The sequence below is a fragment of the Pongo pygmaeus genome, chromosome X, assembly GCF_028885625.2.
Source record: "Pongo pygmaeus isolate AG05252 chromosome X, NHGRI_mPonPyg2-v2.0_pri, whole genome shotgun sequence".
Lineage (NCBI taxonomy): Eukaryota > Metazoa > Chordata > Mammalia > Primates > Hominidae > Pongo > Pongo pygmaeus.
In genome coordinates, this window is record NC_072396.2 from 20,529,587 (window position 1) to 20,643,627 (window position 114,041).

The following is a 114,041-nucleotide window of genomic DNA, read 5'->3' on the forward strand; positions in this document are numbered from 1 at the left end:
CTGGGCAACATAGGGAGAATGTGTCTCTATTAAAAAATACGTATCTTTAAATACATATAAAAAATAAAGCTGGGGCCCTGGAGTCACAGCCAACTCTGCCAAGTTCCAGCTGTGTGTGTCCTTGGGGAAGTTACTGTCCCATACCTACCTCAAAGCATGAATTTTTTTTTTTTTTTTTTTTTTTTTGAGACGGAGTCCCGCTCTGTCACCCAGGCTGGAGTGCAGTGGTGCGATCTTGGCTCACCACAAGCTCCGCCTCCCTGGTTCACGCCATTCTCCTGCCTCAGCCTCCCGAGTAGCTGGGACTACAGGCGCCCGCCAGTACGCCTGGCTAATATTTTTGTATTTTTAGTAGAGACAGGGTTTCACCGTGTTAGCCAGGATGGTCTCAATCTCCTGACCTCGTGATCCACCCGCCTCGGCCTCCCAAAGTCGCTGGGATTACAGGCGTGAGCCACCGTGCCCCGCCAAAGCATGAAATTTTTGAAGCAACTCAGTACATGCTGTCTGTCATGGCCCACTGCTGCAGAAGCCTAAAGCAAGGTAAGCAGAGGCCTGCTGCTCCCCACTTCCTGAGAGCCTGGCACATCCCAGGGGTGCCTGGCAGCTCAGGATCTTTACAGGATGCTCCCAAGCCTTGCATCTAAATTTCGTCCCTGACTTAAACATTGATCCATGCCTTGGATCAATCCAAGGTACCCTCACCTTGGATCCCTTTGCTGTCTTTATCATTTCCTTACCGTGACTTCTGGGCCCCTGTCTCTACCACATCAGAGATTCTAAACTCAGTTGACAGCCAAGCACAGTGGTTCACGCCTGTAATCCCAGCACTTTGGGAGGCCAAGGCGGGCAGATCACTTGAGATCAGGGGTTCGAGACCAGCCTGGCCAACATGGTGAAACCCCCATCTCTAGTAAAAATACAAAAATTAGCCAGGCATGGTGGTGGGAGCCTGTAATCCCAGCTACTTGGGAGGCTGAAGCAGGAGAATCACTTGAACCTGAGAAGGAGGTTGCACTGAGCTAAGAGCACGCCACTGCACCCCAGCCTCGGGGACAGAGTGAGACACTGTCTCAGAAAAAAAACCCCCCAAAACAAAAAAACCTCAAAGTTGACACTCAGGATACCTGCTACCTCTCCACAAGTACAGTGGCCCACGCCCAGCCCCATCATGCATTCAATTCTTACCGCTCTTGGGTATTTCTGATCTCTATAGCTATTCCAAATTCTATTTCTCTATCAGAATACCATTTCAGTTATGGAAGTTTTATCATGTATTTTACTATTTGTTGGGGGAAATTCTTCTCTAAAAATTCCTAGCTTTCTGTTCAGCTTTTAAAATGAACTGTACAATTCTATTATTATTATTATTATTTTTGAGATGGAGTCTCGCTCTGTCACCCCGGCTGGAGTGCAGCGGCGCTATCTCGGTTCACTGCCAGCTCCGCCTCCCGGGTTCATGCCATTCTCCTGCCTCAGCCGCCTGAGTAGCTGGGACTACAGGCGCCTGCCACCACGCCCAGCTAATTTTTTGTATTTTTAGCAGAGACGGGTTTTCACCATGTTAGCCAGGATGGGCTCGATCTCCTGACCTCGTGATCCACCCGCCTTGGCCTCCCAAAGTGCTGGGATTACAGGCGTGAGCCACCGTGCCCGGCCCCTGCAATTCTATTTTCAAGTTGCTGAAATGAAATCTCATTGACTGGAACCAATGTGAGTGCTGCCTATAGGATGAGCCTTCTTCATATGCATAGGATTTCCCATTCAGGGGCATGGCGTGTCTTTCTATGCACTTCAATTCTAACATTCCTCTCATTTTGGCTAGTTTTTATTTCTATGAAATTTATGGTTTTTGTTGGAACCTATTTCCAGTTTATTGCTGATATGTAAGAAAAAGACTCGTCTGGCCAGACATAGTGGTGCACACCTGTAATCTCAGCACTTCGGGAGGCCAAGGCGGGAGGATTGCTTGAGTCCAGTTGAAGACCAGCCTGGGCGACACAGTGAGACCTCATCTCTACATAAAAATTTAAAAGAAATTAACTGGGCATGGTGGTGCACACCTATATTCCTAGCTACTCAGGAGGCTGGTGCAGGAGAATCACTTGAGCCCAGGAGTTCAAGGCTGCAGTGAGCTATAATTGTGCCACTGTGCTCCAGCCTGGCCCTGTGCCCCTACGCCCCCCCCCACCCAAAAACTATTAATTTTTCTTTGATAGTTGGCCTCCTTGTGAAATCATTCTAAGAGTTTTTCATCGGTTTCCAGAAAAAAGACCATTTGTGAAGCTTCTCATTTCTGAGAGTTCTTGCTTCATTTTCTTACGTAATTGTGCTTTTTAAAAAGAGACAGGGTTTTGCTCCATTGTCCAGGCTGCAGTGCAGTGGTGTGATCATAGCTCACTGCAACCTTGAGCTCCTAGGCTCAAGTGATCCTCCTGCCTTAGACTCTCAAGTAGCTGGGATTACAGGTGTGTGCCACCATGCCCAGCTAAGTTTTTAAAATTTATTTTGTAGAGAACAGAGGTCTTGCTTTGTTGCCCAGGCTGGTCTTGAACTCCTGGCCTCAAGTGATCCTCCTGCCTCAGCCTCCCAAAGCGTGGTATTACAGGTGTAAGCCACTGCACCCTGCCCATAATCGTGCTTTCTGAACAATGCTGAGGAATGGGTATGGAGGTCACCCTGTGCTGTGCCCCAATGTAATGGGTATACCTCTTGAGATGAATTAGTTCTTTACATTTGCTTTCTAAATTAACAAAACCATCTAATAGGAAACCTGTACACACTAAGAAAAAATTTGCAATGTTCACAAACAAGAAACTGTTCTTAGGATGACTGGCCACCAATGTAGGCCCTATGGCCAGAGCTCATGATGACATAAGCTACTTCTAATGCCCCTCCCAGAGGTCTGCATATGGAAATAGTGTCTGCTCCTGTGCCCTGACCAGAGGCTTTGTCAGCAGAACTGGGGAAGGCAGCAATGACTGGGCCCTCAGCTTCAGAGATGGCAGCCCAGAAGTTACCACAGGGGTCTCTAATTCCAGTCCTGCCCACCTGGCTTCTGGTCTGGCCTGGTACTGTCTCCAGGCAGTGGAAAACCTGTGAGTTAGATACAAAAAAAACAAAAAACAAAAAAAACCCAAAAAACTGGTCTGGGTTTCAACTTACCTAAAAATAAGGGTCAACATTCCCATTATAATTTTATTTTAAATGCCAAATTGCTATGTGCAATGTTATCATAGATTATGGTAAGATTAACTGTATCTTAGCTAGAAAGCCCTCGCACCAGTGGTATTAACGTACAGGAACTTGGCTGGGCGTGGTGGCTCATGTCTATAATCCCAGAACTTTGGGAGGCCGAGGCAGGAGGATTGATCACTTGAGCCCAGGAGACCAGCTTCAGCAACATGGTGAGACCTTGTCTCTCCCAAAAAAAAAAAAAAAAAGGAAAGAACAGCAACTTTTTTTACTATACTCAGAAGTCCATTGTGTTCTAGTGATAGTCATCACTTAATAAGCTTTATGCAGTTGACTCCACTTGGCACTGGCAACAAAGGAATTTTTAATGAGTTTGACAGGGAAAGGACACCCACACAGGATTTTTTGGTTTTCTTCTACACAGGTTTTTAAAAGCCTGGTTTGGTTTCAGCACATTGAGCTTACAGAAAAAATAAAACGCTAGCAAGTCATCAGACTCTTCAATGAAAATGTATTTCACATTAAACACAATGTACATATCATGCAAATGAGGCATCACCATGGTCACAATGGTGCTGTGAGGTACAACAAATCACAAGAAAACAGACATTTAGCAAAATAAGGTTCTAGGAAAGATGAGAGGCATTTTTTGAAAGCCAGACCATGCTATGGTTTCTGTGTGCCTGTCATAAAGGGACTTGGCCAGTATTTGCCGAGATGGACAGCACCGCATTACTGGAGGCATGTGTGGAGGCATGTACTTTATTGAGTAGAGACACATACACACACAATTTCTGTAACTAATACATTCTTAAATGTAGCTGGCTGTAAAAGCACATGAACAAGATTACTACTGAGACTTCTTTGTGTCTCCTGGTTGCAAACCTCTCTCAGAATTATGAATCTTTCCAAACCCTTAATTATACAAGTCAAAACAAAAAGTTTCGAAGAAGAAAAGGTCATTTTAATTTGAAAGCCACATTTTGCCACAAGAAACAAAATTAAGAAAACACACCACTATATGGCATAAAATGTGTGGAGTATACATTCTAGTGTCATTTTTCCCATTCAGATTTTTTCGTAATGTTAAAGTCCATTAAAGTGACATACTGGGTCCAATGTGGGCCCCCTATTGTTTCAGAATGCTATGGTTTTTGTTTGCGCCGGGTTTTATTAAAGCTGGGCAAACACAGGAGCAAACAAAGAAAACTCCCAAGATCCAATAGAAAAAAAATTAGCAAGAACACTGAAAACCAACCACCTGCATGCGAGACACAGGATTCATTCAGCTGGAAAGCCACTCCATGGTCTGGAGTGACTACAGCATGAAGATTTTAAGGTGTGACATGAAAGAGTCCTTGCTAGATTCAGTTGCCCATGTATACACGAATATGCATAAGAGAACAGAAATCATTACTGTTTTGACTTCCTTCCTCAACCAAACTTACTACTTTAACCCCAAAAGAATAATGTGGGGCAATGCATTTTTGCAGGTGGCAAAGCTTAACAACAATTTTTTAAAGGCTTCTTGATACTGCCTTCCAACAGAGAAACTCTGGAGATGGGGAACCTCCTGAATTTCTTCTCTGTCTCAAAAAAGACAGGGAGATATACAGTGCAAGTTGAGTATATGTTTAACTAGAGTTTGGGTAAATGTCTAGGATATTTTACAGAAAAAGACATCTAAATGTTTATGTGCTCCAACTTTGGGAATAAGAATGGTTATAAAGCGAATTGCCGAGCCAGTCACTCAGGTTATTCAGAGGGCCACTATGATAATAGAGAAGTTCAGGAAGTGCTTTATCAGTAGCTGAAGCTCATAAACAGAACTGTAAAAGGAAACTTTGCTAAAGCCCAACAAGGTGAAAGTTTCAAGGTTTCTACCAAGAGTGGCCAGTGTTTGACATACTACCTAGGAATACAGTTACATTCCGAGCTAATAATTTGGGATCCAGCGGTAAGGGTGACAGAAGCTTCTTCAAGCGGCTAGTAGCTCGGATTTGACTATCAGCAGCTTTACGGGTTCTCCAAACACCTGTGTCAATTCAGAAACAAAACCAGATGAGATCAAAGGGAAAACCAAGTATTCTGCAGTTTGTAGCACTATTCTCTCACTAAAACGATCACAACACACTTTGGCACTTTCTACTTTCTTGGCAATTATATTTTCCTCCTGGGCTTATACAGTATTTCTCAACAGAAGTGATACAGTATTTTACATAGGACTATTCTTTTAGATGGGTCAAATTTTCCTTGTATGGAACTTTTCTAAAACCTGCAGATGTTTAATGTCTCAAGCTTTGTCTTTCAAATGCCCCCAGCCACTCTGGCAACAAAAACCATCAACATATGTCCAAACGTCTCCTGGTGGGGGTGGTACCACTTTTGGTAGAGAAGAATTTGAGAACTAGACCCAATCATAATTAAAAATTTACAAGCAGTGTGAATAAAATAATTTGAGATTTTTCTTTTTGGGCAGGGGTTTTGCATTTCTTTTAGAGATGTAAGAAATAAATTTGAGGACCTATGAATACTCTAATAAGTTTTGTGGATTCTCTGTTCCTTACTGTGTAGTGAGGTAAGTGAACTGAAGGGAAACTAATTTTAAAGTCAAAGTATGTTAAAAACACAAAAAACCTCTTAATAAATATTAAGCCACGCTAACTGTCAGGGAAATAGAATGCTCAGGTGATTTAGTGTTTTAAGTGTCCAAGAAGGCAGCTGCTTTTCCAAACCAGTGATACAGTTTACTCTAAAAGTGACCCACCACACACCAAGAACCAAGAGAAATGGGCTCTCAAACTTGTCTTATAGGCAAGAGCCGAGGTCAGGTAGAAACAAGTATACAAAAAACACAGTGACCTCAGCTCTGTGGCCTCTCCAACTTGTTTCCTCATTTGAAAAATAAAAACATTGGACTAAGTTATTTTGGCCAGTGAATTTGTTATGGGAGTGAAGTATAAAAAATAAAGTGACTGAGAAAATGCCGAGAATATAAAAATGCTTTTAAGAATCTAAAATAGCCGGGCGCGGTGGCTCACGCCTGTAATCCTAGCACTTTGGAAAGCCAAGGCAGGCAGATTACCTGAGCTCAGGAGTTCGAGACCAGCTTGGGCAACACAGTGAAACCCCGTCTCTACTAAAATACAAAAAATTAGCCAGGCATGGCGGCGTGCACCTGTAGTCCCAGCTACTCGGGAGGCTGAGGCAGGAGAATGGCTTGAACCTGGGAGGTAGAAGTGGCTGTGAGTGGAGATCGTGCCACTGCACTCCAGCCTGGGCGACAGAGCGAGATTCCATCTCCAAAAAAAAAGAATCTAAAATGGATGCAAGGCATGGTAGCTCATGGCTGTAATCCCAGTACTTGGGAGGCCAAGGAGAGAGGATCACTTGAGGCCAGGGGTTCAAGACCAGCCAGGCAACACAGCAAGACCCAACCTCTACAAAAACTAAAAAAAATTAGCTGGGCCTGGTGGCATGTGCCTATGATCTAACTACTCAGGAGGCTGAAGCAAGGGGATCTCCTGAGCCCAGGAGTTTGAAGTCTCAGAGAGCTGTGACTGCGCCACTGCACACCAGCCTGGACAACAGAGTGAGATCCCTTCTCTTGAAAACGAAAACAGAATCTGAAGTGGGAGGAGCAATTGGAATTATTAAATTATTAAAGGATTTGGTGACAGACTCTAATTATGTTTTCCTTATTCAAAAACAAGCCCCAAACTGAGTAAATCAAATGTGAAGTATATGTAACTAAGTATACCTTACTACAGAGTGTATATAACTCATAGACATTCTTGCTCAAACGAGAACAGCTTCTGGAAGCACTTTGGCAAAAATAAAAAAAGGCCAAAGGTGGGGAAAAAACCTTCAAGACACAAAAACTGCAGTTCTCTCTCCCTCAGGTATGATCCAAGAATAGCTGTCTGCTTTGGAAGAATCCACAATGGGTCAAGAGAATAGCAAATCATGTGGCCCTGTATATGAATGATTCTAGATAGAATGTGGGATGTCACTGAGCAAAACTAGAGGTGGGGAAATTCATCTTACTCATATCACCTTGCAACACTACTAGAGTATTCTTTCCTTGCCCCTAAAAAAGCTACTCAGGCTGGATTGGTAGTCAAACCTTTAGCCAGTGTTCTCAACCTTCCCATACACACCCTAAATAGCACGGTTAGGACAAGGCGGCTCGGCGCTGAAGGCTCGCAGATGAATTACTTGAAATCTGTCTCAATTCTTGTGTGTGCTGTAGTATACCATAATATATTCATGTTTGCATTTTTCAAATAAAATTTGACCATCCAAGAGGCTGAGTGATGTACATCCTATCTTCACAAACCCCAGTTAAAGGGTTATGAAGTTAGAATATGATCAAAAGACTGTACCTTTTATTAAAGGGATGCTGTATTTGTCAACAGAAGGTGTTAAGAGGAGTTTCTTGGCCAGGACTGTTAAATCCTTCGATAAGGTTTTTGTTACAGTCGTCCAGGCTGAGATTTTCACTGGATCTCTTGGGGAATGTAGGGGGACCAGTGAAATCTAACAGATCTTGAAGTGCTCGGGCATTACCAGTTCCATTTTGGTCCAGAGACACCCCAGGAATCATTTCACTCACTGGTGAAAATTCCGGGATAGAGATAAGCTCTTCTTTTGAAACAGGACTAGAAGAGATGAACGAGAGGGAGAGAGGCAGAAAGAGACAGACAGACAACATGGCACAATATATTAATTGTATTTGCAATATTTTGTTATACTACTCTTCTAAAGAAGAAGGATTTAGAGTCAGAGTTTTTGTGTAACACATCGTAAAAAATACAAGTGGGCTCAAATCTGAGAAGGACAGATGGTGGACATGAGGCACCATGTATGAGAACAGGGAAGCAGATTGAGCAGGGCTGTGACGGCCAAGCTCACATTGCCCAAAGGGTGAAAGGACAAAAACCCACAGGCACCAGCATTCTACTACAAAGAAGCAAGACATTCCAGAACTTTCTAAATAGGACATTCAGACAGAAAGCCAATGCCAAAAGTTCAAAGCAAGTTGAAGAAGAGCCCTAATTAACAGTGGGGCTCCCAGTGCTGCCTTTCTAGTAGTGCCACCTTAGGCGAATTGCTTTTTCTTCCTGCAGCCTCAGTTTCTTCGCCAGTAAAATGGGAACAATTGTTTCTCTCTGCCAGGGCTCCTGTGAGTGTGAATCTGATCGTGCTGAGAAGAGTTCATGTGGAAACGCCTGAAGTGCTCAGTTAAGGTTGGGGGGCCCATTATGAAAGGATCCCACCACAGCCCACGTCATCACTGGCAAAGCCAATCTCACTCTCTGCTTCCTCTCTAAAGTGAGGCTTCTAATCCACTCTGACTTATCCAGCTCCAGCCCAGCCAAGCCTGGTTTTCTTTCTCTCTCTCTCTTCCTCTCCCTAGAGATGGAAGGAGGAGTTTCACAATTGCGCCAGCTGTAAGGCCTAGCAAAGGAACAAATCCAGGCTCTGAAGAGTGGTGGGCTGAGGGCCTGTCACCAGGAATCTCTTAACAGCCAGAGTAAAGCTGCTGCCAGGTTCTTCTTTTTCTTCCTTGTGAGATCTTAGAGAAGAATCTGGAAAAACCAGAACGGCAGAAGCTCAGAGGAACTGTCTCTGGTGTAAATTCATCCTCCAGAGCTCCCATGGGGTCAGCTGAGAAGGCATCCTTGCTTAGCGAATTCCCTCCTTCCCCTTTCTCCTGAAAAACTCCCAAGAGCTTTCCTCTAACAAATCACATGCCCTAGAAACTCTGTTCCAGGCTCTGCTTCTAGAGAACCTGACGCAAGACACTAGAATGTTATATCACTGAGAGCTTTCCTGTAATGTCAATCAAACCTGCTTTAGGTGATTTGGTTGTATAAAAGACGAAGAAACCAACTAAAAGAAAGGGTAGTGTTTAGAGAAGTGATGAGGCTTAAATGCAAAAGAAATGAATATACCTCACATCCATAGACTGAACTTCTTCAGTTGAATCATCCAGACTATTTGATTTCCCATCAAGGGCATCCAGATGAATGAGTCCCCCAGCTGGCTTAAGCCCATTAGAGAAAATGTCTTGGGGATAAGTTTCTGGGGCAGCGTGATCCACACCATTAATTTCCTGGCAGGTGTTCAATCCATTGATTTCTGATCGAGAACACAAAGTCCCTTGTGTTAATCATAAAATGTCTAAATAAAGTAACAGAGAAATATAGATCAAGGCAATTAATCTAATGCTCTGCTTCACTGATACTGCAGCATCTTTTGTGGAAAAAGCCACAAATAACCCCATATAATCACCTTCACACAGGAGAAGAGAAGACAAATCACATTATCAGTGTCTGTGCAAAACCTCTGGAAAAGACCAGAGTCAGGTCCTAATAGTAATAAAACCTGACCAGCAGTTAAGCTCCCTGGAAAGCACTGTGAGCCAGCAGCCAGAGTGCCTCCTATGCTGGGATTATGGGAGTAACCAAGGAACCCAGTGGGTTCCCAAGTGGAGCTGACAGTCCCTGTGCTGGAGACACATTCCCAGGGAAGGGAAACTGCACAGGCCCCTGCCAGCAGTCACCCTCTTGGGATCCATGGGTCTGTTTACCCTGCACCAAGTCTTACGAGCTTTTGCTACTAAAAAGAAGAACCCAAGAACCAGAAGTCACACTCACCCATTTTGTTGGGGACAACCAGTTTTGTCTTCTTTTCCACACACACAGCAGGCTGGACCCCCATTTTGGGGTCTTCTTTCTGAAAACAAATGGAAGGTGAATGAAATGAGGGAAGGCTGACATCACACAGAAAAAAGTGCTTTTTAAAAGCATCTGATGATATTTTGAGCCTGGACCATCTGCCTGTTCTGTGGTAATTCTTTAAATCTTCAGCTGTGTTTCCATTATTCTTATGTATTTTTATGTCAGGATTCTCTTTTTTATTCATGGACTACTATGCCTCTCTCTTCATCCCACCCCCCATGACTCTAAGGAAATCTTTTACCCATCCCACCTCTGAAGCCCCTCTTTCTTTTCAGATACCTAACCCTCCTTAACCTAGCCAGGAACAAAGCAGGAAAACTGCATTTTTTTCTGGCTAATCGTCTCCAAGACCTACAATTTCACTGAGTGTATTCTGCTGTTCTTTTCTACTTAGTACATAAACTATTAAAATGGTCATCTGAATTCCTACCTTCACTTGTGGAGACACATCACTTTTCCTTGTTCTCTTCATGATTTCATCTATTCTCTAAAAACAAAAAAGAAAAAATCAAGTAAGAGGACTATAAGACCAAAAACATAAAAGTAGCTTGGTTTACATGCAAAGTCACATTTCTCAGAAAACTTGTAAGAGGCAAATGTCAGAAGAGGATAACAAGTACAGAAAGGTTTTCCACTAGTTTTGGAGATGTACACCTCTGGCTCCACGGACAAGGTCAAATGCTTGAGAAGTTAACTAGTACGTATCTAGAATCAATATTCAATTTATATCCCATATTTCTCCTTCTCCTTAGGCTCCATATAAATCAACAAATTACCACCTGCCATTAAAGAGGACCACCCTGCAGAAAGTGAGGCTGAGGCTGAGGTGCATCTCAGGAAAGAAGGCCACAGGCTGGTCTCCTGGGTCCCAGGCCTACAGCAATACAAAGCCCACATTGGGCCTAGGACACCATGAGAATACTCCTTTATAATCAGTCTCCTTAAACCCAACTTTACCCATAAGTATAGTTAGTGTAAATGGACTAAACACTCCAATTAAAAGACAAAGAGAAAGACTGTCAAACAGAATTAAAATAACAATTCCTGGCTATATGCTCTTTACTTATAAAAACACACAGAAGAAGTTTGAAGTAGAAGGGTGAAAAAGATTTGACATACAGACACTAATCATAAGAGGGCTGTCAGGCCAAGCACAGTGGCTCACGTCTATAATCCCAGCACTTTGGAAGGCCGAGGCAGGAGGATCCCTTGAGTTCAGGAGTTCGAGACCAGCCTGGCCAACATGGTGAAATCCCATCTCTACTAAAAATAAAAAAATTAGCCAGGTGTGGTGGTGTGCGCCTATAATCCCAGCTAGTTGGGAGGCTGAGGCAGGAGAATCGCTTGAACCTGGGAGGCGGAGGTTGTGGTGAGCCGAGATCACACCACTGCACTCCAGCAGGAGCAATAGAGTGAGACTGTCTCAAAAAAATAAAAGGCAGGGGGCTGTCAAAGTAGACTTTAAGACAAGAAATATCACTAGAGACAAAGGCATATCAACGATAAATATATATAAAACAAAACCTGACAGAACTGAAAGGAAAAATGGGCAAATCCATAATCACAGATGGAGTTATTCTTTTTTCTATTATTTGAGACAGGGTCTCACTCCTGTTCCCCAGGCTGGAGTGCAGTAGCATGATCTCGGCTCACTGCAGGCTTAACTTCCCGAGTTCAGATCATCTTCCCACCTCAACCTCCTACGTAGCTGGGACTACAGACACATGCCATCACACCCAGCTATTTTTTGTATTTTTAGTAGAGACAGGGTTTCACTGTATTACTCAAGCTGGTCTGGAACTTCTGGGCTCAAGTGATCCTCCCGCCTCTGCCTCCCTAAGTGCTGGGATTACAGGTGTGAGCCACCATGCCTGGCCACAGATGGAGTTTTTAACAATCTTTCTCAATAACTGATAGAACGAGATAGCAAAAAACTAATAAAGACATAGAAGATTTGAACAGTGGTATCAATGAACTTGACCTAACTGACAATCCTAGGATCATTCTATCCAATCACTGCAGAAGAGAACTGGATTTACTTCCTGTTCACTTACCCTAAGTCTTCCTGACCCTCAGCCCTTACCTTCTTTCTCTCCAGTCTCTCCTGCTCAATCTGCAGCATAATCTGTTCTCTCTCGAGACGCATCTGTTCAGCTACCTCCCGGGCCTTTGCTTCTGCTGCTTCTTTCTAACAGAAACAGGTAAATCAAGGCAAAGCTTTAATAAGCTAAGAAAACAGTGTGGTAATTCCCTGGCTTTGCACATGTTCCTTCATCTCATCATCTGCCCTAAAGTGGATGCTGCTCCAATATTCAACGTGGATTTACATAAACCACTGTATGACACAGCAAACATGGTTGGACCTCATTCATATACCCCTGGCTCACCATGCAAATCACCTGCAGACAGTTCTCACACATGGCCAAGGCTTTTCTGTGTCTGTGGGCAGGCTTGGGCCATGAAGTGTGCACGTGGCCAGATCAGAGAGTTAATTCCCCAGGGAGTGACCTTCTACTACAGTGAAGGGCAGGATGTGGTAGATAAGTAGTTCAGTTTCCTCATCCCTCAGCTGGACGATTCTAAAGCATGATCCACAGTCTCTCAGAGGTTCCCAATGGGACTGTGTTCCAGTCACCCACAGTAACACATGCATCAATGCACTTACATTGGCTTTTCTCCTATTCCTCTACCAGCTTCCTGGGATTCGCTTGCAAAAAAAAATTGCTGGCACCCAAATTCTTATCCCAGGATTTGCCTTTGGGGAAACCCTAACTGACAGATGGCAAACATTACCAACTTCGCTGCAACTGCCCCAACTTATTTTTAATAACCAGCCCAGAGAGTTTAAGAAAAAACTTCAAGTAAACATTATGAGTCACTGAAATTTAACTAATTGTACCTACTATCAAGGTCCTTAAAAAACAAGTAAAGTCCATCTGAGTGCTCATAGAGTACCTGCTTTTCAATCATGGCTTTCTCTTGTTTTTCTTTTTCTGGCTTTTCTTGTTCTTGCTTTTCTTTCAACAACAGCTCCTCCTCAGCCTTCCGCTTGGCCTCCTCGCCTGCCTTTCTTTTCTCTTCCTCTTCCTGTTTTTTCTTTTCCTCTTCCTGTCGCTTCCTTTCTTCTTCCTGCTTTCGGGCTTCCTCTTCTAGGCGAAGCCTTTCCTCCTCTGCTTTTCTTTTCAATTCCTCTCTCTCCAGCCTTTTGAGAATACAACTGTTGTTAGAAGAAGATGACATGCTCGAAAAGCAAACTGCCAGAGAACTGTGTGCTGACAGCCGAGAATAATGCTCCACATGGTAACACACACACATACCTTTCAACGAGCATTCATTTAATAACATGATTCATCCTTCCTGGAAATCCACTCTGGTCCATATATTTACCAAAAAATATTAACCAGGCTTGACTTTAAATTCTGTAATACAGCAATGAATGATGTGTTGATGTGTAACGCATACTGTATTGAAAACAGATGCTCCTCAGTCAATGAACAAATGACCACGGTGACAGAGAAAGCCAAGCCATCATTCTTATTGAATGACAATTCTTTTAAAACCTAAGCAGAATAAATATTTAAAACCAATGAAAGCTAGGAAAAATAGGAAGTGTCTCAATGGGCACAAATGTGCCAGTCAGCAATTTAAGAGCAGTGACTGTGAACTCAAAAAGTCATACCAATTTGGTTCTAATTGGTATGTGACTTATGAAGCAGCAAATGGAAGAAAATGCTCAACAGAAACTTGACATTTAATAAATTAAAACATCTATTTCCATTTATTTTGGCAATCTTTAGAAATCTATTTTAGCTTTCTTTGCTATATGAAAATTAAGTGGCATTTAGACATTTTCATCCACAGTCAGATGAATGGTTCATGGTGTAGTGGTAAAGAGCTCGAAGCAGTAAGGGAAAATTCTGTAAAGTCCAAGAGCTTGTTTTAACCTTTCTAATGTTCCTCCTCCTCACATGTACGTCACTTTCCTTGGGTAATCACTCGCAATGTGATGTATGGGCACGACTCAAATTGTACTCTGATTATGCCACTCACTGTGTGCCACCTGGAAAGTCACTCAATGTTCTTGATGCCCATTTAAAAAATGGGAAAAGCTATACTATTGTTCTATGGCTTTACTGTGAGAATGAAAATGCCTGGCCCTAGAAGGTTCTCAAATGTTAGTTTGTTTTACAATTTAAAATGAATCCTCTCTCCAAGCCCCAATGTCCTTTAAAGTGCACCTATAAATCTGTATGTCTTTTAGAAATTACCTTCACTTGGAAGCATGTGCCAATGACTTACTGGGATGCTGTTATTTGTTATAAAAAGGTCAAGACTTAAAAAGAGCATCCATCCATCCTAATGCTCAGCTTCAGAACTTGTGCAGGCTAATAGCCTATGTATGACCCAAGGAAATATTTTGTGTATTCATTCAAAGAAATATTTTAAAAGACAGATAAAGAAATACTTAAATATATTAGCCTCAGACTGTAACAATACGTGATAACACTAAATTAGGTCACAATGCCTATAAAGCACTGTGAAACAACTCAAATTATTAACAGATATTCTGGAGAGGAGCATTATAGAACCTATCAGAAAGAAGCTCCCATTTTCTTAGATTCCTCAATGAAATACTAAGTATGTCCAACACAGGATTATCCAAAATGGATGTGTTAATAACAAGATGTATCTAAAGGTTAACTGAAATACCATTTCATTTCTTACCCTTTATTAACGAGCCAATTATGATTGTCCCAGAGAAGTTAACACACAAAGGATACATTGTATATTAATTAATGTATAAGCTACTTCATAAAGGACCTGCCATCTTCATCTCCAGGACCTGAAAATCCATTCTTTTTTTTTTTTGATGGCGTTTCACTGTTGTTGCCCAGGTTGGAGTGCAATGGTGCAACCTCGGCTCACCACAACCTCTGCCTCCCAGGTTCAAGTGATTCTCCTGCCTCAGCCTCCCAAGTAGCTGGGATTACAGGCATGTGCCACCACGCCTGGCTAATTTTGTATTTTTAGTAGAAACGGGGTTTCACCATGTTGGTCAGGCTGGTCTCAAACTCCTGACCTCAGGTGATCTGCCTGCCTCGGCCTCCCAAAGTGCTAGGATTATAGGCATGAGCCGCTGCACTTGGCCTCTGTTTCTTGTTTTTTACCATCAGGACTTCAGAAGTGCCCAGATGCACACAGTAAGAACATCCTTATGGCCCCTGAACCTCCATAATCCTCATTATCACCCAAAATATAAATCCCCACAAGCCCATGAGACCCTGCTTGTCCTTTCCATAGCACCTCCATGGAAATCTTGTCCTTTTTTTTTTTTTTTTTTTTTTTGAGATGGAGTCTCACTCTGTTGCCCAGGCTGAAGTACAGTGGTGTGATCTTGGCTCACTACAACCTCTACCTCCCGGGTTCAAGTGATTCTTGTGCCTCAGCCTCCCAAGTAGCTGGGACTACAGGCATGCGCTGCTACGCCCAGCTAATTTTTGTATTTTTAGTAGAGACAGGGTTTCACCATGTTGTCCAGGCTGGTCTTGAACTCCTGACCTCAAGTGATCTGCCTGCCTTGGCCTCCCAAAGTGCTGGGATTACAGGTTTGAGCCACCGCGCCCAGCCCCTTCATCCTCTTATATACCAAGTTCTCTCCCTTAACGACACTTGGCTTCCCCAACGTAGGTAAAATTTGGCAAAACAACCAACCAACCCTGGTTTCCCCTGTGTGAAACCAGGTCCCTCACAATCCTCTTCAAGGATGAGCATTCCTTCTGTCTCTGCTCAAAGAACCAGACAGCACATTAGATTTCATCATTTTCCCCGCCGCCCTCTGCTGTGGGCTACCCCGAGCCTACCGCCCTTGCCGTCATTACTAAACCTCCAAAGTTCATCAGCTCTGTGTGTAGTCCTTTTTTTTTTTCTTTGTAGAGGCAGGGTTTCGCTCTGTTGCCCAGGTTGGAGTGCAGTGCTGCCACCACAGCTCACTGCAGCCCCAACCTCTCAGGCTCAGGCTCAGGCTCAAGCGATCCTCCCACCTCAGTTCCCAAGTAGCCAGGACCACAGGTGAGTGCCACCACGCCCGGATCACTTTTGAATTTTTTTTTTAATAGAGACAGGTCTCATTTTGTTGCCTAGGCTGGTCTCAAACTCCTGGGCTCAAGTGATCCGCCCACCCCATTCTCCCAAAGCACTGGGATTACAGGCGTGAGCCACTATGCCTGGCCCTGTGTGTAGTCCTGTCACCCTCTCCATCCTTGTTCTTGTCATTCACACAAGTCCATCTCCCTTTCCTCACTATGTACAAAGTACCAGAAAACTGTGCATTACTGTCATCATTTGGCATTCAGTGGATGCATCATCCCATGTCCCTGTCACTGGTCATTTGAGGAGGATCTTCATATATTGGCTCCTGTCTGTTGGAAACTCCAGCACCTCACCCCCTTTTCTGTCGCTCCCTGTTAACCTTCCTCATGTCACTGACACAAGCTTAAACTTGAATTGTTCAATCTGAGGGACGAGTATGTGGGTTTCACTGGTCTCTATTCTTACGTGCTTAAAAGTTTTCATTTTAAAACAAGCCTAACCTTCAACATTAATCTTCTTTGATCTGATCACATCCCATCCTTCTGCCTTTTTCTCTCCTGACCTGCCCTGGTTAGCGCTGTGCAGTCTACTTGTATCTGCTTCCCTCTCTCTCAGTGTCCCCCAGGCCTTGGGTATCCTTGTGAGCATTTCAGAGATGGCATGGAGGTCACTCTGCTGCCCAACTCCAGGCTTGAGTGGTCTCCAAGACCACTCCTGGGCTGCCAAGCACTAGTTAGAGAGAGGCGTAAACAAGGCTGGCTGGTTATCTGCCTGCTGGCAATTGCATTCCGGCCTTTTAATCCTCATCCCCTGGATCCCTTATGGACACAGTCCCAATTGCCACTTTTCTCAATCTTCGTCATCTTCCATAGTTGATGGTTATCACCAACTGCTCCACAGAGAAGACTGAGGCCACCCGATCTGAGCTTCTTAAACTCTCCTCTATGACATTACTGCTCAGAAATGTCCCCATTTGTTCCTCTGGTTAGATGGAAATGCCACCACTTGTGCTGTGAATTCCACATCCTCCACAGCTGTGTCCCTCCTACTAGCCCCTCTTCCCTTCATTTGTCAGTTTCATCCTTCTGCATGCATTTTTTCCATGCCCTGGAAAAATGCTCATGTCTCGGGCATCACAAGCAACCCTCCTCAGTCCTCTCTCAGCTGCTTCCCATTCATGACTGCTTAACAGCCAGCTTATATTCTGGGCCCGTATCCGCTCATCTCTTCAGGCTGCTTTGTCTCTATCCTACTTCTCAACAATTTCCCTCCAAAATCTCTTTTCATCTCCTAAATCCCAAGACCAACAGCCCTCATCTTTGATAAGCCTATGTCTTATCAAAAGTCCCGCCCATGTGGCTCTCCCTACAGCCCTGTGCTACATGAGGCTGCATGACCCTGGCTCTCTCCTACCTCTCTTGGCTTTCCCTTCCTGCCTCAGCTGCTGCTACATCCTGCTGCCCCACATCGCATGTACCCCTACCTGCCCTAGCTCTCACCAAAACCACCTGCCACCTGTAGGCTCTGCAGCAAAAAGCCAGGTCTGAGCAGCCTCGAAGACCTCTGCCTGTGGTTCCTGGCCTGGGCTAACTCTTGCTTTGACAAGAAACTTTAGCCTGGCTACATGACCTTGCTCATGGAGAGCTGTCTAACTGGAATATTCTCTTTTCTTCAATTTTTTTAAAAAGATGGGGTCTCGCTATGTTGCCCAGGCTCATCTCGAACTCCTGGCCTCTAGTGATCCTCCCACCTCAGCCTTTCCAGTAGCTGGGACTACAGGTACAAGCCATTGCATCTGGCTGGAATATTCTTTCATGTGAACCCCTAGTAGCTATTTTAGCTTCTTAACATGACTTAAAGTGATCCGTCTAGGAATCCCATTAAGATCTCCTGCTTACTAGTTCCCGCCAGTGCCTTCCCCAGGGTGGACCCGGGGTCTAAGGTTTCCTTCCCCACCTCTAAGAATCTCACTTTATATCTTGGGCCATCCACAGCCCGGGGGCTGGGCTGGGCCCTGTTGTGTTTGCGAATGGACCAACTTTTGTTCTTCTGCTTAGGGCCTGCTTGTCTGGACTCCTGGTTGGCCCTTCTGTTCTGGTTCCCCCATCCTTGACTTGGATGGTGTTTCCCTTACCAGTTTGTGACAATAATTGGGCTTTCCACAGTTTGACTCAAGTAACTTTATTTTTCTCTAAATTATTTTATCTGGCAACATTTCTGTGGCTTTAACTATTAACTGTAAACATAAAACAGATGTGAGGGTGATCTTATTCCAAGAGGTGGCCGCTGTGTTCCAGCCCCAGGTTGTCTGGTACTTTCCTTCCTCACTCCTCACCTCCCACGTGGCACTATGCAAAGCTTCACATTCTGGCAAGAGAGAGGAAAACTCATTTGGGGTCAGGTGTATTGCTCTAATTTTTACCTACACCCCCAAGCTTCAATTCCATCTCCAATCATCTGAACGTACTGTAGACACCATAAGCTTACCTAAAATCAAGTGAATAATTTTTATCTTTTAAAACGAATTCCTTATGTCCTTTCTTTACCTGTTATTGGGTGTACCATTCTCCTAAGACCTTAGAATCAAACCTCAGCATCAACTTCAAACCTGCCCATTTCTTTGGAATTGTGTAAGTCCACAGACACTGGCTTTTGCAGGTCTGCCTTCACCATACTACTTTAGCCCTTCTGTTCTCTTAACCTACTACTACGATGGTTTCTTAGTCAGGATTCTTCCTCCTTCTGTTCCTTTCTTGTACATTTACTGAGCGCCAGGCACCAGTGATCCAAAGACTGTGTCCCAGCCTTTTAAGGTGCTAACTGGGGAAAGGAGGCCTGTAAACAAATGAAGCTATGTTAGTCAACTGAACAGCTGGGCTCAGTATGGGTGAAGAGTGGGGGGTCGTCAGTTCTGTCCCAGGCACAGGGCCAGAAAAGGTACAGGGAGGGAGCAAGACTTGACCTGCATTGTGAGAAATGAAGAGGTGTCTGGCAGGAAGGAGCCCAAGTCCACGTGGAGGCAAAGTAAAAGCACAGCTTTTGAGGTGTACAGCCATGTGATGGGTGAATGTCAGGGAGCTTTGCACACTGGTGTCTGGAGGAAAGCAAGGGGTAAGAGGCAGGTAGTGGCCAGTTCATGGCAGGCCTTGAAGGCCTGTTGACAGGTTCGGGTGGATCCAGTGGGCAGGGGAGTCTCTGGCTTGTTAAAGGACAGGAGAACAATCACATTTATTTGAGAAAGGTCAGTGTGGACCCAGCATGGACAGGGGACAAACTCTAGGAGACCCAGAGCAGGGAGCTCAGTTGGGATATGACAGATACAGTCCAGGTGAGAAGCGATGGGGGCTGGAGCTGAGGAAGGAGAGGAGGGACTGGAAGGGAAGGGAGAGAACAGAGATGCCAATGTGACAGCTGATGAAGACTGGACCCGACAACCACTGGGAAGAAGGAGGAAAGGAAAGAGCTGAGAGTGGCACTGAGACTTTTCACCTGGGTGCCTGAGGAGATGGGAATGCAGAGCTCATGAAAGAGAAAGGTAGTTTGGGGGAAAAAATACTAAGTTCTGCTTTGGAAATGCTGGATTTGAGATGTATATGGGACACACTCAAATGAAAACTTATTGCAGCTGGAAATACAGTCTCTAGGTTCTAGACCAGTGCTATCCAATAGAACCTTCTGTTGAATAGGAAAACAATCTATAGATTTGTGCTGCCCGATGTGGTGTGGATCCACATGTACTCAGATGCAGCTCTTGAGCACGGAAATGTGGCAGGTGTGGCTGGGGAAATGAATTTTACTGAATGTATATTTTGGTGGCCACATGTGCCTAGAGGGTCTGATAGTGGACAATGCAGCCCTAGACAGAGCTCGGGCCACAGGCATAGTTTTAGGAGTCATCAGTACACATGTGTTATTAGTGCCTCCCTTGTTCCAGAAAGTATTTAGAAAGCAAGCTGCAGTTAGCTTCAGAAACAGACAATAAAACAAGACAAAGGGAAAATGAAGGTGGGAAGTGAGATGAGAGCAGAGTTGGTTTAGCACAACAAAGGCTCAACAGAAAGCTGCTGTGTAAAATGTGGGCCCTAAATCTTTTGACACCATAGGAAACTGGCAGGATGGCAGGGACACTGGCAGAACAGGCGGGAGCAGTGCTGCTCGGGAAAGCTTGTTGGGAGAGAAGCTGGTCCAGGACTAAGGGCTGAGAGCCCAGGCAACATTTAAGGGGATGAGGGGCAGACAGAGGAGGCTATGAAGGAGAGGCCAGAGAAGCAAGGGCAAGCTTGACAAGGCCAAAGCCAACCAAGAAACTGATTAGTAGTTAGGCAATGAGGAGGAGTGGTAGGTGTGAGGTTTGAAGACTGAATGCGAGTTGAGAAAATAAAGACAGAAAGTTCAATCAAATCTTTCAGGAGCTGGGCTGTGAAGAAAATGGGAGACACAGAGGGTGGTAGCTGGAAAGTAAAGAACATCACCTTCTTTAGCACACGGCTACGATCATGTTACTCACCAGCTCAGAGCCTACATGGTATCTCCATGGCCTGCAATTATCAAGGCCTGACATCTGAGGTCCTGTGATTCATCTTTATCTCTTGCGACCTCCCTTCACACACCTTAAGGCTCACCCAAACCAGCCCAAACATGCCACTCGACAAAACAAACAAACAAACAAAACACGTCTGTACTGACCAAAATGTTGGAAACAGGAAAACAATCAAAGAAGTCCCGAATTTCAAGAAGGGACTGTCCAGACCTACCCCACTGTCCCTTTTAAAAAATAGATCATCAAACCTGTATTCAGAGACCACAAAGACTTACCAAGGTCACTAAAGGATCAATAATATTCTATTATTTATTACTCTAAATTTGGTGCTGGCCTTGAAGTGCTACAGCATTGCCTGCTTCCTGTCATGTTAATTCTCTAAACCGTATTGGACTGTACTCCGTGATGAGCCTAACAGCTTGCTTTATCAATTTAATGATAAAATCGACCTTGTCCTGCTTTCTTCTCTAAATAAAAAGATCAGAAAAGGAAGGGCTGTCTGTATTGTGACAAAGTACCCTGGTACTAACATCACAGTGGTTCGCAAACCCTGGCAAGCTACTAAAACAGAACAGGGCTGAGTCCATGTGTTTTTACTGCATTCCCCGGATGATTCTGATGCTCTTCAAGGTGTAGGGACCACTGCAATGATGTCTTTTGTCTTGCTCCCAAATGGGACTCCCCATGCCTCACTGTTCTTAGACTATGAGGTTGCCCCTATACACAACCCTATGCCTAGGGGACACTGCTCAACCCTCCCCTCTGTCTCTCACTTTGGGGTATGAGTTAGGATAATTTGATGGAGGAAACAATTTGGAAATCAGAATCAAGACCAAAACCAGAATCTTGAACCTCTTGTCTTCCCAGGGAGAATCTCATTTTATAAACAAAGTTCAGACTTCCCTGATAGCTCTAGGAGGCCTGCCTGGCCCCAAAGTCCAAGAGGAAAATGGGAAGATGCCTGTGCCATTTAGATCCAAGAGCTATGAGTTTCCAGGTCCTCCGAAAAGAACAAAGTTCCATTGTTATTAATAATTACATCTAATATAAGACTCAGTCCCCTGAACACCTTCCATGTAGTTCAGACATTCTAGGTTCCCATACTTCTGTTCAAGTTTTATCAATACCAACGCTGTAAAAAGAAAGGCAAGTTGCTCTTTCCAACACAACAGTTACATGAGATCACGCCGAAATTCTGAGCACTAGCATACCTATCTTGTTCTTCCTTCTCCAGTCGTTCTTGCTCCTCCTGTTCCTTCTGCAGCCGGGCCTGTCTTCTCTTTTCAGCCAAGATCTTCGCAGCCTCTCCTGCATCAGTGGTGCCTGCTGTGGGCTTCCCCAAGGCTGCACCAGAGGAGAGGCATCAAGAGGAAAAGATCAAGGGAAACGAACATAATGATTCCACTCACACAGCAGCTGCCAGTTGGAAGTGAAAAAAAATCCAACCCAGTGTGGTGATGGGAAATGCCGTCCAGACTAGCACAATCAACCACCAAGCAAGAGAAGCTGTCATGGGCTGGCTGGAACCCTGGATGCATTTTACAGTGGAAGACAATAGAAACATGAGGAGGAAAGACAAGGTCACTAGCAAGTGCCACAGCAGCCACCATCTGGGTGAACTCACTGCATCACAGAAGCCTGAAAGTCTAAAGGAAGATCTTCTTTTGCGTGAGGTGCAGATGCGGGCCTGTCTTACTCAGCATTCCCCGTGAGCTTCCACAGCCATGAGTGGAGTCAGCCCCTAGATTTCCTCCAGGGGACCCTCAGAAGACTGAAGGAAAGAACTCAGGAGCAACGTGCAAACCCAAGAAAGCTGCACAAGGGGGATGAACTTGTCCCCAGGGAAAAATCCCTCTCCCTCCCCAAAACATGAGAGAATGGCATGTGGATTGGGTCTGAGGAGAACCGTCTTGGGAAAGCCAAGGCATGGTGGCAGCATCTACCTGCACTATTTTCGGCTTTCCCTCCTGTGGCAGCAGCATGCTTCTCGCTGGCATGCTTGTCCACTACATGCTTCTCTAGGGCGTCCTCTCCTTGTGGGCCAGCAGCCTGCTGAGCCAAGGTACCTTCCCTTTCCTTGTTGCTCTTCTCTTTCTCCGCTTTCCTCTTGGGCATGTCTTGGCCAGAAAGGGCAGGTAAGCGGTACTTCACAGGAGACCCCGGGTAGGGAGGTTTCGTTGTCTTTGGAGACTGTGGATAAGCTTTAGTAGCTGTCCTGGAAAACAAAAAATATGCCAGAGGATGATTACTGGGCCTGAACACAGAGCTCTCTGTTCCTAAGACACCTAGTTCCAACAAGCTGAAAAATTTCATCCTTCCAGAGGAAGGAAAGTAGGGCTTAGCACACACTCAAAAGTCACTAAAGTGCTCTCAGCCCAACAGGAATATATGGTCTCTCTAAGATGGCCCTGGTGGAAAGGGAAACATTTTAAGAAGCCCAGCTGATGATGCCATGTCCTAATCTCACTTAGGTTTCATGACAATGTAAAGATGGAGTATTAGGCACTTCCCTACTTCCTCTTTTTAGGTGAACATCAGGGTTGAATCTGGTTTCAGCATATGGCAATGAACATGCTGGCTCCTTTTAAAAAAATTGTGACAAAACATATATAACATCAAATTTACCATTTTAACCATTTTTAAGTGTACAGTTCAGTGGCGTTCAACGCTCCATTCCCCTCCCCTCAGCCCCTGGCAATCACCCTTCTACTTCCTGTCTCTGTGAACGTGCCTCTTCCAGGTGACTCGTATAAATGGAATGACACAGTATTTGTCCTTTTATGTCTGGCTTATTTTACTTAGCAAGTCTTCAAGGTTCCCCATTCCTTTTTAAATGCTGAGGAACACAGCCAACAGATGGGGATGGGGGCTGTTTTTTGGACGGTCTCAGGTTTAAAAGAATCTCTCTTCTCCCAACTGGGCAGATGCAAAAGGTGAGGACAAGCCACTTGGTTAAAACACAGGAGCTCGTCTTATGTCTGCTGGGAAAGGGTCTGTTACAGGTACGCCAGCCTAGGCTGGGCTCCTGGTGAGTGCTGCTTGTTCAGGACACAGGTAACAGCTTAGCTTGAGATGCCCAGTTTCCCTAGAGGTTTGAACAGGGATGTGGGCATCTGTACAGAGTTCCTCTAGGAAGGATATAAAGTAATGTAAACAGAAATTATAAGTCATCACCCTCAATCCTCAGCAGGTTGAACCATGAATTGCTAATATCTGACTTTTTTGATCTATAAAAACAGCAATAAAAATGGCAAATCACCCTAATATTCAAAGACAATTTTTCACCAGAGGCTTAGAGTTACCTAATCAGATCCTGGTAATAAGGGGAAATATGATCAGATCAATATTAAACTTGGTCTTGAAGGAGAAAAGAATCCTCAAGTGCCATGTGGACTTTCATATTAGCCAAGTGGCTTCCCTGTGTCCTCATGCCATTAGGCCTGGAGCAACTCAGAACTCCCAAGACACCTTGTCTTTGTGGATGGTGCTTCGACTCTCTGCAGACTATTCTCCCCTCTGGCCTTGGGCTCAGGCCCCACACTCGGGTTCTCCTAAGGGATGTGGTTTTTCAGAGTGCTTAGCAATCAGGTGGTTTTTTCCAGGTACGCTATATAACGCTGGTCTTCTATTTTTTCCTAGACTCTTACCAAGTAAAAGCCATGCAGAGAATCCCCCTGCCCCGCCATACATATACGCCCACATAGCAGGCTTCCTCAACCTGGCATCACTGACATTTGGGGCTGGATAGTGCTTTGTTGTGGGGTTGTCCTGGGCACTGTGGGATGTTTAGCAGCATCCCTGGCCTCCATTCACTAGATGCCAGCAGCAGTCCGCTCCCCATGCAGGTTGTGACAACCAAAAATGCCTTCAGACATTGCTAAATGTCCCCTTAGGGACAAGATCTCCCTCAACTGAGAATCCCTGAGACATGGGGTAGGGCGGGGAGGGAGAAAGGGAGAGAGAAAGAGAGGGAGAGGGAGAAGGAGGGGGAGGGAGGGAGGGAGACAGAGAGACAGAGAGAGAGAGAGAGAGAGAGAGACAGACAGACAGACAGAGAGAGAGACAGAGACAGACAGACACAGAGACAGGTGCACACACACTCTGTCCGTACCCAGTAGGTAAGAGTGGAGCTGTTCTGCATGGTGACCTTGAGGGTCCTGAGAGCCTTGGCTCGAGAGGTAATGTGTGAGTGCCTCTATGATTCGCACGTGAGTCCTCATGTGTTCTGACACAATCAGACCACGTCCTTACCCTGGCCATTTGGAGCTCAGACCTCCAATCACACTCTCTGCAGTTGTGTCCATGTTTACTCAGTGCTGTCTACACACCAGCCACTAGGCTGCTAAATGTCTACAGACACATATTTGTGTACATATGTGTGTAAATGGTATGACACAGGTACTATTATCATGGCCACTTTACAGATGAGAAAACTAGGCTTAGAGAGGTGAAATGGCTTCCCACAGTGAACCAAGCCACAGAGCCTTCTTATAGCTCTGCTCTACTTCCTGTGTTGCCAGGGCAGCTAAGTCTGAGTTTGAGGTCACCAAGACCCCAAGATGTTCTTTATAGAACTGGCATAGAGTAAGCACTCAATAGCTGTTAGGTATTGGTGTTGATCAATTAGATGATAAACTAAAAATCCAAATAATCCTCACAGACAAGAATGAACCAAAACCAGGAAGATGAACTGTAATAACAGGGGAGCCCATGTCCTGCTTGCTCACACTGACAGTGCTCCATTGAGCATGGTTTTCCAATGAGTTACACAATGTGTACTAACTATACGCATTAGTTGAGCCTGCATTTAGTCTCAATTAATATGTATAAAGATACAGACGGTGGTCTTTTGCTTGGCCACGTCTTCCTTTCATGCTGTTATCTAAGGTGAGTGGCGCCCACAGTAGAGCTGTATACCCGCCACCCGACCACCACGAGGGTGTCTCAAGAGACTTGGTCTAGTGCCTTGCCAAGATCAAAGCACATTACCTCTCCACTGGATTGTCATGTGAATGATATGTGTCCTTTGATCCAACAACAGTACAAAGGCAGGGAGTGGATTTGAAACTTGGCGATAGAGGCTGTAGGAAAGACTACTATCTCGTGGTAGATGATAACAGATGGAAACACTTTCTCATCCCATAAGCATTCCTACCTTGACCTGTTGAGGAGGACTTTCTGGCATTGGAAGGCCTGGCAAATCTCACCTGATCTTCTTACTTGCCCTCACCCTCCTCCCCATGGAATGAGGTACAATTTCTCTGATTGGTGAGAATGAGCAAAGGTGCTAGGTGTGCACAACCCTGCCTGTTCTTGTTCTCTCCCTGGAACTTGCCTGCGAGCCCACACTCTGGGCTTCTCTAAGCAGTATAGAAAGAGGTGGGTTCTGCTTCGGGGGTCCCTGAAGTGTGCTGGCACTTCTGCCCATGAATGTCTCCAGGGCTGGACTGGGGGGAGTGGGTGGGAGGCCTGAACTGGCTGCAGCCTCAGCAGCCATAGCCAGCATCTGAGTTCCAGCACGACCTCTGTGTCTGCTTAAATGGCTCACACACTCAGTCAGTGTGGCAGGAGCCTGTTGGCTATGTCAGACCCATCTAAGTAGATGGAAATGCAGGACAAGATCCTAATCCTAGGGAGAAAAGGCCAGGGTGGCCTAGGTGGGGGAGGGTCTGACAGCCTCAGGTTGGCATAGCCCTGAACAGCCTTGCTTGTTTTAAGAGAATGGTCACATGTAGGTTCAGTTCACGCCACAGAATGCGAGGTTCCATTCTAAATAAAACTGGACCAATTACCCATGAGCACACATTTAAAAATAACTTCTACCTGAGAAGTAAGGGTGGATTCTTTGGGATAAAGCTCATTAAGAAGTCTGTTTACAGTCCCCGACCCCAGCCCCTGCCCAATAAACAGAGTAAGTTAGAAAACACACACATACTCGTATGCACACACAAACATGACCTTCAAATTAGAAAAGTGTGGGCAAGTCATAGATGTTTTTTTTTTTTACAGTGAGTGAACAAAATACAGAATTAAAAAAAAGAAGTTCCCAATGTTATCTACAGTCTGTCAAGTTTCCTGCTCATCCTGCCTTGCCACTTGCTTACATGGACTTTGTACCCTGGCAGCTGCCCTGCAAAAGTGCTAAGCACAGGTATCTGGAAGAAACTAAACCACAAGGCTGGTATGTCAGACTGCACGGCTCTCTGGCCAGCCCCGCTCACATTGCTGAAAGCTAAAGAAAGTCTGGCAAGCTATTTTTCAATTTCCTGGAAATGGGTATCTTGGCTGATTAAAGAAATACGAATTAATTAGGGGAACTCACTGTGCTTGTACGGAGCTTTATTCTGAAGTACCTTCTCATCTATTTAACAAGGGTCTATTTGATTGCCACAGTAATCCAGTGAGGTAGGTAGGAAATTGCTATTAACCATATTTTAGAGAAGAAAACCAAAGTCCTAAGAGTTTAAACAACCTTTCCCAAAGAAATGCAAACAGACAAGAGTGCCAGGGCTGGCACTCAAGGCATTTGTTCATTGTCTCACTTTTTTAGCTCTTCCACTTTAATTTTTCAAGGTCCAATAAAAATATAACAAAGGGGATTCACAAGGTGTGTTTAGGATGGTAAACTAGGCCTTCCAGGAACATAAGGCAGTATGATATAACCTTTTAGGATCCATGACTGGCAGAAAATATGAACAAACACCTCTGTAAACACAGTGGCAAGAATAACTCTCTGGAGAGGGTTGTCATGCCTCTGAATGTGAGTTGACTGCAAAGTGGAACCCCCAAAGGACTTTTTTCCTCCAATCTTGGAATCTAGCTCCATGTTCTCCAAAACCACTCGACTCCATGCACAGTCAGTGAACACAGCCCACTCAATGCATGGGAGGGGTCTTGGCTTCATCAGCACAGCTCAGCCAACATTCAGAAAAGTTTGTTACTTCCTAGATAAGAAAGAGCAGCAGTTTTATACCAGAGAAACCTGGGAACACCACCTTAATCCAGTAATCAAAGTTAATATCACCAGTAATTAAACAAACTGACATCATAGCCTCCTGATATGACGTACTGAGAAGGACCCAACACCTCTGCCACGAGATTCCTGCCCAAAGAAAAGAACGCAACCTGAATGTAATTAGAGGAAACGTCAGGCCTATCCAAACTGAAGGCAGTCCTCAAGACGACTAGCCTATATTCTTTAAAAATGTCAAGGTCGGCCGGGTGCAGTGGCTCACGCCTGTAATCCCAGCACTTTGGGAGGCTGAGGCGGGTGGATCACGAGGTCAGGAAATCGAGACCATCCTGGCTAACATGGTGAAACCCCGTCTCTACTAAAAATACAAAAAATTAGCCGGGTGTGGTGGCATGTGCCTGTAGTCCCAGCTACTCGGGAGGCTGAGGCAGGAGAATCACTTGAACCTGGGAGGCGGAGGTTGCAGTGAGCCGAGATTGCACCACTGCACTCCAGTCTCGGTGACAGAGGGAGTCACCATCTCAAAAAACAAAATACAATAAAATAAAATAATGTCAAGGTCAGGAAAAAGAATGGCTGAGGAACTGTTTCAGTTGAAAGAAGACTAAGAAGATGAGACAATTAAAAGCAATGTGGGACCCTGGGTTGGACCCTGGACCATGAAAAAAAAAATGATATAAAAAATCTTATTGAGCCAGACCTGGTGGCTCATGCCTGTACTCCCAGTACTTTGGGAGGGTGAGGCAGGCAGATCACTTGAGGTCAGGAGTTTGAGACCAGCCTGGCCAACATGGTGAAGCCCCATCTCTACTAAAAATACAAAAATTAGCCAGGTATGTGGTGTGCCCCTGTAATCCCAGCTACTCGGGAGGCTGAGGCAGGAGAATCACTTGAACCTGGGAGGCAGAGGTTGCAGTAAGCCGAGATCACTGCACAGCACTCCAGCATGGGCCACAGAGCAAGAGTCTGTCTCAAAAAAACCCAGAATCTTACTGGGACACCTGGCAAAAGTTGCACATACATTAGAAATTAAGTAACAGTGCCAAGTTAAACTTTCTGATTTCCATAACAATGGAAAATAATGTCTTCGTTCTTAGGGGCAAAGGGGTATGATGTCTGCAAGTTACTCTCAAACGGTTCTGGGAGAAATCTGTGTATGTGTGTCTGTGTGTGCATCTATGGAGGATGAATGTGAGAGACTGTGCAAGACTGAGTGAGGGTAATAGGGGATGGGAAGGATGACAGAAATGTGGCTACAAATTAATACAGGATAAAAGGTGTGGAAGAAAGGGTTCTGTGTTCTAGTCTTGTAATTCTTTTGCAAGGCTGAAATGATTTCAAAATTTAAAAGCTGAAAAAACTGGTGTAAATTCAAGTGATCCTCTGATAAGACTCAAAAATACAGGACTGAGTGAGTATACAGGTATGGTTGCAAGGAGGGGACATCACTTGACATTTTCAATTACGCTCTTCAGGAAGAATTTCAGATAAGAATGTAAAAGCCTACTAGAGAATGATGTGGTGGCAAAAACAGCAGTTAAGTCGCCCTTGTGGGAGCCTAGTCTGCTGTAGATGCTTATCTGTGGGAGAGGATAACCAAGCCACACATCTCCCAGAGAAGCTTATGGGAAGGGCACTCAGCCAGGATCCATTAAATGTCCTCAGCCACCAAAGGGATAGCCTGGGTCTGGGAGGGAGCCTTCCACAGGCCTGTGATTTGGAGTAAAGTGGGAGGTACTTGTTTTGGGCCATCCAGACACCTTTATCCTAATTTTTTCCCTCATATGGAATATGTTTTGTTTTCAATACATGATAAAGCGAAATTAAACTAGGTCCCTGAAACAAAACTGATCTCAGCTATGATCTACCTCTGGAAGTGATTATCTTTGGCACATTGAATTTTCCAAAGTTGGCCACAATAATATCTCCCATCCCACAAGATCTTATCTTTTGAGTTTATCTCTCCATCCCATTGAATCTAGGTTGGCCCGACTGCTTTGACCTATAAAATACAGCAGACAAGTAACGCTGTGCCATTTCAGGGCATAGTCCTTCACTGGCCTGACAGCTTCCGCTTCCTGACCCAAAAGATGCTCAATCTTGGGGCCATTTCTTGTTGGAACCCAGTCACTGTGAGAAGCCTAAGACATACAGAGAAGGCATAGCAGGCACTGTGGTTGGACAGACTAAGCTGAGCTCCCAGCCAATAGCCATCATCAACTGCCAGGTGGGAAAATGGCCCATCTTGAACCTTCAGCTCATCTGAGCTCTAGGTAACTGCAGCTCCAGTCAACACTGGACTGCAATGGCATGGAAGACCCTGGGTAACCCAAGTCAACCCACAGAGCAACTGCACAAAAGATCCAAAGAGAGAACCTCCCGGTAAGCCCAAGTCACAGAACTGTGAAAATAAATAATAAATTACTGTTTAAGCAACTCAATTTTGGGGGCTTTGTAACAGCAGTAATAGACAGCTGAAATATTACCTATCGTAATGACCAAACTGACTTAGAATATATTTTTAAGAATATAAAACCATTAGAGAATATTTCACGCTGAAGACCTGGAAGTACAGGCAGCATCAACACTCAGAGGCAGAGACGGGCTGGACAAATCCACTTGGCCACACTGGATTTCTTTTCTCTAGGTTACGGGAACAAAGCTATGCTCCATCTATGTCTTTCAGAGTGTTGTTGAATCTAGTTTTCTAAAACCCATGCAAGTACCCAATGATGAAAACAATAAAAATAAACTTGAACACTTAAAAGAGCAATGCTGTTAACATGCACAGCCACCCAACAGTGGCTTAGTTTATCTGACATCAGGCAGGAGAACAATGCACTGTCAGAGCTTAGGAGGGCACAGGAAAGGAGATCATTAATCACATGACCTGCCTGGGATTCTGGATGGGTGAGTTCAAAGGGCTAATTAAGCCCCTTTTCAAAGCCACATCATTTCCAGTGTGTTTTAAAAATCACACACTTGGTCTGCACAGAAGGAATGTCAAAAATACCAGTTTTGGTGGGGGGTTTGTTTTGTGTGTGGCACCATTCTAAAAATCAAGTAAGTCTTTTTTATTATGTTTTTCCAACACTGAGTATGCAAGAGAATATTTACAAAACATGTAAGGTATAAAGAATGATATAAATGGCCGGGTGCGGTGGCTCATGCCTGTAATCACAGCACTTTGGGAGGCCAAGGCGGGTGGATCACTTGAGGTCAGGAGTCCAAAACCGGCCTGGCCAATATAGTGAAACCCTGTCTCTACTAAATATACAAAAATTAGCCAGACGTGGTGGTGCGTGCCTGTAATCCCAGCTATTTGGGAGGCTGAGGCAGGAAAATTGCTTGAACCTGCCAGGCAAAGGTTGCTGTGAGCAGAGACTGCGCCACTGCACTCCAGACCAGGCGACAGAGTGAGACCCTGTCTCAAAAAAAAAAAAAAAAAAAAAAGAATGATATAACTGGCCAGGTGCAGTGGCTTGCACCTGTAACCGGAGCACTTTGGGAGGCAGGGGCAGGTGGGTCGTTTGAGCTCAGGAGTGAGCAAAGGGCAAAGTCCTCGAGCAGGTTTGGTCTCAGCATTTTCCCTATCTGCCAGGTGACCCTGCCCTTGCCCCCCAGCTTCTCCTTCCCTTCTTACTTGCATCCCATACCACTGCTATGTCTGAATGTTTGTGTCTCCTCAAAACATGTGAGTTGAAACCCTAACCCCATGGTGGTGGTATTAGGAGGTGGGGCCTTTGGGAAGTGATTAGGTCATGAAGGTGGAACCCTCCTGAATGGCATTAGTGCCCTTATAAAAGAGACCCCAGAGAGCTCCCTTGCGCCCCTTCCATCATGTGAGGACACACTGAGAAGATGGTTGTTCATCAATCAAGAAATGGGCCCTCACGAGACACTGACTCTGGCCATACCTCGATCATGGACTTCCCAGCCTCCGGAACTGTGAGAAATACATTTCTGTTGTTTATAAGCCACTCAGTTTAGCAGCCAAACAGACTAACACACATACATACTGAGCACCTACTGTGCAACAATAAATCAAGACAGTTCCCAACCTCATAGCAGTCTAGCAGGAGATTGCTAAGTATAAAATACTAACACCAAGCAATGAGGCATAGACCAACCCCGCCTATGCCCTAGTTTCATGCATGGCTCTGCTATAATGTCACCTTCTCAGAGAATCCTTTCCTGACCACCTTATCCAGCTACTCCCTTCCACCACTCTGTCATGTGAACCGGCTCAATTTTTTTCCATAGTGCTTATCGCCACTTGATCTTATCCATGCTGTTCACTGTCACATAAGCTCCAGGAGTGCAGGGACTTTTGCATCCTCAGCCCTTAGAAGAGGCCTGGATGTTAAGTGAGTGAATGAAAGAGGGCTGTACACGATGCTCTGTCAACACAGAGAAGGGGGTGAATTCAGCTTTGGCTGGCTCTGGAGAGGATGATGGCTGAGCGGAGTCCTGAGCAGACGGGTAGTTCTTTGGATTAGGGCCTGTACTGTGCTCAACTGTGTACAAGGCTCCCCCCACCTTGCTGGAGGTTCCTTGAAATAGGGACTGTTCTCACTCATTTGGGGATTCTCTGAGGCACTGGGCATAGTGACCTGCATTCATTCATTCCACAAATATTTAAAGCACCTACTATGTGCCTACTAGTGTTCTAGACAGAGTGAAAATTAAATTTTTTTTTTCTCTAAATTAAACTGCATAAAAAAGTCTGGAATTTTAACCAAGTCTCTTTGATCAGGGACAGCTTTTACAAAACTCAGATGATGTGTCCTTTAAAATATAAAACAGTTGGCCAGGCGTGGTGGCTCACACCTGTAATCTCAGCACTTTGGGAGGCTGAGGCAGGCATATCACAAGGTCAGGAGATTGAGACCATCCTGGCTAACATGGTGAAACCCCATCTCTACTAAAAACAAACAAACAAACAAACAAACAAAAAAACCCACAAAAAATTAGGTGGGCGTGGTGGCACGCACCAGTAGTCCCAGCTATTTGGGAGGCTGAGGCAGGAGAATCGCTTGAACCTGGGAGGCAGAGGTTGCAGTGAGCCGAGATTGCACCGTTGCACTCCAGCCTGGGCGACAGAGCAAGACTCCGTCTCAAAAAAAAAAAAAAAAAAAAAAATATATATATATATATATATATATGTATGTGTGTGTGTGTGTGTGTGTGTATAAAATAGTTCTAGAAACACAATCTTCTTCAACATTTTCGACTTCATATTATTCTAAGTGAACTAATGCAGAAACAGAAAACCAGACACTGTATATTCTCACTTATTAATGGGAGCTAAACAATGAGTACACTTGCACGTGAAGAAGGGAACAACAGATATTGGGGCCTACTTGAGGGTGGAGCGTGGGAGGAGGGTGAGAATCAAAAAACTACCCATTGGGTACTATGCTTATTACCTGGGTGGCAAAATAATATGTACACCAAGCCCCTGTGACATGCAATTTATTTTATTTTTTATTTTTTGAGACGGAGTCTTGCACTGTTACCTGGGCTGGAGTGCAGTGGTGCAATCTCAGCTCGCTGCAACCTCCGCCTCCCGGGTTCAAGCGATTCTCCTGCCTCAGCCTCCCGAGTAGCTGGGATTACAGGCACGTGCCACCACGCCTGGCTAATTTTTTGTATTTTTCGTAGAGACGGGGTTTCACTATGTTGGCCAGGCTGGTCTCAAATACCTGACCTTGTGATCCACCCGCCTTGGCCTCCCAAAGTGCTGGGATTATAGGTGTGAGCCACCGCGCCTGGCCTGTGACACACTCAATTCATCTATAGAACAAACCTACACATGTGCAACTGAAACTAAAATAAAAGTTTTTTAAAAAAAGATTTTTGGCCAGGCGCGGTGGCTCATGCCTGTAATCCCAGCACTTTGGGAGTCCAAGGTGGGTGGATCACGAGGTCAGGAATTCGAGACCAGCCTGGCCAACATGGTGAAACCCCATCTTTACGAAACATACAAAAATTAGCCGGGCGTGGTGGCGCACCCCTGTAATCCCAGCTACTTGGGAGGCTGAGGCAGGAGAATCCCTTGAACCCTGGAGGCAGAGGTTGCAGTGAGCTGAGACCGCACCACTGCACTCCAGCCCGGGTGACAGTGTGAGATTCCATCTCAAAAAAAAAAAAGGATTTTCAACTTCAAAGAAACAGCACAGAGCCAGTGAGCTAGTTGTGACCTTGTTTCTAAGAAGCCAACTCCAGAAACCCCCAAACCAACGAAAGAACTCCATCCTTAATATTCTGTTCCTCTAGAACTACTCCTGGTACCAAAATAGTTCTAGAGGGACAGAAATAATAGGATAGATGTATATATAAAGGGGAGTTTATTAAGGAGTACTGACTCACAATCACAAGGTGAAGTCCCACAATAGGCCATCTGCAAGCTGAGGAGCAAGGAAGCCAGTCCTTGCGATCTGAACTGCCTATCATGAACTGGGTGCTTTCTGACCTATCTAGCCATAAAGTGGGGTGTGTACAGCAGCATTCTATCATCAAATGGAAATGGTATATACATGATCAGGCTCGAGCAGGTCCTGAGGGCACAAGCAAATTACATGAGGAAGTTGCTCAAATGCCCTGTCACCCTGCCTTCTCTCCCCGAGCCTGCACCGATGTCCTCATGGGTGGTGTTGGGGGGTTCCCTATGATCAGCTGACAGAGGAAGAGAAGACTAGGGCCTGATTTACAGATGGCTGTGGATGATATGCAGGCACCACCTGAAAGTGGACAGCTACGGCACCTACAGCCCCTTTCTGGGACATTCCTGAAGGACAGTGGTGAAGGGAAATCTTCCCAGTGGGCACAACTCTGAGCACTGCACCTGGTTATGCACCTTACTTAGAAGGAGAAATGGTCAGATATGTGATTATATACTGATTCATGGGCTGCAGCCAATAGTTTGGCTGGATGGTTAGGGACTTGGAAGAAGCATGATTGGAAAATTGTGACAAAGAAATGTGGGGAAGAGATATGTGGATGGACCTCTCTGAGTGGTCAAAAACTGAGGATATTTGTATCCCATGTGAATGCTCACCAATGGGTGACCTCAGTAGAGGAGGATTTTAATAATCAAGTGGATAGGATGACTCGTTCTGTGGACACCACTCAGCCTCTTTCCCCAGCCGCCTCTGTCATTGCACAATGGGTCCATGAACAAAGTGGCCACAGTGGCAGGGATAGAGGTTACACATGGGCTCAGCAACACAGATTTCCACTCACCAAGGCTGACCTAGCTACGGCCACTGCTGAGTGCCCAATCTGCCAGCAGCAGAGACCAACTCTGAGCCCTCAATATGCACCATTCCTCAAGGTGATCAGCCAACTACTTGGTGGCAGGTTGATTATACTGGACCTCTTCCATCATGAAAAGGGCAGCAGTTTGTACTTGCTGGAATAGATACTCTGGATATAGGTTTGTCTATCCTGCACGCAATGCTTCTGCCAAGACTACCATCTGTGGACCCATGGAATGCCTTACCCACCGTCATGGTATTCCGCATAGCATCGCCTCTGAACAAGGCACTCACTTTACAGCTAAAGAAGTGCAGCAGCAGGCTCATGCTCATGGAATTCATTGGTCTTAACATATTCCCCATTATCCCGAAGCAGCTGGATTGACAGAACAGTGGAATGGCCTTTTGAAGTCACAATTACAATGCCAATTCGGTGACAATACTTCGCAAGGCTGGGGCAAAGTTCTTCACAAGGCTGTGTATGTTCTGAATCAACGTCCTATATATGGTACTGTTTCTCCCATAGCCAGGATTCACGGGTCAAGGAATCAAGGGGTGGAAATGGAAGTGGCACCACTCACCATCACCCCTAGTGACCCACTAGCAAAATTTTTGCTTCCTGTTCCCGCAACATTACGTTCTGCTGGCCTAGAGGTCTTAGTTCCAGAGGGAGGAATGCTGCCACCAGGAGACACAATAAAGATTGCCACCTGGACACTTTAGGCTCCTCCTACCTCTAAGTCAACAGGCTAAGACGACAGTTAGTGTTGACTGGGGTGATTGACCCAGACTATCAAGATGAAATCAGTTTACTACTCCACAATGGAGGTAAGGAAGAGTATGCGTGGAATATAGGAGATCCCTTAGGGCATCTCTTAGTTTTACCATGCCCTGTGATTAAGGTCAATGGAAAACTACAAGAGCCCAATTCTGGCAGGACTACAAATGGCCCAGACCCTTCAGGAATGAAACTTTGGGTCACTCCACCAGGTAAAAGACAACGACCTGCTGAGGTGTTTGCTGAAGGCAAAGAGAATACAGAATGGGTAGTAGAAGAAGGGAGTCATCAATACCAGCTACGATCACAGGACCAGTTGCAGAAACGAGGACTGTAATTGCATGAGTATTTCTTCCTTATTTTGTTAAGAACATGTTTGTGCATGTATACACTTACTCTGGATATAGGTTTGCTGCATGCAATGCTTCTGCCAAGACTACCATCTGTGGACCCATGGAATGCCTTATCCACCTTCATGGTGGATGAAGAAACTATTGTCATTTCCTTTCTCTTTCCTTTATCATGTGACATAAGACTTACTGACGTCATATCAGCATTTAAGTGTTAACTTTATGTAATAGCATTTGGGTTGGGGATTGGTGTGCTTCCAGTTGTAGGAAGGATAGGCGTAATTATGACCTTATTATTTGTCTTTATTTGAAGATTATGTATGATCTCAGGAGATGTGTATGGGTTCAAGTTGACAAGAGGTGGACTTGTGATGGTTAATATTGAGTTTCAACCGGATTGGATTGAAGGATGCAAAGTATTGTTCCTGGGTGTGTCTGTGAGGGTGTTGCCAAGGAGATTAACATTTGAGTCAGTGGACTGGAAGAGGCAGACCTACCCTCAATCTGGGTGGGTACCATCTAATCAGCTGCCCGCATGGCTAGGATAAAAGCAGGTGAAGGTGGCTCACACCTGTAATCTCAGCACTTTGGGAGGCCAAGGTGGGCGGATCACGAGGTCAGGAGATGGAGACCATCCTGGCCAATGTGGTGAAACCCCGTCTCTACTAAAATATAAAAAATTAGCTGGGCATGGTGGTGCATGCCTGTAATCCCAGCTACTCGGGAGGCTGAGGCAGGGGAATCGCTTGAACCTGGGAGGCAGAAGTTGCAGTGAGCTGAGACTGCGCCACTGCACTCTAGCCTGGCGACAGAGCAAGACTCCATCTCAAAAAAAAAAAAAAAAAAAAAAGCAGGTGGAAGTGGAAGAGCGTGGAAGGACGACTAGCTGGCTTAGTCTTCTGGCCTACTTCTCCCATGCTGGGTGCTTCCTGCCCTCAAACATCGGACTCTAAGTTCTTCAGCTTTTGGACTCTTGGACCTTCGACCACAGACTAAAGGCTGCACTGTCGGCTTCCCTACTTTTGAGGTTTTGGGACTTGGACTGGCTTCCTTGCTCCTCAGCTTTGCAGATGGCCTATTGTGGGACTTTACCTTGTGATCATGTGAGTTAATACTACTTAATAAACTCCCCTTTATATATACATCTATCCTATTAGTTCTGTCCCTCTGGAGAACCCTGACTAACACAGGCTGTTTCTCTTTCTTATGGTTTGTGTGTTCACTGGAGTAGCACTTTTAATTTCCTTCAATAACTTTTCCTTTGCATTCATGACTTGGCTAACTGGTGCCAGAGACCTAGCCTTCAGCCCATGTCAGCTTTTGACGTGCCTTCCTCACTAAGCTCAATCATTTCTAGCTTTTGATTTAAAGTGAGAGATCTGTGGCACTTCCTTTCACTTGGACACTAAGAGGCCATTGTTGGGTTATCAGTTGGCCTCATTTCAATATTACTGTGTCTCAGGGTGTAGAGAGATCCGAGGAGAGGGAGATGGGGGAATGGCCTGTCAGTGGAGCTGTCAGAACACACATATTAAGTTTGTCATCTTATATGGGTGCAATTCATGGCACCCCAAAACAATTATAACAGTAACATCAAAGATCATTGATCACAGATCACCATAATGGATATAATAATAATAATAATAATAAACTTTGGATATTTTGAGAATTACCAAAATGTGACACAGAGACAAGAAGTGAGCACACACTATTGGAAAAATGGCATCGATAGACATGCTCAGTGCAGGGTTGCCACAAACCTTCAATTTGTAAAACAAACAACAACAACAACAAAAAACAGTATTTGCGAAGTGCAAAGTACAACAAAACTAGGTATACCTATAATTCTCATTTCTATAGAAGATACTACCATTTACAGTAATAAAGATGAAACTTGCAAGCTAGTATCCCTGCAGGGACCATGAGTCCAAATTCCAGCAAGACAGAGAGAGGGTGGAACCTGTAAAAGTCTCAGTGTAAACTAGGCTTTTCTTTCTGTTAATGCAAATGTCCAAAATCAACACCAGAGTAATGATGCATGGGTGGAAGCTGAAAAAGGCTCAGAAAAAAGACAGAGGAAAACGGATCGTAGAGTCCACATAATAAATTTAAAGAGGTGGTAAGATAACAACATCATAACCAAAGATGGGCAATACTAGCACAGAAAGGTTGCAATGAACTAAAAATAAAGAAAGAAAAGTAGGCTTTTAATTCAGTGATGTGCTATGGAAAGATTTTCCTTATGGAGGACAAACACATCAATGGCAGGTATTAGTAGTGTATCAAAACCATAGCGATCTCTAAAACAAATTATTAATAGTAGTGAAAAAGTCTCTGTTAGAAAGCAACACATTGCAAATTTAAGAGCTGATGTCATCTTTAAATATTTTTGACAAATTCGCAAGTGTTCATTAAACTTGTGTTTATCCAACATTCTCTGAACTAAACTGATACACTGAATAAGGTTTATATGATTCTCTCCATATAAAAACTTTCCTATTTTCCCAAATTAAATCATATTTCTCTTTCTTTCTCTGTCCTACTAAAGATGGTTTCCACTGTCCAACTGGACTGAGTTATTTACTGAGTCTTTTGTCAGTTACTGTCAGTAAAATATTTTAATGACTTAAGACCTTGGTGGTCACATAGTTATTGTACATTTTTCAGTTACGTGGTTTCATTGGTGAGTTTACCTAGTTCCTAACAAAAATTAGGCATGGTGGCGTTATGGTGCATGGGGATAGTGGTCCCAGCTACTTGGGAGTCTGAGGCGGGGGGATCACTTGAGCCCAGGAGTTGGAGGCTATAGCATGCTGTGATTACGCCTGTGAACAGTCACTGCACTCCAGGCCTGGGCAACCCAACAAGACCCCATTTCTTAAAAACACACACACATATATATTTGCTTCATTAAAATACTGTTGATCATGGCTGACAAGTTATTATTGTCTCTCTATTAAAGAGAGAGACAACAAGGTGGGGGAGAATGTCAGGAGGAGCCCAAGCCCATTGCAATCACTTAAATCCAAATGCAACTGGAAACAGAATACCAGAAAAGCAGAATGGAATTCATGGACCTAAAGAAAAAATGCTGAATGCATCATCTTGGTAAATAAAAGCCCTGTTATGCACTGGGGTCTCTTAGCAAAGGATCTTTCACCCAGAAGATACACAGAGTGTCAAGCCAGGTAACTTCAAGGCCAGCATTTCTCCCACTTACCTCTTCTGGCTGGCCACGCCTCATGGGGGAGCAGGAGCTGCAACACTGGATGGCACAAAGCCCTAGCAAACTGACTCATGACAGTCAGACTGTCTGGCAAAGGAGAGAGATGCTTACTTGGATATCACAGGAGAAGATGGTCTCTTAGGAATGCCTCCAGAAAACTCGCATCTTCTCAGAGGGGACCCGAAGTTCACAACGGGAAGAGAAGTTGCTGTTCGTTGCCCCCGCTTCACCTTCTCCACCTGTAGGGGACACATGATAGCCACAGTCCATGACTGGCACTACTTCCACAATTTATAAGACTAATACCCCAGATGGAACAATGCACAGCTTTCTTTCAGAGGGATCGATATGAAGCTATAATGCTTCACATGACAGGCATCTTTGCGGGGAGGAAGGATGAGGTCATCACATTTACATTATCCAGTTAAAAAAAAATCAGCCTCAAAATGCAAAGATTTCCTTATCCTTGTTATCTTTCAAAGAGTTAGCAACAGAACCATATTATGGTCTTAGACATATAGGAACTGAAAAGAGTACAAAAATGTAAAATCACTACAAAAAAATTACAGGTGGGTGAAAATGTGGTTACAACATCTAAGACAGTGAGCTGTGGCCCCTGATGGTATACATGGTATAACGGGTCTGCAACCCCACCTAGTCCTGTAGGTCTTCCCATTACCTCCTTTGGCAGAAGGGAACAGACATCAGTGCCCAGCCTGCAGAAAGTGCTCCACAAGGGTTAGCTCCCTTCTCTCCCTATCACACTTTTCTGCAGCAAGTCCTCATTTGGCCCCTACACTCACATCCATCAATCCCTTTCAACACTAATCCACCGTATAGTAAAATTCGAGAGTCTAAAACATGCACTTCTAAGAGCCACAACAGATTTGAAAAGAAAATATGGCATTATAAAATGCGGTAGTTTTGAAGTAAGTCCTGACATTATTTGATATTCCTCCCTTCGACAGGTGAGGCTTAATTCCTCTCCCCTTGAGTGTGGGTTGATCTTAGTGACTTACTTAAAGGACACTGCAGCTTCCCGATAGCTTGCTTGGAGGGAAGCCAGCTGTGGCATCATTTGGATACTCAACCAGCTTTATGGACAGGCCCATGCAGTGAGGAACTGAGGCCTCCTGCCAACAGCCATGAATGAGCCGTCTCAGACAAGGCCCAGCCATGCTTTCAGATGATGCAGCCCTGGCCAACATCTTGACCACACCTCATGAAAGACCTTGTGCCAGAACCACTAAGTCACTCTGAATTTCTGACCCAAAGAACCCATGAGTTAATAGATATTTGTTATTTTAAGCTGCCAAGGTTTGAGGTGATTTGTTAAGTAGCAATCGATAACTAACAAAAGTAGTATGGCACTGCGTAATTTCTAAATAAATAGACACAACTGGGGGTACCTGCTCAACATTTAATCTACTGATAGTGCCAGTATGCCATCAAAAATGTTTAAGCTTGGCATAGTAACATGTGCCTGTAGTCCCAGCTACTCAGGAGGCTGAGGCAGGAGGATTACTTGAGCCTAGGAATTCACGGTCAGCCTGGGCAACACAAAAAGACTTCATCTCAAAGGAATATTTAATGATTACTTTTGTACGTAAAAGTTGACATAGATCCTCAGTTCTACTTAGATGCACAGGCAAGACTGACCCAGAATCAGATATCCGTAACGAGGAAGACAGAGGATATTTAGAACATTCCTTCTGACTCCTGTCCTCTGGAGGGCAGGCTGTGACGAGGAAATCATTAAGAATTTGCTCCAAGGTACTAAGACTTAAGAGGGTGCAAAAAGTTAAATGATTTTCAAAGGTTGGGTAAAATTTTGAACTAAATCTACCCTTTCCTGCTTTGAGCAGTCCCAGGAGATTGATGGAAACAGACAGCCCAGGTCAAGCACAGAAGTAGTCACACCATCAGACAGAACACAGTCTAGAGGAGTGAGTGGGTGGGTGGTTTTAAACCTACCAGAGAGGCCTCTCCTCCTGCAAGGGCTTCTTTCCCAACATCTCCTGCACCAGATGTAGATGTAGATGTAGCTTTCTTCTTCTCAATGTTTCGAGTGGGTGAAGACTTGTAAGAAGGGTTAAGAGGGCCAAGAGGAGCTAAACGAGGACAGACATGGAATACTAGAAAGTTACAGTATAACAGCCAGAAGGACAGAGAGTACAGATGGAAAAAGTAGAGCACAGAGTTGGGAAGAACACATTTCTGTTAAAATATGACCTGGGCAATCAATATCATACTTTTCTATTGTACACAGGATGGATCTTACCCTAAAAAGGCTCCCATACTCAAGAGTCAAGTTTATTCAAGTTTATTTCAGGGGTTAAAAGTCTGTACTTTGGAGCCACAGAGACCTAGCACTGCCACCTAATAGCTGGATCACCTTGGGCAGGTTACTTAACCTCTCTAAACATCGATTTCCTTGTGCACAAAAGGGTTAACATAGCAGATCTGACTGCTGTGCTTAGAAAGGCCTGCTTACATGGGTGGCCTTTGGCTGGCATCTGGGAACTTAGATTTCAGGAGGGTTCCCACCATTAACTGATGGGTGTCTAAACTGTTTATACAAACAGTATGGTTTATGCTAAGCATCTGCTTTTCTTGTGGGAGTGTGGAATCTGGGTATATGCCTGGGAGGGGATGCCTACATATCTAGCCCCCAGTAAAAACCCTGGGCACTGAGTTTCTAGCCAACTTCCCAGCCTGGCAACATTTCATACATGTTGTCACAATGTGTTGGTAGAGGAATTAAGCTAGTCCCATGTGACTCCACTGGAAGAAGACTCTTGGAAATCCACACCTGGTTACCTCTGGACTTAGTCCCATGCACCTCCTCCATTTGCTAGTTTTTTTCATGTTTCCTCCTGCTATAATAAATCATAGCCATGGGCCGGGCATGGTGGCTCATCTGAGCTTAGGAGGTTGAGACCAGCCTTGGCAACATGGTGAAACGCCAGCCCTTCAAAAAACACAAAAATTAGCTTGGCATGGGGGCGCACTCCTCTGAAAAAGGGGAGATATGAAGAGACAGGCAATTTCTAGAAAAAGACATGCTTTTGGAGTTTTAAAAATCGAGTAGGGACCACTATAAATATAGAATGTCCTTCATGGAGCCCAAAACTGTAAAAAGATCCTGGATGCTGCTAGACTGGGTCACATACAAGTGCCCACCAGACAGGGCTTGTTCTCTGATGGGACCATCCACAACGAAGCTGCTCATTGGCTCTATTATTTCTGATGCAGAGTCTGATTATATTCCCAACACATGATTCCTACAAAAGCTCCAAGTCACATCACAGGCAATGTGACTCTTTCAGCCATCCCTGACAGATTGAACTCCATCCCCTCTGGGGAAAGTGTCACTGCTGTTGATGCTTTGTGTTTAATTTTCTGGAGTAGCTGCAGTTTGTAATAGACTGAGATCCTGACTATATTTCCTCTACCTTTCTCTCACTACACATGTCAGTAAAGCAATTTGTTAAATGCAGCTGTCACTGGAAAGGGATTGATCTTTTCTAGGCTGCTCACTGGATAAATGATCAAGATGAAAGGGCTCAGAGGTGATACAAACCTACTTTAAAATGTTTTGAAAATTTAGGATTTTAGCCTAATACCTGAACACAATATATCTTTCTGGTTAAGTTGGATAAAAATAGGTTTTAAGAAATGCTTTTGTCCTTTCTTTGAAAGGTCTGGGTGAGAGTAGGGGATGATTAAGAAAATGTAAAGTTTTGATTATTGAATAGGACATGGAGAAAAACAACATAATCCAACACCTGGGGTGATACAGGGATACGGAAGGACATTTGTGTTCTGTTTTCCATAACTGCTCCTGGAAGCGCTCTCCTTCCTGAAGGAAAACTCCTTCTGCTGAAAGCACCTTGGACTCAGACCCATGGCTGAGCCTAGATGGCATGTGACAGCATGACTGTGAGCCGGCAGGGGTGGGGCCAGCTCCTACATGTCCCCACAGAACACCTCCAGATGCCATCTGCACTTGCCAGCAAGATGAAGTAGGGTCACTGGTAGAACTGTTTGGGACTGATGGCCTCAGGCAGCCCCCATAAAACCTGGGACTGAGCTGAATTACCTGCACTGGACTGAGCACCCTGAGGCAGCAGTCACCACAGTGGGAGGCCACGCTGGGGACTGCCTGACCAATGATACCCTGCTAGTGTGCCCTAACATCTTCAACTCTTTGTTTCCAGGGAACCACATGAGCCTTTGGGGATCATAGTTCCTATGTGCGTGCCACAATTATCATGACACTGCGTCAGGCCTGGAAGGCATTCAGATCAGTTTCAACTTACTGGCCAGAGCTGTTCTGGGCCTGAGTTGATGCCATGGGCCAGGTAAAAAGATTCATACAGCAACTGATGGAGGAGGCCACCTGGCTGCCTCAAACAGACCTTTCTAAGGCCAGGTGCAGTGGCTTAAGCCTGTAATCTCAGCACTTTGGGAGGCCGAGGTGGGAGGATCGCTTGAGTCCCAGAGTTTGAGAACAACTTGGGCAACATAGGAAGACCCTATCTCTACCAAAAAAAAAAAAAAAAAAAAAAAAAAAAAAAAAAAAAAAATTAGCTAGGTGTGGTAGCACACACCTACAGTCCTAGCTACTCAGGAGATTTCGGTGGGATGATCACTTAAGCCTAGGAGGTTGAGGCCACAGTGAGCCATGATCATGCCACTGCACTCCAGCGTGGCTAAGAGCAACAGAGCAAGACCTTGTCTCCAAAATAAATAAATAAATAAATAAATAAATAAATAAGAAAAAGAAAAAGAAAAGAAAGAGGGGAAAAAAAAAGACAGACCTTCTGGTTAATGAGATTTGCTTTAACTGCTAAGTCCCAGAACCCCTAAAGGACATAACTGAGATCAATACTGCAGGATGGTCTCACCCCCTGCTGTGTGGGGCCCTACTGAAAAATTTTCTGTAAAGACACCTTGGCCAAGGGTCAAGTGGGTGGTATGTGCAAAAATGAGTTAACATAGCAAGCCTGACTGCCGTCCCTATTAAGGCCTGCTTACAAGGTTAGCCTTTGGCAGGCACCTGGGAACTTAGATTTTAGGACGATCCCCCTTTAACTAATGAGTGGCCCACAGGGCATAAACAAACAACATGGTGTATGTTGAATACCTGCTTTCCTTCTGGGAACCTGGAATTTGGGAATGTGCTGGGCACGGAGTACATGTGACCAGCCCTCTGTAAAGACCGTTGGCACTGAGTCTCTAAAAAGCTTCCCTGGTTGGCAACATTTCATACATGTTGTCGTAACTCATTGCTGGGGTGAAAGGCGTCCTGAGTGACTCCACCAGAGAGGACTCTGCAAGCTTGTGCCTGGTCTTCCCAGGACTTTGTCCCATGTGTCTTTCTCCTTTGCTGACTTTGCTTGCGTCCTTTCACTGGGGATCCTGTGAGTCTTCCTAGCAAATCGCTGATCCTGGAGTTGCTCTTAGGGAACTCCAATATATTCCTTATTCTCGAAATGGGGTACTTCCTACTTGCTAGGGTTTTTTGATATCTAATTCATATACCATAAAATTCATCCTTTAAAAAGTGTACAGGACAGGCATGGTGGCTCATACCTGTAATCCTAGCACTTTGGGAGGCCAAAGTAGATGGGTCGCGCTTGAGCCCAAGAGTTTGAGACCAGCCTGAGCAACATAGTGAGACCTTGTCCCTACAAAGAATCCAAAAAATTAGCCAGGCATGGTGGTGTGTGCCTGTAGTCCCAGCTACTTGGGAAGCTGAGGTGAGAGGAGGGCTTGGAGTTCAAGGCTGCAGTGAGCTATGATCACATCACTGCATTCTACCCAGGGTAAAAGAGCAAGACCCTGTCTTTAAATATGTATACATATATATACATATACATATACATATACACATACAATTTGAAGGTTTTGGTACATTCACAAGGTTGTGGAACCATAACCACAGTCTACTTCTAAAACATTTTCAAGACTCCCCAAAGAAACTTTGTCCGTTAAGCAGTCACCCCCCCTTCCTTGCCTCCTCCAGTCTCTGATAACCACCATCTATTGTCCATCTCCATGGATTTTCCTATTTCAGACATTTCACATAAATAGAAGCATACAATTTGTGGCCTTTTGCAACTGGTTTCTTTCACTTAGCGTATTTTCAAGGTTCATCCATCTTGTGGCATGTGTCTGTATTTTTTTTTTTTTTTTTTTGAGATGGAGTCTCGCTCTGTCACCCAAGCTGGAGTACAGTGGTGCAGTCTCGGCTCACTACAGTCTCCACCTCCTGGGCTCAAGTGATTCTCCTGTCTCAGCCTCCCGAGTAGCTGGGATTACAGGTGTGCACCACCACACCCAGCTAATTTTTGTATTTTTAGTAGAGATGGGGTTTCACTATGTTGGCCATGCTGGTCTCGAACTCCCTACCTCAAGTGAACCGCCCACCTTGGCCTCCCAAAGTGCTGGGATTACAGGCATGAGCCACCACGCCTGGCCTGTATTTCTTTTTATAGCTGAATAATATTCTACTTTATGGGTATATCACATTTTGTTTCCACTTTGTGGCTATTGTGAATAAGTTTTTGTGCAAACATATGTTTTTAATTTCCTTGGCTGTATACCTAGGAGTAGAACTGCTGGGTCGTATGGGAACTCTATGCTTAAGTTTCTGAGGAATGGTCAGACTGTGTTCTACCATAGCTGCATCATTTTACATTCCCACCAGCAGTGTGTTAGGGAAGAGTGTCTCCACACCTCCACCAACACGTGGTTATTTCCCCTTTAAAAAAAAATTCTAGTCATCCTAGTGGGTGTAAAGTGGCATCCCACTATGGTTTTGATTTGCATTTCCCTAATGATTAATTATGTTGAGCATCTTATGAACTTATTAGCTATCTGTACAACTTATTTGCAGAAACAGTGTAACTGTATGGAAGCAGCTACAACTAGGCAGAAGTTTTATCTCATTTATGTATCATCACAACTGAGTACACTATCTGGAGAACAGAGAGTAGACCTGACCTTAGGTGGACACAGTGCTGCTCATCTGGAAACAAAGAGAATGCCAGCCCCCACAAATCCTGACATGATGACTTGATCTGCTTTGATAAAGGCAGGGCTTTGATGGTCTGGTCCAGTGTTTCTCAGACTTCAATGTGCAGGCTGGGTGGGGCCTTCCAACCAAGCTCCTAGATGCTGCTGCCATTGCTGGTCTATGGATCACCTTTTGAGTAGTGAGGCTAGAAACTTCTGTTGAGCTTTCATTCTGTGCTAATCATTGTGCTATCTCATTTGCATGCACTCTCTCATTTAATCTTCACAATAATTTAAAATAGCTCCATCTTATAGACGAGAAAACTGAGGCTTAAAGGAGTTAATTAACTTACCCCCAATGGTGAGAGCTAGTGAGTGGTAGAGCTGGCTATGGGACACCCCAGACTGGTCTACAGGCTATTTTGCCACACCATCTCTTAAGAAAAATCTACTAACCTCTGGAGTTCATCAAGTGGGGTTTTCTTCCCCTAAAGAACATGCTCTCACACTCATAAGATAATTTACTCACCTCTGTGACACTCAAAAGAAACATAAAACAGCAAAACACTGGTATAAGATGTTATTAACCAATGAAGACTTTTCGCAAAGCCAGCAAATAGGAAGCAAAATCCAAAAATTCAGGAGTAACTCCTAGACTGACCAACACTTCTTCGGGCATTTTCCTTGGTGTTACCAGCTTAGCCTCTTTTACCTGAATCACTGGCCTGCCCAGAGAGCATGACTGAAGCTCTGCTTCTGGCTAAAGAAGACTGTGTGGGTGTCAACAGTCGCGAAACAAGAATGGCTTCCATTGGACTAAGGTGCATGCGATGAGCTGAGGGATGGAATCAAATGAAAATTTTAAAAAGCAAAACTAAAACAAAACAAAATAAAACATTTAAACAACACAATGCATGGTGCAAATTAACTTTCGGGTGGCAGAACGTGGAAAATAAAAATATTTGAACAAAGGATGGATTTGGAATTTGTCATAGTAAAATAAAACAAATAATGTGTCCTTTAGAGTTTGGGAGAGTGCATTAATTGTCACTAGGTACCAAAATCCATTTAACATGCTATTGCAGTACAGTGACCTGTATCACTCAGAGAATTAGCCCACCTCCCAGATGTAATATGGACTCAGGAAATCATTTATGGCCAGGCATGGTGGCTCATTGCTTGTTATCCCAGCACTTTGGGAGGCCAAGGCAGTCGGGTCACTTGAACTCAAGAATTTGAGACCACCCTAGGCAACGTGGCGAAACCTCGTCTCTACAAAAAATGCAAAAAAATTAGCTGGGCATGGTGACATGCGCCTGTACTCCCAGCTACTTGAGGCTGAAGTGAGAGGATGGCTTGAGCCCGGGAGGCAGAGTTTGCAGTGAGCCAAGGTTGTACCACTGCACTCTAGCCTGTGCAACAGAGAGCCTGTCTCAAAAAAAAAAAAAAAACCAAAAACCAAAAACCAAAAAAAAACCTTTACTCCAAGTAGAAAACAAATTATGCCTATAAAACACTTGTTTTAGGTCCTGCGCTAAGAAGCATTTCATAACACACTGATTTTTAAATAAAATGTCATCTTCTAATAGTATAAAAATACATCTTTTCCTACTTTTTACATGTCAATAAGGGTAAAAATTAAGTGAGAGGCACAAAAATACAGCCAACTGATTATCAGCTTTAATGAAAGACAGTAGTATTCATAATCTGGAAGTCAATGACCAAAATATTTAGATCAGTTTTGAATGTATTATATATGGCAATGAATTAACTTTTCCCTCACTCTGTATTCAGCTCTTCATCACTTCCAGGTTCCTGGTGCTTACCATGAACTGCATCACAGATCAGTAGCGTTATGAACCTTATAGGGTCTCTGACACACATAATATGCTTCTGGGATAGAGGTACAAGGTCAATGTCACTGGAAATAACCAGGAAGGCACACCAGCCTCTGCCAAGTCGCAACCAGCCTTTTGCTCTGCCCTTGGTGATAACTTGTGCTAAACACTCCACTGGCACCTGATACTTCTTCAGTGTTGCTTTAGAATAAACATTTAGTGCATGGAGAGCTTCCCTCATTTCCTTAACCTGTATACTCTGAAAGGTATAAACAGACTTTCAGTGACTTATCTGAGCCTTTGTGAGAATGCAGACCGTGTTAAATCTACTCAGGTTCTGGAACTGGCACACGTCCCATACACATCATCTCCCAACTCAAAACAGAGTGCCACCCAACCTTTTCCTCTTTTAGAGGCCTCATTAGTTCTGTGCTTCTCTTTTCATCTGCAAAATGGGCAGGCCTATAAACCACAGATGAGTGCAGAACCCCATTTTTTCACATATCTAAGCCTCCCATGTAACTATAACTTATCAATTCTGCTCTTTCTGGCTAATCAACTGTATTCCATCATTGACCAGGCAGTTACTTTAATGGTCACATCTGCCCACTGGTTAATTAATTCCTGGGCAGGATAACTCCTACATGCAATGTGGAAAACAGAACAGTCTCTTTCAGACTTGGAGACTGCATTAATTCTTGCCTCTATTCAACAACGACCTGGCTCTAAAGAGCCGTGCCACGTTCCAAAGTCCCATTGACAAGGCCCTAGGGCTCCCACATTCAGACCACAAGACTAGGACAATGATGGTATCTGCAGAAGGCTCAAGAGGAGACTCTCACAAAGACAAACGTTAAGATGCTCACACCAGAAAAGAAACAAACTGGAGAGACCAAGTCTACATGTTCACTTGCCTCGGTCTGGGGAATAGGATATTGCCACGGTGGATGAAGACAGGCGTTTACTCATGGGAGGCTCCGTCGGCTTTGGCAAACTCATAGTTGATGTTGAAAGTTTGTCACATGCTGCAGAGAAATGCATTAAAGACATTGGTATTCATCACACTACTGTAGAACCGAGAAACACATATCCCAAAGTGTCCTTCCTGTCCTCATCCACGCACCTCCTAAATGCTGTGGCACAGCATGCTCTGCTTTCATCATCCTGGCATCTCATTATCCTAATCTAAAAATGCCCAGGCTACAGCAGCCCTTGGTCTGCAGCAAGATCTCTGCAACTTCTTCACTGTGTTGTCATCTTCAATTTCAAATGTTCAACCTCACTCAACTGTTCAACTAAAGCCGTGTTAATCCCACCAACAAATCATTTTCTTTTGTCTAGGGATTTTTGAGCATGCTCATGTCACACAAAAACAAAACCAACTTGGACCCAGAGACAAATCACCACTGGAAAACGCCCTATGGTCTGACTGTCACCGCTTGCTGAAAGCGACTCTTTTATGAAGGTTATCTGTAGCTCAGGTTGGAGAGAGATGAAATCCGTCCTCTCAGAGTTGTATTTAAAGCAGAACGGCCTCTTTAGCAGTTGGTTTTCCTTTTCTTACTTAGTAAGAGACACATCAAAATGGTCCTTTTGCAAATGCTTTAACTGTTTGAGGTTAGGATTTTAACAGGCGACCCTGAGTTTGGTGTTCTTACATTCCAGTCATTATTTCAGACAGTAAACAAAGAGATGCTGACAGTGCCCTGCCAAGCTATGTTAGAGCCTGAGGCCAAAAGAAAAATGTGTGCTCTTGGTTGTAGAAAAAGCAAACTCATCAATTATATTTTCAAAATCTACTCCTCTGCTCATCGTGTTTTCACATGAGAACTGTCATAAGAACTGCCACGTTCTATAATTTCTGCTGACCAAATGACAATCTTAAATAATTTTTTTTTTTTTTTTGAGACAGAGTCTTGCTCTGTCTCCCAGGCTAGAGTGCAGTGGCACGATCTCGGCTCACTGCAACCTCCGCCTCCCGGGTTCAAGTGATTCTCCTGCCTCAGCCTCCTGAGTAGCTGGGATTACAGGTGCATGCCACCACGCCCAGCTAATTTTTGTATGTTTAATAGAGACGGTGTTTCACCATGTTGGCCAGGATGGTCTCAATCTCTTGACCTCGTGATCTGCCTCAGCCTCCCAAAGTGCTGGGATTACAGGCATGAGCCACTGCACCTGGCCCAATAATTTTTAATTAACTAAAGCTGAAGTAAAAGTATAATAAATTTGATTTGTGTAGAAATAAAACTATTTAAAGTTGAAATTATATGAGTTTTAATACTCTTTTCAATTTTTCCATATTTTAAACTACTTTAATGTTTTGAAAAAATTAAACATTAGAAATTAAATAAAACCATGTATATAGGAGTACACATTTTCCCTTTTGCTTCAGGCTCTGATATGCTCAGCATGGCACCAGTCTTTAGAAATTTGTTGTTTATTATGGATTGTTTTGCATTAATTTTGATTTTAAAAAATATCACATTAAGATATTATTTTATCTTTATTACTGAGATTTTTGGCACTCCCTTAAATTGTGTGCTCTAGTCAAGCACTGCACTCATTTCACCCTGGCCCGGGCCCTGGGTGCTGATTCCCAGTGGGTGATTACTCCACCTCTCTGCACCTTTCTTTTTTCTTTTTTTTTTTTTCAAGACAGAGTCTTGCTCCGTTGCCCAGGCTGGAGTGCACTGGTACGATCTCACTGCAACCTCTGCCTCCCGGGTTCAAGCAATTCTCTAGCCTCAGCCTCCTGAGTAGCTGGGGCTCCAGGAACCCGCCACCACACTTGACTAATTTTTGTATTTTTAGTAGAGGCGTGGTTTCACCATGTTGGCCAGGCTGGTCTTGAACTACTGACATCAAGCAATCTGCCTGCCTCAGCCTCCCAAAGTGCTGGGATTACAGGCACAAGCCACCACGCCCAGCCCCCCTGCACCTTTCTTAGGGGCAAAGTCAGTGCCCACACTAGAGGTAACTCTGCTTGTGCAGCAAAATTGCTGTTACGAAGCACCCCCAGTAAGGATTATTCATTGTCAAAAGAATGTCAGAAACCAAGGATATTGATTCCTACTGCTAATATGACCTTCCGCATTGCTGGTAAATATTGCATCCCTTTTACAGCTTTTTTTTTTTTTTTTTTTTTTTGCCAGTTGAAGATGGATTGAATTTCTAAAGTCATTATTAAATGGAAACAAAGTTTGGCTAGTTCTGTTCTTGATCTAGACCAGAGGAGTTTCCCAGGCCTGTATACAAAACAGATAGCCTATTAGATAAAATCAAGCACAAAGTCAAATTATCTAATTATTTGGATTACCAGTGTTAGCACTGATAAACTCCCTACCACTCCCTCTCAAACACCTCTCCAGGAATCTATCACTTTAACACTAAGCCCAAGTTTTCCATTCAGAACTCCGGGTGATTACAGGTTTTGGTAACCAGAAGTAATCAGAATGCCCTACTACTTAATGTCTACAACAGATGATGAAGAGATTGTTAAAGATCTGAATGTGCAAAAATCCAACACTGACAAGATTTTCAAGGCAGACGTTAGTGAGTTGAGGATGAAACGTCTCCAGGGCACTAAGATGTAAGGCATGCACTGCTCTATAATGACAGAGAAACAAAGAAATATGGGCATGTCATTCACATTGCTAGGGAAAAAAAAACTGTGATAGGCCAGACTAAGAAACCAATTGTAAAACTGCTTGACACAGACATGGTGATGGGGGAGGATGATCAGAACAGTTATCACAAAATGCTATGGCACAGTGATGCTCGGATATACCGTTGGTGGACTCGGCAGCTGCGGCAGTGGTCCCTGCATCCGGAGGGAGGGTGCTGGCTGCTAAACCTAGAGGAGGGGGTGGGGTATTTTCTGATTCACCTACACAGCAAAAAATCAGAGCAAAGAGAGGTAAAAGAAAAAAGTCCCAATTTCTTGTTGCTTCTTAGTTTCTAATTAGGAAATTAGAAAAAGTAACTGAAATGGGTTGTTGACTTTTCAAAAAAGAAAAAATAAAGTATATTTACTGCCCAAAGGTGAAAAGCACAATGCAGCAAAGTCAAGAACTGTCCTGTAAACTCAAATTCATTTGCTCTCAGATAGAGCTAGTACACACCTCCTGCATAATAGAATGCTAAGATCGCTGAAATGTAGTGAGACACTGAAAAGAAGGAAAGGCCATCCAGAGACTAGTAACAATCCATATATTAAATTATACATTTGAAAATTTAAAGATGAGTATGAACTGGTAATGAAATAAGTCACCTTGAAACAAAGTCGAAAAAGCAACAAAAATTTAAAATGAAGCAGGAAATAGTCCAGCCCTTTTTGGAGGGTAACTGCCACTCTGCTTTTCCTGATCACATCTGGAACAGTGACAGAGCCTCCTGCCGTTTCCCTCCCCCGAAGTCAGACCATCCCTGGGCTTGCCAGCTGGGCCCGGCTCACTGGGCTCTGCGTTCAAAGTCTTTTCTTTTGCTCTCCCTCAAAGCCCAGTTTTTGTGTCAACTGCTGTTTGCTATCATGAAGAATGCACAGATCCCCTTCATAACAAATGCATGCATAGGAATCTTGGCAGTTTTAAACATCACATCTGAAAGTGGTGCCTCTGAAAAGCTATGCAAAGTGCAAAGCATCCCCCAGATCCTGGAGACACCCAGCGGTGCCCATAATCCCCTGCCTGCTCCATTATTTCCCACCCAGGACCTGAAATACATGGGCAACCCTTCACTCACCATCATGTCCTCCGGGTCCAATGGCCAGTGGTGCTCCCCACGAATACTTCTTTTTCAGCTCCAGCTGCTGTGTGCGCTCCAGGGACCGGCGCATCATCGCCTCCAGCCGTTCCTACACAGTTCGTGTAAGGCAAGTGTTAACAAGATTAACTACCCAGCCCCACCACACTGCCTGCTGCCTCAGTGCACGGTGTGAGTCACCAAATGGGGCTTTCTGTGCTCAGCATCCAAAACCCAGGCATACGTGCTCTCTCTGCCACACCAGCGTGTTCTGAGTAGGTGGAGAGTAAACAATGCGGCTAGGCTAGCACTGGCTCTCAACCCAAACACCGTGCGTCCTGTCCCCTCCCCTCCCTGGGGAGAAGCTGTCCTAGGAATAATGCCCAATAAGCATTAACTCCTTGAGGTCTATCTCAAGCCATTTTGCCCTATCCAGGAGAGCTGGAATTCTGCTCCAGAACCAAGAGCATCCTTTCTAGTTAAAAGCATACAACATTTTGCTTTGAGAAAATTTTAATGCAAATATAATTTGAGTTTTTGGGGTGATACATGACACTGAGATCTATTTTGCAAAGCTGCATTTTCATCTTAGAACTTCTTAAAGGGGAACCAACTGTTTTACATAGTGTGACACTTTTCTGCTATATAGTAATCTGGGATAATATTGCATATTTCAAAATTTTCAAGAGGCAAGAGTAAAGAACCTTCTGGCCACAAAAAAAAAAAAAAAAAAAAAAAAGCATCCACGCGTTCCCAGAGTTACTTAGGTGGAGGAGGCAGAGAGGCAGAACCCAATAATTTTTAACCAGAAGAGAAAAACAACCATTAGGCTTTGGCTTCTCTCGTAACAGTATTTATCAAAAACACTCTCCTGTATTACCCAAATTGTTACTTTCATAAAGTTGTCCTTGGTGCTGCGGTGAAGGTGCTCTAATTCTGCACTCCCCACCACCTCCATGACACTGCAAATACCAACTCCTCTCCCTATCTCCACTGGAGAAGGCCTGAGCTAGCAGTTATAATGACACCCTTTTGCCCTCATAAAACCCAACCCTGAGGTGCTCCAGGAACTGGGCTGATCATAGCCTGATTCTAAAACAAAAAGATGCAATTGTCATGGCTTAAAAAAACACACACAGAAGCAAAATTAATTTAGGACATCATCAACTGAGTAACCATGACTTAAAGATCAGGAAAAGGCTCCTTTATGTCACACTTACTAGAAACGTATAAAGGTCACTTAATAGGTATCTGGATTTATCCCTTCTGTCTATACCAGAGGGATGCAATGAGGATCTGGCTTCTCCACATCTCAGCCTCCTCTGCATAATTTTTCTCTGAATAGCACTTTTTGCTAAGAGACTGCCTCTCCAGGGACCTGTGAGCAGAAAGGCGGATTTTTACCTCCTGTAAGTCTTAGATTTGTATTAGCTATTAACTGTGCTCTTGTTTTTGGCCTGAGACTCTACAATCATGAGTATGCATGCCTTGGCAGAGTCCAGTCCTCACGACCCTGGCCCATTAAACGATGATAGCCAACTCTGGCAGTCTGCCTGATAAAAGCTGGGGCTTGGAAGGAAGAGGACTTCTCTGCCATGTGATGCCTGAAGTATAGCCACTCGAGATTGGGGCTGAATAGTATTTCATTACACGGTTTTTAACGTAAAGTATTTAACCAATGACCTAACTGAAGTGTTGAAACCTTTCATCCTAGAGTGAATTAAGTATTGGGTGGGTTACGGTAGATTTCCTACATGCCAGAAGGACCTCACAAAGTGGTCCCTTCTCTACTAGGGGACCAATGAGAACAAAGAATAGTGAGCTTCACTGAACCAGCCTGACCACTGATCAGCTATCTGGGGGGCACCCTTGTAAGGGAATGAGTGCTCACCGAAAGCCAGACCTGCCCCTGGACTTTTCAGTGGCCTCTAGAAAAACTACCCCTGCCATCCATCCCCAGTCCACTGAGCTGCTCCAAATCCCACCACTGGAGATTCATTCCTTCAGACCTTGAGGAGGCTGATGAAAACACAGCTGTCCCTGAGAGAAAGACACACTCACTTTGTATCACCCACTTTTGGAGAGATGATGAGAAATAGATGATAAGCAAGTTCTAAGAGAAGAGGATTTATGGAACCCCAAAAAGTCAGAATGGGGTGATTCATACATACAGAAAACAAAACTCGTCCAGTGCACAAGTTAGTCCTGTATAGATCAGTATTGCCTCGTGTTTGTGTGTACCTTTTTGTTCCTTCATAGGATGAAACAGAAAGGATCTCAGATTTGGAATCAGGAGGTAAGGATTCAAATCCCACCTCTGCCTGACACTTTTTATCCCTGTGACCTTGAGCTAACATTTCAGTCCTAGGCTTCAGTTTCCTTGCCTATAAAATGGGGATGAGCTTAGTAAGTCCTTAACCAAAGCTAAGTGAATCTGAATTTAAAGAGGAAGATTCTTATCAGGACCATTTAGAGCAATAGTTCTCAAATCTGAGAGATCAGGTAGGAGAATCCCCTGGAGGAATTATTAAAACCCTGGGGTTTATCCCCAGAGTTTCTGAGTCAATAGGTCTGGGGTGGAGCCTGCTGAGAATCTGCATTTCTAACAAGTTCCCAGGTGCTGCTGGTCATGGGACCCCCAAGCAAGAGCCACTGGTTAGAGGAAAGGCTGAGCAACAGAAAGTGAGCAAGAGAAAGTTCCATCACATTAGAAAAGCAGTATTAATAAATATCAGAACTGCATACTGCAATTCCTGCCAAGTTCTGGTTCTCCTGAGTATCATCTGATAATCAACAGAGGATGGGGAAAGGGCAAGGCAAATCCTTGTCCCTAGAATCTCCTCTATTAGGTAGGGCTTAGTGGAAGGGTGGAAGGAAGGAAGGAAGGAAGGAAAGATAGGAAGGAAGGAAAGATAGGAAGGAAGGAAGGATAGGAAGGAAGGAAGGATAGATAGGAAGGAAGGAAAGATAGGAAGGAAGGATAGACAGGAAGGAAGGAAGGAAGGAAAGGGAGATAAGGAAGGAAAGAAGGAAGAAGCGAGCCTCACACTTGCTGCCTTGAGCTCTGGCTTTAGATCTGTCTGGATGAATTTGGAGAATCACGACCAAGGTGACCCCGCTGAACTGGCTGAACAGTATTAAAGGTTGCCAGCAGGGCTCATTCCAGACACTGTTACTCAGACAGCAGTCTTTGGCAGGAATGGGTGGTAGGGGGTGGCTGTGCCTCTTCAACTGCCACTATATGTGTTCTTTTTTTTTTTTTTTTTTTTTTTTTGAGACAGAGTCTTGCTTTGTCACCTAGGCTGGAGTGCAGTGGTGCGATCTCTGCTCACTGCAACCTCCACCTCCTAGGTTCAAGTGATTCTCTCACCTCAGCCTCCTAAGTAACTGGGATTACAGGTGAGCACCACCAAGCCTGTCTAATTTTTGTATTTTTAGTAGAGATGGGTTTTCACCATGTTGGCCAGGCTGGTCTTGAACTCCTGACCTCAGGTGATCCACCTGCCTCGGCTCCCCAAAGTGCTGGGATTACAGGCATAAGCCACCATGCCCGGCCCATTACATGTGTTCTGGGGATGACACTGCAGGGACACACCCCCAGCGGTCCTCAGCAGGGAAGTGTGCAGAAAAGAAAGAAAGAAAGAAAAGAAAAGAAAAGAAAAAGAAAGAAAAAAGAAAAGAAAGAAAGAAAAGAAAGAAAGAAAGAGACAGACAGACAGACAGACAGACGGAAAGGGAAAGGCCTTTTTCTCTTTTCTGTTTAGCATAAGGAACATGAAGTTGGCTTTTCCAAATCCAATTTTCCAGGGCCACTGGTCAGGAAGCTATACTGCTCTGAGAATGGGCTGGCATACTGTGTTGTCAGCCCTAACACAGGTGACAGGAACTTGTTCTGGTAGCTTGGTTCCTGGGAGCTGTGTGGCACGTGAAGGTTCTAAGAACTTACCTTAAGGAGTAGGTGGCCTCCAGCAAGAGAATGAGTTTAAGGTCAGGGTGTCAAGTGGACAGTAGAACCACCCCACCCCTCCCTGGGACAGGCCTGACTAGCTTCTACCTCTGCCAACTCTTAAGACCTCTGAGAGACAGGCCATTGGTGGTACCCACTTCTGCCCTGGCACAGACATGAGGGGTTATCAAGAGTGATATCATGGCAACCATAGGGATACAGAGCCAGGGCAGGGCTGGGGTGGGGTCAACAGGCCTCTCGTGAGCTCCTAAGTATCAGACCCAGAGAGGCAGGATTTGGTGGGCAACAAACACTTTCCAACAGGCTAGAGAAGTAAAATGGCCTGCATAGGATGAATGATCTTCCTGCAGAGGCTTTTCTCTGGCTGACAGAGACAGAACATGACAAAAGAAAAAAAAAAAAAGACTTCAATCTGACACTGAGAAGAGAATGGAGAACACCCACAGCCAGGCACTGAGCAGGCTGCAGCCCTCCCAGAGCTCCCCTTGAACCACAGGGGCCAGTGCAGAGGGTTTCCTTTGAAGAGGGGCTTCCGTAATGCAGGCTGATCCCTTCTTCCTAAATGTCACCCACGAGAATGCCAAAAAGGCCTCTGTGCCAGCAGAGCACCGACCCAATGTAGCTAACAAGCCAGCCTGTGTGTGGCAAGTCCCTAAGCTACACCTGGGTCCCCTGGGACCCTGAGGACAGGAGCAGGTGGCAGAAGGAGGCTGCTGTTTCCTTGGGTTGCTACACAACCACAGGAGGCCCAGCCCTCAGCCCTGCCCTGCTGCGCCCAGGGAGAAGAGGGAACCAAGCTCAGCTTGGGCTGACAAGGGTCGATTGGGCAGCCTCCTGCTTCCCTCCACCACATTAGGGGTGCAAGGAAGCACACAAATAGAAAATTACCCATAAGGGAAACCACAAAAGATTCAGCTGCATCAGGACCAACCATATGGCATAAAACTCCCTCACCTCCAAGAAGGGGGAGCCGGACTACTTAATTTAACATGCCTCCAGCACTAATGTTCTGTAGAGAAAAATTATAAACAGAAATTGCCTCAAAAGCAGCCCCCAGTGACAATGCATATGTCAGAGCATGGGAAGTGTCTTATGTGACTTCACAGTACCCCTTCCTGGAAGCAGCAGTAACAAGCTTTCAAAATGGAGAGATCATGGAGGAACAGGACAAGCTCTAAGTCATCAAGGAATGGAGGATGGGAAGAAAATGGGTGAGTCCAGCAACTCTTGACAAACACAGAAGTTAGGAAAGGAGAAATCTGTCCCAAGTTACCAAAACAGCCTATTATACTGTGGCTTTTTCCCATCTACTGACTCTGTTTCATAAGCTTTTGTGGGTAGCTCCCTCTTGACCTTGCTTTAGCCAAGCTCAGCTGAAGTAACTAAACAGAATGTAACATTCCTGAACGATTACTCTGTGCTAGGTGCTTTGCTGGGCACTTTTACAAAAGTCACCTCTTTTAATTCCTGTAACTACCTCTGTTTTGGGCTAAGGAGACAGAGTTAGAGGGGCATGTGACTTGCCTCTGGCCACTAGCTGCTCAGTGGTAGAGCTGGCACTGGAGCTGACATTTGAACTGGGAGCAGATGAAGGCACAGCAATCAGACTGCAGCCAGTAATGGTGAACCATAGCTAAGACACTGGCTTAGACCTCATTTTCTAAGAGGAGGAAAGAAATCACCATGAAAGGGTGCTTCTTGGGCAAAGATGGGTCTGACAGTGTGTGTGCTTTCGTATGTGTTCTTTAAAAAAAAAAGAAGGAAGGGGTAAATACATACAGTGATAAACAACCGTTCAGAGATTTTAAAAAATACTGAATTTGTACAAACATCTTTATATCTTATAGTGTTGGAGATTACCAAACTTCTATATTGTTCATACTAAAAGATGAATCATTATACCTTATGAATAAAAAATTATCATCAACTGACATAAGGTTTTTATTACACCCTAAAAATATAATCGTGAAGAAAATCTATAATACAAATATGCTTTCTAAATATATTTTCAAAATTTAGTAATAAAGAACTCTGTAGGGGTAATTATGTGCCATTTCTTTTTTAAAAGGTAACTGGAAAGAGCAATTAAAGCAAAGAACTACATTAAAATTTAAATATATTAGCATCTTGGTATTTGAGGGTAGACTAATTTGCCAGTAGCAACTGACAGGATCACATTGTTCTCAACCTCACAAGCTCTTGTTCTGGCCTTGTGCCTGCCCTGAGGCATGAACTCCCATCTGTAACCCTCAGATTCACATCACCCAGCCGCTATCCACAATCTCCTCTGAGTCTTTTTTTTTCCCCCTATCTACTAGACCACCAGGGACCCTTTGAGTCTTAGAGTCAGAAAAGGTTATGACTAGAAGAGGCATTGGAGACTGCCAAATCCAACCCTCACTTCACAGACACACAAATCACGGCCCAGAGAAGCCAACCAGTTTGCCCAAGATCACACAGCAAAGTAACACCTGAGTTGAATGGATAAGTCTCTGCGGTTCTATGTTGCTGCTGCTTCCAGTTTCATGTCATGCTGCTGAAAGACGGCACGGGAGCCACCAAGGAGAAGGTGCATGGCAGGTCTCTCTCCTACCCCAGAGCTGGGCAGGATGACCAGGCACTCTGAGCACCCTGCTGAGGGGGCTGGAAGGTGGCGGAGGGTGCACCTGGGCCTTACCTCCTCCTCCCGGAGCTTCTGTTTCCTTTTCTCTTCCACAGCAGCTCTCTTCTGGTCCTCCCGCTGCCGCTGCTCTTCCAGTTTTCGCCATCGCTCCTCCATTTGCTTTTCGTACTGCAGCTTGGCTCTTTTCTGTTTTTCCAGGATCTGTTGCTCCCGAGCAGCTGGGGAAGGAAAGCAGAAGAGAGATGTCATTACCAGAGCATCCCATGCAGTTTGGATTAAGACCAAAAACACGGAAGCAAGAGCAGAGCCCTAAAAAGAGCCTGGTAGGATCCTAGCATGCAGTGATTGAGATAAAGGGTTCTGGTGCCTCTGCCACTAGCTGGGTAACCCTAAGCATGTTAGCTAGATCATCTCTCTGCCTCGGTTTCCTCCTCTACAATGTGGGAACAGTCATGTTTGCCACATCACAGTGTTGTTAAGATTGAACAAGATGATGACTGTGAAGTTCACAGCAAGTGCCTCCCCACGTGGGAGCTATGACTATGACGGCTGTCATTAAGTCAAACTTGTGCATAATGGCTAAACTATATGCTAGGTTGAGCAATGATGCTTATAAGGCTACGTTCATTCAAAAGCAGTTTAACTGTGTGTGCACCAAGCACCAGACACTGAGCTAAGTCAGGGGGTAAAACACATGAATAAAATTTGCCTTATCCTCAAGGCATTTACTAAGGGGCCCTTAATTCCACCTAGCCAAGGCAAGGAAGGGTTCCCTGGAGGAGGCAATGCTTGTACCGACCAGCAAGAGGCAGTGAAGAAGAGAAGAACCTAAAAGCTCCTCATTTGTCTCAATGCAATGGGGAAACGTTATCTCCCTCAGCATCCTGTGAAGAACACTCTGCACTAATCTGTCTACAGCCTGCAAGAGGCAAGACAGCCTTTCTCAACCAGGGCTCTCTATCCTAAAATATAAAATGACTCAAGTGCTGATTTTCTCAGTTCTCCTGAGGATGGCCCTTTTAGATTCCCAAGAGAGAACCCGAGGGAGTGTACACAGTTGACACTTGAAGGTGTTAGGACTTCCTTAGGTCAGGGGCAGCGACTGTTTCTCTTTCTTCAATATCATATCTGCAGACCCTAACACAGTGGCTAGAACACAGCAGAGGTTCAATGTTTGCCGAGTGAACTATTCTGAGAATTACCTATTTGTGAACATGCCAGTTGCAGTATACGTTCACGCCTGATTCTTCATGTTCATCTAGCAATTGTCCTAGTTCCCATTCATTCACAAATTTCTAAGAATCTTCAGAAAAGACACCACCATATCTCCACTCCCTTGGACCAAAATAGCCAAAGTGCATAACTTACCCAGACATTTTTCTCTTTCTTCTCGTCTTTCTTTGGCCAATCTCTGCCTCTCATCTGATTTCAAAAATCCCTCCATGCCTACAAAGGAGAAAACTAGATGATGTTTCAGTTCTTCACTCTTTCCCTATCTGCTAAGTACTATAGGCAACTGGGCACGGCACCCGAGTCTGATTGCATGTGCGCATCATCCATCTCCACCAATTCAACCAAAGGAGGTCCAATTTGTCACTCTCCATGACACACACAGCCGAGGGGCAGCAGCTACCACTTTCGCATGCATCTGCCAAGCTATCCTGTAGTTGGGCCAACATCAGCCCCAGAGGACAAAGCCCCTTCCCTAATCCTTTGCCCCTAGGCAGACAAGGGGTCAGAAAGTACAGTGACAGACGGGCCTGGCAGTGTGCAGAGAAGCCCACTAGGCCTCGTCTAGTCAGGCTCCCAGGCCTGGAGCAGGACCACCTGGGGGAGAGGAGAAGCACAATAATGGACAAAATTTTGAATACTACTCATTACACAGACACTGAACATTTTACTTTTTTTTTTTTTTTTTTTTTTGAGACAGCGTCTCACTCTGTCGCCTGGGCTGGAATGCAGTGGCGCGACCTTGGCTCACTGCAACCTCTGCCTCCCAGGTTCAAGCGATTCTCCTGCCTCAGCCTCTCGAGTAGCTGGGATTACAGGTGCGTGCAACCACGCATGGCTAATTTTTGTATTTTTAGTAGAGATGGGGCTTCATCATGTTGGCCAGGCTAGTCTCAAACTCCTGACCTCAGGTGATTCGCCCACCTTGGCCTCCCAAAGTGCTGGGATTACAGGCATGAGCCACTGTGCCCGGCCTGCTTTCTGAAAGGAGCCAACATATGAGCTCCTTGGGTGAGCACTACGAAAGAAAACACTCAACTTCAATTTTGGTTCTGCCAAGTTTGTGCCAATGTCAATCTTAGTATCTTAGAATCATCCAAATATCTACAACAAATAAGATGGAACAAATGACAACTTCCCCGAAAATGTCTGAGAAATATCCCTGGAGCTTTTCATCTCCAACCAACCCCTGCAGAACCCTAAAGGGCTTTCTAAATAAAAGATTAAATGGATCTTCATGATCATTTTAGGATTACATTAGGATTACAAATAATTTACTGCACTCTGTTACAACTGGACCCAGTGTATTATCTATATAATATTTAAACACACCATTCTGTAGAAGTCAGCTTTCATGTTAATATAACCAGGTTCACTTCCCCAGCATCTGTGCCTTCCTCTCTGGGAGCATCACAAGCTGGCATCATAGTGTGCCTTGCTGCCACAGCAACCTGTGCTTCTTCTAAGGAGGTTCCTGCTGCTGTCCAGGAGGGAGGCCTGAAGGCCTGGCCCACAGTGTAGGCAGTGGGAATGAGGAAGGGGGGATGGCGTGACAAACACTGGATTGTCATGATTCCCCACATACATCTGGTTTTGCAGCCTAGATTATATATCAGGGATATTAAAATGAGATAAGTACTAGAAAAATCCAAGTGCCATTCTTAATTTTGTTTTTAGTCATCTCTTAATCATTATGACACTATCAACAATATGAACGTCATCAAAAATTTAAAGGCCAACTCCTCAGCTCATTCCAGCCACCCCGCAATCTGACTCCAAACTCTTTTCCCAACTTGACCTCAGCACTGCCCTTTCTCCCATGCACCTTCCAGCTCATGCCATCCCTTATTCTACCCTGCTCCACCTGTTTAAACCCTGCCCATCTTCAAGACCCCCACAGTCCCCCAGCCCTGTGATGCTCTGTGCTCCCACATGGTTTGAGGACTCTTATTCTGCTCTCTCTGTAACTCAGTCTCCCCTGGTGTGTTCCAGAGCCATGTGTGGCTGATGCAACTCTGGGTCTATACAGCTCCGGCCACTGTCCTCTTACATGGTGGCCCCAATGTGTGCACACAATGCTCAGAGGCAGGTGTGAAGTTAGTGGAAGGGGAATAAGCATAGAAAATCAGGTTTCTTTTTTCTCTAAACACAGTCAGGTTCTAGTGTCTACCTCAAGAGTCTGATTAATAAGAATTAGTTCTGTGTGAAAAGTTACAAAGAAAAGCCTAGGACGCCTAGACAGATGCTCTCATCGGCACCTACACAAACTCACCCACCCAGGCAGGGCCTGAACCTAGCTCTGTACTGCCCATGCTGCCCTCTAGGTGTTCATGGGCCTGCTTCGTATCTAAAGTAAGCCTGAAAATGGCTGAAAGCGCTCTTCAAACAGAGGGAAAAAAGAAAAACAGAGAAGAAAAAGGGCCAAACACACTTGAAACTGCCCACATTACCTTGAGGCTTTACAGAGGCTGCTTGTTCCACAGACATGCATGATTTTAGGCCGCCCTCTCATGGACACACATGAGAGTCACACCTTCAAATCATCTTTCCAGAAAATCTTTATCATGCTCACCATCATCATCACCAGCATCATCATAATAAGAGGTAATAACTGAGCAGTTCCCAAGGACAAAGTGCACTGCTCAGACTTTCTTAGCCCAACCACCCTATGATGACAGAGGTGCTGTGATGATCCTTGTCTTACAGGTGTAGAAACAGAGGCACTTGAAGCCAGATTCCAAAGCAAGAAACTGACTTCAGGACCCAGTTTAAAAACCATTAAATTTTTTTTTCCTAATGTCTCACATCTGGCTGAAAGGACCCACATTCTTAGTTACCGCTTTTCTATGCTGCTTCCCTGGCACAGGAAGAAATGTAACACCTTGGTCTTAGTGGTGTAACCAAGTGATGCACGCAGGGAACAAATCCTAACCTGGCCCCAAGAATGAGCTTGCAAATCTAAAGAGAAGTCGAGTGTGACTCATTAGAGAAGTATGAGGTAAGCAGTACTGTGAGCCAAGCACTGGCCCAGCTGGACACAGATGTGGTCCCTGTCCAGGCAGGCTAATTAGCAGCTTCCTCCTCACACTAGTGGTTTGAAAATGTTTGCTCAGCAATGTTTTAGGGCTGATGCTGGGTGGGGAAGGGGTTACAGAGGACCCTGGGGGAAGCTGTAAGGCCTCTCCTTGCTCATGCCACAATGCATGGCCGTCTCTTTCTTTTTTAAATTCAGCTTTATCCCACTGAAAGGGGTGGAGTGACTCAAACAGCCCAACATGGGCAATGTGGAATCTCTGTGTTCATTGGGTAGCCATGAGCTATACATGGCTATTTAAATTTCATATCAAAATTAAGTACAGTTACAGTTCAGTTCTTTAGTCACACTGGGCACACTTTAGGCACTTAATAGCCACATGTGGCTGGCGGTTACCACCCTGCAGTGAGAAGCCTGGCAGCTCCCTCCTGTGATTCTCTCTCTGCACGTCTAGCTGCTCTGGGGCACATGTGGATAAGGAGGTCTGAGTTCAGTCGGGATTGAGATTTACTGGATGAGTAAAGCTTCTTCAACACAGCATCTGCTTCTTCTGCTTAATTGTTGAGCAAACACTTTGAGAATATCCATTCCAAGAGAAGCCAAATTAACTCATCTCCAGCTTCCACCTTCTGACTCTATATGTTTCTCCTAAAGGCTGTCGAAGAGCCCTTGAGCTCATTCTGAGGTAAGGAGGGCTGGAGCACAAACCATGGCCTCTAACAAATAAACCAGTTATTACCAAAACACAGCCAGATTTAAACCAGAGGAACTGAGGTAGATTACTGTGAACACTAACACCAGGAGATGCCCTCTAAAGACACAGTGTATCCAAGAAGTAATGCCTGATATGGTTTGGCTCTGTGTCCCCACCCAAATCTCATCTTGAATTGTACTCCCATAATTCCCAGGTGTTGTGGGAGGGAACTGGTGGGAGATAATTTGAATCACGGGGGCAGTATTCCCCATACTGTTCTCATGGTAGTGAATAAGTCTCACGAGATCTGATGGTTTTATTTCTGCATTTGCATCTTCCTCATTTTCTCTTGCCACTGCCACGTAAGAAATGCCTTTCGCCTCCCTCCATGATTTTGAGGCCTCCCCAGCCATTTGGAACTATAAGTCCAATTAAACCTCCTTTTCTTCCCAGTCCTGGATATGTCTTTATCAACAGTGTGAAAATAGGCTAACACAGTGCTGAATTCAGTTCCAAAAGGAAGTCTTTATGTATAGCCTGAAATCCTAAAATGTCTAACTTTCCTACCCAATCATCCTTTGTCCATGTGCCCTATTTGTGTGCATTTATCATCTTTTTTTTATCTTTTTGAGACAGGATATCACTCTGTTGGTTGCCCAAACTGGAGTACAGTGGCACGATCATGGCTCACTGCAGCCTCCAACTCTTGGGCTTAAGTGATCCTCCCACCTCAGCCTCCCATGTAGCTGGAACCACAGGTATGTGCCACCATGCCTGGCTAATTTTTTTATTTTTCAGTAGAGACAAGGTCTCCCTATGTTGCCCAGGCTAATGTTGGAACTCCTAGGCTAAAGCAATCCTCCTGCCTCAGCCTCCTAAAGTGCTGAGATTACAGGCATGAGCCACAGTCTATGGCCATCTCTTTCTTTTTTTAAAACCAGGGACCCAGTTTTACCTTTGAACTCCATAAGAACTTATGGAGAACAGATCCATGCCTACATGCTTGCCAGGGGTTGAGAGGGTAGGGGTGGGAGGGAAGTGGATGTCTATAAAAGGCATCATGAAATGTACTCTGTCTTGATTGTATCAGTGGTAACATCTTAGTTGTGATACTGTTCTATAGTTTTGTAGGATATTACCACTGGGGAGACCAGGTAAAGGGTACATGGGCTCTCTCTGCAATTTTTTTTTTTTTTTTTTTTTTTTTTGAGACAGGGTTTCACTCTGTCACCCAGGCTGGAGTGCAGTGGCACAATCAGCTCACTGCAGCCTCGAACTCCTGGGCCCAAGCGATCCTCTCACCTCAGCCTCCCATGTAGCTGGGACTATAGGCGTGTGTCACCATGCTCGGCTTTTTCTTTTCTTTCTTTTTTTTTTTTGAGACGGACTCTCGCTCTGTTGCCCAGGCTGGAGTGCAGTGGTGCGATCTCGGCTCACTGCAACCTCCACCTCCCGGGTTCAAGCAACTGTCCTGCCTCAGCCTCCTGAGGAGCTGGGATTACAGGCATGCGCCACCACGCCTGGTTAACTTTTGTATTTTTAGTAGAGACAGGGTTTCACCATGTTGGTCAGGCTGGTCTCAAACTCCTGACCTCATAATCTGCCCGCCTCGGCCTCCCAAAGTGTTGGGATTAAAGGCATGAGCCACCGTGCCTGGCCTCGGCAATTTTTTTCTTATTTATTTATTTATTTTTTTGTAGAGATGCAGTCTCACTATGTTGCCCAGGCTGATCTTGAACTCCTGGCCTCAAGCGGTCCTCCTGCCTCAGCTTCTCAAAATGTTGGGATTACAGGCATGAGCCACTGCACCCAGCCTATAATATTTCTTATAACTGCATGTGGATTGACAATGACCTCAAAATAGAAAAGTTTAATTATTTTTTTTTTAAATCTGGCCCAAATGTGAAGCTCTGGGAAGGACCTAAAGGGGATACCCTCTCAGAGATGCCCTACCCAGGAGAAGGACAAAGAGCACCCATGTCAGAGCCACCCCTTCCCCACTGTCGATGCAATAATGTTTCCCAGGGCAACAGCATCCAGGCAAACTTGCAACTCTGAAACAGAGGTCTTTTCCTGGGCAATTAATTCCTACAAAAAAAATGGAATAAAACAGGGATACTGAGCAGCCAAACAACTATTTTATGTTAACAGAAAAGCATAAAATCTCATACTTGACTGAGATCCTATTATCCCTGGGCTGCAGGAACACATTTTGAAAAACTAATTTTAAAATGAATTTTATTAGCTTGAAGTACTCTCCTATAGAATATTAATGACCTGATATTAGTCAATTATTCATGGTACTGATAAGAACCACTATCAAAATACAAAGTTTTAAAGGGAAGCCAGCTGTGTTCAACTTTGAAAAATTAATCACATTAAATGAATTTTAAAATAAACTTTCCGATCACACTCAGATTTGTGCAACTGCAATGTCCAGAAAAAAAGGGGAGGAGGAATGAAGAGCTCATCCAATAGGCAATACAAGGAACGGTCCTCACCTCCTCTGGGGAGCCATCCTGATCCCTTCAAGGGGTTGCCAGGCATCCTCTGCTCTGTGGACTCACAGGCACTGTTTCCCACCTTAGTGGTCACTATTGGTTGCACTGTGATGATCTGTTTAAGCACGTGGAGACCACCGCTTCTCAACTTTGGCTATACAATGGAATCACCTGGAGAGCTTTCAAAAATATAGATGCCTGGGTCTCCCTTCAGATTCTGATCTAGTCAGTCTTAGGTGTGGTTTAGGCACTGTTGCTTTAAAAGCCCCGCGTGTGATTCTAATATGCATCTAGACCTGACAACTGTCCGAGCCCACTGCTCACCACACTTGAACATGCATCAGAACCACCTGGAGGGCTTGCGAAAATGACTGCTGGACATCACCTCCAGAGCTTCTGATGGAGTAAGTCTGGGGTGAGCCCGAGAATCTGCCTTTCTAACAAGCTTCCAGGTGAGGCTGACACTACTGGTCCAGGGCCCACACCTTGAGAACCAGTGTTCTAGATTATGGTGATTCTACAGGGCAGGGCCCACCCTGTGGCTACTCTCTGTATGACAGAGCTCAGCAGAGTGGGCCCCAAAACAGTCTGCAGAAGGAATGATTGATCACCCGCCACATTCCTCCACAGTGTTTACCTTTGCCAAGGTTGTTACTGCCCTACATGCTATTGTCTAGGTCTGTTTGTTTTGTTTTGTTTTCCGTGGAGGTGGAAGGCAGGGGCAGGGGGACTGGGTCTTGCTATGCTGCCCCTGGTTGATCTTTAACTCCTGGCCTCAAGCAATCCTCCTGCCTCAGCCTCTCCAGTCGCTGTGACTACAGGTGTGCACCACCCTGCCAGGCTTTGGGTCTTTTCATTTGACCCTTGTCCTCTAAACTCTTGTCTTATCTCTGAATCTCCGGCACCCTAAAGACTGGGAGGGACTCAAAAAGTTGCTGAATCAAAGGGCCACGAATATTATGTCCCATTGATGGAAACCTCTCCCCACTTACAGAATATTTTAACCTCATACCAGAAGTGTCTATAAAAACAACCAACATTTTAAGGCATCTTTGTACCCATTATTCTGCTAGAGTTGTGGAAGGAATACAAGGGTAAAGAAAGGAAGGCGCTCCATGAGCTGCTCCCCATAGCCCCACCCCCAACACACACACAGATTAATCTTTCCATTGAATTCCATCAGTGCTCTGATTCTCACAGACCTTTTTCCTCTTTACTTCACATTGGGGTCCTTCCCTCTCTCATTCACCACCCTCAGGCACAGGAAACTCTACCCTCCCGATGCCCTCTCTCACCAACTCTCCCTTTCCAATCCATCCATCAGGATACAAGCTTCTTAAGGGCAGGGCTATGTCCCATTTCTTCTTGTAGCCCCCAAAGGGCCTAGCACAGTGTTTTGTGCACAGTAAGCACTCAAGAAATGTCAAGTTCATGAAGGGGAAGCAGTAACATATACTGAGCACCTCAGTTTTTGTTCTGCCTTGGCCTCCAGGGGATTGGAGGATCCCACCCACGTTGAGGGTGGATCTTCCCCCACCTAGTCCACTCAGACTCACACACCAATTTCCTTTGGAAACACTCTCACAGACACACACAAAAATAATGCTTTACCAGTTCTCCAGGTATTCCCCAATCCAGTCAAGTTGACACTAAAAATTAACCATCACACTGGATAAATATAATATGGCATTATACATCCATACAATGAAATAGTGTTCAGCCATAAAAAAAGAATGGAGGGGATGGGAGACATTGTGAAAGACTACTAATGGGTTCAAGATTTCTTTTGGGAGTGATGAAAATGTGATGGTATTTTAGGCAGTGTGACACTTTCACAACATTGCGAATGTACAAAATGCCACCAGATTACACTTCAAAATGATTAATGTTATTATTAGTAAATTATATTGCAATAAAAGAATTTGTAGTGCTCCCCCCCACCCCGAAAAAAAGCAAAATACCAAAAACCACATCAGGGAGTGTTCCACAACAAGGCTTAAAATCCAGAGCCTAGTTGATATTATCTGTGGCCTTCTCCCAAATCTCCTAGGTTGCCTGTTTTTCCTTTTCATCCCAAATATCCAGATGATGTATCTGGTTCCAAAGGCAAACCTATGTGGTACATGTGAGTATGTAAAAATCATATATATTTCTATAAAGTATCTTTGTCACACAATCCCAACAGCTTTGTTATTAATTATAGTTTGTAAAACTGGGGAGCAAAAATAACTGTTAGCAAGTTGGAAGAAAAATGCATGTTTATTTTTAAAAGGGGATTAAAAAAACTGCCAATAAATGATAAATGTGTTGTGATAAACAGCTGCTGTGATGGTTACATGAAATGCGTGGGAAGAACTTCCCATATAACAAATGCTCATTAAATGTTGCTGGCCATTATTTTTAGGGGGGTTCTTTTCTTTTTTTTTTTTTTTTTTTTTTTTGAGATGGAGTCTCGCTCTGTCACCCAGGCTGGAGTGCAGTGGCACGATCTTGGCTTACTGCAAGCTCCGCCTCCCGGGTTCACACCATTCTCCTGCCTCAGCCTCCTGAGTAGCTGGGACTACAGATGCCCGCCACCACGCCTGGCTAATTTTTTGTATTTTTAGTAGAGACAGGGTTTCACCATGTTAGCCAGGATAGTCTCGATCTCCTGACCTCGTGATCTGCCCGCCTTGGCCTCCCAAAGTGCTGGGATTACAGGCGTGAGCCACTGCACCCAGCCCATTTCTTTAATCTAGAAAATAACCCCCCGGCCGGGCGCGGTGGCTCATGCCTGTAATCCCACCACTTTGAGAGGCCGAGGTGGGCGGATCACCTGAGGTCGGGAGTTTGAGACCAACCTGACCAACATGGAGAAACCCCATCTACTAAAAATAGAAAAATTAGCCGGGCGTGGTGGCACATGCCTGTAATCCCAGCTACTCGGGAGGCTGAGGCAGGAGAATCACTTGAATCTGCGAGGCGGAGGTTGCGGTGAGCCATGACTGCGCCATTGCACTACAGCCTGGGCAACAAGAGTGAAACTCTGTCTCAAAAAAAAAAAAAGAAATGGAGAATTTAAAACATCAAGTGACCCACCCATCCAATGTCCTATTAAGTGGGAGGAGTCTAATTATCTCTCTGACTTTTAATCCAGTGTGATTTCTTCTGGACTCTGCTGCTCTCCTGGGAGAGAGGAGGTGGGGTCAGATTCAGATCAGTGAAAGGCAGGAGTTGGAAATTCCAGGCAAGGGTAATGATTTATGCAAAAGTAAACTATCGCAAGAACAAAAAACCAAACACCACATATTCTCACTCATAGGTGGGAACTGAAAAATGAGAACACATGAACACAGGAAGGGGAACATCACACTTTGGGGACTGTTGTGGGGTTGGGGGACGGGGGAGGGATAGCATTGGGAGATATACCTAATGCTAGATGATGAGTTAGTGGGTGCAGCGCACCAGCATGGCACATGTATACATATGTAACTAACCTGCACATTGCGCACATGTACCATAAAACCTAAAGTATTAAAAAAAAAAAAGAAAGAAAATAATAAAGCCTGAAATCCAATTGAACTTTTCAATCTTGCAAGTGGGAACTGAAAATCAACTGACAGAATCTAGAACCTTTTTCATTATTGCATGAGGGTATATTGTTTTTGTTCAGAAAGCATCACATACTCCCGCCTCATATTTTTCATTTAAAACCTCAAAACCAATTACAATCCCATAAGGTCACTAAACTTTCCATTTAAATTTCTTTCAGTGTAGGGCTAAATCTCAATTCTCTCCATAACTCAGGATGAGTGCTTTAATACAATGGACTTTTGATGAAAACCAACAGCGAAATTGTGTAGCAACCTAATTTTTCTTCAAAATGAAATTCATAACCATTAAAGGCACTCTGAGAACATCAACAAAACAACCCTTAACAATGTTAAAATGAGGCCAGGCGCGGTGGCTTACTCCTGTAATCCCAGCACTTTGGGAGGCTGAGACAGGCGAATCACCTGAGGTCAGGAGTTTAAGACAAGACTGGCCAACATGGTGAAACCCCGTCACTACAAAAAATACAAAAAATTAGCTGGGTGTGGTGGTGTGTGCCTGTAGTCCCTGCTACTCAGGAGGCTGAGGCAGGAGAATCACTTGAACCTGGGAAGTGGAGGTTACAGTGACCCAAGATTGTGACACTGCACTCTAGCCTGGGTGACAGAATGAGACTCCATCTCAAAACAAACAAACAAACAAAAACAGTGTTAAAATGAAGGCTTAATCATACCAGCATACAATGTGCAAAAAAAGAAAACCCTAAAAAGTCAATTTAATGTATGATTGGCACCTTCAAAATCCCAAATCATGAAATTTCAGGTGGAACAGCTCTGAGGCCCCATTCAACCAGAGATGAGACTGCTCCATCTCTCTCTCCACCAGAAAGAGAACTCTGTCTTTATGTTCTTGGCTTTTTCCATTCTACCCATCCAATATGAATCAGTTATTGGGCTTTCATTACACAGATGGAGAATGTATGTGGGTAGATTTCCAGGACTGTGAGAAATGAATCAGTTTTCATTAATCGACACTGGAAAGGGGAAAAATATGCTGCATGGGGGTGGGGGATGGGGGGAATAAAAGAGAGAAGGAAGTGAAAGAGAGATGAGGGACTAGGAAGCCATGAGCCACGTTGGACTGCTTCTGGGGAGAGTTGTGACTAGGAATTGAGCGAGGGAAGGGTTTTGTGTGACTCTTGGAAGGTACAGTGTGTGGGTGTGTCAGTGTGTGTGCACAAATAATACTGGGAGCCAGAGGACAAGGCAAAAAGCTGCATGTTAGGAATTCATCTTTTGACACTTTTCTAGTCTCCAGTAAATGTATAAATTGCTTTTAATCCCTTTTGACTACTGAATTCTATTTCTTCGGCTATTACATGAAGTTCTGGTATTTATTTGGGATACTTATTTTGGAAACAAATACCTAGGCAGGAACTAACCTCAGGGGAATCATATGGTTACAAAGACCTATCATCAGTGGCCATTTATTCCATTTTCTATCTCTGACAAGAGCAGAACCAGGTGGTTTCAACTTAAATTTGTCTCTCAGGAAGATGCCATTTCTTGCAATAGCTTAATAACTCTTCTGAGCATTTTTCTGGGTGGGGGAGGGTTCTAATCCAATGATTCTCAAGCTTTTGTGTGCATCAGAATCCGTTAGAGGGCTTATTAAAAACTGACTGCTGGGCTCTACCCCTAGAATTTCTGAGTTAGTAGGTCTGGGGTGGGGCCTGAGAATTTGTATTTCTAATAAATTCCCAGATGATGCTGATGCTGCTAGTCTAGGGACCACACTCTGACAATGAGTGATCTAATCCATTTCCTACCTGCTATAATTTTCTGAACTGGCTTAAATTTTCTCTTAAATGGTGATAAAAAGTCACTATTATCACCCAATTCATTCCTTGCAACGTGCCCCTTTCAAAGATGTCATGATTTATACTTTTGAATGAGGCAAGTCTAGAACTAGGATTTAAGTTCAATAACTACTGACTACTAGGATGAAGGTATAGACATCCAAGAGGTACAGACATTTAAAAAATGTATACAGGCCGGGCGCAGTGGCTCATGCCTGTAATCCCAGCACTTTGGGAGGCCGAGGCGGGTGGATCACCTGAGGTCAGGAGTTCGAGACCAGCCCGGCCAACATGACGAAACCCCATCTCTACTAAAAATACAAAAATTAGGCGTGGTGGCGTGCACCGTAATCCCAGCTACTTGGGAGGCTGAGGCAGGAGAATCTCTTGAACCCAGGAGGCGGAGGCTGCAGTGAGCCAAGATCACGCCACTGCACTCTAGCCTGGGCAACAAGAGCAAAACTTAGTCTCAAAAAAAAAAAAAAAAAATTGTATACAGATGCCAAAAAGTCCTTGAAAAGAAAGAAGTGGAGAAACAGGGAACTACTTTAAGACTATACACGAATCTACGCCATTAATAGATTTTTATAAAATATGCCCACTAAATTCCCATAGGTTTCCTTTTAAAACAGCTAACTGAATTACATTTTCCAGAAAAATGCAGACATGTAAGATTATTACTAAACAATTCAAATGATTCCTAAATGATTTTCTTAAATCACAATTGCACAGCTAAGAGAAGGGCCGTTTTCCCCACCAAATGTAGAATTTGGCGAAGCCCAAACAATACAAAGTGCATAGCACTTTGACATCAAGGTCAAATAATAATAATGAGAATGGATCCCTCCCCTGACCCCCCACTCCAAAACCTGGCATGTAATCATCACCATTCTGCCACAAAATCCTCTACACACAGTTACTGGAAGAAGGTACAACAGGAGTTCTAGCCGCGCGCAGTGACTCACGCCTGTAATCCCAGCACTTTGGGAGGCTGAGGTGGGCAGATCACCTGAGGTCAGGAGTTTGAGACCAGCCTGGCTAACATGGCAAAACCCCGTCTCTACTAAAAGTACAAAAATTAGCCAGGTGTGGTGGCATAAACATAGTCCCAGCTACTCGAGAGGCTGAGGCATGAGAATTGCTTGAACCTGGGAGGTGGAGGTTGCCATGAGCCAAAGTTGCGCCATTGCACTCCACCCTGGGCATCAGAATAAGACTCTGTCTAAAGAAACAACAACAATTAAAAAAAGAAAAAAAAAAACAGGAAAGTTCTGCAGGACCTGCTCTAAGCTTCCTCTTCTATAAAATGGAGATAAGAGTAGAACCTACCTTAGAGTGAGGATTAAATGACATACAGGCACTGCTTAACTGTATCCAGCACACAATAGGAGCTCGACAAATCCAGCTATTCTGTGTTGGCTATTCTAATGCACATGCTCCTATTTATTGTTTTCCACCTTCCACTATGGAGGTCCTCTGCACACACACCTGGAAACCTCAATCAGGCTACCTTTCCTAATGGGGGTGATAAGATAGAGTACATTACAACACTGCCAGTGTAAAACTAGGGCAAGGATTCTTTTCCAACAAAAATTATACTAGAAACATGTATATGTCCTCTTGATTTCTCATCTTCTGCAAAGAGTATATCAGTTACCAATCACTGTTTGTTTGCTTGTTTTTGTCTACACATGTAGACACATGCCCTTTATGGTAGAAATGAGAGATCCTGTCTTCAGCAAAGTAAGTAATTTCTTATTTAAAAAGTGCATAGAGATGACATCTCACAAACACTAATTATGAAGGTGGTATATGATGATACTATTCTTCTATATTCATACACATGTACTCAGCCACCCCAGGAACTCCTGTGCCAGTAACTCAATCTGGTAAATAAACTCCCCAGAACCAAAAGACAACATGCCAAGTTATAAAATTCAACTGTGCCTGGTTTTGAGGACTGTACACATATTTGTGGGCTAGATTGTCTTTTTCTAAAAACACGAGTTCCTAAGCACCTACTTCTGGCCAGGCATTATGCTCTACAAATATTATTTAATGCTCACAATAATCCTAGGAGGTGGGAGGCACCCCCATTTTATAGATGAGGAAATTGAGACTCAGGTTAAGAAATCTGTCCAAGTCACACAGCTATTAAGTAGCAAAGCATGAATTTGAGGCCAGTCTGGTTGACTCTCAATAATGAGAGGGCCTAAAGGGAAGGAGCACTGACCGAGGTATCTAGATATCTAGAAAATGGTAGCTATTCCTACTGGGAAGCATGAAGGATGATGCTAAGAAAGAGGAGTGGGCTCTGCCCAGCTCAGTTAAATCCCTGCTCAGCACACACTAAGTGTGACTTATGGGGAGGCTTCTCACCCTCACTTTTCTCATCTGTTAAACAGCACCTGTGTTACAGAGTAATGTGGAGCTTAAGGAACAATATACGCAAAGCTCTTAGAACATATTAAATGCCTAATAAATATTAGCTAACAGTATTATCATCATTATTACTGGTTTAGATATGGCCCTTAAATGAGATATGTCCTGAGTATCCAGAAAGCATGAGTATTCCTTAATCTCATTACCTGACCACCACCATGTCTACTACCACAGTCTAGAACCAGCCCCTGACCCTCCCTGATCTTTAATCCTTGTTTTCACATCAGCAATGTCTTCAGCTTGCCCCAAGCCTCCAATGGGGGACCCATCGGGTAGGCTGGGCCCCGAGAGCGTACATATTTGCCAAAACTCATCAAACAGTAGACTTAAAATTTGTGCATTGTAGTGTATGCAATTTATACCTATTTTAAAAGCTGTAACAACTACAGCAACAAACAGAAAAGGCAAAATTCAGTGCTGACCACCAGCCATATGTTGTTAGTGCCCAAAGCTATGAAGAATAACCCGGGAACTCCCAGGTAACCACATCCTCACTATGGCCCTGTGAAGAAGTGGGGTGTACTTGGACTCCAAGGGCAGCATGGGAAATAGGAGGTATGCCCCCTGCCAGGGCCAGCATGGGAACTGAAGTCACCTGCAAAGGCCCAGGCAGTGGCTGAAGAGTCAGGGCTCTGAAAGAGCATGGCAAAAAGGCCTAACCTTGCTGGTTACCAGAAGATAAGGAAATCTAAGAAGCTGGTTCCTTGGTCCTGAACTCTTCCTTGACAGCTGTTATCTTCCAGGGTAACTGTTAACCTGACTTTCTCATGCCTTTAACTGTCTCCAGTCTACATCAGATCCCAGCTACCAATGCCCCAAAGGCCTGGTTCTTTCTACAGCTACCAGTAAAACTGCCTCAATTGGATTTTCTCCCCATTCATAGATAAAGCTCAGCCCCCTCGGCCCTGAGAGCTTCTTCTTGGCTCCATCCATGTGGCCTGCCCAACTGTATCCCAGTCAAGAGACTGGGTAAATTCCTTAACATCTCAGAGGCTTAAATTCCTCTTCTACAAAACAGGAACATTACTGCCTACATCCCAAGGTTATGGGGTAGAGGCAAGACCTTGTGAAAATGCTTGGCATGCAGGAATATTCACAGTTGGCTCCTTTCCCCTGATGATAGAAGAGAACACAGACAAAACAAGTTGGGGCAGATGACCACTGGGCCCCAAATCCTGGAATCATTTCAGTCTTCCCAAGAACCCCATAAAACTCCTCCAGGAAACCCCCCACAACTTCCTAAGAGGTCACAGTCTTCATTCTAAGGCTTTCTCTGCCAAGCTGATAGTTTGCTTAGAAGCTAAGATGAGCAAACTCAAAGGTAGCGAAGGAAGACATAGTCTAGAAAAATTAAACTCAACTGATTATCTACTGAGCACCATGATACGAAAGCTTACCTCCCACCCTGGATCCTCATCTGAGAGGCAGGAATTACCTAGCTTCCTGTGTTTCTACAATTATATGTAATTTCAAAATAAGCCAATATGCACAGTATATTCTACTCACAGCATGATTTGCTGGTTAAAAGAAACCTATACAGCTAAGCTTAGGGCTCCCTAAGGTAATATGGGTGACTCTATGCTGAGGTCTGTCTTCCCAGCCTTCTTCCCTGTGTGGTGGTTGCAAGATCATCTCTCCTCCACCTTCATGCTCTCCTTTCTGTGTAATTCTGGTCATCATAGTTTTTTGTGCATGCCTGTTCTTCAACAACAAGAATGTGGATTCTACCCACCCTATACAAGGTGATCCCAAAAAACCAACAAGCAAATGGGGCTAGAATGAGATAAGGCAGTAAACATGGACAGGGCAGCAAGGGTAGAGTCTTCTACCATGGACAGGGCATGTAGGTCTGGACATCTGAACTTGGCCTCAGGTCCTTTAGAGATGGAGAGACTCTGACACGCAGGGCTTTTGCGTGAGCTTCTGGAGTCTCACCTGATAAAGGGCTCCAATCATGCAGACAAAATGACCCTTGAAGAGCACCCCCACATCCCCCAGCAAGTACAGAGAGGGCAGCTGAGTACAGAGCCTGGGAGCAGGGGCTCCAGAGCCAGGTAGCCTGGGTTCTAACCCCATGGAGATCACACCCACTCACTGGATCACTAGGAGCATTAATTGAGAGGGAAAGGATGCAAACAGGAGGAGGGAAAGAGGGAACTGCTCAGTACACTATGTGCTACACAAGCACTGCTCAATAAATGTCAGGCATCATTATTCCTCAGCCTAACCCAGCCAGTGTTTTCCTATAATGGTGGGGCAGAGGCTGGCTGTCAGGTTACATATCAGGAGAAGCGGTTGCTCAATGAGGGTTGTGTCATGTGAAAATACAAGCTCCCAACTCACCAATCCAAGACAAGACTCAGAAAGGCTTTGAGCTTCTGGAAAGAGGGCCAAGACACGGGGATAAATTACTCTTGCTTAGAAGCTTGTTGCTTTTTCTCAGCAACAAAGCACAAGAAACGTACAAATATCTTTTAAACTGTGGACAGAACCCAGCAGGTAATGACTGGTAAAGAGAAATTACCTGTGGAGTTTCCAGTATTAGCAATGTCATTTGATTTCTATTCATGGTGACGTGTGTGTTTAATAACATGAAAGTAAAAGATGTAAAAGAGTCTCATCCTTCCTATAGGGAGATAGCTAAAAACAAAAAGAAAGAAAAATGGATCCCAAAGGCTCACCAGAGACCTTTCCAGCCAATCTCCATGGCACTCCTGGCCCAGATGCCCATAAGGCCCCAAGTCCCTACCATAGGACAAGCTGCACACTTGAGTATGAGCAAGCCAACTGCAAGCTCTTTGTCTCAAGCTGATTATTTTGTCCTCATTCCTTGTTTCGGTTTCTGCACAATTACATGTATGTGGTTGTTTGGGGTCCCTCCATCCTCACTGTTACAGGGTTGACAGGGCCCTTCAGACCCCTTCCCTGAGGACAGTCCCTTCTTCCTAGGCTGACAACTCTTCCTTGGCCATCTCACTGGGCAACAGATCTGAATTTTTTTTTTTTTTGAGACAGAGTCTCACTCAGTCGCCTAGGCTGGAATGCAGTGGCACGATCCTAGCTCACTGTAACCTCTGCCTCCTGGGATCAAGGGATTCTTGTGCCTCAGCCTCCTGAGTAGCTGGGATTACAGGTGTGCACCACCATGCTCAGCTTTTTGTATTTTTAGTAGAGACGAAGTTGCACCATGTTGGCCAGGCTGGTCTCAAACTTCTGACCTTAGGTGATCAGCCCGCCTCAAACTCCCAAAGTACTGGGATTACAGGCATAACCCACCGTGCCTGGCCCAGATCTGAGCTTTAATCACTGCTGAGCACAAACTATCCAATGTGAACTGCTTGCTCTCCTAGCCCTGCTATTCCAACTTAGCTCATGGCAATTCCAGCCCACAGCAGAGATGGTCCCAGTCATGCCACTGAGTCCAGAGGCCACTGACAAGGTTACTGAAGAGCAATGCAAGTCATTAGGGCAGTGCTTAGGCCTGCTCCTACCACCAGCTGGCTTCCGTTTCAAGAGGATTCCTTAGTTTTAAAACAAAATGCAAAGGATAAATAAAGGAGCTAGGAAAAAAAAAAAATCACTCTTTTGGGCTGGGAGCAGTGGCTCATGCCTGTATTCCCAGTGCTTAGGAAGAAAGTGGGAGCATCGTTTGAGCAGGAGTTCAAGACCAGCCTGGGCAACATACCAAGACCCTGTCTATACAAAAAATATTTTTTTAATTAGAGAGAAAAACTCTTGGTATTACAACAATTGAGAGACATGTTAAAAATGATTTTGAAAGTTAGAACCCCTGTTCCCTTTCCATTTATCTCTGAAAAACATGCCCAGCAGAGCTACCTCCATCCTAGGCCTACAGATCTGTGCATCTGGCATCCTCAGTCCAGCCAAAACATAATTCTTAAACAAGGACAATCTTCAAGGCCACTTTGAGGCCTTGAGGAAACAGCTTCATGGCACAAATAGATTATTATTTATTTTTTCTGAGACGGAGTCTCGCACTGTTGTCTGGGCTGGAGTGCAGTGGCACGATCTCGGCTCACTGCAACCTCCGCCTCCTGGGTTCATGCCATTCTCCTGCCTCAGCCTCCCAAATAGCTGGGATTACAGGTGCACACCACCACAGCCGGCTAATGTTTTGTATTTTTAGTAGAGACGGGGTTTCACTATATTGACCAGACTGGTCTCAAACTCCTGACCTTGTGATCTGCCCGCCTCGGCCTCCCAAAGTGCTGGGATTACAGGCGTGAGCCACTGCGCCTGGCCACAAATAGATTATTTTTAAACCACAAAAGCAGAGTACAATGTGTAACCCCATTCAACATTGTTCAGGGTAGTCTGGTTGGCCTTTTAAACAGCCTCGCAGTTATCTCTAGCTTGTCAATTAAATTTACCTCTATCTCACCCACCTCCAGCCTCTAACCGCATCCCTGCTAAAACCCTCTTTGGAAAACAAAAGAACCATGAATCTTAAAGTTCAATTTATTGCTGCCAGTAGTTAAAAGTTTATTTTGAAAATAGTAAAACTACAGATTATGATACAAAAGAAAAGGTAAACCGTGGAACTGAATATTTGGTTCTGGAAAAGATTTGTGAAAAGTAAAACAACGAGGCCTTCAGGGGAGAATCCCCAAGGTTTCTGGACATGTACAAGCTTCTCTTTTGGCCGTTCCACAGAAAAGGCCACTGCCATTCCAAAATAACACATAGGAAAAGTGCTTTTCCCATGTGCACTACAGGTATGCCTGAATATGGACGGTACCTGGGCTGTTGTGGCTGTCACTATTTCTTTCCTTTTCGTTTCAGGAAGATAAAAATAAATGATATATGCATTTTCAAATCCTGTGTGTTGCCATTCATCCACAAAAACGATCATCAAAGAACAGCAATATGCTGTTGCTATTTAAGCATGCTAACACATCACAGCAATCGGGTTTTGGATTTACCACATTATTTTAAGTTAGCCAAACTGTCATACTTAAAGGTCAATATATACATTTCTATTATAGCTGACCGAAAACTAGTGCTTCAGATGACCACTGCCTTTAAAAATAGCAAGCTACACAATCCTTACACTCTAATACTGTGGTTCTCAACCAGGGGAGACTGTGTACCCCAGTGCTTGGCAAAGTCTGGAGATATTTTGAGACTCCAAAATATCTCCAGGGGAGGTGCTACTGGCATCTAGTGGGTACAGGTCAGGGATGCTGCTAAACATTCTACAGTGCACAGGACAACCCTCAGCCTCAAACCAGAATCATCCAGCCCTTGGCTCACGCCTGTAATCCCAACACTTTGGGAGGCTGAGACGGGTGGATCACTTGAGGTCAGGGGTACGAGACCAGCCTGGCCAACATGGTGAAACCCTGTCTCTACTAAAAATACAAAAATTAGCCAGGTGTGGTGACACATGCCTGTAATCCCAGCTACTCGGGAGTGTGAGGCAGGAGAATCACTTGAACCCGGGAGGCGGAGGTTCCAGTGAGCTGAGAACGCGTCGCTGCACCCCAGCCTGGGTAACAGAGCGAGACTCACAAAAAAAAAAAATCATCCAGCCCCAAAAGTGAGTAGTGCCAAGGGTAAGGAAGCCTGCTGTAGTAAGCTACACTGCATGTGACAAATAGAAAAACCTTCTTCACGGTGTATACACCTTGGTTCATGCCACATCAATATACGGTAGTAATATAAAATGTTAGAAAACGACAAAGAAAATAAACACGATTCCCATTTGGGTAGCTTTGTTAAAAATGGTAGCAATAATAAAATAATTCTTCAATCACAGAGAATTAGTAAACTTCTGATAGGTGTTCGACAGCATCAATGGGCATAATTTGTTCCCCTAGGTAGGACTGTACCCTCCCTCCCTTCCTTCCTGTTCCCTCCCTCCCTCCCTCTCTCTCTCTCTGTTTCGCTCTCTCTCTCTCTTTCTTTCTTTTTGAGACAGAGTCTCACTCTACCGCCCAGGCTGGAGTGCACTGGCACAATCTCGGCTCACTGCAACCTCCACCTCCCTGGTTCAAGCAATTCTCCCGCCTCAGCCTATCAAGCAGCTGGGATTACAGGTGCGCACCACCACGCCCAGCTAATTTTTGTATTTTTAGTAGAGATGGGGTTTTGACATGTTGGCCAGGCTGGTCTCGAACTCCTGACCTCAAGTGATCTATCTACCTGCCTCAGCCTCTCAAAGTGCTGGGATTACAGGTGTGAGCTACCACACCCGGCCAGTAAGGCTGTATCTAAACGCCTTATTAGTAATGGTAAGGATTTAATTATTATGGAATAAACTGCACCAACCTTTCTTTCCCAGATGGCAGTGCAGTGAAACCATGGTAGGAACCTGCAAGCGAGGCAAACACATTGAGCTGCCTCACAATCTGGAGTGGGAAGGCTTAAGGCTTACTTGGCCAGGCAACCCTGCTCAACAGGCCACCCTGAGGAGGTCAAACACACGCCATCTGCCTTCATATGACCTATACAGGCCCCACCAGGCAAATAAGTCCCCTCCTAAGGACATCAGTATAAATTATACTCTTAGTCATAATCCCTGCTGGTGAAAGCAATTCATATTGAGTCTTACAACAAATATCCTGCCTACTTACTGTGGGCACAGGAAAGAGGAGAAGGATGGATGGATGGAAACAGCTTTGATACCTGTAAAAACCCATAAGTACTGAAAACTGGGTTTACCTGATTTGATCAGCACTAAAAGGAAGTCTGATGTATCTGATCAAAGTTCTTAAAAAAATACAGCATTTCCCTACAGGCACGTTTTTACCATAAAGAATCAGTAAAATGTAGGTTGCCTTACAACCACAGCCACTATGGCCCTTTTTATAGTAACAAGGAAGGACGTCTGTGTTCCCAAGGTAACCCAACATTCTGCTCATCAATATGGCACTGAGTACTTTCATCGAGCACAGTATCCACCTTCTGAGGTTTCCAAATTGGAGTTCTCTGCTAAGGACAGGGCGTGATGGTTGTATGCACACAATACATAGTCAATATGGTCACTAAATGTAAGAAACAAAGATAAAGAGAAGGAACAGGGTAAAATGTTTTCTCAAGATTTTTTTTTTTCTTTTTTTTTTTGTGGTGACAAAGTCTCACTCTGCTGCCCAAGATGGAGTGCAGTGGTGCAATCTTGGCTCACTGCAACCTCCACCTCCCAGGTTCAAGCGATTCTCCTGCCTCAGCCTCCTAAGTAGCTGGGATTACAGGCATCCGCCACCATGCCCAGCTAATTTTTCTATTTTTAGTAGAGATGGGGTTTCACCATGTTGGCCAGGCTGGTCTCGACCTCCTGACCTCAAGTGATCCACCCGCCTCAGCCTCCCAAAGTGCTGGGATTACAGGTGTGAGCCACCGTGCAGGCCTGCGCAGTTTTTTTCTAAGTGATCATTCCAGCTGGTAACAAGCCATTTCATCCAATTCACCCAAAGACCTTCATTGTATGCAGAGATGTCTGTGAGGAATATGCAAAAGCTAATAAAGGCATTTCAAATACAGGCAGGCCCTAAGGTGTGGCTGGTCCTTCTCAGAGCCTTCTTCTCACTGTCCTTTCCTTATCCTGTCCCTCACACTGCTGATGTCCATGCCCCACACCCAATCCTGTCTTCCCAGCAGCTCCTGTCCCCAATCCCACACAGGTGGGTCCAGGGCTGGGCCCACGGGAACCTTGTCCTCCCATTTCAGCTACACGGTCCCATTTCCGCTACACGATAAATGAATAATCCAGATGACAGGTGATTAGAATCTGAATGGAAAGGAAAGGATAATTCTAGTATGAAAAGGTAGACACTACACATATAGGCAACTGAATGGAGGTGAGGGGAAGAGAGTCAAAAGAGATCTGAAGTTTTGGGCCCAGGAAGCCAGGAGAACAGTGGTTGGCATCGTATGCGGAAATGTGCAGAAATAGGAAGTAGCCTCGGGAGACTTGGGGGAAAAGTCATAAGTTTAGTTGTTAAAGAATTTGGGAGGCATGGAAAATAGCTTAATGAGAGATTTCAACAATAGCCAGTTTAGAGAAATAATGATAATGAGGATAGCAATAATAACGATGATGATAATAATCAACATTGATCATGTCGGGCACAGTCCTAAATGCTGTTTTTTGGTTTTTTTTGTTTTGTTTTGTTTTGTTTTGAGACAGTCTCGCTCTGTTGCCCAGGCTGGAGTGCAGTGGCGCGATCTCAGCTCACTGCAACCTCTGCCTCCTGGGTTCAAGCAATTCTCCTACCTCAGCCTCCCTAAATGCTTTACATGTCTACACTTATTTGATTATCCTAACAAATCTATGCAGTAAGTACTATTATTGTACCCATTTTCCAGGTGGGGAAACTGAGACATTAAGACACTTTCCTGAGGTCACAGAACTGGTAAGTGGCAGAGGTGCATTGCAAACTCAGGCAGTCTGACTCCAGAATAACACACTGGTGAGGAAGGTAACAGTTGCCTAGAGGTGAAAGGCAAGGCCTTGCCTTAAAGGCATGGTTTGCAAAGGAAAATATATTTCACTTCACAACAGAAACCTGTAACACATATGCTATAGTCTGGATAACTGACGTTGACATTTCATCCCCAATATTGGTGGTAAAGCCAGGTGGGAGGAGTTTGGGTCATGAGGGTTTGGTGCCATCCTCGTGGTAATGAGAGTTCTTGCTCTGTTAGTTCCCATGAGAGTCCCTCCAGAGCTGGATGTAAAAAAGAGCCCAGCACACGCCTTTCCTCCCTCTCTCTTCCTCTATCTCTGCATGTGGTCTGTGCACATGCTGACTCCCCTTCCCCTTCCGCCATGAGTGGAAGTAGCCTGAGCCCCTCACTAGAAGCAGATGCTTCTTGCACAGTCTGCAGAATCATGAGCCAAATAAACCTCTTCTCTTTATAAATTACCCAGCCTCGGGCATTATTTTATAGCAACACAAACAGACTAAAACAACATATTCAACTCTGGGCTTCTAATTCATTTAAGGAAAAGACTTTCAGAGCCTGTCTCGGCAATAAAACTTCACAAATCTAGCCCTATTTTCAGAAATTACAGTATTTCAGACACATGTGACTATTACTTAGTAAAATATTTAAAATCATTTTACCTCTCTGCTAACCATCATGGTCTAACACACAAGCAAATAGCAGGTCCCGGCTTAAAAACATGTCACAAGTCAACTGGGGAGTTCAAGAAGGTCAAAATTCTTTTAACTTATGGATCCAGCAACTAATTTCTTTTCTTTTTTTTTTTTTTTTTTTTTTTTTTTGAGACGGAGTCTCACACTGTCACTGGACTGGAGTGCAATGGCGCTATCTCGGGTCACTGCAACCTCCGCCTCCCAGGTTCACACGATTCTCCTGCCTCAGCCTCCCAAGTAGTTGGGATTACAGGTGCATACCATCATGCCCAGCTAATTTTTTTTTTTTTTTGTATTTTTTGTAGAGACAGGGTTTTACCATGTTGGCCAGGCTGGCCTCGAACTCCTGACCTCAAGTGATCTGCCTGCATTGGCCTCCCAAAGTGCTGGGATTAGAGGTGTGAGCTGTGCCCAGCCTCTGTTCACATCTTCTGCACATTTTTGGGGTTACTTGCTGAGCTGCAAGATGTTTTTATTTGCTTATATTTTATTCACAAGAAGGTTGGTCAATAGTTTTCTTTTTTCTTTTTTTTTTTTTTTTGAGATGGAGTCTCGCTCTGTGTCCCAGGCTGGAATGTGCCATGACATCATCATAGCTCACTGTCACCTGAAATTCCTGGGCTCAAGGGATCCTACTGGCTCAGCCTCCCTGGTAACTGGGACTACAGGTGTACCCCACCACACCCCGCTAATTTTCAGGGGGTTTTTTTGGTTTTTTTTTTGCAGAGACAGGTCCTACCATCTTGCCCTGGCTGGTCTCGAACTCCTGGGCTCAAGCAATCCTCCCACTTCAGCCTCCCAAAGTGTTGGGATTACAGGCGTGAGTCACCACACTCAGCCTGGACATAGTTCTTAGTCTGACATTTTTATTGTGAATATTTTCTTCTCATCTTATTTGCCTTTTAATTTTAATGGTGTCTTTTGAAGAAAAGAAGATTTAATTTTTGATGAAGTTTGATTTATCAATTTTTTTCCTTTATAATTTGAGCTTCTTGTGTTCTAAGAAGTCCTTGCCTATCCCAAGGTCATGAAGGTTTTCTCCTGTGTTCTTTTCTTTCTTTCTTTCTTTTTTTTTAAGGCAGAGTCTCGCTCTGTTGCCCAGGATGGAGTGCAGTGGCATGATCTCGGCTCACTGCAACCTCCACCTCTCGGGTTCAAGCAATTTCTCACTAATTTTTGTATTTTCAGTAGAGACAGGGTTTCACCATGTTGGCCAGGCTGGTCTCGAACTCCTGACCTCAAGTGATTTGCCCGCCTTGGTCTCCCAGTGCTAGGATTACAGGTGTGAGCCACCGTGCCTGGCCTCTCCTGTATTTTCTTCTAGAAGTTTTACGGCTTTAGGTTTAACTCTATTTTGGAGTTAATTTTTATATACGATGCAAGGTATCAATCACAGGTCATTTTTTGCATATGGATATTCAGTTGTTCCAGCACCATTTGCTGAAAAGACTGTTCTTTTTCCATTAAATTATCTTGATACCTTTGTCAAATATTCAATTACTCATATATGGACTCTGCATTCTCTTCTATTGATATGTTTGTCTATCCTTAAGCCAGTATCATATGATTATAGGAATCTGTGTTTTTAATAAGTACCCCAGAAGGTTCTCATGATGATGTCCATTTGGGAAATACTGTACTAGATTTTTCTAAAGACCCTTCCAACAATGACAGTCTTAAGTTTGTGTATTCTCAATTGCTCAGCCTCAATTTATGCCCTAGTCCTTGCTACTCAGAAGTGAGGTCCACAGACCAGCAATGTCAGCATGAGCTGAAACTTGTTCAGAACATGGACTCTTAGTCCCTGCGCCAGACCTATTGAATATGAAACGCATTATAAGAAGATCCCCAGGGGATTCCCATCAAGTTTGCAAAGCACTGCCCTAGATGTCATTCCCTTGGAGCAGGAGCTTTCCAACGTTTTAGATCATTAATAACTCCACAATTAGAAATACATATTTACAATGTACATATTTCTGTAGCTGAAATGGGTTTTTACAAAACAATGCCCTCCTATATTTGTGCTTGCTTTTCTATTCCTTTTCCTTTCCTCTCCTCCCTCGTTCCCCCCTTCTCCCTTTCTTCCTACTATAGTTTTCTTGAGGTGTAACTTACATACTGTAAAGTTCACCCATTTTAAGTGACCACTGTGAATTTATATAGTCTTGCAGCTACCCCCATAATCAAATTTTAGAACATTTCCATCATCCCTAAACATTCCCTTTTGCCTCTTTACAGTCAATTATACGCTATTTACAATGCTGGCTTTTAGCTCCAGCTAAAAGCGGCTCCCTGCTGGGCCAAGAGCCCTGTGACATTACTTCCAGAACTATTTTTGCACAGAAAGTTATTTTTAGTCTATTTCTGCCATATAATAATGTGTCATAAACTTGTAGGAGCTTTAAGATGTAGAAATTAGTTGCCGAATCCGGCCGGGCATGGTGGCTTAAAGCCTGCAATCCCAGAACTTTTGGGAGGCCAAGGCAGGCAAATCACGAGGTCAGGAGTTTGAGACCAGCCTGGCCAACACAGTGAAACCCTGTCTGCACTCCAGCCTGGGCGACAGAGTGAGACTCTGTCTCAAAAAAAAAAAAAAAAAATGTGAACAAACACTTCACACGGTAATCAACACATGAAAAAATATTGAACATCTTTAATCATCAGGGAAATGCAAGGTAAAACCAATGAGAAACCCGTACCATTATACACATACTGGAATGGCAAAAAAAATTTAAATCCCACAAAAAAATTGACTATAGCAAGTACTGGCAAAGGTGCAAAGCAGTTAGAACTTTCATACACTTCACGCGAGGGTGTAAAAGAATACAACCACTTGGGAAAAGATTTGGTAGTTCTTTCCACAGTTAAAACACACATATGACCCAGCAATCTCGCCCTGAGGGATTTACCCAAGAGAAATACAGCAAACACGGGACCACAAGGTGGTTTGCACATGCATGTTCACAGCATCTTTATCCATTATTGCCCAAAGCCAGAAATAGTCCAACTATCCATCAGCGAGAGAACGGATAAAACTTAGCCAGGCATGGCGGCGCATGACTATGGTCCCAGCTACTCGGAAGGCTGAGGTGGGACTGCTTGAGCCTGGGAGGCAAAGATTACAATGAGACCAGGTAGAGCCATGGCACTCCAGCCTGGGTGAAAGAGTGAGACCTCATCTTAGACAAAAAAAAAAAAAAAAGGAAAGAATGGATAAAACAGCAATGGAGCAAAAACACTGTGGTATATTCACTGTGAGTGGAACACTCTTTTTTTTTTTTTTTTTTTTTTTTGGAAATGGAGTCTTGCTCTTGTTGCCCAGGCTGGAGTGCAGTGGCGTGGTTATAGTTCACTACAACCTCCACCTCCCAGGTTCAAGCGATTCTCCTGCCTCAGCCTCCAGAGTAGCTGGGATTACAGGCACCCACCACCATGCCCAGCTAATTTTTGTATTTTTAGTAGAGATGGGGTTTTACCATGTTGGCCAGGCTGGTCTCAAACTCCTGACCTCAGGTGATCCACCTGTCTCTGCCTCCCAAAGTGCTAGGATTGTAGGAGTGAGCCACTGTGCCTGGCCCAGAACACTCTTTAGCAATAAAAAAAAACTAGTATTGGCTGGGTGTGGTGGCTCACGCCTGTAATCCCAGCACTTTGGGAGGCCAAGATGGGTGGATCACCTGAGGTCAGGAGTTCAAGACCAGCCGGCCTGGCCAACTTGGTGAAATCTCTTCTCAACTAAAAACACAAAAATTAGCCAGGCATGGTGGTAGCATTTCTTAAACTCCTTCAAAATAAATCAAAAGCCCAAACGTCCCCCCGCAAACAGCAGCTTAGTCTATTTCTCCCCAAGTGTACTCCAGAATATAAAAAAAGGCAGGACAGATCTTGTTCTAAAAGTACACTGTGCTTCTCTCTAACCTCGCTCAGAAAATTCCACAGCAAGGGCCTGCTGGTACTCGTTTCATTCCCAGCAATACGGAGATGTAATGAAACAGGAGATACATATATGGCATGGAACAAACACTGAGTCTTTTTAACCAAAAACAATCTGTAGATAGACTAAATAGGATCCTGGCTACCCTTTTTGGTGAAGGTTATTTGTTTTGAGCGAGATGGTTTGCCTTGAATAAAGCTACCAGTGGCCAATAGTGAATAATAATTTTTTAAAATTATCCACAAGAAATTATAACATCTACAATTCCCAGCAAGAATCTAAGCTTAACCAAACCTTTCCTGTGTTGATGGTATCTACAGTCAACACGTTGTTTTATAAAAATTTATTTAATAAAATATATGGTTCTAAAGAAACAAGCAAAATGTGGATGCTACCAAGTCTCTGCTTCCCCAGCGTTAACCTGCTAAACTCCTGCACATTATAACATAAATAGGGCTTGAATTCCATTCAAGAAGCTTTAGCTTATTTTTCACAAAACCTAACCTGTGCCTTGTATACAGTAGGCTTACAATAAAATATGGCCTCTTAATAACAGTGTTGGGGCTCAGAAGCAGATATCCCAAAATATGGCACTTTGACATACTGAACTGAAGAAGCCTCAAGGTCTCTCTGACCTTCCCCCTCCTCCCCCTACCAATGTCTCTCTCAAAGCAGGACGAAGTTGAAGTTCCTTTATGTGCCTAAGGTCCAGACCCACCAAAAGGAACATTTATTTTTTTCTTCTCCTCCTTGTAAGACCAGGAATGTAACCACACCTGAAAGACCCGTTCACAAGATAGTGTACAAGTTATCTTGTCCACTTATTCTCCCTAGTGATCCTCTCAACAGAATTCCTCTTCTTCCCCCCTCTTATAACTTATTTTGCCAGGATGGTATATAAAGCCTTTGAACCCTGTTGGGGGTAGGTAGTCACTCATGGTTCTCCCTGTATAAACGTTAATAAAATGTGTATGCCTTTTCTCTAATTAATCTGTCTTTTGTGAGTTCACTTTTCAGCAAACCTTCAGAGGGCAAAGGGGAAGTTTCATTGAGTTCTGACTCTGTAGCAGGTACGAGTAACAGTGCTTCTCAAGTTAAATAGTGGTATTTTCAGACTGTAATTTGTAAACTGATTTTGAAACTGTAATTTGACTATGAAATGTTTCTGTTGAGAGGAGGATCCAGTGGCTGAATTTATACATCTGGACACTACATTTGTAAGGCAAGCATTTGATTTCTGTCCCAGCACTCACTCACATGGGCCACACACTGAAATCTCAGTTCATTGCTCCCCAGGCTGTGTGACTGATCAATCTGAGACCAGCTTCCATCCAGTTCTCTCTTGCTGGCCTAGCTCGCAGTTCCCGCAGCCTCCCAGCCAGTGAAAAGAAGGCTGGCCTCATAGTGACAGAATGAAGGCAGATGACTTAGAAGGGTGTTCAAGGGCTCAAACACACTATTTGTCCATCCCTGGTTTGTTGGATGAATTCTCGCAGTTGTGCCACATCCACCAATTCATCCAGTTTGGGAGCTAATTAAGGAGAATTTAGAGCTAACCTGCTAATATCAGAAGAGGGGAGGGAGGGAAGGGGAAAAGACAAAAATGGAACAGAGACGGCAAAAAGGGTGGTGGCTTATAATTTAGAGAGGAAGAAAGTCACCATTAGCCTGGGTGCGGTGGCTCACACCTGTAATCCCAGCACTTTGGGAGGCTGAGGCAGAAGGATCACGTGAGGTCAGGAGTCCAAGACCAGCCTGGTCAACATGGTGAAACCCCATCTCTACTAAAAATACAAAAACTAGTTTGGCATGGTGGCACGCACCTGTAGTCGGAGCTACTCAGGAGGCTGAGGCAGGAGAATTGCTTGAACCCGGGAGGCAGAGGTTGCAGCGAGCCGTGATCACGCCACTGCACTCCAGCCTGGGTGACAGAGCGAGACTCCATCTCAAAAAAAATAAAATAAAATAAAAAATAACCATTAAACAAGAATGCAAGAATGCTGGTCAAAAATCTATAGAGACTGAGATTAGTGGTTGGGTGGCCTAGGGCAGGGGGTTGGGGTAAAACAAGTGAGGGATTTCTTTTTGGGGTGATGAAAATATTCTGGAATTGATTGTGGTGATGGCTGCATGACTTAATATGCTAAATCCACTGAACTGAACGCTTTAAAGGGGTGAACTGTATGACGTATTAAAAAAAGAAAGAAAAGAAAACTGGCCATGTATCTGAAAACCACAATAAAACCACGTCCAAAGCATAAAATATTAAAACCACAACTAAAGGATGAGAACAAGTGAAAACCAGAGCACCCTGGTATATGTATAAATGGCTTGTAATAACAAAAGCAGAGGAGTTGTATTCCTTGTTCCAAAGCAGAGCAATATGAATCTGAAAATCAAATATTTAAGGCATTTATTATAAACAACTTGCTTTATGTTTGGAAATGCAAGTAGCTTCAGAATTTAGGACCAGAACCAGAGAAGGAACAGAAGCAGTTCCCTGCTAGGGAAGGGCATGTGACAAAGCTTATAGCACATGATCACCTGTCTGCTCCTATAGAAGCAGGCTTCCAGAGCATTGCTGGGGAGTCTGACCCATTTGTGAGGTTCTTCAACATCCCGTTCCATAAAACAAGGCCTCACGAGTAGCTGAAAATATGTCAGGTAGCAGGGGAGCCTTTCTAAACTTCAGGTCGGAAAGCCTCGCAGTGGGCAGAGGATTGTTGCTAAAGATTATGAGACATTTCAAGGAATTGGTAAAAAAAATATATATATATATATATTTATATTTATATATATTTTTTTATATATGAATATATATATAGACAGTCTCGCTCTGTCACCTAGGATGGAGTGCAGTGGCACGATCTTGGCTCACTGCAACCTCTGCCTCCCGGGTTCAAGCAATTCTCCTGCCTTAACCTCCCAAGTAGCTGAGATTACAGGCATGTGCCACCACACCCAGCTAATTTTTCTACTTTTAGTAGAGATGGGATTTCACCACATTGGCCAGGCTGGTCTCAAACTCCTGACCTCAACTGATCTGCTCGCCTCGGCCTCACAAAGTGCTGGGATTAACAAATATCCTGTTTTAAGAGTATTATACATAATCCTGAAAGCTCCCTTCCTTGCATCCAAGCCACTTTCTAGATTCTCCCTCTCCCTTTAGTCTCAAGAGGCTATAAAAATTAGTGACTAGGCCGGGCGCAGTAGCTCATGCCTGTTTTCCCAGGCAGTGCAGTGAGTCAAGATCATACCACTGCATTCCAGCCTGGGCAACAGAGTGAGACTCCATCTAAAAAAAAAAAAAAAAATCAGTGACTAGTGGAGATGATCGCATGACCTCGTGAATATATTTAAGACGACTGGGCTGTATGTACACTTTACAAGGATGAAATTTATGTTATTGTGAATTATATCTCAACAATGATTTTAAGGTTTTTTTGTTTTTCAATCAGGGCCAAGGCCACACACAGTGGCTCATGTCTGTAATTACAGCACTTTGGGAGGTGGAGGCAGGAAGATCATTTGAGGCCAGGAATTTGAGACCAAACTTGGCAACATAGTGAGACCACATCTCTACAAAAAATTTAAAAATTAGCTGAGTATGGTGACAAGTGACTGTTTTTCCAGCTACTTTGGAGGCTGAGGTGGGAGGATAACTTAAGCCCAGGAATTTGAGGCTGCAGTGAGCTACGACTGCACCAGTGCACTTCAGCCTGGGGAACAGAGCAAGACCCACCCTGTCTCCCCACTTCTCCCCCTGCACAAAACAGGGTCAAACATAGTATTTCCATATGATCCAGTAATTCCACTTTTGGGTATATATCCAAAAGAATTGAAAGCAGGGACTCAAATAGATGTATGCACGCCTATGTTCATAGCAGCATTATTCACAATAGCCAAAAGGGGGAAGCAACCCCAGTGTCTACTAACAAATGAATGGATAAACAAAATGTGGTATATCTATGCAAAGAAATATTATTTGGCCTTAAAAAGAAAAGAAGTCTGGGTGCAGAGGCTCACGCCTGTAATCTCAGCACTTTGGGAGGCTGAGGCAGGTGGATCACCTGAGTGCAGGAGTTCGAGACCAGCCTGGCCAACGTGGCAAAGCCCCATCTCTACTAAAAATACAAAAAATTAGCTAGGCATGGTGGTGGGCACCTGTAATCCCAGCTACTTGGGAGGCTGAGGCAGGAGAATCACTTGATACCGGGAGATGGAGGTTGCAGTAAGCCAAGATTGTGCCACTGCACTCCAGCCTGGGCAACAGAGCAAGACTCTTCCTAAAAAAAAAAAAAAAAAAAAGGAAAAAAGAAAAAAAGAAAAGAAAAGAAAAGAAATTCTGGCTCGGTGCAGTGGCTCATACCTGTAATCCCAACAATTTGGGAGGCTAAGACAAGAGGATTGCTTAAGGTCAGGAGTTAAGATCAGCCTGGGCAACATATAGAGACCCTGTCCTTTTTTTTTTTTTTTTTTTAATTAGCCAGGCACGGTGGTGCCTGCCAATAGTCCTAGCTACTGGGGAGGCTGAGGTGGGAGGATCACTTGAGCTCAGGAGTTCGAGGTTACAGTGAACTATGATCACATCACTGCACTCCAGTCTCCGCGACAGAGCAAGACCCTGTCTCAAAAAAAAGAAAAAGAAAAAGAAAAAAAAAGAAATTCTGACACATACTACTTATACATACAACACGAATGAATCTTGAGGATATTATGCTAAGTGAAATGAGTCAGTACATTGGATAAATTTTTTATGATTCCACTTATATGAGGTACCTAGAATAGGCAAATGCAGGGAGACAGAAAGTAGACTGGGTGGAGGTGGAAGGGGAAGTTATTATTTAGTGGGTATATGTTGTATTTGGGATGATGGAGAAAGTTCTGAAAACAGATAGTGATAATGGTTACACAGCATTGTGAATGTATTTAATGCCACTAAATTGTACACTTAAAATGGTTAAAGTGGTGAAGTTTATGTTATGTATATTCTACCACAATAAAAAACAAATTAAGGTCCTCACCTGTAAGAATCCACACTTGATATCTACTTCAGGGTAATTAGGCAGCACAAAAAAGACTTCAGAAAATGAATACCCTTTTTGTATTCAAATTTAAGGAGGTTAAAATATTTTAATTGCACTAGCTGATGAGATTTAAAGCTTAGACATTCAACTTGGGTCATTCAGGAGGAAAATCTAAACCACTGAAACCTGAACGAACATCTATCTTTCCTACTAGTAGCCTACAACTATAAGGCAACCCCCTAGACCAGCACTGTCCCATGGAATTTCTTGCAATGACAGAAGTGTTCTATATCTGTGCCATCCAACTGGGCTACTGAGCAACTGAAACGTGGCTTAGTGCAATCAAGAAACTGAATTGTTACTTTTATTTAATTTTAATTAAGTAGCCACACATGGAATTAGTTACTATATTATCCAGTGCAGAGTGTAAACTCTTAAACTTAAAAACTTACAGCACACCACAAGATTCTCTTGCCAAAAGCCATATGCAGTTTCCACAGCTCCAGACAGTCAGATGACCTTCTCGTAAGCTCTGGGCCAATGTGTGGGGTGAAGCACCTAAGTAGTGTGTGTCAAAGAGGGGTGGGGCCAAAAAATAAGAATGCTCCTTTCTTCTTCTATGTCTGTGGAAAAATACTAACTGCACAAAGTGGGAAGAGGAAGCTCACCTAGGACAGTGAGAACTAGGACCTAGGATAAGAGACTTTGACATACTTATAGGAAGAGAAAAATGAACGCTACTGTCAGTGTTGCATTAGGCGAGGAATAAAAAGGAATGTTACTGGCTGGACAGCCTCCTGAATAGGGCATCACTGGATACTTCAAGAATTTCAGTCATAAATTAAGCACTAGGTGGGAGAAAAAGAAATGTCATTTCTATGCAGAAACTGAAGAACATGGCCAAAGATAGAGGCCACTTCCAGGTGGGAAGTGCTGTCCTGCTAACCATGGGCCACCAAAGTATAAGTGACTGTCCCTCCCAAAGAAATCACTTGCCTTCGGGACTCATAAATGCACAAAAACTGACCCCAGCTCTCAGCCAGAATGAACTGTTCATCTACAGCCTTATGGTCCATTTTTCTATTTTCATTTACGGTACTTATCAATGCTCAACTTGGATTACAGTAAGTTAGAGACAATCTATCTCACTAGGTTACTAGTTCCCTGGAAGGCAAAGACCATACATAAATATATTAATATGACTATATTGATATAAGTGTACACTATAACAAAAAATCTTTTTTATGTCCACAGACATCCAGCCTAGGTCCTTGTACTGGCTACACGGATGATAAGCTCCCCTCCTACTTCACAGAGTACTACCTCTGTGTAAGACACTGCACTACAAACACTTTCCATGCATCACTTCACAATCCTCCTGTCAACCCCATGAAGTATTTCAGGTATGTTCCCATTTCACAGGTAAAGAAAAGGCCAAGAAACTAACCTGTGGCCGGGTCCTATAGCTAGTTAGTGGCCAAGCCAGTAGGTGATCAGATTAAGGTGTTAAGCGGGAAATTCTTAACCGAGATGAAAGGGCTCACTATGGACAATTTGTGCAAATAGTTAGAGAAGAGAGACACCAATCAGGAGTAACCTCCAAATAAAAAGTTACACCAGGAGGGTTTAAACAACTGGAAGTGGTGTAGGCCGCAAAAAGGCTCTTGGTCCCCACATTTATGGAGACTTAGAAGTTTTGTGAAAAGGATGCCAAGGGGTTGTCCAGTCTCTCCACAGGGTGGGTAGCAAGAGAAGACATGTTTGTATCAACATAAAGAGCTTCCTGACCCAGGAGGTGAAGGGTACCCCTCCAGCCCCAGAGAATGTTGAGCCGAGATCCAGTGCCTGTCCTGGAAAAAGTGAACACCCACCTGATTACAGAGGACAGCTCACCCCATATTCTTTCTCGAGATCACCTCCAGACCTGGATGGCAGGGAGTAAAGAGGGAGTCCAAATCCCAGGGGGACAGTTCTCAGCATGAATGCTGCCACCTGACATTTTCCACATCTCAAACACAGCAGGCAGAGATAAGTGGATGTCTGAGAAGTCAGCAGCACTCCATAAACACACGGCCACAGTTTGGTTCAGGCTGTCCCAACCCTCGTGGTATGTGTGCCATCCACACTACTCAAGGCCCAGGTGTGCCCCACTCTGGCACAGCCAGCTTGTTTCAGATCAGCCTGTGAACCACACATGTACTTATTAAATTACTAAAGCCGTGACACTGTCAGTACATTTTTAAACAGGGACCAATAACTCTGGCATAGGCCTGTCCCAGTACCTCCTATCCTGAGATAATGTTTTTCTTCAAAGACCGACTCCCTTTTGATCCAAATACCAACCAGCCAGGTTTTGGTTGACCTTGTGAGGGCCAAGGAAGTCCTCTGCCACACTGCAAGTTTATACACACACACACACTCTCTCTCTCTCTCAGGTCACAGCAATGCCAAGCTGCAGGAATGCTGCCAACACCTTGGCAGCCTAGAAAGGTAAGAATGAGGCCTAGAAACCTTACAGCCCTCATGAAACCAGGTGTGTGCCCAGCAAAGTAAACTAGGGAATGAAACAGAACCCAGACAGTGCTTACTTGCATCAGGATGCTCCCGAAAGAAGCCATCATCCTGTCTGCCTTTTGTCTAATACTAATCCCACCTTCCGAGATTCTTTCTCTAGTACGAAGACATCTGTGCCCACCATCCCGTGTCCAGGGGCATTGGAAATTCATCTCTACTCTGGCTTCACTTTCTGCAGACATTCCAACCTCAAGTTTCCAAGGTAGGTTTAAGTCTACACACATGACAGACATTCCCTGAGATCAAGAAAGCATTACTTACCTTGGAGTCTTTCCTTCTGTAAGAAAGAAGCTGCAGTATGTTGCTATATGAGCAGAGTCCAAGGAAAAGGAAAACCTGAGTCCCTGCAAAGGGTCCAAGATCAGACTCCCCAGTAGCCAGCTGGAACTGTATTTTCCTCTATGTGAAGTCATTTCTAACCAACACCCATAGGAGTCAAGGCCCACATTTCCTTCTAGGGCATTACTCACTTATAGATTAACTATCTTGGGAAAGACAACAGTGTGCAGGAGGTGGAAGCCAGGTTCTTTGCTCTACTCCTATTTTTATTTGAGGGAAATCCTACTTCCCTCAGATCCGGGGGGCTGAGCAGAGTTGATACTGGAAGCATGGGCTTTCATTTATATTTTTAGCTCTGCTTCCCTGCTCTGCTGAAAACTGCCCTCAGTCAGTGCTTCGCATCCAAGGACCTTTTATTAAATCAGCTACTATATAGCCTGCTCATGAAGTGGTGCTTAGTTTGGCTAAGACAGAGGAATGTAAATAAATATTCATAATATAATGCTTGTAAGTTGCAATAAAGCTATCACTGGAGCAAAGGAGGATGCACTGCCTGGGGTGGCAGCCTTGGACTTGCCCCTACATCTCCACCAGTATAGCTACAATTCAAAAGACTGACCATACCAAGTACTGTCAAAGATGGGGAGGAACTAGAACTCTCATGCACTGTGGTGGGAATGCAAAATGGTACAGCCATGTGGCTGGCAAAATATTGGCCCCAAGCTGTCGATGTTCTAGTTCCCAGAACCTGTGAATATGCTATCCCATATAACAAAAAGACCTTTGTAGATGTGATCAAGTTAAGGCTCTTGAGATGGGGAGATTATCCAGGATTTTCCAAGTAGGCCCAAGGTAATCACAACAGAGGTAGGTGAGTTAGAGAGAAGAGATGTAACAGTGGAAGTAGAGCTGGGGGGGAGGGAGGGGAAGCAGCAAGAGAGAAAGAGATTGGAAGATGCTATGATGCTGGCCTTGAAGACGGAAGAAGGGGCCATGAGCCAAGGAATGCAGGCAGCCTCTAGAAGCTGGAAAGGACAACCGGGCGTGGTGGCTCAAGTCTGTAATCCCAGCACTTTGGGAGGCTGAGACGGGCAGATTGCCTGAGGTCGGGAGTTCGAGACCAGCCTGACCAACGTGGAGAAACCCTGTCTCTACTAAAAATATAAAATTAGCTGGGTGTGGTGGTGAATGCCTGTAATTCCAACCACTCGGGAGGCTGAGGCAGGAGAATCACTTGATCCCGGGAGGGGGAGGTTGCGGTGAGCCGAGATCGCACCATTGCACTCCAGCCTGGGCAACAAGAGTGAAACTTCGTCTCAAAAAAAAAAAAAGAAGTTGGAAAGGACAAGGAAACAGATTCTCCCTTAGAGCATCCTGAAAGGCTCTGCTGACACCTTGATTTTAAGACTTCTGACGTCCGGAATTATGAGATAATACATTCATTTTGCTTTAAGACACTAAAGTTTGTGATAATTTGTTACAGCAGCAATAAGAAATGAATACAAGCCACTTTGGAAAATGGTTTAGCAATATCCGCTAATGCTGAACACATGCCTATCCTATCACAGAATGGAACCTGTGTTTTGATTTACCATGTTGGAAACACTCTTTTTGTAGAATCTACGAGGTGACATTTCTGAGCCCATTGAGGCCTATAAGAAAAAATCAAATATCAAGCGATAAAAACTAGAAACAAGCTATCTGTGAAAATGCTTTGTGATGTGTCGTTTTAGCTCACAGAATGGAACTTGTGTTTTGATTCAGGAGGTTACAAACACTCTTTATATAGAATCTACGAAGTGGCATTTCAGATCCCATTCCACTTCTAGGTATGTACCCAACAGAAATGTATGGGCATCAAGGTATCTGCACAAGCATAACGTTCATAAAAGTTTTAGTCAAAAGAATAAAAAACTGGAAAAAAACAATGTCCATCAGCAAGAGAATTGATAAAACAAATTGTGGTATAGTCACACAAAGTACTACTACTCAGAAATAAAAAGAAATGAACCACTGGTACCTGTAACAACATAGGTGAATCTTGCAGACATAATGTCAAGTGAAAAAAAAAAAAAAAAAACCAGACACAAAGAAGGATATACTTGATGAAAAAGTTCTGGAGATGGATTGTGGTGGTGGCTGCACAACAACATGAATGTACTTAATGCCACTGAACTGTACACTTAAAAATTGCTAAAATGGTAAATTTTATGTTACATATATTTTATCACAATAAAAAAGTATCTCCTAAATGAATCTATTTTAATACAATTTACAAATAAGCAAAGCAAATCTACAGTGAAAAGAGGTGAGAACAGTGGTTACCTTTGAGAGAAGTATTGACTAGGAGGAGGCATGAAGGAGCCTTCTGGGTACTGAAAATATTTAACATCTTGATCTGGGTGTGGGTTACATGGTTGTATACATAATCAGACTGTGCACTTAAGATTTGTGTACTTTAGTTTCCAAGTGCCAATCCCAGTTTTATTTGCACATGATTTATCTGCATTTGCATAATCAATGCTGTAACGGAAAATGAGTAAGAAGGGAAAAAACCACCAAAAGTGTGTGTGGTTAGGGAAGGCTTCAGAGAGGAGGTGAGGTGTTAGCCAAGTACTGAAAGATGAACAGGGTAGACAGGAATGAAGATGGCAGGCGCAGAGAGGAAAAGAATTCCAGGCAAAGAGAAGAGCATGTACACTAGCAGTCGGGTGCAAAGTGTGCTGAACATTCTGAGCGGGAGTGGTCACAGGCCAGAGAGATGGGGGTGGAGGGGTAAATTGGAGCCCCATTCCAACATGCCTGAAAACTCCAACAGCAGTTTAGAATATACTCTTTAAGAAGTGCTAGGCAAGTGTCAGAGGAGATTAAACCAACAGAATGACATGATGGATCCATGACAGGGACGGTGACCTGGACGGAGGGACAGAGATCTCTAAGGTTCTTCTGATACTGGTGAGGCTCTAGATGACAGAGTCTGCCCCACAGCACTGGCCATGGGGATGCGGTCATGAGAGATAAAGAAGGCAGAACCCTCAGGTTTGGCTGTAATGTGCGGGGTTGGGGGGCGGGGGGGTCATTCTAAGCTATGTGGCTGGTGATCCCACTAACAAGAAGGGTAGATAGCAGCCATATGCTTCCCTCTGCTTCCTAGGCCAGCTGTGGAGGATCACAGCATCACAGAGTTGGAACGCACCAGTAAGATCACCTTGTGTACAATCTCATTGTACAGACAAGCAACTGAGTTCTAGGGGCCAATGTCTGAGGCCACAGTTTGTAAGGAGCAAGCTAGAATGAAAGAGCTGAGACTTATCCATTTTACTGACTACTTGCTAAACAATAGGGAACACGACTAACTCAGCAAAGGCATCCAATGCCCCCACCAACCTCACTTCCTGCCACGGGGTTCTCTGGCCTAGGGTGTGGTTGAGGTCCCTGCCAACCTTTTGCTGGAAAAGCTCTGCCCACAGCTCACCCAAATCCTGCATAGCTAGCTACTGGTTTTATCTAATGGTTTGGTAATGGCTTGTAAGTCAATCTGGTTTTTCCAACCAAGTTGTGAAACTAAAGACCCTGGCTCCAGTTTTTACTCTTCAGTTGTGCCAAGTTGAAAAGTTGAGACAGGACAGAGAGCACTGGCTGACTGTGGGCACTCCAGGGCCACCACGGAGCCAGGAACAAGTCTTGTCTACCAGTTTGATCACTGTCCTACAGACCTGATACAGTGTCAAGGAGCTAACTGCTGGTTCTGTTCTTGGTGGCCTACCAGCATCTGAGAGTGGCTGAATGACAAGTGCCAAATATCAAAGCCTGTACAGGAGAAACCAAGAGTAGATGGGTTTGAAGTAACTTGTTTGAGATCTGAAACTCCTTCCTCATTCCTGATCCTAATCTGTCGAGGTTAGTCAACATCTAGTTCATTGTACAGTCCAATACAGAAGCTACTACTATATGTGCTGATATAAATTTAATTTTTTTAAATTTAGAAATAATTAAAAACTCAGGTCCTCAATTCTCAACAGCCACATGTGGCTAGTGGCCATCATATGGAACAGTTCAGACCTAGAACATTTCCAACATCACAGAAAGTTCTATTGGACAGTGTTGTACCTTGCGTGTCTTATCTCTGCTTGAATTAAGAGCCATTTGCTCTGATATAATCTTTACATGCCAAAGTGTAAATAATCCTTTTGATTTTTAAGCAGTAAAGATAAAACTATGTACCACAAAGGACATTCAACTCTCCCCAGTAGAAAGGCACTGAGAACCCTTGGGCCTCTTGGTTGAAACAGAGAAACTAAAACACAGCTAAGAGAAATTAAAGTTGAACAGGGTATAGTGAAACAGTCCATTTTCCTCACTTAATTGTTCTTCTATAAAAAGGGTTAATCTCATCCCAGAAGATTAGGGATATGTGGAGCTCAATGGACTATTAATAAGAAGCAATTATTCTTCAGAAAAAAATTTGTGACTGACAAAAGTAAAATCAAGTGAAGTGGAAATTTAGGTGGGTGAGGAGAGGAAAAAGGGAGAGCAGGAACATGTTTTGCAGTAAGAAAATGGCAATTAAAATGCATAATTTTTAATTTTTAGTTTATTATTTTTTTGAGACGGAGTCTCGCTATGTAGCCCAGGCTGGAGTACAGTGGCACAATCTCAGCTCACTGCAACCTCTGCCTCCCAGGTTCAAGCAATTCTCCTGCCTCAGCCTCCCAAGTAGCTGGGATTACAGGCGTGCACCACCACACCTGGCTAATTTTTGTATTTTTAGTAGAGAGGGGGTTTTGCCATGTTGACCAAGCTGGTCTCGAACTCCTGACCTCAGGTGATCCACCCCTCTTGGCCTCCCAAAGTGCTGGGATTACAGGCATGAGCCACCACGCCTGGCCTAGAATTAGTGATTTTTTAAAAAGAGATTCTGGTCTGTAGACATAACTACAACTGCTTAAAAATATTGATTATCTAGCTAATGAAAATGATCAATGCTAAATTTTATTCATAACACGAATCTCCACTGGGGGAAAAATTACCCAGGTGCAAGGAAAGCTTCCACTGAAGGCTGTCACAGTATTTCACCACCCACTGTCACCCCCGACTGGTGATCAAGAAAACTAAATAAATACAATTAATAGGGTAGAAAAGAGCAAAACCTGCTAAGAGGTGATGCTATCCCCATGAACAATACACTTTCCCTCTGGTAAGTGTAGTGCTGAAAATGCACTAGGTATTGAAGGAAGAGAACATACAGGAACCCCATGGGGGGCTGTTATTAAGAATAAGCACAGCAGGAGAATTCGGTTTTGCCCAGTTTACGATTCAGACGGTTACTTCAAGTTAACAGCACATATTAAGGTGTTGTTCTGAAACAGGGACATAGAGCACTGCTTAATAAAGGGCTGCAGGTGCCTGGTGAGACTCCAGCTGTGAGGTCATTTCCTGCCCTCCCTCCCTCCTTCCAGAAAAGATTAAGATTGCTTATATAAAATACAGTAGAAATCAATACAGAAAGTAGGAGAGAAAGAGAAAAACAAGGGTAGGGATAAAAAATGGAGCTGAAAAGGAAGTTAATCCCATACATCTACCATAGCAACCAGAGTACCACACTGGTTGAGTTGCTAAACCAAGAGTCAACTCTGAAGGAATCAGTGTCTAACGGTGAAGACAGACCAACTGCTCAGGAAGGAGACAAGCTGGTCTGGGAAGGGGCTCATCCTGCAGGCCCTGAAGCAGGTGCTGGGTAATCAGTCCACTAAGGCCATCTGTAACTAATGGCAGCTGTTTCACATCAAACCTAGAAAGATGGAGGCAGAACCAGCTCAGATACACTGGAACTTCCCTGTTTAACGGTGTGGTTCCCAGAGTTAGGGCATCTGTCCTATCAGTCAATCAGTACCTGTTGGTCAGAATCAGCAAGTGGCTTCTGTGGACAAGGCACTAGGAAGACATGACACCAGCTGGGGGAGATGACCAGATCTAATCTCACAGAGCCCACTGAATCCCGACTCAGTAGACCCTACCCAGCAGCAGGGATTCCTGACCCCGACCCCAACACCAAACCCAGGAGATCCTAAGCTGGCTAATACAGCTCTCTCCTCCCACAGTTATGGTTCCATGTTTTTTCAATACCATGCTTTCTGTCTTAGTCTGTTTTCAGTGGCTATAACAGAATACCACAGACTGCGTAACTTAAACAAATTTACTTGGCTCACAATTCTGGATGCTGGTGGTGTCAGCATCTGCTTGGCATCTGGTGAGGGCCTTCTTCCTGCATCAAAACATGGCAAAAGGGCAAGCAAGCCCATGATACAGAGACAGCAAATGGGGGCCAAACCGAAACCACTATCAACAATAATCCATTCATGAGGGCAGAGCCCCATGGCCTACTCACTTCTTAAAGGTCCCATCTCTTAATGCCATCACAATGGCAATTTTGACATGAGTTTTGGAATGGACATTCAAACCTTAGCACTTTTCCTCAATGACAGCTTAATAATTTCCATAAAGCCAAGTCCATCCCCTTTCCACAGTCTATCAGGTCCCCAAGACAATAATCTGTGTGAGGACACACTAGTCACAGCCTCGGTACACTCCCTTCACCCAGGCTGGGGAAAGCAAAATCAGGATATCCCTTCGAAAGCCTGGGGAATCCGGGCCTGCTTTGCCTGATATGGGGGAGCCCGTTTCATCAAAGTGTGTTTCCATTTCCTCTACATCCATGAAGAGATCCAAGCTGGACTCACTACCACAACACACATACTGTGCTTCACACCATACTTGACAGCACAGTCATCACACTGAATACTTGGTCACCGTGAGACTCAATATAGACCACAAAACTCCCTGCGTCATGGAAATGCTCTAGGTCAGTGCAGTCCAATACAGTAGCCACTAGCCACAGTTGGCTATTGAGCACGTGAAACGCAAACAGTCCAAATGGAGACACACTAGAAGTGTAAAACAGCCACGGAATTTCAAAGACTTGCTGCAAAGAAAAGAATGTCAGATATCTCATTAATTATGTTTAATATTAATTACATGCTGAGGCTAAGTGAGGTGGCTCATGCCTGTAATCCCAACATGAGACCTGTCTCTATTAAAAAAAAAAATTCAAAAGTGATCCGGGCGTGGTGGCACTCACCTGTGGTCCTGGCTACTTGGGAGCTGAGGTGGGAGGATCACTTGAGCCTGAGAGGTTGGGGCTGCAGTGAGCTCTGGTGGGAGCACTGCACTCCAACCTGGGCAACAGAGCGAAACCCTGCCTCTACAAAGAAAAAAAAAAGGACTGAACACAGAGCTGATGAACTTTGGAGGTTTAGTAATGACGGCAACAGCGGTAGGCTCAGGGCAGCCCACGGCAGAGGGCGGTGGGGAAAATGATGAAATCTAATGTGCTGTCTGGTTCTTTGAGCAGAGACAGAAGGAATGCTCATCCTTGAAGAGGATTGTGAGGGACCTGGTTTCACACAGGGGAAACCAGGGTTGGTTGGTTGTTTTGCCAAATTTTACCTACGTTGGGGAAGCAAAGTGTCGTTAAGGGAGAGAACTTGGTATATAAGAGGATGAAGGGGCTGGGCGTGGTGGCTCAAACCTGTAATCCTAGCACTTTGGGAGGCCAAGGCAGGCAGATCACTTGAGGTCAGGAGTTCAAGACCAGCCTGGACAACATGGTGAAACCCTGTCTCTACTAAAAATACAAAAATTAGCTAGGCGTGGTGGCATGTGCCTATAATCCCAGCTACTTGTGAAGCTAAGGCATAAGAACCGTTTGAACCAGGGAGGTAGAGGTTGCAGTGAGCCAAGATCACACCACTGCACTCCAGCCTGGGGGATAAAGAGAGACTCTGTTTCCCGCCCCTCCTCAATTAATTAATTAATTAATTACATGCTGAAAGATAATATTTTGGAATATACTTGACTAAGTAAGTTGTATTATATTAATTTCATCTGTTTCTTTTTTCTTTTTCTTAATGTGTCTACTAGAAAAATTAAGATTACATATGTGGCTAGCATTCTGTTTCCATTAGCCAGCACTAACTTCTATTATTTGGTCTTTTTCTCTTTAAAATTTTTTTCCTAGACGCCAGGCCCAGTGGATAGTCTTTTTCTTTAAATTGACTTATTTTCGCTTAGTTTTTGTATTTTTTTCACTTTTTACTCATTCCGAAAATATTCAGAAACTGTAGCGTGATGTACTAGTTGTAGTTTTAAAATAAATTGAAGAATCAACAGAAAACCTAAAGTTAAAAAGATAAATCTGTCCACATGCAATCTAAAGCCCTCTTATGTACCATACCCTTTGGGAAATACTGGCCCAAAGCAGAGCTATTCAAAGTGTGTCCTGTGGACAGGTGCCAGTCTCTCTTTTTTACGTTTTGTTTGTTTGTTTGTTTCTTCAGGAAACCCTGAGCAGCCTAACCCTGATGGGCTGTGGAGAGGGAGCACAATCTCTCTATTATTCATTATCAGTCTGCAATAAAGAATAAAGGCATAAATTGAGAGCATGCTTTTTTATTTTACTTTTTTTGAGACAGAGTCTCACTCTGTCACCTAGGCTGGAGTGCAGTGGCGCCATCTCAGCTCACTGCAACCTCCACCTCCCTGGTTCAAGAGATTTTCGTGCCGCCGCTTCCCGAGTAGCTGGGACTACAGGTACGCGCCACCACATCTGGCTAATTTTTGTATTTTTAGTAGAGGTGGGGTTTCGCCATATTGCCCAGGCTGGTCTTGAACTCCTGACCTCAAGTCATCTGCCTGCCTTAGCCTCCCAAAGTGCTGGGATTACAGGCGTGAGCCACTGCACCCCACCGAGGGCATGCATTTAGAACATTTACAGCAACTGGACAGAGTATTTTGTTACTTAATGAGCTCTTTAAATCTAATATTAATCTAACCTGATATTTAAAAATTGGGACTTGTATTTTCCATGTCTTTCATATATTTTTCTTTACTGTGTTTTACCAAGATATTGGTCAACAGCAGATTGGAAATTTACAAAAAAAAAAAAAAAAACTAAAAACTGCTCCTTTACCAGAGTTAGTTTGAGACACACTAGCCTAGAGTATCAGAGAATCTTCCAGGGTCCTTCTAGAGCAATGACCAGAGTTACAGCAAGAACCTCAATCATACCCAACACAGTGTCCTAAGGCAGGAAGCCGATTAAGAGTATCTTCAGATCCTTAACAATAATTGTGGGCACAGAGAGGATGGGGGGTTCATTCCTGGTAAACTGGGAAATTCCATTAAATGGAACTTCTCTTCCTCTAAGCATTTTAATAACATTTTTGCTGTAATTCTAAGAAATAAGATCCCCATCGCCTTTGGGGAGAAAAACAACTGTGTACTAAGTAAAAGGCATACAAGATCTTTGTAAGATGTGGCTAGATAGTACTGAGCTAGATCCTCAGAGGGGTATAGCAGATATGGGAGACACAGCTCATGCACGAAAGGAGTTTATTATCCATCCGTGGAGGCACAGTGGCACGGGAGGTTAAAAATTCTCAGCTCTGGGCCAGTCGTGGTGGCTCACGCCTGTAATCCCAGCACTTTGGGAGGCTGAGGTGGGCGGATCACTTGAGGTCAGGAGTTCAAGAAGAGCCTGGCCAACGTGGTGAAACTCGATCTCTACTAAAAATACAAAAAATTAGCCGAGCATGCTAGTGCGTGCCTGTAGTCCCAGCTACTTGGGAGGATGAGGCAGGAGAATCGCTTGAACCCAGGAAGCAGAGGTTGCAGAGAGCAGAGATCGCACCACTGCACTCCAGCCTGGGTGACAGAGCAAGACTCTGTCTCAAAAAAACCAAAACCAAAACAAAAATGAGCCAGACATAGAGGTATATGCCTATAGTCCCAGCTCCTCGGAGGGGCTGAGGTGGGAGGATTGCTTGAACCTGGGAGGTCAACGCTGCAGTGAGCTGAGATCGTGCCACTGTACTCCAGCCTGCGTGATACTCTGTCTCAAAAAAAAAAAAAAAAAAAAAAAAAAGTATAAGGGAGGATGTGCATAGGTTACATGCAAATACTATACCATTTTATATCACGGACTTGGGCATCCTTGATTTTTGGTGTTCTTGAGAGGTGCTGGAACAAATCCCCCATGGATACCAAGGAACGACTGTACTTACCTATTACAGTAGATATTCTCCAAAAGGGCCACTAACAATTTCTCATTTCCCAGTAGATGCATGCTGCCCTCACATCAAGAGGTGGAGTCTATTTCCTCTCCCCTTGAATCTAGGCTGGCCTTGGGACTTGCTTTGACCACTGAACGCAGCAAAAATGACATTCTGGGACTTCTAAGTGCAGGCCTTAAGAGAACTGGCAACTTCTGCTTCCTCATTCAAAGCACAGCAGCCACGCTGTTAGAAAGTCCAGGACAGACTCCCTGTGATTAGGTACCTGGACAATGAGAGACCACCTTCGACATTTCAAGTCCAACTGAGCTCCCAGCAGACCAGCAGACTGTACCAGCATGAGGGACTCCAGGTGACCCCAAATGGAGCACCAGTAAGCCCAGGCAACCCCCAGAACTATGAGAAATAAGTTTTGGAGTGGTTTGTTACACAATAATAGATAACTGAAACGTCTCTGAAATGACAAAAAGAATATAAAGTGATTGTGAGGATGAAAGTAAAATAATGTATAAGTGCTTATACTGATACTTGGCACATAAGTGCTCAACAATTAGCGGCCATTACTGTCTGGGAAGCTAAATTGAACATGTGCAGTATACAACTGCAGACTGCTGTGTACATTACATTCAGGTTCTGAGCGCTCTGCAGGCCCGCGGAGTGGGAATGTACAGGAGGTGAAAAGGCAAGGCTTCAGGGTAAAAGTGCGTCTTTGACCTGAAGGACAGAGTATGCAGAATACTGGTTTCTAAACCTCTAATGCATGAAGACCCACCCACAGACTTCTAGGCAATTGCAACGCGTGTCTGCACCAAAGGCTGAAGACTGTCCTGGCAGAAGTCTCGAGGTCTCTATATAGACAGATGGGTGGTTGTGAGGCCAGGGGGAATGAAGAATGTTAATGAGTATGGGGATTCTTTGTGGGGTGGTGAACATGTTCTAAAATTGATTGTGGTGATGGCTGCACAACTCTGTGAATATACTAAAAACCATCGAATTGTGCATTTTAAATGGGTGGAATATATGGCATATGAATTTTACAGAGATGATAAAGCTGTTTATTTTTATTTTTGAGTCAGGCTCTCACTTTGTCACCCAGGCTGGAGTGCAGTGGCACAATCTCAGTTCACTGCAGCCTCGACCTCATGGGCTCAAGCAATCTTCCCGCCTCAGCCCCTAAAGCAGTTGGGACTACAGGTACATGCCATCACGCCCAGCTAATTTTTTGTATTTTTTGTGGAGACAGGGTTTTGCCATGTTGCCCAGGCTGGTCTTGAACTCCTGAGTGCAAGCGATCTGTGGGCCTCAGCCTCCTGAAGTGCTAGGATTACAGGTGTGAACCACCATGACCGGCCATAAAGCTGTTATTACAGAAACACACAGGGTGGGAGGGATGAAGAGGGTGAGATGACAAAGGAGCAAGGAACATTCCAAAGGGTTGCCTGCGGGTTACAAGGCACCAACCTATTTGGCACTGAGAGGAAAAGCCAAGTCTTTTTAGGTGGTGAACGAACCCAGCACTGGTCAGAAGCTGGGAGCCCTGGGGACAGACCCTGTCATTCCAAGGATCTCAGGCATTTGGCATGATTGCTGTTGCCTCAAATGCTTTGCGTGCATGTGGCTCACTCATACCTGTTTTCCTTTCGCTTAAATGACAACCCAAACTCTGCTAGTCACAAGGCTTTTAAAAACAGAAAAAGTTCCTAGGCAAGAGGAAAACAAATGCTTCCCAACAGAAAAGCAGATGGGGGTTTGCATTCAGACTGACCTCAGAGGCAGATGAGGTGGGATCCCAAGGCCTAGTCAGACCCAGAGCCTCAGATGCCAAGACAGTAAACTCCATATTTAAATGTGGCCGACTCAGATGTGAGGTGGACAGTGGACACTGCCTCCCTAAGGGCGGCTGCCCTCTACTACCCCCTCTTCCTTCTTCTGGTGAAATTCCTTTCAAAAGGGGCCGGAGGGCAGGGCCATGGGAAGTTTTCAAATCCTGGAACTGCCACCTGAGCCAACTTAGCACATGAACAGCCCCCTAAAACCAGGCAGTATCATTGCATCACCAGCCAATATATCTCATTAAATCCTCTCAACAAAACCCACCAGGATATTTACCAACAGCCCCCAGAAATCTCCATCTCTCGCCTGCCCAAATCAATCTTGTGAATCCTTCTGTTTTGTAAGTCAATCAATGTAATTACAAGAAGACAAAGTGTTCTTTTAAAACACTAGCCACTGCAGAAGATGGGGCACCTGAGAGGAAAACATCCTTTCATGTTGGAGAGGAAGCAGGGTTAGAAATGACAGACTTTGAGCAGCTATGTCACCATGGCTAGGATATCAGAAGAGAAATCACAAAGGCTTTCAGCAGTTTGTCCTGAAGGTCCTGCTAAGCCCAAGTCCTACGCTGCCATTAGTAAAAAAAGCCAGGAGCCACAAACCAAATACAACTTTGCAGGAAGTTTGTGGTCCTTCCTACTACCAAAGAGACTCTAGAGGCACAAACTCAACTTGTTCTCTTGTTCTTCTTGATCTTAACATTTTTTTTTTTTTTTAAGATGGGAGTCTCACTCTGTCGCCCAGGTTGGAGTGCAGTGGCGCAATCTCCGCTCACTGCAACCTCCGCCTCCCGGGTTCAAGCAGTTCCCTGCTTCAGCCTCCCGAGTAGCTGGGATTACAGGTGCCTGCCACCATACCTGGCTAATTTTTGTATTTTTAGTAGAGACAGGGTTTCACCATCTTGGCCAGCCTGGTCTTGAACTCCTGACCTCGTGATCCGCCCGCCTTGGCCTCCCAAAGTGCTGGGATTACAGGCGTAAGCCACCACGCCCAGCGGTCTGAACAGTTTTAGGATTAAAGTGTTCAAGGATGGTTTTAAACACAACTTTGAAAAAGGATGAAGAACTCGATTTCTGATGCCTTTGCTACTCGGGCCCACCCTACTTTTTTTTTTTTATTTTACAATTTTTAATTTTTGTGGCTACATAGTAGGTAGTAGGTGCATATATTTCTGGGGTACATGAGATGTTTTGGTACAGGCATGCAATGTAAAATAATCATATCATGCAAAACGGGTTAGCCATCCCCCTCAAGCATTTATCCTTTGTGTTACAAACAATCCAGTCATACTACTAGTTATTTTAAAATGAACAATTAAATTATTATTGACTATAATTACCCTGTTGTGCTATCAAATACCAGGCCTTATTAATTCATTCTATTTTTTTATACCCATTAACCATTCCTACCTCCTTCCCACTGCCCACTATCCTTCACAGCCTCCAATAACCATCTACTCTCTATCTCCAGGCCCTACCCTATTTTGTTTTTCTTTTGAGACAGAGTCTCGCTCTGTCACCGAGGCTGGAGTACAGTGGCGCGATGTCAGCTCACTGCAACCTCCGCTTCCTGAGTTCAAGCGATCCTATGCCTCAGCCTCCCAAGTAGCTAGGATTACAAGCGTGCGCCACCAGGCCTGGCTAATGTTTGTATTTTTAGTAGAGAGAGGGCTTCACCATGTTAGCCAGACTGGTCTCAAATTCCTGACCTCAGGTGATCCACCTGCCTCGGCCTCCCAAAGTGCTGGGATCCTGGGCATGATGGCGCAGAAGTTGCAGTGAGCTGAGATTGTGCCACTGCACTCCAGCCTGGACAACAGAGTGAGACTTCATCTAAAAAGAAAGAAAGAAAAGAAAGGAAAGAGGAAAGAAAGAAAGAAAGGAAGAAAGGAAGAAAGAAAGAAAGAGATAGACACAGGCATGAGCCACCGTGTCTGGCCCCCCACCCTACTGTGAACCCCTGAGGGAGGTTATCCTGAACTTCCAGTTTGTACCTCTATATTCTCATGCTCCAGGGCAGGGGATGAAGATATGCACATGGAAGGACATGAGGAAATGCCATTTTACTGCAAAGCAATTCCCTCCTTCCTAGGGAACAAGGGGCAAAGGAGTTTAATTCAGTAAATAAGGTATACTACTCAGGTGACTGCGACACAATAAACTGAGATTTCACCACTATACAATTCATCCACGTAACCTAAAACCACTTGTACCCCAAAAGCTATTAAAATAAAAAATAAAAAAATATTTTAAATAACAGTATTTATCTGTAGAATGCACTGGAAAACTCAATGGGCCTCAGGAAACATGCTTTACAGTTCTATTATCTCAAACTTCTCCACCAACACATTTCTTTAATCCAACTCATCAGTGATTTATGAGCACTCAACCCAGTGTATCTGTTCCCAGCATGATGCAATTGGGAAACAATGGTCACAGACCTACTGTGCACAAAATCCCTAAGGAGGGGCAGGATGACAACACAGTCACCTTCTGCACCACACAGCACTGAGAGAGGTGCCTATAATCTGGACCCAGGCCTTGCTCTCAAGCTAATGATCTAATAGAGGAAATGCATCAGCTTGAGCACTTGTGTCAGGCCTGCTTTACAGACATGAATTCCTTCATCCTCAAGACAGTACTGTCTCCCAGTGTTGTTCTTCAGCAACCCCAGCCCCCTTATTTGTGTGTGTGTGTGTGTGTGTGTGTGAAACAGAGTCTCACTCTTTCACCCAGGCTGGTGTGCAGTGGCCATCATGGCTCACTGCAGCCTCAACCTCCAGGGCTCAAGCGATCCTCCCAGTTCAGTCTCCTGAGTAGCTGGGACTACAGGCATGTGCCACTACACCCAACCCTTTTTTTTTTTTTTTCTAGAGATAGGGTCTAACTTTGTTGCCCAGGCTGCTCTCAAACTCCTAGGCTCAATCGATCCTTCTGCCTCAGCCTCCCAAAATGCTGGGATTACAGGTGTGAGCCACTGCATCCAGCAAGTGTGATATACTTGACAACTGCTTCTAAAGCCCATTTTAAACGGGAGAAAACTGAAGCTCACAGATGTCAAATAACTTCCCCAAAATTACACAGTAAGAAGAGAGTGCTGACATTCACACCCAGGCAGTCTGGACCTCAGTCTACTCAGCTTTAGTAACAGCAATGGCCAGCAGAGTCCGGCATACAGTAGACACCCAATGACCATCTGCCTAGAGGAGCATGAAGGTTAATATAATACAGGCAGAGGAAGAGTGCTTGGCTGGAGGTACTGCAGGCACAGATAGGAAGAAGTTCATTAATTCTGACTGAGAGAACCTAGAGGAAGTGAATTCCTGAAGGAAAAATGGGAGAAGGGAGTATTTCAGTCTGAGGGGGAACACAGGGTCTGTGTGACAGTGATGCTGTCCGATGTTATGGTTGAGATCTGGTGATTCTATCTGCTGGTTAAAGGTTGTTAAGCAGATTGAAACAAGCACTTGCTCATTTGTTATACTGTGTGTATCAGACAAGCACTAAAATGAACAGTAGATCTGGTCATTTCTATTCAGAGATAATTAAAAGGAAAGAAAGAAGGCATCACTAGGGGGTAATGGGAACATGCACAGGATTTCAATATCGGAAGAACCTGTTGCTAGAGGAAACCACCAGCGGTATTTCCTTGCTGTCTTTTACACAGCTCCCAGGAAAACCACTTGCCAACTCATATCCCCTAAGTGTGCAACACAAAATTGTTGGACAGCCTAAACATCTCAGGTCTTTCTGTATTTTGCAGCCTTCACAGCACCCAGCCCAAGCTTAGGAACAATGGTTGACTCTCTAGAAAAGCAGGTTAAGTCTCATTAGTAATGGGTCCCAAATGCTAAGGGCCTGGGTAACCAAGAATGATCAGTATCCAGGACAGATTATTATAAAACCTCAAAATCATAATTTTTCTAAGGAGACTTTACTTACGTACCTGGCCTTGCTAACTCCCCCAAAGAACAAATCGTGATATCACCTGGCACCTAAATTGAACATTCCAATTTTACCATACCAACCTTAATGCACATAGGTGTTTATTTCACATTTTAAACCTTCACACATATTTTTCTATATTTCCAATTTCAAATGAAGGAAGATATTCTTAAGCTAATCTTAATATCAGAAGAGTACATTAAATGATTCTACAATAGTTTCCAAACAGAACTTATTAAGAATCTCCCCCGCAAAAGTACCTCCTCCCCTTCCCCAATTTTGTTTCCATAAAAAAAAACAACCCCCCTTAAGTTCCTTCAAATAAAATCCAAGATACACTGAAAACCCAATCGTACCGCCCCTCCCCGCCTTTCATGAGTACAACAAAACATCGAAACAAACTATTATTTAAGCTCTCAACCAAATAAAAATGCAAACTGAAACAACCTCTCCTTTTCAATGTTTTATTATACAAGGTCGCCTCTGCCAGGGAGGGTCGTTCTGGTGGGTGGTTTCCAAGTTCTTCCCTAGCAGATGCAGCTTGAGTGTTTCAAGCAAAAGGGATAAAAACAAAAACACACATTTCAAAGGTAGTTATAACGTTATCCTGTGACAATTAATGAATTCTGCCTTTAAAAAAGCATAATGAAAAATACAAACTGGAAATGATTTAAGCTATCTCCTTCTCCTATGAATGATGCAACTGAAGGCCCAATCAGAAAATACCCCTCGCCCCCCCAATCCCAGTGAAAAAGCATGTTTTAAGAACATTTCTCTTGATTTCTTTCCTTTTCTTGGCCCATCGTATATAAAATACTCCCACCTTCACTATGTGATAATTCATCGAGTCATAGTTTTGTGTGGTTTTTTAAATGCATATTAGACTGCAATAAAAAATGTTTTAAAAATAGCCTGCCTTATTAACTAAAAATTAAAAAGCTGTTGTCAGGAAAAACAGCACGAAATCGGTTTCCATGCTCCTTACACCCCCGCACTACCTGCAACCACTTTACAGAACGTTAGCATCAGACCTGCTTATCTAAAATCCTGCCAAATGTCCTCACAGTCTCCCCCGCTGCCTCGCTGGCTTCTGGGCAGCCAGGGACCAGCCCTTCATGGCTCCCAGCATCGGCAGCCTCGAGGGCTGAGAGCCTTGTTTGCCCCGCTGCCTCGATTGAGGGCCGCGGCCGGGCCACCTGAGCAGCGTTCCCAAGACAGAGAGCGCATCCGGGCGGGAGGAGCACCCGGTCCAGGGCAGACGCCTGGCCGCCCAGGCGAATCTGCCTCTGCCAATGGGTGACACGCCGATTTTGCCCCCTGGAAACGCCAAGAGGCGCGAAGCTGGGCCACCTTCGCCGCGGGCTGCAGCGGCGCTCGCGCGCGTTTCCCAGAACGCAGACAGGGCGCGCGCGGAGGCCGGGGCAACCCCAGAACCCCGCTCGGTTTAACCTAACGACTCCCATGCCGGCTGCTCCTCGAGGACGGGGACTGGACCCGCAGCACCCCCTCAGGCACCTCCATCCCAAACACACCTGCCGCCCACCCTAAGCCACCCCCCATGTGTACCCACTCACCCAGGTCACCCCAAGAAAGAACCCCGCTACTCGCACAGAGAGGGGTGCGGCCCTTGGATGCACGTCCGGACGATCCCGGGCCAGGGAAAGGGCGTTTATCTCAGCTCTGCGCCGCGCCCCTTCCCCCCACGCTCGAGGACCTTTGCCCTGGGCCGCCGGGCCCGCCCCCTCCCCCCACAGGAACCCGAAGCCCTCCGGCGCCCGCCACACTCTGGGGATAATACCTTGAGGCCGGTAGTTGGGTTGAGAGGTCCGCACCGCGCCCGGTTCTGCGATCTTCCCTGGGAGACAGGTTCCCCGCGCAGTCCCCTCAGGCCGGGATCCCGTCCCGAAGCCGCCGCCGCCGCCGCGCTCCATCGGGATGCGCGGGCCGCACAGGCGCACTGCCAAGCCCGCCGCGCCGCACCGAACCCGCGCGCGTCCGCATGCGCACGCGTCCTCACGCAGCACGCGCGCAGGGCGTGCACGTGCGATAAGCGCACCGGTTCCCACGCACAGCGCACGCAGGGCGTGCACGTGCGATAAGCGCACCGGTTCCCACGCACAGCGCACGCAGGGCGTGCACGTGCGATAGGCGCACCGCTTCGACGCACAGCGCACGCAGGGCGTGCACGTGCGATAGGGGCACCGGTTCTCACGCACAGCGCGCGCAGGGCGTGCACGTGCGATAAGCGCACTGGTTCTCACGTACGGCGTGCGCAGGGCGTGCACGTGCGATAGGCGCACCGGTTCTCACGCGGCGCGCGCGCATAGCGTGTGCCTGCAATGTGCACAACAGTCCTCACACAGCGCGTACGGGCGTGTACGCGTCCTTACACGCTGCTGTACACAGTGCACACACAGAAGGCGTGTGTACGCACACAGTTCTTCATACCATGCTTACATGCAACATGCACACACAACGTGCACACCCAGCGTAAATGCACCTTCTCACAGTGGTAGATACACACTCAAAGCGTGTGTAGATGTAGGGTGCAGTTTCTCAG

At 44.6% G+C, this 114,041-nt stretch overlaps 1 protein-coding gene across 10 annotated transcripts; it reads right to left on the reverse strand.

The window, feature by feature from the left end:
* Positions 1-3,689: 3,689 nt before the first annotated feature.
* MAP7D2 (MAP7 domain containing 2) lies at positions 3,690-113,694 on the reverse strand. 10 transcript variants are annotated; one of them, XM_054471463.2, is made up of 17 exons: positions 113,280-113,694; positions 60,717-60,794; positions 59,403-59,566; positions 52,759-52,870; positions 48,933-49,043; positions 46,893-47,015; positions 41,132-41,292; positions 39,269-39,396; positions 22,515-22,786; positions 21,783-21,915; positions 12,897-13,143; positions 12,025-12,129; positions 10,372-10,428; positions 9,858-9,936; positions 9,153-9,339; positions 7,581-7,856; positions 3,690-5,230 (listed from the first exon to the last, which is right to left on the reverse strand). In XM_054471463.2, the coding sequence occupies exons 1-16, from the start codon at positions 113,410-113,412 to the stop codon at positions 7,607-7,609; spliced, it is 2,340 nt and encodes a 779-aa protein (XP_054327438.1). In that variant the 5' UTR covers positions 113,413-113,694; the 3' UTR covers positions 3,690-5,230; positions 7,581-7,606. The 10 variants fall into 10 exon arrangements, with proteins under 10 accessions (XP_054327438.1, XP_054327442.1, XP_054327441.1 ...); XM_054471467.2 differs by lacking the exon at positions 46,893-47,015 and adding an exon at positions 51,806-51,871 and having other exon boundaries at positions 41,132-41,268; positions 113,280-113,440; XM_054471466.2 differs by lacking the exon at positions 46,893-47,015 and adding an exon at positions 51,806-51,871 and having other exon boundaries at positions 113,280-113,440.
* Between the last annotated feature and the right edge of the window lie 347 nt (positions 113,695-114,041).

Bases quoted from the DNA above. Each gene is read 5' to 3' on its own strand.
- MAP7D2 (XM_054471463.2), bottom strand. From the start codon at position 113,412: ATGGAGCGCGGCGGCGGCGGCGGCTTCGGGACGGGATCCCGGCCTGAG. The intron at 13,144-21,782 runs GTATGCTAGTGC...TATTCTCAAAAG, and splicing joins GAGAAGGAAGAACAAGATAG to GCTGGAGAGAGAGGAATTGA. The intron at 7,857-9,152 runs GTATATTCATTT...CATCTCTTCTAG, and splicing joins GTTCAGTCTATGGATGTGAG to TCCTGTTTCAAAAGAAGAGC.